Genomic DNA, 115,142 nt, shown 5'->3' with positions numbered 1-115,142 from the left:
TTTACAAATTATTTGTTAGATGTTTTTACACCTGTTATTTGAAATATGCAACTGTGTCTGTAACAGGTTGGCAAACGTCAACGATTTAGGATGTTGCTTATTGCCAAACAAAGGAGGTGTCATTCGAAGCCATATTGACTTAAGCTAACTGTTTTATTGTTCCTTTGTATCTAATTTAGCACCTTGACATATGTTTTGATTAAGAACTATTTGAAATCAGAAGTAATTAGTTTGAGCTGAGCTGACAGTCTTTATGAAGTATTTCCTGTTTTTCTATTGCTTTAATTTATGGTAGGCTTGACCGGGCTGCACAATATAAGGTAACATATTTTTTAATTAGAAAAAAAGAGAGGAGAAAAAAGGTAGTTCTTCATAGAAAACAGACTCTTGAAATTTGTCTGAGCTCGAAGGTGGTTTTACCACAGTCCAGCAAACTATAGCGTTGTCGCTGTTGTACAATATATTTGGTGTTAATTTTTGGACTACACACACTGTGTTATTACATCAAGTATTTGTTAATGAAAGAACAACATAATAAAATCGTGAAAAGAACTTGGTGTGGTGAAAAGGATTTTGTTTTGGACTTTTAAAAGCTAATTCCCCGGTGTGCCAAAAGTAACGGGTTTATAGTTAAGAAAAACTATTCCCCATTGGTGCTCCAATCTACTCGTTAATAGATACAAAAACGCACGGCACAACACGTGTTGGAGAACAGCGGCTAGTATCTCCGTACCTCAAATCAACACAGCCAAGCGAGTGACTTCCTTCAATATCTATATGGACTAAATATGCACTATTTGGACATAAATACTTTCGAAATTGTGCGTTCTCAACGACGATAATGAGCAACTGGCGACGTACGGTTCCACTATACAAGCCGACAATGGAATACCATTTCAAACAGATAACCTGTAAAAGTTGTTTAAGTTGTGGACTCAAACATGCACGCAAACAATGCACTGCCAAAAACGCAATCTGCAACCAATGCTCACAGAAAGGTCACTTCAGCCGCAAATGCAGATGTGCAAGAATGTCAACACAGCATACCAAATCAAGAGATACAACCAGAATGACGACGTTTATCAATCGAAAAACTGCAGAATGTGCTTTACCTTTTTACCATGAAGATGATGCATACTTCAAGAATAACACAACAAACACCGCAGTGAGTCGCGTACCATTCAAATATATACAGAGAATAGAATTAGAAAACGTATCATTGAAAAAGACTTGTAAAGGACTTGCTGCTGAAAACTCTTCATTGATTTTAAAAAAATCAGAAACTGAAAGCCTTTAACGAACGTCTCCAAAATGATATTTCGTCCTTAAAGACAAACATCTCTGATACAAATACTAGAGAAAATATTTATTGAGAAAACTTACTGACCTTTCAAAAACATATAATGAATTGTGTGATGAATACAATCAAATTAGAAAAATGTTTGATATTCAAGTTGATAAGATTGCTGAATTTGAGTTTAAATTAAGAAATGAACGAACAGAAAACACAGACTTAAAAACAAAAATAAACGATTTGGAAACTCAAATAATCCACCTTAAAACTAAACCTGAGCGCAAAACTGGCTCATTTCGCCAAGCAGAAACAGAAAAGCAACGTTTACGCTATCCGGCTAACTTCAATGGATCTTCAGAACATCAACGTGAAGGTGCAGACCCAAGACATACAGGTTGGCATCAAACATGGCACCAAACACTGAGACGAGGTCAGTTCCGTGGAAATTCGAGGCGTGGGGGACAGTACCAATATGATTACCGCATTTCTGATGCGCATAACATTGTGAACAGTAGAAAGTGATTAAAATGCAGAAGTGATGTGGTGCTTTCGCTTTATTGGCAACCTTGGTACTTATAATTCACAGTGTATTTACTTGTTCTGTTGACAGTGTCTATGATGTAATCCGTCCTCATTTCATCTTTAACATGAACTTTAACGGAGTAAAGTTTTTTTTAAAGCAGGGGGATGTGTTATGCTGTACGTCATGCCATACTTTGGATAAAATTGTTTTGTTAATTGAAACCATTTTCATAAATTCAGCGTTGGGTTATTTACAAATTATTTGTTAGATGTTTTTACACCTGTTATTTGAAATATGCAACTGTGTTTGTAACAGGTTGGCAAACGTCAACGATTTAGGATGTTGCTTATTGCCAAACAAAGGAGGTGTCATTCGAAGCCATATTGACTTAAGCTAACTGTTTTATTGTTCCTTTGTATCTAATTTAGCACCTTGACATATGTTTTGATTAAGAACTATTTGAAATCAGAAGTAATTAGTTTGAGCTGAGCTGACAGTCTTTATGAAGTATTTCCTGTTTTTCTATTGCTTTAATTTATGGTAGGCTTGACCGGGCTGCACAATATAAGGTAACATATTTTTTAATTAGATAAAAAGAGAGGAGAAAAAAGGTAGTTCTTCATAGAAAACAGACTCTTGAAATTTGTCTGAGCTCGAAGGTGGTTTTACCACAGTCCAGCAAACTATAGCGTTGTCGCTGTTGTACAATATATTTGGTGTTAATTTTTGGACTACACACACTGTGTTATTACATCAAGTATTTGTTAATGAAAGAACAACATAATAAAATCGTGAAAAGAACTTGGTGTCGTGAAAAGGATTTTGTTTTGGACTTTTAAAAGCTAATTCCCCGGTGTGCCAAAAGTAACGGGTTTATAGTTAAGAAAAACTATTCCCCATTGGTGCTCCAATCTACTCGTTAATAGATACAAAAACGCACGGCACAACAATATTGCCAAAAAAATAACCTTTAAGTTTACTTGCTGGCCAACTGGGGGGGGACACAGGCCCTATAGCCCCCCCCCCCCCACTGAACGACCCGCCCATGGTCCACTTGTAAATAAAATAAATGAACAATTTTTGCCTGCTTGGGTATATAAGTAAAAAAACTGACAGTGGCAGTATAAATCTGGGTCCGTGAGCCCAGCTCAGATACATGTACACCCAACTGCAATTGACTAAATACTATGGTGATTTAAAACCCATTTAGGATCGTCAAAATTAAATAAAAGATGAAGTTAATTTTAGTTTTTATTGTGAAATAAGAGAGAGTACTCGGACTTACAACCGGGAATTTACAGGAGGTAGGCGAAGATGTTATCTCCCTTGCTTGATTCGACGGAAATAAACGAAAGAAAATCTGATTCGTTAGCTCCGCCCATTCACCTTCGTTTCTTTCGGTGACATTTACCATATAAGGTATATGCGAAATCGTCTATCCTTGTAATTCTAAACTTGTCAATTGACTTTTGTAAACCTGGACTTGTTGGACTGCAAATGTTCATTTTACGAATGCGAATGTCGACTGTAGGATTGCAGTTGTACATATGCATGATTTGGCTTTCTAAATTACATCATCATATTGTTAAAGGCAAGTTATACGATCTATGTTTTAGTGAGTTTATACAGGGTCGATCTGACAAATATACATTTTGACTACTATAATGACAAATGACAAATCAATACGGAACAACTGACGAATAGAAACAACAAATAGCACGTCTACATTGACAAATGTAAGAGATATTTAGTACGATTAAGAAGCACATTGTGGGAATTACACGTCTGGACTTTTGGCAACGAATAGCCTCCATAGTCCCCATGGTTGCTGAGAAATCTCTCTCTATCGCATTCCGTGATGATACCTCGGAGCTAGAAGAAGCAATGACTGATTTAACATTCTCTATAGTATTTTTGTGCAAGTAAAAAGGGTAGTGCGTTGTAATGTATATATTTCTGTATCAAAAATGCATTACTGAAAATTAAAATGCATTCTTGTATTTTGCATTTATTTACCGGAATGCAAGTAAATCATGAAAGCCATTATACATTTATCATTTTGACTAAATCAAACTGCAACTCAAACTGCAACTTTCGCTGTTTGTTTTGACTTCGGTGCTTTCGAAGGATCTCCCTTTTCAAAATTTAATTACTATACATTTCATAGAGAACATCCTTACACAATAGGCTATTGATAAACACTGTTAGTTTGTAGGATGGAAGCGCCTTAACGTTGGAGTAACAAATACAAATTCGACCCTTACTTCTTGAATAATACTTCGAGCATCCATCGGTAGGACTCTCCAAGTGTCATCTTCAAAGGCTGGACTACTGGTGTCCGTCATGAAGTCATACAACTGCTCATTCAGACGAAGACTACTGGGGCCGTCGTAGGCAATAGACATTGCCAACAATTGTCCAGCTAAGAAGTAATGGTTATTATGGAGGCGCTCAACGTTGTGTGTGAAATACCGACAACCTTCAGGACCATCAAACAAATCAGATGAATGGAGTTCCTGAATGGCAAGTCTGAAATAATAGATCAACCATTTATTACAATTATCTGTTTATCTGTTTAAGAGTAAACGGAATTATTCAACACAAAGCATTTTTCATCTTTTAACAGGATATGTCATGTAACCGGGGGTTATATCAAATCGTCAAAACTCTCAATGTATTATTATTATTAGTATTATCATTTTTATCATTATTATTATTATTACCACTTTCAAAATTGTAACTACAGAGTTACAGAAGTGAAGGCCAAAAAGTTTGTGTCTATTATCTCTGAATTATGATTTACTGTATTTTTAATGAACTGTATTTATCTGGTGGAGCCTTGCTAATCCGGAATCCTTCATTAACCGAACGAATCATGCGGTCACGATTGTTTTGTTCATTATTTAATACATGTACATAAATAACTTCTTCTCCGAAATCCGGACGATTTTTTCAATTTTCCAGTTCATTTTAAGTTTGCCATGTCTGAAGTTTTGACAATTATTAAAACATGCACATCAAAAAGGTGGACACAAACACTGTATTTATTGGACAACGAAAACGAGGCTCGAGTGAAATGGCGGATATATTTTCTCAGTGATATTTTTTTTTTAATTTAGTGACGTTTTTTTGGATCTAAACTAGCCTAAATTTTTGCAAAAGTGACAAATAAGATTAAACTAGCATAAGTGCAAATATTCTAAAGGAATTTTATCCAAAATGCCTGAAAACAAAGACAATAAAGGTGCTAACAAAGGAAATGGCGCGAGCGCCACAGGCGGAGCAACACCCAAACCACAGAAAGCTGCGACAGGGAACCGCCCCCAACTGTATGATCAACACCAATTTCACGGACCCGGGAACTTCATCCCCCCTTACCCTGGTGCACAACCTACATATTTCTCTCAACCTGGATTCGGCGCGTTTCCGCATACACCTTCGCTTGGTCAAGAAATGTCGAGTATGTATGAACTTTTAAATGAGATGAATTCCCGTTTGAAATCTATGGAGTCAACACATGCAAGGGTTTTAGCTATGGAAAAAGATGTTTCTCACCTTAGATTAACAGTTGATAATATCCAGAATGTAAACACTGCAACAACATCCAGGTTAGCTGATTGTGAAGCATTTTGCCAGTCTTTTAGTGATGTCACTGACGATTACACGCAAAACAAACGTAAAACAAGTGAACAACTCTCCGATTTGAAAACACAAAGCAATGTTTTATCTTATAATGTTGAAATATATAAGCAAGAAAACGCTGATCTAAAATCCGAATGTCTACACCTGAGAACACGCCTCATGGAAAACGACCTCATTTTCTTTGGTGTGGATGAGGCCCGTCCGGACTCCACCAATGGTCAGGGAAATCGAACTCCCCAAGAAAAGACTGAGAGCGAACTCAGGGGAATGTTGCAATCATCTTTAGAGGAAAATTCAGTTGTATCCGACCAAATCAGCACCGATATAAAAGGTATATTATTCAGCAAGGTGTACAGGGTGGGTAGACCGAATGCATAGCCTAAAAATAATAAACCTAGGCCGATAGTCGCAACTTTCGAACGCTATGGGCAAAGGGAACAAATTCGCAAAGCTGGCCTCATCCTTAACAAATCCCAGAGAAAACATCAGATTTATGAACATTTTCCAAGAGAAGTAGAGGAAAAGAGAAGTGTTATATCCACTAACTCGACAATACGGTGAAACTGGGAACAAGGTCTCGATTGTTAGGGACCGCTGTATGTAAACAGTTGGCTGTATGACCCCGAAACAAAGAGTTTCTCACGCTCAGGCCACCAGTTGTCTGCACCGGGCATGCGCGATCAGCCAACATTGCGACCGACAAACCAAGGACCACGGTCCGCGCCCCAGTTTCCACCTCGGGCACCATTTCACGGACAAGGGATGCCGCAGACCCCCAGACCCCCGCCTACGCATAATACCTACTACACGCCACAAACCAAAACCCACCCATCGGGTTAACGAGTGCATGGGGCCCCTCCCAGCTATTACGACCCACAGACGCTGTCCCAGGTACATCGACCGTTGTCGAGTTACGAAACCCCGAATCGCTTTGCCTCAATCGAGCCGGATAATTCTAACAAACGCAAAGCGGTTTCCCTACTCGACCAAGAATGTGTTATTAAGCGCTCGGACAACTCAGCGTCTCCGATAAGCTGCACTGAGCCGCCAATAAATAGTGTCCATGACGATCACATATCATCTGCGCAACCTATGGATACCCCCGAGGAACCTCCGACCATCGAAGAGTCCCGTTTATAGGACAGTCACGGAGAGTCATGCTTGATCTCTGACCCAATAAACAGTGGTGACTTAGCTCGTCGGTCTGTTGACCACACGGCAAATAGTGATTTGTCTTCTGTTAACGACATGGTGAATATTTAGTAATGATGAATGTTTGGAACCTTTTGTTCATAAATATGTGTGCCTACTTATCATACTGTAATAACTATTATGCACATTATTTACATTATAGTTATGATTCCCGTTATTATACAAATAGCCATACTACATGTATTATTTTGAAACCACCTATTAACGGTACTTGTAAATTTGATGAAAATGATAAACTATCTAACGGTTTTCACGAAGGTGATAACGGAAATTTGCGCATTTTAACTTTAAATGTCTGTGGACTGAAATCAAAGCTTATGTGTCCTGAATTTAACGATATTTTGAACAATCATGATATTATCGGCTTGCAAGAAACAAAATTAGATGACATTGATTGTATTGATATTGATGATTTTGTGGTTTTCACAAAGAACAGACGAAGTGTCGTATTGAATACCCGAAAGTCGGGTGGCCTAGCTCTTTTAGTTAAAGAAAGTATTTCTAAGTATGTACATGTTATTGACACTGATTGTAAAATGGTTTTATGGTTTAGCATTGACAAAGAGTATGTAAATTCTGAGTCAGATATATTATGTGGTATTGTATATGTCCCCCCTGAATATTCTTAATACTCTGTTGAAGACCATTTTAATGATATTCAATTAGAGCTAAATGAATTGATCTCTAAATATAAGCTTATATATATATTTGGGGATAACAATAGTAGAACTAAAAATATATACGATATTATCCCAGTTGACAAAGATTTGTCTAAAGTAAACCATTTCGAAGAGATATATGATGAATATATACATGAGATAAATCAATTTGAGTGCGCAAAAAATGAAGAGTTAAACAGAGAAAGTTGTGACAAATATGCTAATAATTATGGAAACCGATTTATTGAGTTCCTCCAGTTAAATTATTTATATATTCTAAACGGTAGAACAAAGGGTGATATTCCAGGTAAAGCAACATGTAAAGGAGTCAGTACTGTGGACTATTTCCTGTGCAACGCTAACATGTTTAAGTATGTATTATCTTTAAATATACAAGAATTTTGTTCTCTTTATTCGGATGCACATAATCCTATATCGTTGACGTGTAATTTTAATTTGTCTAAATACAAACAGAACCAAGACACGATAGAGCCAACGTTAAAATTATGGGATAACACAAAACAAAATGAGTTCATAGAAAATGTTAAATCGCATAAATTAAATGATATATTAAAAAAACTTGATACTCATAATCAATCAAAAACATTTACGTAAGCGGATGCAAATCTAATTATAAATTATATTTCCGACATTTTTGTAAATGCTTGCAAAACGACATTTGGCTTCAAAACGTTTCGAAATAGCACTGATTGCAAAACTACACGGGGATGGTTTGGTCCAAAATGCAATAAGGCTAGAAAAATTTTCCATAGAGCAAGATATCTTTATAAAATCAGAAAAACCGAAACAAATAGAATTAACTTAAACGAAAAAAGCAAAATGTATAAAAATACAATGAGAACTTTTCATTATAAACATAAAAATAACGACATATTAAAGTTAAGAAATCATAAGGTCACAGAACCTCGCAAATATTGGAAAATATTAAATAACAAAAGTAAGAGCAAAAGTGAAGCAGGACTTGAAGACCTGTCTAATGTCTTTAAAAGCATTAACTATAAGGATATACAATCCACAAGTAACCATGCAGTCTGGTGAACTTAATGTAAACGTGATAACTAATGATGAAATTAATATTCCAATTACATTGGAAGAAATTGAAAAAGCTGCAAAATCATTAAAAAATAACAAAGCAAGTGGACTAGATAAAATAACAAATGAACATATTAAAACTACTTTTGACGCTCTTAAGAACATATATGTCAAATTATTTAACTTAATTTTTGAATATGGTGTTAAACCTCAATCTTGGACTGTTGGAGTTATTAATCCTATTTTCAAAAATAAGGGTGACCCTACACAACCTGAAAACTATCGACCTATTACTCTACTTAGTTGTATGGGGAAATTGTTTACTTGCGTAATAAATAATAGGCTAAAACACTACGTCGAATCTAATAATATCATACATGAATGTCAGGCAGGTTTTAGAGCTGGTTTTTCGACATCAGATCACATGTTTGCCATAAACCACATAATTCAATATTTGAACAGTAACAAAAAAAGCTATTCTGTGCGTTTATTGATCTCAAACAAGCTTTTGACACTGTCTGGCGAGAAGGGCTTTGGGTGAAACTTCTAAAATGCAATATAAACGGCAAATGTTTAACTCTTATTAAAAATTTGTTCAACAACATCAAATCATGTGTCACAGTTAATTCAGAATTGTCAAATTATTTCCCAAGTAATATAGGTGTCAGACAGGGGGAAAATCTGTCTCCACTTCTGTTTTCCATGTTTCTAAACGATTTACACGAGTATTTTATATGTAACAATATAGACAGCAGTGTACAATAACCAAATCCGAACCATTTTCAAAATTTGCAAAATTTCATAAAAATATTCATACTTCTATATGCTGATGATACAGTTATAATGTCTGAAACTCCAACAGGTTTACAAAATGCACTAGATGCATACGCACAATACTGCAATTCATGGAAACTAACAGTTAATATTGCAAAGTCTAAAATACTAGTATTTGGAAAGGGAAGACCGGTTACATTTAATTTCTCATTCAAGCAAGCCAACTCGATATAGTTAATGAATATAAATACCTCGGTATATACTTTAGTAGAACTGGTTCTTTTCAAAAATGCAAAGTACATATTGCAAATCAGGCTACAAGAGCAATGTTCAGTTTATTACGGAACGCAAATCGCCTTTCTTTACCTATAGACTTACAAATTGAAATTTTTGATAAAACTGTGAAACCAATACTTCTTTATGGAGCTGAAATTTGGGGCTATGGAAAAAACGATGTTTTAGAGAGAGTTCAACTTCAATTCCTTAAGTATATTTTAAAGCTAAAACGATCTACTCCAAATTATATGGTCTATGGTGAAACCGGGGTAATACCGCTTTCGGTTGATATTGAAGATAAAATGATTGCCTTCTGGACAAAATTATTAACAAATACTGATAACAATATTACGAAACTCTCGTCTTTGATATATAAGAGTATTTATAATAACTCAATCAACTATAGTGAGCAAGTATTAAAAAGAAAATTTCCATGGATCTACCATCTAAAATGTATTTTAAGTAAATGTGGTTTAATTAATATATGGGAAGGCCAAAACGTTGTGAATCAAAAGTGGTTGAAGGCAACGGTTAAGCAAAAGCTAAAAGATCTCTTTATTAATGAATGGTTTAGTGCTACTGAAACATCCAATAAAGCAACGTTTTACAGAATATTTAAAACAAAATTCGGCATTGAGCCATACATTTTAGATCAACCGACTAAAAACTTACATTTTATAGTTAAATTCAGAACAAGAAACCATAGACTCCCAATTGAAACTGGTAGCTGGAACAGAACGCCTCTAAATGAAAGAGTGTGTACACATTGCGATAAATTAGGCGATGAATTTCATTATCTTTTAGAATGTAGAATTTTTGATGAGGAACGAAAGAAATATTTGAAACCCTACTTTTATAGACACGCGAATATTTTTAAATTAGAGAAACTTATAAATACCCGGAATAAAACGCAGATGTTTAACTTAATAATGTTTGTTAAAGCAATTTTATTGAAATCATTATAGTTGTAGGACATGCCTGTTGACATATACAGAATTTGAGCCATTTTGTTTCTAATTGCTACGATATTTTATTGACTCTCCATTTATTTATTTATCCACTAATGTATGTGACAATAACCAGATTAATTACACTGGTAATTTACTATATATATCATAATCATTGTCAAACGTTTGTAATATTAGAAAACAAACCTTTAAATGTACCCATTTCACTCGTTTGCTTATGTGACATTTATCATTTGATATTACCTCATTTATCCATGTTTGTATTGGACTGAGTGAAATAAAGGAAACTTGACTTTGACTTGACTTAAACTTGACTTGTTCGGTGAAAGCATGTGAACAGCACAGGTGCGAAAACCACACTTAATTTGTTTGGTCGGTGATTTGATCAGTTTAATGCGATCAATAATGGACACATTATTGATTGAATATCAAATAATAATTTAAATGTTACGTAATATGGGTAAAGCAGACCCACGTACGTACTGGAAAATTATCAACGGAAACAAAAAGACCGAGGTAGCTGCCAGCTTAAATGATTTGTATGATTACTTATTCACCATATTGTGTTTACGTTAATTGGCCATAATGCTTTAATTGGACTGCGTCTTTTGATTAGATTAATCAAGCTTATAATTAAAGAAAACTGATAATAGATTTGGATATGCACAAATAATGGGGCGAGTAAAATTTCTTGACCGATTCTTCGTGATTAGAAAGATTGAAGTCACTTTTTTACAATGGTCTGTTACTGTGATTTGTTATATATACACTTACAATGTATATACAGCACAGAAGCTACGACAAGAGTGCAAAAATATAGAAACCCTTCTAGTACGGAAACCTTTCTTATCCGAACTTCTCTTACGCTACGGACGAGTTCGGATAAGAGAGGTTCCACTGTAATAGGATTGAAAACTATGAAATATAAATTTTCTCACCCATCGCCGTGTCCTGCAGCACTTTGAATGCTTTGCTCTACTGCAATAGCGATCTCTTCATCTTCACTATCGCACACATCTATAACTTGTACGGGGCTAAAATTAAACAAGAACATGTCATAAGACACGATTACAAGGTTGTCCATGTGCCATTGTCAGCAGGTTTGGCAACAGGAGCTGTCCATAACACCTCATACAAAAACTTCCGCCCTGAAAATCTGAGAAATTCCGCCTAATCATTAGACGGATTCCGTCTTAAATTCAATTCAGGTTAATATTACACGGATTCCTCCTATTAGCAAGAATAAAGTGAGTACACTGGATTTTCGAATAGTTTTGCTAGACGTTAATTTTACCTTTCTCAGTAAGGAACTGCTTAATAAGGGAGGTAACCTCAAAATGACAAATCACAAATTAAAAATTGTATAGAATTACTTCCTTTGAATTTTTTTTATAATTTTATCAATCATCCTTTTGTTTAAAGGTCCTCTAGGGGATGCTTCATACCGAATCTCAAAGCTCTGTGCCTTCTGGTTTCAGGGAAGATTTTTGAAAGAGTTTACGATGGACAATAAGGATGACAACTGGCCACAATGGATGATGACAGGCGAAAGTTAATGACTAAATAAAACTGAAACTCAAGAATAATACCATGAGATATGATCAGGTGTGGTCATTGCAGTAGCAGATGGTTGCTGATCTGGTGCTGGTGCTTATGCTGATCTGTTCCGACGCTGAAGAAAAATAATAAGTAAAATGACATCAGCATTGAACTGTTATCAGATTCTTGGCAGAAAATACTTGAATATATACATACTATAAAATACATGCACGGATCCAGCAATTTTTTCCGGGTGGGTGGGGGGGGGGGTCCCGGCAAAGAAATTTTTCCAGTGGGGGGTCCAAGAAAAGAACATTTTCTTTTGAATGCTAAATTCGAAGTTTTAAAATAACAAAATTCCAGAGGAGGGGGTCAGGACCCCGCCCCTCACTCTTCTGGATGTGCGCATGAAATAACCTGTAATAAAATGATATAGTGACTTTGCTATCTTCCTGATGCATTATTGCTGTTTGTTTTTTTTGAACTTCTATTAAAAGTATCTAGAACACACTGCTTCCCACACTATTTTCAAATATAATGCAAATTAGAGCTATCACTGAAAGTGATTCATACCCCCGCAGGACCACCTTATTAATAAGCAAAAATGCAAGATTTCCTATCAGTGACCTTATCAAAATAACAAAATATCATTTTTTAGTTTAGTTTAGTTTATTTGGGGTTTTACGCCGCTTTCAACAATATTTCAGTCATATCGCAACGGTCAGTTGATGCATCTTTCCTGGGCAAGCTTAGACCATCTAAGCGGTTTACCAGTACCGAATGCTAAAGTATGCAAGTAACTGACAACTTGCCTTACAGGAAAATGATTTCGGCTAATCTCATGCTTTACAACGCAAAGCATGGGATCGAATCCACCCTCCTGCTGGAATCTAGAGTTTGAAAGATTCCAATTGTTAAAGCCCGTTTAGTCGCCTTTTACGATATACACCAGAGATGTTTTGACAAATCTCTGGAAACACGCAGGGCTGCACGGTGGTTGCAATTCTGTTCCCTTTGCCATTAAAGGGAGCCCCTCAACCACAAGGGGCAAACACGTAGGGCTGCACGGTGGTTGCAATTTTGTTCCCTTTCCCATTAAAGGGAACCCCTCAACCACAAGGGGCAAACACGTAGGGCTGCACGGTGGTTGCAATTCTGTTCCCTTTGCCATTAAAGGGAGCCCCTCAACCGCAAGGGGCAAACACGCAGGGCTGCACGGTGGTTGCAATTCTGTTCCCTTTGCCATTAAAGGGAGCCCCTCAATCATTTTTTATGTAAAGGAAGTCATAGCTATATCACCTATAGCAATGACATCACATATGATGTGCACATAATTGAGAAGTAGAATCACTGCTGGATTTTTGCAAAAGGGCCATGATGGCCGTAAATCGTTCAACTTATAGCCTACATAACCCAGTTTCAACCCTGAACAAGATTTTATGGAGACAAACATTTCCACCAAGTTTCATGAAGATTGGACCAAAAAAGGGGACTCTAATGTTTAAATTGTTTTACTTAGAATTTGCCATTGTCACCTAAGTTTTTATCCCACATCACCGAGGTTCAACCCTGAACGAGATTTTATAGAGACAAACATTTCCACCTAGTTTCATGAAGATTGGACCAAAAATGAAGCATCTAGTGTTCACAAACTTTTCTAAGGTTTGTCGTAATGACCTAGGGTTTGACCCCATGTTACCCAGTTTCCAACTTGACCAAGATTTCATAGAGACCAACCTTCTGATCAAGTTTGATGCAGATTGGACCAAAAATGAGGCCTCTGAAATGTTCACAAACTTTAACTAACTCAATTTTATAGAGAAACAATCTGCCCAAGTTTAGTGAAATTTGAAGAAAAAATGTTTCTTATAAGATTTGCCCTAGTGACCTTGTTTTTGATCTCACGTGACCCAGTTTTATATTTGACCACCATTTTATAGAGACAAACATTCTGACCAAGTGCCATGAAGATTGGATAAAAAATTGGGCCTCTAGAGAATTAACAAGAATTTCTTAAGATTTGACCCAGTGATCTACTCCATATCTTCCACTTACAAGGTGAGTGCTTTCCAGGCCTCGTACACATTTTCCCACCAGGCAGTTAGCATATTTAACTTCACCCGATTAAAAGAGCATGTCTCTTTTTAGTTGAAGTGTGGTAATTAGAAGCCCTTTAATATATATTCAGCGAAAGAGAGTATCTTAGTCAAGAATTAATAATTCAAAGTCAGACAACTTACCAGTGAAAGATTTCTTTGTACTCTGAACTGAATCACTGGGGTATCTGCATTTACAAAAGTCGTTTCAAGCTGTTGCTGCGCTGGTGAATCTGGTTGTGTGTTGATACCAGCAGTTATGGGAAGGTTTTCCTCAACAATATCTGGAATGCTTGGAGGACTTCATTCATCTGAGCTTTCATTGTTTGTGGCAGTGGTTTCAACAGCTGGGTTCTGGGCGACTTCCATAGGGGGTGAAAGGACCTGGCCAAGCCGACGTTCAATAGCCACTCCAGATGTTGGTATGTGGGACTGCGAAGTTGATGACTGAGACCTGTTTGTGACCTGAAAGATTTTTGAAAATTACTTTGGTTGATAGAAGATACATTTGAAATTTTGTATTTACTCTGGATGATTTATTTTACATTTTCAAAACGGTCCGACTTCAAGGTCAGGCCTGTTTCATTGCTAAGCTAGTACATAGGCTTTCTTTAAGCAAATCACAGGACATGTCAGCCTAAACTAAAAGTTATAGATATTTGCACTGCGGATATACCTTACACACCATTTCAACTATGACTCAAATACTGTTACATTAACACTTACATTACAGTATTACTAATATCAAAGTTAATATCTTAACCTAGTATTATACACACACAATCTCTGAAGTAAGATTTGTAAGCTGGTCTGAAGGAAGATGTCACTGGACCGTGTAAAGAACTGGATGTCGCATCCCTCACTTGTCTGATCTACTTATATAAACTTAAGTGAATTAATAAGTCCCTGCGCTGGGGCTTCATGACCCAAGGGGTCATGATTTGAACAAACTTGTTAGAGGTCCACTAAGTCATGCTACATACCAAAGCACAAAACTCTGGGCCTTGTGCTTTCCGGGAAGATTTTACAAATGTTTCCGATATATAAAAGACATGTAAAACCATATACCCCGGGGCGGGACTATTATGACCCCGGAGGTCATAATATGAACAAACTAGAGATTGTTTTTGTGAAAAACATATGTCTCCCCCGCGGTCATTTGACCATGAAGAATACTGGAAATTACAAAGGGCCATAATGCAGGAACAGAAGACGCGCAAATTGTCTCATGATGGTGAAACTTTTTGCCAAGTTATATGAGGACCCCTTCATGAATGAAGATGTTATGGCCCGAACACAAGAAATATTCGACCTTTGACCTCCTAGTGTGACCTTGACATTGTGGTTAGGGACGTGGGTCTTGCTCTCTTCACATCGTCTCATTTTGGTGAAGATTTGTGCCAAGTTTTTTCGGAATCCCTTCGTGCATGAAGAAGTGATGACGCGGAGATGAAAACTGGACCTCCTATTTTTAAGTTTTGACCTCTAAGTGTGACCTTGACCTTGAAGCAAGGGACCTTGGTCTTGCACTCTGCATATCGTCTGATGTTGGTAAACATTTGCGCCAAGATATTTGGGAAACCCTTCGTGCATGAAGTTCAGCACCACGACAAAAACGTAGCCACATATTCAAGCTATGCTCAATCTGCGATAATTGAAATGTAGAAAATAAGTAATCTATTTAAAATCATCCGACCGCAACACGCCGATAATATGCATAACTACACGATTATTCCTGTGAAGTTTCGTCAAAATCCGACCTGCTGTTATGGAGATATGCCCAAATGTATTCAAATTTGAAAGAATCAAGGGCCGCAACTCCGCGAAAAATCATCAAACCGCAACACGCCGATAATATGCAAAACTACACGTGCTAACGATCATTCCTGTGAAGTTTCATCAAAATCCGACCAGCGGTTATGGAGATATGCCCAAATGTGTTCAAATTTGGATGAATCAATGACCGCAACTCCGCTGAAAATCACTGAACCCGAACATGCCGACGATATGCTCAACTAGGCTTGGTACCAATGAATCATAGCAAGTTCCATTAAAATCGAACCAGCGGTTAAGGAGAAGAAGCACAGACAGACAGACAGACGGAAAGTACAAAAACAATATGTCTCCCACATATGTTTGGTAGAAGTTTACTAGTCTAGGTGATGTTAAATACCAAAGCACAAAGCTCTAGGCCTTGCAATTTCAGAGAAGATGTTTTAAAGATTTTCCTATATAAGTCTATGTTAAACCATATGCCCCCAGGTTGGGGCAAATATGACACCGGGGTTCATGATTTGAACAAACTTGGTAGAAATGTACAAGGTAATGTTAAATACCAAAGCATAAGGCTCTAGGCCTTGTGGTTTCAGAGGAAGATTTTTGAAGTTTTTCCAGTATCATTCCTATATACTGATAAGCCCCCAGGGCAGGGCCATTTTGAACCCGGGGGTCATCATTAATTTTGAAGAAAACATTTAAAGGTCTTCTAGATGATGCTTCGTATAGAATCTCAAGGCTCTGGGCCTTGTCGTTTCAGAGAAGATTTTTAAAACGTTTACGGACGGAGACGAGGACCACGGATGACGAATAGATTGTGTTCACTTAAAACTCAACTGGCCACGAAGTGAGAGGTAGCCTATTAATTCGTAAAAGAAGCGTTTCCCTTGGGTTTAAGGATTAGGATCTGCCATTGCATGCAATGAAAATAACCGATACAGAAGACTCAATAATGAGTGATTTTGGACAAATTAACCACATCTGCTACCACCAAAATGCATTATACCACAACTTCACACGGATAGTAAGCTACACCAGACTGACCTGATGTTAACCTTATGATAATTATTCATATAATGAATATGTTATCTGCATATACATATAACTGCCAAATTTATTATTATAAGAATTATCTCATGTAACTTGTCAGCTTATGTTTTAAGGGAAGCTTGTACTTACTCTATTTCTAGTCCGAGAAAGATTGCTGAGGCTGGGCAACTCATCCTCTGATGTATCATCTATAAAAGTTGAGTTTACATTTGGTGGACAAGACAGTGGTGCAGTTCTGCCAGACTGTAAAATAAATCATATGTATTTTGACGATAAACTTGATCAAAACTATAGTTTTGGTACCTATTAAAACTTTAAAATATTTAGATTCAAAATGCTTTTGATTTATTGAAAATATCTAAAAAATTAGTAACCTTATGATGATTTGAAATGGTGACAGAATTTTTGGATCACCCTGTACAATACATTTTAATCCAGCATTACCCAGATTCAAACTTGGCCAAGAGATCATCTTGATGAAAATTCTGACCAAGAATCAGAAGATCCAAGCAAAAATGTGGTCTCCATTGTATCAACAAAGAAGTTCTGTGATTTGACCTAGTAACCTATTTTTCCCCACGAGACCCAGATTAAACCTCTACCTACATAACACCAAGATGAACATTTTGACCAAATTTCATGAAGATCCGAGCAAAAATAAGGTGTCTATTGTGTTGCCAAGGTTTTTTATGCTTCTAGTTACCCAGTTTTGACCACACATGACCCAGATTCAAACTTGACCTAGATATCATCAAGAAACAACTTCTGGCCAAATTTGATGAAGATTGGATAAAAATGTGGCCTTTATAATGTTGTCACAGTTTCTATGATTTGACCTAAAGATCTGGTTTTTGATCCCACATGACTCCGTTTCGAATTTGACCTAGATATCATCAAGGTGAATATTATGAGTAAGTTTCATGAAGACTGAACAAAAATAGGGTGTCAAGAGTGTTGTCAATGAAATTGTTTATGGACGAATGGCGAATGGACGACGGACAAAATGTTATCACAAAAGCTAACCTTGTCACTTTGTGACGCCGTTTTTAACAATATTTCAGTTATATCGCGGCGGTCAGTTTGTACATCTTTCCTGGGCAAGCTTAGACCATCTAAGTGGTTTACCAGTACACAATGCTAAGGTTTGCAAGTAACTGACAACTTGCTTTACAGGAAGGTGATTTCGGCTAATCTCACGCGTGGGATCAAAACCACCCTCGTGCTGGAATCAAGAGTTTGAAAGATTCAATTCATTAAAACCCATGTAGTCGCCTATTACGATAAACCAGAGATGTTTTGACAACTCTCTGGAAACACACACGGCTGCACGGTGGTTGAATTATGTTCCCTTTGCCATTAAAGGGAGCCTCTCAACCACAAGGGGCTGTGATTAGAGTAATGTTATGTTACTAACCTCTTTGTATGAAGTATGGAGATAAAGTCTGACAGGTGAGCACTTAGTAAATTGAAAATAGTTCCCAACTGTGAATCCACCATATTCTTCAAGTTTTGGAAGTTCATGTCCAGAAAAACCGGTAATAAAGAAATTTAAATTTTCCAAATCCAATCCCTTTGCTTCTGATCGTCCACCAGGAAAGTACACATCTAATATCCTTTTCTGTAATTTTTCAAAGTCACAATCTTTTGGCACGTCTATCATTTGTTTACCACCATCATCATTGGGTCCAACCATCTTATAAACCTTTGATGTCCAATGCTTCCACCCCACGTATATACGCCGTGTTCCTTTTTCTGTCTTTGGCTCATTTCTTTTCCTTTTTCTCCTGTTTGCTAGCTCCCTGAACTTGGACACTACTGGTGATGACTGTATACCTGTAAGTGACATTAACACAGGGATGTACTACTGACAAACAAAAATGCATGAAAAACAAGTTCCGGAGTATTGCTGTCTGCCACCAGTTGGAGACTGCTCTCCAACTCTGTGATCGACCGAGATAGTTGGCATCAACACTGCTTAATTGTATTGGGATCGGTCAGAGCCCCTGCGAAATGTTTAAGAACAGTTCAAGAATAATTGATGCATTTTTCAAGAACAAAGTTCTTGAACTGTACTTGAAGTGTTCTTAAAGTGTTCAAGAACATTTCAAGCACAGTTAAGAAATGAGACAAATTTTAAGAACAATTTGTTCCTGAAATGTTCTTGAAAAAAGTTCTAGAACAGTTCAAGAACTCATGTTCTTGACCTGTTCTTAAAATTATATACAAGAACAGTTCGTAAACTGTTCATGAACTGAAGTTCTTAAATTGTTCATGAATGGTTCCTGAAAGTGTCTCATTTAACATTTCTTAAACAGTACTTAAAATGTTCTTGAGCACATGAAGAACAATTGAGGAAGAACTGTTCTTGAACTACCAGTTCTAGAACTGACCATTTCATGTTCATGAACCAGTTCCAGAACTGTTCTTGAACCAGTTCTAGAACTGTTCTGGAACCAGTTCTAGAACTGTTCTGGAACCAGTTTTAGAAGTGGCCATTTCACCCTCTGGAAAGTTCTAAATGATTCTCACAACTTTAGTTCTATGGAAATTTCTATATGCTTGTGAAAGATTTTTTTACATTTAATTAGCAGGCATCTTAAATCTAAATACATGTGCCGGCTCTGAATGGTCATGAAAACTGGTGACAAAAGTGCTTGCATCAAACCACTGTCTACGTGAATTAAATAAAAGCAAGTGAAATATCCTGTTTTACTTCTGAATTACATTTCAGTTTACTTTCATTATAAAGACACTTACTTTAGTTTAACTTGTTCTAGAAACATAAATTAGCTGTGTTCCAGCACATATTTCCAGAGTTTGTTGTCCACAAAATTTGGTGATATTTTATTAACACATCATGAAAATCACTCTCAAGACCAGGCCATTTCATATTCATGAAACAGTTCTAGAACTGTTCTGGAACCAGTTCAAGAACTGTTCTGGAACCAGTTGCAGAACTCTGGCAAATTCTAAAGGAGTCTCCATAACTTTAGTTCTATCGGAATTTCAATGTGTTAATTATTTAAAGCTTATCATTTTAGATTTCATTGAAAAGTAATATGCTTGTTATTATTTGAGGAAAATTTTAAGAACGTTTTGAGAACACTACAGTTCTTAAACGATTCTTAAGTTGTTCTTGAAATTGATTCAAGTACATTTCAAGAACATTTCGAGAACAGTGCAGTTCTTAAACTGTTCTTAATTTGTTCTTGCAAACACTTTAAGAACAGTTTAAGAACACACAATGTTCAGGGACTGTCCTTAAAATGTCCAAGAACATTTTTAAGAACTTTATAAAATCTTAAAATGTTCATGAACTGTTCTTAAACTGAGTTCATGCACAGTTCAAGTACAACTGTTCTTGAACAGCCATCATGAACAGATCAAGAACTGTTCTTAATGTTCTAGAACAATTCTTGAACAGTTCTAAAGCATAAGAACTCATTTTCGCAGGGGAGATGATCTACCCCCCCCCCCTCCGTGCCTGCAATAAATGGCACAATTCTTGTAAAGAGTCATACAAGCAAGCAACATTTTCACTGAAATATTATAACATCGGCCCAGCAGTTTCAGTGAATTAGAATTTTAAAGTTTCTCCATAGACATATAAGGAAAACAAGCTCCGCCCCTGCTGGTGGCCACGTTTTTAAGGGACCCAAGGACAGCTGTGAGTTTCATAATTTATATAGAGGGTCAAACAAGGAATATTTCTGCCAATTTTTTTTTTCAAAACAGATCAGCAATTTCTGAGTAGACAATTTTTTAAAAGTTTTTCGTTTCTGTTGCCATGGCAACAACATTCCTGTTCCAATAAAAAATTCAGAATAACGTGCATTATCTCCTCATTGCCTTCTACTGGCATGTGAATTTTTATGAAGCTATCATGTATAGTCTAAGACTTAACCCAGGATCCATACTTTCAGTCTTAAAAAAAACAATATTTTCACAATTGTGATGCCATAGCAACCAGAGTGCTAATCCAATAGAAGTTTTCGAATAATGTTCATTATCTTCTCATTGCCCTCTGTCAATATGTGAAGTTTCATGAACATGGCATATATACTTTTCAAGTTATTGAAGAATCTGAAATAGCCCAATTTTTATCAGTTTTGTTGCCATAGCAACCAGAATTCTGGTCCGATCAAAATTTTAAAATGACGTGCATTGTCTCCCTATTGCCTTCGTTCAACATGTCAAGTTTCATGAACCTGGACCGAATACTTTTTGAGTTATCGCAGGATCCAGATTTCCGGACGGACGACCGGACGGAATGACGGACATTCGGACGGAGGGTAAACCTAAAGTCCCCTCCGTTGAAACAGGTAGGAAGATAAAGAAGGACGGACAGAAAGAGGGGACTACTGTAGTGCAATTTGTCAAACAGCATTTCTGCAAATTATACCTAAATGACATTCGCAGAGTTGCAAGCGATGTTTCTAAGGGAAAACCCAAAAGAATTAATATTTATGTGACTATTATTTGTAGATTACTGCATTACCATATATGGGAATGAAGTACTTTGACGTCATCAGTCTTATACTGGCAGCTCTGACAGCTTATTTTGAGCTTGTATAATTTACCCTTACTTTGCTGTTCCTAGACTGATTTAAATAAATCTTTCACTGCTATCTTTATTTAATTGAGATCTATCTAACTGTAATATTGTCCTGTTAGTGCCCAATCTCCTTTAAATAAGGTTGTTTAAATGTTGAGATTTATCATTTTAATAAGAGCCAATCTTTGTTTTCATGTCAGTAGGGACAGTTCTGACCAGGCAAAAGTGACTTTAACCAGCGAGTGAGTCTTGTGTTTGCCTACATTTTTTCAGTTTTTATGGTCATCTATACATTTTCAGTGTTGGTCCTTCTTAGTTTGGTGCACTTTGTTTCCACTGAATCTTCAGAGGTTGACTTAGGATTTCAAAAAAGTTGGATCGCAAGACCAGACTGTTTCAATTTCATTTAAACCAAAGTAAATTGAATAAGACCGAAAGTAAAACAATAAGGTGTCAGAGAAGTTCCTTCAGTGGACAACAAGCCGGCTCAGATGAGACTGAGCTTGAACCAAACCTTATCAACCTGATCCAGTCCACCGGTCAAATGCTAAATCAACCTTAACTTTTGGCTACTAGGTAACCCTAGTCCGGTTAGTCCGCCCCCTGAAGTCTTCTGATACTTTGATTATATTAATTCAAGCTTACATGTAAATGAAACAGTAGCCCTGTTTACATAATGGAAAAAATCATTTGCTTAACATTTAAAGCCACTTACCTTTCAGGTATGTCTGACAAGCTTGTTTTATTTTCAGTCTTATCCCTATTACATTTACGCCAAGTGATAGGAAGTCGTCATCTGTCATGTATTGTACATGCTCAATAGCAATCTGTGAAGAAAACATTGTACATCATTACAATAGTCATGTACAGTTAACGATCAATGTACAAGGGATGAGCCAGAAATAATGGTAAAATGATTATAACATTTCTATTTGGACATATACATATATTCACACCAAACCTATCTTGTATGTTCATGAGAATATGTATCGTAGTAATGAGTTCAGAAATCAAAGCATTTTTTTTCAAAAACAAAAACAAGAAGGAATTGGTGTTGCGACTTAAGATCCTCGATTTCAGAACTTATAAATTTAAGGGTTAAATACCGCTTAAACCGGTGCCAGGGGGGCGTGGGCAGTATTGCAATGTCCATTACTGTCCATGAACAGACTCAATCAAACCGAGTCTGCAACTTTCGCTGTTTGTTTTGACTTCGGTGCTTTCGAAGGATCTCCCTTTTTAGAATTTAAGGCAACGATAGGTGTCAGAGGCGGGGCAAATTTGAAAGATTTTGATATCAATGTGTATATTTTCATTTTTTATTTCGAGTAATGTAAATTTACTACGAAAAATACAATCAACTAAAACTTGAATAAATCATGCATCTGCACTTCAGAGCACCAATTCTCACATATGTTATGACATCATTTGTTTCTATGAGCACATGCTAATGTTCTTTTGTTGGAAATCTGATGGTTTTTCCGATGCTATGATTATGTTGTATTTAGTTTTGGACAAATTTAAATTAAAAGGGTCGGACAAGGCTATTTAAAAATTCACTTGAATAATAATGAAGGCTTTTTCCCATGAAAAGTGAGAAATCATATTTTGTATGCATTACTGTAGGAGTAACGGTATAGGTGTTCAAAATTACGAGGGGTGATCAATATTTCGCTACCTTGTGTTGTAACATTTTATTTCTGAAGGTACACGATCCAGGATCCACAGATAAATGTATCATTTATTTATTCAGATCATTTCGTATAAACAGTAACTGTGTCATGTAATGTGCACCTGTTTAGAAAGCGTCTATGGTTGGCCATCGCCACCAAAAATAATTAATTTAGCCGCGGTAAAAATATTTTAGCTCCGGCATAAATGTGAATTTAGCCGCGGCTAAATATTTAAGCTCCGGCATAAATATGATTTAAGCCGCGGTTAAAATATTTTAGCTCCGATAAAAATGCGATTTTTGCCGCGGCTAAAATGTTTTTACCCCGGCATTAAACTACCGCGAATAAAAGATTTAATATTGAGTGACAGCGGCCGAGTATGGTTCGCCATTGTCATCAAAAATAATTATTTTCGCTCCGGTAAAATTATCATTTTAACCGCGGTTAAAATATTTTATGTCCGGCATAAATGTTATACATTTCTACCGCGATTTAAATATTTAATACTGAGTAACAACGGCCGACCTATTAAATGATGGCCATTCAAAATTAAAATTTAAAGTTTGAACGCAATATATAAATGCAGTATCTGGCCGAAGCTATCAAAAATAAGTATTTAAAATATGCAAATTTAAACGTCGATTCGGCCAATAGATACCACCGTTATAAATACTGTCCAGAGTTTTCATTCCCGTGCGCACTCGCAGACTCTCAGACAACATGGCGGGAACTGTCTTGCAGGACCCACTCGTCAGACTTCAGGCGAGCCGGGATCGGTTCTCGAGTCTGCAAGGTCGGCGGCAACTACTGCTGACACAAACGGCGCTGGCAGCAGGCAAAGAATACAAAAGACATACAAATCCGGTCTTTACCATTCCTGGTTTTTTTCGCTGCCTCTGGACCCTCCCCTGGAACAAATTCTTTGCCTGGACCCCGGCAAAAATTGCTGGAACCGCTCTTGCCAGTAAAGCAGGTAGACAATGTGAGATTCCACAGAGCAACATGATTCAGCGTACATCCCTCAAAACCTTGCAAGCCTACTCATGCGCGAGTCCGGAGTCCTTTTTTATTCAGGCCCGTATGAAAAGGGAGGGCATGGGGGCTGGGCGTCCGCAACAATAACTGCCCCAACTGCTTCGATTCATATCAAACAGGGTTTTTAAAAATTCTGGTCATAGACTAGTCAGTGGAGTTTGTCTTCAACTATGTTGTGCCCACCCTCAATTTGAAAGTGCCCCCCCCCCCCCCCCCCCAATTAAAATATGCTTCATACGTGCCTGAGATTGCTATTATAAATAGTAACAAGCTGCTAGGGATTGATTGAATATAATCGAATAATTGATCGGAAAGCTCATAACCTGACATACGACACCTGGTGGACACATTGATTGTGAACATGGTCAGTGTTTATTTTTACCGCACTTAAAATATTTACACCGGAGGTAAAAGTTTATTTTTGACAAGGCCGGCCACATAATTTCGTTTTTTACCGCGCCTAAAATAAAGTGTAACATTTCTGCCGGAGCTAAAATCGTATTTTTACCGGAGCTTAAATATTTAAGCCGCGGTGGAAATACTGTTTTTATCGGAGCTATAATATTTTAACCGCGGCTAAAACAATTATTTTTGGTGACGTTGGCCAGCATAAAATCAGATTTTTGCCGGAGCTTAAAGATTTTAGCCGCGGCTAAAATCATATTTATGCCGCGGCTAAAATCATATTTATGCCGGAGCTAAAATATTTTTAACCGCGGCTAAATTAATTATTTTTGATGGCGATGGCCAACCATAAGCGTCAACATTTGAGTCGGATATTACTTATACGGGAAAGTTCGTGAATATATTGATCATCTCTCGTGCCTCCATCTACCAGACTGTAGCGGATCATAAGCGAGTGTGTACATGGTAAAATAGTAAGAAAAAAGTAGGTCGTACGAGGCCTTTAAGGTGCAAAAGATCCCTACCCTCCGACCCACTCTTCAAATCTTGGGTCGGGTTGTACAAACAAACAGTTTTCAATGATGGCCTTACCACGTTTTCTTGGAAGATCTGTGCATACTGCCCAAGTCCAATTTCGGTAAGTAATTCCCAAATTGTCTTCAGTCCTACAAGAGATAAAAGAGCTCTACTAACAATGGTTCCAGCCTAGCAAACTGTCTTTTCAAACATACACTGCACATCTTGGTCACCAGTCAAAAGAGAATATGCTCTTACTGCCATGAGAACTGATCAGGGGAGGGGACACTTTGAAGTACTTTGATATGGACGTGCGTCAGGATTTTTCAAAAAGCACCCCATTCATACATCTTTCATTGGAAAACATATCCCTTCACATATTTGTTACAAAGACATCGGAAACACGTCCTATTCAGATATTGTCAGGCAGAGCTTTTTTTCTTTATATTGTAGCGGCCTGTATAAGGTGTCTTCCCCTCAGAATATTTCTTTAAAATCATGCTCTTTTCCCCTAAAACTGACTTTTACCCTAGGCTTCTTGTTCCATAGCTCTATTTTGTTCCAAAATATGTCTAATTTCACACTGTTTTTTTTCCTATAATGAACAGTCGGGGCCCCTACCCCTCAAAGTGAGAAAAAACCCTGTCAGGGGTTGAAATAAAGAATGTTTACTGGCAATTTGCTAGTTGATTTTGAAAATTGCCAGTTGAAAATGCTGCAACAAGCAATATTTTGCTAGTACAAAATTCGACGAAATTGACACTGATCTTTTACGTACAGCCAGGGTCTATCCAGACGCAAGTTCGTATATGTCATCACAGATTTATACAGATTCAGTGATGTCATATAGAGCAGCCCCCCCCCCCCGCCCCTACCCCCTCGAGGACAACAGCACTGCATTTTAACTAATTACACACATCTGATGCAAACTACCTAGATAAGTATATTGCACACATGGTCACAATTTGGAGAAAAATATTGACAACAAACTGAATGGAAGTTTGAGACTTTGTACAGATCTGACATGCATGTACTCAAACTAGTCATTCTAAAATGCCGTCCAGGCTTTTTTTTAATGATGGTTAGTCCAGGCTAACCATCATTAAAAAAAGCCTGGACGGCATTTTAGAATGACTAGTACTCAAACTAGGTCATGTCACGTGTAAATAAATAAAATGCGTCCAAACAAAATATTTACTGCATAAAGCGTCTACTACATGTGTAATATACTTTGCCAGGTAGTCCGAGTGTTCAACCGCAATAATAATAGCGTCGTGCAAAAAAGAGCAATTTCTTTTGTGTTTGACACTGTCAATGACAGTTCTAGCTTCACTTTCGAAATCGGTTTTCCTAAGCACAATGAATATTTCATTTTTCTGCTCCGAATTTGGCGTTCGGGTTCATCTCAAACTATTATGATCTACCTTACTAAACACAATATAACAGCTTAATCCATTAGTTTGCCAATGGATCAAACAAAGTATACATACACACTAATGTGTCTCATCTTCAGACGCTATCTCTCTTGTTGTTGTGGTTTACGCATGTCTAACCGGAAGACAAAAGTGCGATATAAAAACATCGTGTTTTCGCGCTTTCGCCTTCGCGGTTGAGAGGGCGAAAACGCGAAAACACGATAAGAGATCGCGAAAACACGATGCCAAAAATATCGCGTTTTCGCGCCATTGATATCGCGTTTTCTCGTTTTCGCCCTACTTTCCACCGTTTTGCGAAGGCGAAAAAGCGAAAACACGATATTAATAGCGCGATAACGCGATATTTTTCGCATCGTGTTTTCGCGATCTCTTATCGTGTTTTCGCTTTATCACATCGTGTTTTCGCGTCAAGGTATCGTGTTTTCGCGATTTCGCCCTTAGGACGACAGCGCGAAACCGCGCTGGCCCTAACGGAACATATCGGCATAAAATAGCCTTCGGCCATTAAGAACATAAATATGGCAAAAGCATAAATTGACTATAGAGAATAACGGAATAATAATAGATATACATTATGTCATTAAATTTCACAACATAGATTCAACATTTACAAGGAAAATATATAAATAATCACACCTTAATATATGGAGCATTGCTATTGTACAAGGAAAGTATTTATTAATTCATGGCTTCTTTAATGTAGATTGCTTCATTAGTTGTTCTTACGCTAACATTATTCGTTTAAACATATTTAAATTTGGCCATGATATATTACCTAAGTATTTCAAGCGCGAATGTCTAGAATAACTACAGCATACTAAAAATATTATTCATTTTCAATTACATAAGCGTACAGCATTTGCATAGTCTGTTTTCTCTCGCAATACCTGTAGATCTTCTTATTTGAAAAATGCTTGAAAAAAGTGTCATTTTCAATTTTATCAAGATATTTTTCGTATTCAAATTAAATTTTTTTAGTAATTTAATTAATATAATAGTCTTTAATTGAAAAAAAAGGGTCGGAATGTTTATTGCGAGATACTCGTAGTGGAAGTCACGATCTTATATCTACATGACACCTGTACTCCACCTAGAATCTTCCTGTCGCATAAATCCTACTGAAATGTACCTGTTTATTTGCCAAATTGATGACACACATAAATGTGTTTTGTATGCTGATTCCTGTTAACATGACACATTGACAAATACACAAAACGCACGTTAGGACAGACATACAGTTTATTCCGACTTGTACAATGGACATCGTCAACAACACATATTTTTATTATCACTAATGCCAATAATGTATAGTAACAAACAATGAAGTACAAACGCGTATATTCACAAAAGTTGATAGGTTACAACAATTTTTTTATGGTATTTGAATAGTTGTATTGTATCTTCCATAAACACAAAACATTTACACAGTCACCGTTTTAGAAATTATTAAACGCATGTGAGTAGTGGTAAACACAGAAATTTATAACATAGAAATATTTACAGTAGTATAAGTCATTAAAATAAAAAAATAAAAAGGAGAAAAATAAGAATAATGCTGAAGATTACAATGAATGCGTATTTACTCTTTTGTATTAAAAACTACTATCAAATTACAGCCGCAGATTTATTTAACATTTAGTTCTTCGGTATTAACCAGGTCGGTAATTTTCCCTAATGAAGATGGTGCCTTTTTATGATCACCGTATAGGTGTGATTTATTGGACTCTAAGAGCAATATGTATTTTATGGACAGTTGTTTATTGACACACCGAAACTCTTTTCTGATCGAACGGAGCGCTACTGTAAGTGGGCGTGTCTAAGCCAAATAAGGGCAGCCAATAGCTCCACTTCCCACTTTCAGTGGTCAGCCAATAAACCTTATGTTTCAAAAGTTAATGTGTGAAAGTGATGTTTTAAATTTAATTTACGTAAGCAAATTCTTCACGATTATACTTATTTTTTAAGGAACCCACTGGAAATTTAATAAAGCCAAAGAACATTTAGCCCAACAAGCAAAAAAGGCGCTTGATTTCCTATACAGAAGAATTAATAAACTTGACTTACCAATTGATCTCCAACTAAAACTATTTGATCATACTATTGTTCCTATATTAACTTACTCTTGTGAAATCCTAGGATTTGAGAATACCGAAATTTATGAAAAAATACATCTAGATGTTTTAAGGAAAATAACAAATTCAAGGAAAAGTGCACCTGCATATATGTTATATGGCGAGCTTGGCAGAGAACCGCTTAAAATTACAATTCAAAAAAGAATGATTGCTTATTGGAGCAAACTAGTACGCACTATTTGAGGACTTATAATGCATCAATTGTTTACCGCTCGATGCGACAAACTAACATAAATTCTAAATGGCTTAATTATATCAACTATATTTTTGACTCCACTGGTAATTCAAATTTGTTTGAAAATCAAATAAACGTAAATGTTAAGTTCACAAGTTATAGTATAACGAAAATATTAAAAGACAAGTACTTACAATTTTGGCACGAAAAAATGAGATCGTATAATAAAGGAATATTTTATAATAGCTTTAAGCAAACGATTACACTAGAGCAATATTTAACTATCATTCCACTTAATCATGCTTTAAATTTATACAGACTTAGATCATGTAACTTTAAATTTCCAGTTGAAACTTTAGCATGGCAAGGAATTATTCTAAAATAATAGACGTGTTATACGGGATTCTTCAAATCCCTAACGTCTAAACTGGTTTGTGCAAAAACTGGGTGGGTATGAAAAATATTGAAATTGTATTAAGTGAAATATTTTATGTCATTTAATGCTGAATAAATTTTATGTTATGTTATGTTATGTTTGTGGTGTATTGACACATTTATCTAATTAATTGATTTAACAGGTTACAGGGTCGTGTTTTTAACTTAGCCCCGGTATGGCATTGTGTATTTCAACGATGAATTCGAGACAATTTCATTACACCCAAGATATAAATTTAAAAAACAACAACAAAAAAACAGCTTGTGAAAGCTCATGATTTACAAAGTTGATTTAGAAATATTGGAATTATACCACAGAGCCATGTACGTCATACCTGCTATCACTTTACGGTATAGCACGTTTGCAAAGATGAATTCAAGGCAAACTTATCATAACTTTTCACAATAGGAAATTAATTACGAAAACATTTTCAAAAAACTGGTTATGTCTACTTTGCAACGCTACCAAAATTTATTAAATTGATGAAGAATTAAAATAGAACGACACTAGGGCCGTGTTTTTCCACACTTGCGCTTCTGTGCGATATTGCGCGAATTTCAACTGTGACTTTTAGACATTATTTGCGTAGCTTATAAAAGTAGGAATTTAAAGCCAAAACCATTTTCTGAATGCTGGTTGTTTCTTCTTTACAACGATACACAAATTTATTAAATTGGTAAAGAATTAAAAAAGTTAGACCCTAGGGCCGTGTTTTTCTTACCTATTCCTCTTTAGAGACCTTATAGGGCCGGATTTTATACTTTGCCTTGTATGGGTTGTGCTAGTCTAAATAATTGTACGTTGACGGATTATTTTTAGATTTTTGATATGGTTAGGGATTTGAAGAATCCCGTATAACACGTCTAATATTTTAGACTAGGGTTGTGCTTACTACGCGCGGTCCCTAGACTTACCGAAATACGATTATTAACCGAAAGACGGATAAAATTACCGAAAGACGCATGAAAGTTACCGAAAGACGCCTTCTAATGCATTTATTTTATTGTTTTTATATTAATATTATACAAATACATTACCAAACCAAATTTTAGAGAAAAATATTAAAATATAATGATGTAATAGGCAGTTGAAATTTCAGTGTTCGAGATCGAATTCCGCGTGCCGACTCACAAACCGAAAGACAGATAAAAGCTTCCAAAATAATCAATTATTCCAATTAATGATGATCTCATAATATTCATATAACTAAAACACACTCATGAAGATATTTACTTATTGTTCAATTGAATAAACCCAATATGTCAGTGAAATAGTTGGCTCCCTTCGCCAACCGAAAGACGATTTAACGCAGGTAAAAATAACTTATTAGTTGCTGTATTGTGAAAATGATTATGAATTTGGATTCAAATAATAGCATTTATATTCTTATGGAAATGTTAGATCAATAGTTCTCATCTTCAGATAAATTAGCTTACTTATGGACAATAATAACCAGACCACACCAAATACACAAAATCAGGCGATGTTTAAAACAACATAATTATCACCCGGTATATGACACCCCACAAAGTAGCGGCACCTTTTTTGGGGGACAGTTTGGTATTATTGTAAGTGTGTTAATTTGGGTAAACCCTTTTCGGCCCTGTGACACGTGTTGAGTAAATACCATAATAATTATGCATTAAAGGACCGCATTACGTGTACATTTATAATTGCGGGTGATTTCAAACAAATTGACGGCTTCATTTGAAGATTCATAAATAACAATCGCGAGTAAAAAGGAAAGTTATTGCTGTAAGTATTAAAGAAGTCCAAATTAATAGAACTTTAAACTCTGAAATCATTAATGATGGATGAGTTTCCTTGTGCTATATGTGCTGTTGACTGTAGTAGTGATCAATGCATACATTGTTCTAATTGTAGGAATTGGGTTCATGCTAAATGTTCTGAATTGTCCGAGCAAGACCTTAAGTCATGGAGTGCCAAAAACCTCAAATTAAGGTCAAAAGAAACCCCACCAACTGTATAACAAACTCAAGAACAAGTATGATGAGGTCACCCGTCCGACCGGTCTGCAACAAATCTATAACATTAATAAACGCCAAAAAAAGCAATGAGAATACTCTATCAGGTCATCACACCAACGTTGCAGACAAATTTCAAGTGCTGGACAACTTAGTTTCCCAAGGTCACCCATTTGTTAGGTCCATAGTTAGAAATAGTTCCCGCCCGCCCGTCATCATCTTGTACACCGACGAACAGATGACTGACTTAAACAATCTATGTATGTCTGGACAAACATTCCTTAACATTGACAAGACCTTCATGCTTTGTAAAATGCACGTGACAGTTACTTGTTAACGCCCTGTTAATGTCCGCACAACCAGCATTAAACGCCCACGTACGTCAGAAGACTCAGACTAGTCCAAATCCATTGCAGACACTGGAAATACAGGCTATTATTTCTAATGCACCATGCTAAACCATAAAAAAATAAAGTATTTTAACTTTAACTGTTTGATTTCAACGATGAAGATATCTACATAGTTAATAATAAATATTGCACATAATAATGAAACATAATTCAATTCGGGCAACATGTGCACGTATGAACTTAGATAACAACAACTTTCTTTTCGTGTTTAAATGTTTGTAATCAAACAACGTAGAGATGACTTTATTTGTGCGCGATTGTTGATTCGTACACGCGCGATTCGTACTTATTATTATTAACGAACATTCTAATAATTTAGAATTAACATATTCTAATGACAACAATTTAGCCGCAACTAAATCACCACACATATTTTAACAGAGGCTTCTATTAGGACTGAGTCATTTGTGTCACATAAAAGAAACATTGATTGTCCTTTATCTCATAAAAAAACATGAATTATTTTTTTCAGAGAGGAAAAGCCAAAAGACAGACCTAGAAGAGGACAGCACAGATGATCAGCAGCCGGCAGTGGACAAGACGTCCCCGGTGATACAGATGTTCCGATCCTTCCAACAGCAGCTTGACAGTAAACACGATAAACATGAGAGGATCGTGAAGCTGAGCCGTGACATCACCATCGAGAGCAAGAGGACAATATTCATGTTACACAGATTTAAAGAGTAAGCTTGAGTCTGGTTAATTTTTATCATAAGTTATCCCCAATACCCACTGAGCTTTGCTTTGTTATGTTCCATGGGTATTTGCTAAGAAAATATCGTAATCATGAATAAATATATATATCACATAGTCCACCTAATGCACCAGTCAATTGTAACCACGGCCCCTCCCCCCCGCAGGTCCGGGGGTATACCGGGGATAGCCGGGGAAAAGGGCCGTGTTTTATCTTTCCAGGTGGCCCCGCAGGGCCGGGTGACAGCGGTGTTTTTGTCATAGCGCCAAATTTAGCCGAGATTGGGCCGTCTGGGGTGCGGGGGCATTTGGCCGTGGTTTAACCAACAGTTCGTTCCCGTAGGGTGGGGATTTTACCCGGGGTTGGCTGGACCAAAAGTCAAAGTCCCGGCTATTCTCCGGACCTGGGGGGCCGTGGTTACAAATGACTGGTGCATAAATGGCCGTCAACGAGTCTTTTGACAATTTCTTTAATTGGCAGAATCGAGACACTTACAGGGATACGTAAGAAATGTCAAAATAATAAAAGAGTATCCCTGATCGCTCATTATTGTATCTAATATATCACGAGGCAGTTTCATTGGTTTCGCCAGGTATCAATGTGGATGTATGCACTGACACTCATACTTATGTTTCCCCAAAGGAAAAGTATTCTAGCCAAAGTTTGAATTTAACTCCACCTTTATCACTACAATTTTTAAACAGCTGCTTTATTTAGACCACACACCTGTGGAGACAACTCACAATACAGGGTCATTAAACAGTATCTAACTGTAACATTCAATTTCATTGGAAGAAGAGTTGTTTCCCCTGCCTCATGCATATTCATTAAAACAAGATATTGTCAGTCATTTTTTTTCATGGTATGTATGAATTGTAATAGAAGAAATTACCAAGGTTGATGACGATTTGTGATGTAAAGCAGGCCAAATATAGGCCAACACTTGGTTTAATGCACTAAAAAAGGGGGGCTTTTTTAACTGGAGAATTTGTGATTTTTTGTGCTTAGAACTCTTTTATGCTGTTTATATTAAATTTATAACTGATAAAGTTCAAGTTTTTCACATCTTGCGATTCATTTCTAACCTTGGAAACTTATGATTTTTTGTAATATATATGAATTGTCAGCTTTCTTGCATTTTACCTGTTGTTGAGCAATATGCCTTCAGATCAGCTGAGGAAAATATGATAGATAATTTCAGGAATGTAAATTAGTCTGCCGATTTTTGTATTTTACAGATCTAATGGCTCTAGGGACTAAAACGTTTATTTAACTGTGTATAAAAAGTTAATTGGTTGCTTTTGATTGATACTTTATTTGTTTTTAGTATTAACACTCAAGTTTGTTTCAAATATGAAGTCATGAGAGCCCTCAAAAGGGCTTCTAAAAAGCCATTCTGCTTCTGTGGCAGGGTGCTTTACCCCTTTGACCCTCATTGTGAGCCTAAAGCACTCCAATCCATCGCCAAAATGGTTTAAGCCCATCGACAGCTCATCCTCAGCCCTGATAGACATTTGCTAATATCTATATTTGACAATATATATTTTTTTAATCTTTCTAAATAAATAAACAGGAGAATATTGGTATGACCGAACAAGAGTGTTTTTAAAACCAGTTGTATGCTCATTACTGTGTAAGGATGGATTAAATGTCTATGTTTCAGTGTTACGACAAGTGCCAGTCTTCTAGAGCAAGCAGAAACCAAACTTGTTGAACTGGAAGGGTCAAAGTTCAAGCAGGTTGCTAAGAAGCTTCAGGGAACAGATCCATTGATGTTTCTAAGAGCATACTCAGCAGGTATGTGTATTTCTTGCGGTCAAGGATATCCTAAGAAAAAGCTAGCACTTGTTTCCAACAGGGTCCTTTGTTTATGCTGAAGGGACAGCATGTTGAAGAGACAGTGGTGGGATAAAAGGAAGTCGGAGTGCATCACCCAGGTCTTTTATCGAAAATACCCTAAAGCACCAATACATGGGGTACAACTTTCCTTGGCTAAACCAGTACTGATTACACCACTTTTCCAATCACTTCTCTTAAATGCCTAGGGCTGGGCAAGGGAGCTACTTGTACCAACTTTTAACGTAATTGGTATGACACGGCCTCGAATTGAACCCACAACCTTTCGCTCGGTAGGCAGACCCTTAACCAAAAGACCATGGAAAGGGTATTTATATTTTTGGTTGGTATAATAAAACTATGGAAACTATAAAGACATACCACTTAGTCTGAAATTTTACCGGAATATCCTGGAACAGCCAATTGAAATTTTACCGGAATATCCTGGAACAGCCAATTGAAATTTTACCGGAACATCCTGGAACAGCCTGTTGGATGAAGTTGGTTAATTAATTCTTTTGTTTGGTTAAAGTCAGTCAAAAAGGTTATTCATTGGTCAACAATTTGCTGCTGTGGTTTTCTGTGATTTTGTTTCATAGCTCTATAAGTAAAGTCTGGAAGTAGACCTGTAATATTTCTCAGCTTTTTCATTACATATAAAGTGATATAAGAAATTTTTCCATGGATTTCTAAAGCATATTATTATGGGTTGACTTTGTTTCAGTAGACAATTGGAAGAAATGTCTGTAAATACAGGGGCAAGCTGTGTAGGGAAAGCACTATTCAATAGCATCAAATAAGAGTCCTCCTTACCTATACAACGACCTGAATTTCAGAAGCCCTTTGGTTAAAAACTTAAAACAGAATAACTTTACCAATGAAAATAAGGCAGGAATAGTTAAGGCCCACTGACAGAAACTCTGTATGGTTTTTAATGTAGATGTAGATTTTCTATACAATAACCTGAGTCAAGATAGTGCTAGGAAAAATCTAACCACAAAGAACTGCCAAGAGCTTTCTGCTATTATTTAATTTATCATAAAAAAGTGTGTGCTCATTAGCTAACAGCTTAATTTAGCAACTCAAATTCAGAAATGTACGGTAAAATAAAATACATGTTGATGGCCTCACTTAAAAAAGCCATGTCTGCATTTTTTTCTGTTTCAGACTTTTTACATCACAAAAATCATAAAGGCGAGAACATCTAAATTATGTAAAATGAAGAGTTAATAGTCCAATGAGTAAATAGTGTTATATCTTGTGATCAAAATGTCGACCAATGATTTGACATCTCACAGACACAGAGAAGCAAAAATGCCGAACCTTCTAATATTGTAACCACAAAAATTGTAACTTGGGCTTTTTGTAAAAAAAAATGTGTGATCAAATTACCAAGATTAAATACTAAAAATGTTGCTACTGAAAACATGGGATTTTGTAGCTTCGACACTTGGAAGTGAGGCCATCGATATTATATACTCATTACTTAGTTTCTGACTAATTGGAAGAATTTCAACTTCTCTTTTCAGGGCTACAGGAATACATAGAGGCACTTACATTCCTGTTTTTCCTGAAAAACAATCATCTGATCTCCCTGGAAGATGTTCAGAAAAGACTGACCTTCACTGACACACCTCCAGTAGATGACAGCCAATCAGAAGGCTCCTCTCAAGCTCCAGTTGAAACACACTCAACCGCTGACCAATCAAATCCTTCGGAACTGTAAACTCTTACAGTATGGGTTCCTACATCAGAGTATGTCTTGGGAATCGCTGATCTGACCGGGGAGATGACGAGAAGAGCTATAAATAGCGTAGGCGATGGCGACCTTACGAGGCCATTTGAAATATGTACCTTTCTTCAGGAGATGGAATCAGGTTATAGCGGACTGACCAACTGTAACAGAGAGGTGAATCGAAAGTTGACAGTTTTGCGTCAAAGCCTGCGAAAAGTTGAAAACGCATGTTACACATTAAGAGTTCGGGGCTCAGAAACCCCTAAGCACATGTTGGTAGACATGATTTCAAAGTCAAGTGGAGCAGCACAGTTTATTGAAGAGCTTGGGGTTGACGAAGATAAGCCCAGCTTTAACTGTTATCTTGTTTTAAAAGCTAATGACTATGTATTTTGTGAACTTTGTGGGAAAAAATAAATATGGCTTTGAAGGTTTAAATGTGGAACAATTATGCTGAACAATTGGCATTAAAAACAATAATATCTGAGATTTGCTCAGTGTTCTAGAACTATGTACTTGGTTTTACAAACATGGTACATGTAGATGGTGTTTGGGAACAGTCAAAAATATATTGTGATCTGCTGTATATAACCTGTTTTATAAACCGTCATGTAAAACCAGCATGTAACACTAACACCATCATTAAACAATAAATCTTTACATTTCCAGTCTTTAGATAATCTTCAAAATTATATGTATAAAGTCCATTTCATTTTTTTTTTATTTATGAATTTTGATAATACAAGAATTTGATATTTAAATACACTTCTTGTTAGATGCATATATATATATATATATATATATATATACATTAACTAGAAATGTTGTTTTCAAAGCACCTCTTTGAAAACTGATAAAGTCCTTTAAATGGAAGCTAATTTGAAGATGAGATTTACCTTTGAGTTGTTAAAAACTGATTGCAAAATGTCCAAAAGACTATATATATTATTAAATTTGTCCTGAAAATCTTTGAATTCATGAACTTTTCTGCATATTTATCACATTTATGACTATATTAAATGTTGTGTATGCCTCAAATGAGTGTTTACAGGCCTTTTTCAAACTTTAACAGTAGTGGCAGATAGTTTTATTTGTGTAAAACATTGCTTTTGTGTCTTGCTTGCAGATCATGATGTGCCAATAAGCTCCAGTTAGCTGCGGCCTTTTTCCCAGGCAGTAGTCCTGCAATCTGAATCCAGGAGATGCAGCTCTGAATCCAATATTTCAGAAGAATGAAGATGTTAGTCAACGCTGTAGTACTTGTTTGTGTGTAAATGATTCCAATGAGTGAGATTTATAGCAAATCAGGTGTAAATAAGCATCTTATAGACAATGGTGAAGTGCTGTACTCTGAATTTAATGCCAAATCTAGCCTTTAAAACAGATTCTTAAAGTATTTTTTTTTAAATGGGCATAATAATGCTATCTCCGCATTTTCTACATCATGTAGCCACCTCATACATGAAAACACTAGCAGTTGTCATCAATCTTTAAGTTTTGGTGTGTTTTTTGCCATTTCCTTTGTTGCACCATTTGTCCCGGAAGCCAGCAATTTGGCATATAGTGTTGTTTAGACAGTCTATTAACTCATGGTCGCTAAATTTCTTGTGTTAAACAGAACAGTTCTGTTACCTTTGTATATAAGTGGACCAGAAAAGCAAAATATCGACAAGTTGAGGCATTTCAGTTTGGCTCTATGTCATTTTTTATATAAAACACTAAGCCGATGAAGTGGAAAAACCTTATTTTGCTTAAAAAAAAATCTTAAAAGAGTAGGCAGGCCATTTTTGTGGTGCTGTTCTATAGACACCATTGAAAGCTACAAGGAAAACTTTACTTGGTCAAATTGATCCAATGCATAAATAAAGTGAACCCTTTCAAAATGGTCACTACCGACACCAACACATTCATCTTTCAGGTCACTACTGACATCGACATGTTTTTCTTCCAGGTTATTACCGACACATACAGGTTCTTCTCCCAGATCACTAAAGAAACCGACATGATATGTTCTTCTCCCGGGTCACGACCAACACTGACATGTTTTTCCCCAGGTCACTAGCGACACCGACATGTTCTCTTCAATATCTAATTATGAGGCTTCAATGATCCATGGTAACCTTAAAATCATACGATAATCCAACTTAATAAGATATTACAAAGCGCAATATATTTCATTAACTGATCAAACAGTGTCAAGACAATATGATTTCTTTATAAATGACTCCGCATTTTCAAGACAATATGATTTCTTTATAAATGACTCCGCATTTTCCTCATCGGCTGGTGACTTCTCATCCTTCAAACGTGATTGTAGAAGGTGGCGTCTAATGTTTTTGCATTAGGAAGAGTAATATTTCTGCTCTAACTTGTACCAAGTGGGCAAGCATATTCAATCAAGTGTTTTCTAACAATTTCTGTGCCAGTGATCCCTTCATGGAACAGGCTTTTATATCATATTGATCAAGTGCTTATCCATCCGCGCTGATAGGCCTGCATCCTATAAAACACGATATTGCTAAACAATTTCATATCTGGACAGCATTTCCAAATTCCAGACAGAAGAAACAAATTCTCAAAAATAGGAAATACATGAATGTCAACATGTTCATGTCGTACAATTGAAGTTGTTTAAATCTTACATTGAAAGTTACATGAGAAGACCAGCTTATCGATAACTAAACTGTGTATCATTATCATTTTGGGTAAATATAATGAGATGAACAACACATCTGATGATAAACCTTTTTTTTATAAGAAACGTATTTTTTTCTAACGTTGTTTAATGGTTAATTCATAAGTGGAACTTTATTCCCGTATGTGGTGTTGTGTTCGTGAAACACTATAAATCACTAGTGATCTTCGCGTGCAAATCTGTCAATTGACTTAAGAGTATATAGCTGTGAACAAAAGCTTAATAAACTGATTGAAGATCATATCCAAACCACAGTTTCATCAGGGAATAAAATGAAGAAACCTTTGATATACAGGAGTATCGGATCTAAACACAAACAACTGATTTTTTTTTCAAAACAGAAAACGTACGAAAAGGCTGAAGACCGTAATACACATGAAAAGCCAGAAGCACTACACAAAAACTGGAACACCAGGCTAATCGGAAACCTATAGAAAATTTGATAGAAGGGGATGATTATGAAACGGAAAAGCAAAAACGGTTATGGTCATTCATCAAGGCTCTTCGCAAAGACAGCTATGGCATTGTATCCCTAAAAGATAAAGGATAACTTATCAGTCAACCAATTTACACAGCAAACATCCTAAATCAGCCTAAACAAACCATCTTTACTCAGGAGAACACAGCAGACATTCCTACACCAGATGAAAACCTATAATCCATCATGCCTGACATTGAAGTAACAACAGAATGAGTGCTGGCTCTATTGAAGAAACTGAACCACCCAAAAGCCACTGCATCATATAAAACAAACGTATTTATTTAAAGGACCAAAACCCAGTTGACCATGATGTAAAGATCGTCAACAAGCTTTTTCAAATTCCGGCTGAAAGCTTTTTTTTTATTTCCGCAAACCGCTCCACAATACCCTCAAACACCATGAAGTATTGACAGATCTCTACAGCTACGTCTTACTACACGTTCCCCTTCTTCCCACGGACCATCACTGTATGAAAGGGGCTACCATCAGAAGTCGTTGAAGCCACAGACATGGTACCCTGCAAGCAGGGGCTGTTCACTATTTTCATGTAAGGTTAGGGTTCAGAGCTCTAAAGGAAGCTTCCAATGATTCATGGGACTGTGCCGGCCGGGGCGACCATAACCGGAGAGAATTAAGTTGAGGAGGTGAACAAATAGCTGATCTGCACTTTCTTTATTTTTTTATCTCCTTTAACTATCCCCTTATTCTAAACTTTCCTATCACTCCTACTTTTCCTTGATCTGTAACCACCCGTCGCATAAAAGTCAAGAGTGACTAAGAAGACGAATGCTGTATTGTAGGTGTAGGAAATCATTCAGAGCTCCTCGAACATTTTTATCACAATCAGAGCTCCTCGTCCGTTTTCACGAAAACAACTTCGGATGTATTTGGATGGCTTACATACTCAAAAAGTGGTACATTTAAGTCTGCTGCAAGTAGATCGCGTAGTAATTTTATATAGCAGTTAAACTTTATTACTTAACTCTTGGGAATCTTTATTATGTTTGCAATATAATACTCTTCACTGGCAATCGATTTAAACTCAGATCAATAAATACAACTCTAAAACAATACATTTAATTAATGATATAATTAAAAAAATTACGAACTACTTCATTGAAATGATGTACCGGCATACATTGTTATTGTTATTTGATGTGTTATGTATGTTTGTTATTCATGTCGAAAAATAGCTCATTGAGCTAATGTTTTTTGTTAACACATACCCGACTTTAGATAAAGATTCTTGTATCTTGTACATCCGTTGTTGTATTCGATAAAAAATGTCCGAGGAGTTCCGAATGTTTTTATCGTTGTTTTCGATAAAAATTCCGAATGGTAGGAAAATTGTTTAGTGGTCTCTCACCTCAACGGGCATAGAGATTGGCTAATATGTTCGAATTCCAAAATAAATGAACACACTATATGACATATATTGTTTCAATTCATGAAGAAATTGTAGCGTTCTGCCATATAAGAATTAAATAATATGAAGGTTTGATTAAAGTAAAATTTAAAATTCGAAAATACCAAGCCAAACAGGTCAAGGTCGAATGAACTCATCAACATATTTCATTTCCGGTAGATTTATGAATGAACATTTTCTCACGATTTTCCGAGTCGTTTCTTTGTGTCACTTTTCAAATCTGATGACTTTACCACCAGAAAGGGAAACATAATGGCATCAGGTAGCATTTGAAAGATTTTATTTGCAATTTCTTATTGTTCTTGGCGGTTTTCAAGGTGCCCATCCCTTAAATAGTTTTCGGGTTTTTCCAAATCATAATTTCTGTTTTCAAAATATATTGCACTAGATGGGATATTGGTCATGAACATTTCTGCCGGCTGGTGACTGATGTTTGTTAGGAAATTTGGCACCCTGCTATGACAACAGTCAAAAAAGAGGATTTATAGCCAGGATTAACATGCCAGAAGTTCCTTAAACTAGCCATTATTACTGGCAGGATGCTGGAAATGTTAAACAACTACAATCTCATACCATTCTTAGAGGCTTCATATATATTACATATCTACCAAAAATAATATAGAAATGTTTCCACACACATGGAGAATGTGAAGCGAAATAAATGATGAATTCTGAGGATGACATTTTGATATGTTGTAAATTCAGGGTTCTCAATTAGTTTCAGTTAAACTGTCTCAAATAGTAAAGTAACCGACTAGCTTCTACTTATTCTACTTAAAATTCATTTAGTTTTCCAAATTTGAACAGGCCCAATTGCCATTTGAACCTTCCATTTTGGCCGGCAGCCGGTTCTTAATCTTATTGAGGACACTGAAATTAAATCTTAATTGGTAAATTACTTTATTTTTTTTAATTTTAATCAACAAAATTAAATGACAGATGCATGCAGAGTCCATCCATCACGTCAATTTCAGATTTAAAAATAATGTGTACATGGTTGTAAAACCTCTATGTTTAGGAGGTATTTGCCAGGTAGAGGCAGTTAGCCCAAAACGCTGAACATTTTGTTATCTTTTAGCCTAATTTCAGTAATCTGGTCATTAAAGGAGAACTAGGAGGACACAGACTTAAACGGGTTTTACTATTGCCTATACAGGTCTTTGTGATGTATTTGCTCACATTGACTGAGTAGTCGATATAAATAGCCGCTTCAGAGTCTTTGACGATTTTTGTGTTAGCGACTAAAGGAACACAATAAATATCCAAATGTTAAAAAACGTTTTCTATACGCGCATTATTGTGGCTAATTGACTGAGGTGAGGCTGTTCTGATGAGAAACTATAGGTATAAAAAACAACACTTAAATTGTTAGATCTGCTGGTCCACATTTCATGAGCCTCAGGTGTATGACAATTTAATATCATGATAGACATTGATATATATTGATTTGACTGTTTATTTATTGAATTTTGTCAACACATGTCCATAGTAATACTAATTATTCAAATAAACTGTTGTAAACTTTCAACATTGTATATTCATACAACTTTATTCATTTAAGGTGGTGAAGCCAGTTCAAAAATGTCAAAGTCCAAACAGGAAGTGAAAGTAAAGCCTCGTCTGCTCTCTACCAGACATCGTCTACATAGGTCATCTGTTCGGCCATTCTTCTGCTGTGGCAGCCAACTTTCACTTAACAGTATTACAGGTATATGTCTTGGTTTATAAGCTCTAATAAAAGTTTGTTTCAGGTTACTGAAAATAAATATAAAAGAAAGGGTAGTCCCTAAACCAAATAATTGTTAATCGGCCTCAAATAAGAAGAATAAGTATAATCAAAGGTACTGGTTATTTTTATCTCTACCTACCAACCCATATTTGTTCATGCCCTAACCAGAAACAAACCTATCTTTTACAGGTCTAATACATAAGTTATACAAGGTTGAATAAACTTTATTTATTTTTATCTTGCCTTTAATCTTGTATGGCTGTATGCCATTTTTATTTCTCTGAAGGTTGGCTTATAGTAATTGCACTGTCCGTCCAACTGCCAATCCTAACAGTTTTTAAAATAATCCTCTATTTTTTTTGTTGTTTTCAGCTTTTTAGAATTTGCTTTAATTTTTAATATACATTTTAAAAAAATCAGAAGTTTTATATTTGTTATTTCCAAAGGGCAGATTATGGTCCTTAAATGATTATATTTGAAGTCAGACGAAGTGCTCAAGTCAGGATGTAAACCACATACAGAGGGCAGATACTATGGGCTCTATTCCAAAATCTATCTAGTCTACATCTTTCCAATATTTTGAACCATCAGCCCAATGTATTTCTGGGCTTAGTTAGATTTATATATAAGAGTTCAGTTATACCCATTTAAGAAACTGAGAAAATGTAAATAATGGTAGCATCTGACTGTGGTGTATTTTAAAAATCATTTTCATTTCTACTTTCAGAGATAAAAGATCTGCCAGTGGATAAAGGAAAATCCATTGAAGACGATTATGTTGACGTATCAGATTCGGACGACATGCTTGAAGATCTTGACAACCTACATGTCTCACATGCAGCTGTGAAAGTGGAGCTGCCCACTTGTACAAGAGGGGCAAACAGCAAGCGCAAAAAGCTGGGTAATCAGACGAATTCGCGTAAAAAGTTCTGGACTGTAAAGTTAAAGGGGAAACTAACTGTTTCAAAGAGGTCTCATTTTGGGTCTGATTCAAAGCTAAGTGCTACGCAAGTGGAAAATGAAGGTGCTTCATGTGTATGCACATCTTTAAAGTCCTTACAGTCATTGCCGAGCGCAGACAGGGAGTTTCCACCAAATACAGATTCCAGATGGTCTCTTTCTGGCTCTAGAGGAAATGTGATGCCATCAGTTTCGAACAATGTAGGTTTGGCTGTTGATTTAGACATTAGGCAAAGATCAAGTAGGGATAGACCTTTGCGGAATTTCAATCAACCACTACCATTTATACCAAATTTCAACACCCTCTACCCAATAAATGACATCGATGAACAGCGTATAGCGCAAAGAAGATATGAAATGGAGCATGGGATATATGAAAGGGAAAATGTAGAGGATGTCTGGGTGCTTGGTTCACAACAAGAGACTGAAGCCAGTGAACCGAGTGGTGACACTGAAGGAATTGGCCAGTACCCTTCGTATGGTGCTATGGGGCTTCTGTCTCCGGGGCTTGTCCAGGGCCAAGTCGCGAACGAGCTACATGTAGTAGGCCGGGGCCTACTAGAAGTGTTGAGTGTTCAACCGTCAATCTGAGTGCTCCACCCTGGGTGCGCAATATCCCACGACCAACAGGAGTACATACACAAGTGGACTACAAGCATTTCCTTGTCCCCGATATGGATCGCATAGTGAACTCAAGCTTCTACTGGGGTGTGATGGATCGCTACCAAGCAGAAAAGCTAATTGAGAACAAACCGGAGGGCACTTTCCTTCTGAGGGATAGTGCCCAGGATGAGTTTTTGTTTTCTGTCAGCTTCAGGCGGTATGGCAGATCTCTTCATGCAAGGATTGAGCAGTGGAACCACAAGTTCAGTTTTGACTCACGAGACCCTGGTGTGTTTGCGGATGACTCTGTGTGCGGTCTCATTGAACACTACAAGGACCCGAGCTGTTGTATGTTCTTTGAACCAATGTTGACACTTCCCATGCATCGGAACTTTCCGTTTTCACTTCAGCATGTAGCAAGGGCAGTTATAAGCAGCCGAGTCTCCTACGACGGGATCAACAAACTGCCTCTGCCAATCAGCTTGAAGGAGTACCTTCAGTTCTACCATTACAAACAGAAAGTCAGGGTGCGAAGATTTGACACTGTTGTTGCTTAGAACGGGCGAAGTGCAATCAAATATTTTTTTCTTGATGCAATGTCAGTTATTTTGGTTACGGTAGTGAATTCATTAACATTATATATTCATCACAAACTTGCATACATATATATCTTGTGCTAGTAAGTTTATAATGTTGAAATGCCATAATTAGAAGGATTTTCCATGTACAAATATGACAAATTTAACACTCAATTTAATTAGCTCCTTAATAATCCTTAATTGTTTTTACAAGACTTAAGGTTAATTTTACAAGACTTAAGGTTAATTTTACAAGACTTAAGTTTTTTTTACAAGACTAAAGGTTTATTTCACCAGACTAAAGGTTTTTTACCAGACTAAAGGTTTATTTCACCAGACTAAAGGTTTATTTTACAAGACTAAAGGTTTATTTTACAAGACATTTTACAAGACTAAAGGTTTATTTTAAAAGACTTAAGGTTTATTTTACAAGACTAAAGGTTAATTTTACAAGACTAAAGGTTTATTTGACAAGACTTAATGTTAATTTTACAAGACTAAAGGTTTATTTGACAAGACTAAAGGTTTATTTCACCAGACTAAAGGGTTATTTTACAAGACTAAAGGTTAATTTTACAAGACTAAAGGTTTATTTGACTAGACTAAAGGGTTATTTACAAGACTAAAGGTTTATTTTACTAGACTAAAGGGTTATTTCACAAGACTATAGGGTTATTTACAAGACTAAAGGTTTATTTCACCAGACTGACTAAAGGTTTATTTCACCAGACTAAAGGTTAATTTTACAAGACTAAAGGTTTATTTGACTAGACTAAAGGGTTATTTACAAGACTAAAGGTTTATTTGACAAGACTAAAGCTTTATTTTACTAAACTAAAGGGTTACAATGTATTTACAAGACTAAAGATTTATTTCACCAGACTTAAGGTTAATTTTACAAGACTAAAGGGTTATTTTACAAGATTAAAGGATTATTTTACAAGACTAAAGGTGTATTTCACCAGATTAAAGGTTTATTTTACAAGACTAAAGGTTTATTTTACAAGACTATTAAAAGAAGATTTTCTATTGTTCAGTAGCTTGGAAATTCATCACAGAGCTCAAGATAGATAAGGTTTTGGGTTAAAGGGCATTCCCCCCTCCCCCCCATATTTCCCCCCGTTGTTGTGATATCCTCAGTAGAAGTTTATATTCCCAAAGAATATATCACATGCTAGATCTACGCTTTACATCAAATGTTCTATACATGTATTTTTATTGTGACACCTGCAAAGCATGTTAGATGTATTGACATCTCTTAAGTCTTTCCGGGTGGCATCTCACTTGCTTACAATGATATCAATAACTAACGAATGACTTGTTGTAGTGAAATTGAATTTTGTATACACAATGGTCATGGTCAGTAGGTGACCCTTATGATTTTGGGGTCAAAATTGCAGTGACCTTTGTATGAAAAAAACATAACGTCTTGACCGTAGGTCTATTTATGCCGGACTGCTTTTAATTTTGAGATCAGTAGGTAGATGTTGTAATGACCTCTTGATTTGAGGTCAGTGCATGAAGGTCAAGGTCGTATTGACTTTTACATTAAGAGAGTACCGGTATTACATTTAACAATGATAGTGACACAAGCGAATCATTAAGGCAAACTTGTATTTCAAGTATATTAATTTTGATTCATAAACTGAACATTTTGTCTTTGTATTGGCTCTAAGACACCTTTGTTGCTATTTATTAAGTGTTTGTTATGTTTGCCTTAGTGACTATGCATGCACATAATTTATTGTATGTTTTATGATATATATATATATATATAATATATATCTGAAATATATATAACCCAGCATGCTTTTCAGTTTGTCGTAAGTATTTATGTCTCCCCCTCTCTGGGGGAGACATATTGTTTTTGCCCTGTCCGTCAGTCCGGTAGTCCGGTAGTCCGGTAGTCCGTCAGTCCGTCAGTCCGTCCGTACGTCACACTTCGTTTCCGATCGATAACTGGAAAACCGCATGACCTAGGATCACCAAACTTGGTAGGGAGGTTGGTCATGAGGTGTAGAAGATCCCTATTGTTTTTGGGGTCACTAGGTCAAAGGTCAAGGTCGCGGCGACCCCCAATGTAAAAAACATTTCCGCTCAATATCTTGACAATGGTTTGACCTAGGTTCACCAAACTTGGTAGGGAGGTTGGTCATGAGGTGTAGAAGATCCCTATTGTTTTTGGGGTCACTAGGTCAAAGGTCAAGGTCGCGGCGACCCCCAATGTAAAAAACATTTCCGCTCAATATCTTGACAATGGTTTGACCTAGGTTCACCAAACTTGGTAGGGAGGTTGGTCATGAGGTGTAGAAGATCCCTATTGTTTTTGGGGTCACTAGGTCAAAGGTCAAGGTCGCGGCGACCCCCAATGTAAAAAACATTTCCGCTCAATATCTTGAGAATGGTTTGCCTAGGTTCACCAAACTTGGTAGGGAGGTTGGTCGTGAGGTGTAGAGGATCCCTATTGTTTTTGGGGTCACTAGGTCAAAGGTCAAGGTCGCGGCGACCCCCAATGTAAAAAACATTTCCGCTCAATATCTTGAGAATGGTTTGACCTAGGTTCACCAAACTTGGTAGGGAGGTTGGTCGTGAGGTGTAGAGGATCCCTATTGTTTTTGGGGTCACTAGGTCAAAGGTCAAGGTCGCGGCGACCCCCAATGTAAAAAACATTTCCGCTCAATATCTTGAGAATGGTTTGACCTAGGTTCACCAATCTTGGTAGGGAGGTTGGTCGTGAGGTGTAGAGTATCCCTATTGTTTTTGGGGTCACTAGGTCAAAGGTCAAGGTCACGGCGACCCCCAATATAAAAAACATTTCTGCTCAAAATCTTGAGAACGGTTTGACCTAGGTTCACCAAACTTGGTAGGGAGGTTGGTCATGAGGTGTAGAAGATCCCTATTGTTTTTGGGGTCACTAGGTCAAAGGTCAAGGTCGCGGCGACCCCCAATGTAAAAAACATTTCCGCTCAATATCTTGAGAATGGTTTGACCTAGGTTCACCAAACTTGGTAGGGAGGTTGATCATGAGGTTTAGAAAACTCCTATATTTTGGGGGGTCACAAGGTCAAAGGTCAACGTCGCTGTGACCTCTAATGTAAAAAAATATTTCCGTGCAATATCAGGAGAATGCTTTGATCTAGGTTCACCAAACTTTGAAGTGAGGTTGGTCATGATGTCTAGTTGATTTTGCAATCAGTTGGTCAAAGGTCAAGGTCACTGACCTTGAGGTGAAGAACCGGTTTCTGCTCAATAACTCAAGAACGTTTACACCCAGGAACTTCATACTTGGTATGCCAGTTAGTCATGACTAGTTGATGGCCCCTATTGATTTTGGGATCCATCATTGATTATTTCTCACCTACGACCACACAATGGGGGAGACATGCGCTTTTTCAAAAAAGCAATCTCTAGTTTTTTCATATTTTCGTGTATTAGTTTTCTGGGCACAATAATTATGCACTCGTGACTTGAGTTGGTATTTGAAAATCAGACTCGAAATGCAAATCTTTAAATTCCGTAAGTTATTTTGATTATAGGTAATTTTTAACATCATATGAGTAAGTAATTGTAAAAAATGGTATTTACAACATCAGTGATTTTTCTTGGTGCAATTTACTGCCTTCTAAAGGCTGTTTTCCCTTGTGAATAAATGTTCATTTTCCCCCAAAAAAATATCCCATATTTGATAAATGCAGATTATGTTAATGAATACCTAATGAAAAAAGCAATGAATTTTTAGAAAAATAAACAAAATCTTGACAAGACTAACTCTTTTACAGCATAATGTATGCATAAAAAGTGTAAACATCACATATATTTGCCATTATATTAGCTATTTTGGCCTGATTTTGTATTTTTCTCAAAGTTGACTATTTTGCAAAACACAGGTAGTGAAAATTATTTCAAAAAAACAAAATCACTGAACATACAAGGCCAGTTTAACTGTAATTGCTCTGTTAATAAAGATTGTAAGTAAAATGCAGATTTGCAGTTTCGTGTCCAGAGTCTTAAATTCCGGCTGGATACATTTGTGAAAAGGTGCCCGGAACTCTTACACTAGATCATTGCATAAAAACATTTCAGCAAGTTCTGCCATATATAAAAAATTGAGAATATATGTATAATTGAGAATTTGACAGACCCAGAAAGCATTTTAGCAGTGCGCGGCTTGCAAACTTGTGCTAATTTTAATCACAGATGCATAAGCATGTACTTTGTTAGTTCCAATTCTTGCTGTGATTTATTTTATTAACATAATAATGTATACTTAAACTTTCTGTCCAGGTTTGTACATTTTTCTGACTTATTGCAGATGTACATTATAAATTGGTGCTAGTATGATATTGCTATTCAGGTGAGAGTTATATTTTTTGTTGCTCGGATCTGCCAACTGGATTTTTATGCTAGTTTGTAAAAAATAAAGATAATAATCTGACTTGGAACAAATTTAATATAATCTTCCCTTTGTGCTGGACAATGCTGCAATTCAGTCTGATATCAATTTTTTCATCCGCTTTTTGATATATTTCAATCAGAACTTTCTAACAAAATCAGATAACTGTCAGTGATGACTCTAAAAACTTTAAAACTTGAACAAACTTTGAAGGAAAACTTGCATAAAATCAAAACTATTGATTTTTTTAATATATTATTTCCTTATCCCGAGACAATAATTTATTTTATTCTTTTTAAAGTCTGGGTTACCTATAATTTTAGAAACTCGCTATTAAAGACTTGTTGTTATTGGTGCTGACTTTGAATTTAAATGTCTTGAAATTAATGAATTAAGTATTAGAAGTTAAACCGTTTAATTATACACATGTTAATGAAACAGTATGTGCATTTGTTATTTAAACTTAACGTTTAGAGGGTAGTGTGTATAACCATGTAGTCTAGTAGTTATTGTGTTGTGTGTGCGTATTTATATTTCTAACATGAAAGTCTTTGTTTGAAACTGATATTACTGAATAAGCAAATGACTTAAGTAAAAAGTTGTATAATGTTTTTAGTCAATTTATGTATTGACTTAAAATTTAAAGAAAGGCTATTAATGATAAATTAATTTCTTTAAATTAATGTTGTAATTTATTAACTACCAGTGTTATACTTTAGATGAAAAGTTTCTCGTGTAAATTATATATTGAATGTTGCCGTATTTTCTTGTTACAGTCTTCTGTGTTAAAGGAATAAAGTTTTAAATGGTGATTTTTTTATATCTTGTCCAACATGCATATTCTGCAGCTGGGGGCTGTATTCATAAAACATCTCAAGTCATTTCTTTACTTGACTTAATTCCCTTACATTCTCAAAGTCAAATTCAAATTAAAAAAGGATAGTTGTTGTTGTTTTTTACATTTAAATATGCATTTTGAATCAAATCAACCAAATTAAAGTATTTCAGATATTATAAAGCGATTAAATCATATGATGTGTGAGTTACTCAACTTCAGAAATGAAAGAGGAAGTCAGTCAGGAAATAGCTTTCCGTTTCTGATTATTGTTCATTTGATGAGTTTGGCTTTCTCCTGGACATTTGCAAAAGAGAAAGGTAGAATTAACTATAAGTTATATAAACGCTTTAGAAAATGTTCAGGGCTTTTTCTGCCCATTTTGGGAAAAAGACCCTAGACATTTTGGGAAATATTGCGTTGTGAAAATGCTGAAATTGGGAAATTTTACTGTTAAAAGAAAAAGCTGTCTAGTTTTCTGCGATTTAGGAAATGATTTAATATTAGTTTATTTTCCCCTTAAAAGACCCTAAAAATATCAATCCTTGGGGTGTAAATATCTATTGCAGTAAATCATGACAGATAAAAATTCATACTGATCTCTGAATGTGATGAAAATCAATTATTTCCGAGTTCAAGCATCAAAAAAACTTTACATCACATAATTTATTAGGATGCACGTTAAAATTGAACCAGTTCAGGTAAAAAGACCTTCTAAAAAATAAAAAATATATTTATTTTTTTATTGGGATTTTTTTCTGAAGATTGGGAAAAACATCTTATATTTTGCTTTGGGAATGGGTCCGATAGTCGGACCCGTGGGTACTAAAGAAAAAGCCCTGATGTTCTAAACCTTGTGATCCTGTTTTGGGCCTGAAATCCTCGTACTCCCAACTAAATTTTCAGAATAGTGACTCAGTCTTTTCTCATCTTTGGTACAGTCATCATTTTGCCTATTCATTGTCTGGGGAGAGTTTTTTATTCCTTATTTCATGTCAGCTCTGGAGAATCCCACCTTATAAAGGCTTTGAACATTGGTATCTTTTTGTATATAAATAAACTATACGGTTACCAAAGTAGCTTGAAAACTCACATGTCATGTGGGAAAACAAGGCTAGCCAAGGATGGGTTACACCAGCTCAGTGGTAAATATACAGAACATTTACTAACAGGTTTTGGCATTTTTTACCAATGATCCTTGAGTGTGACCTTGACCTTTGACCTACTGACATGGTCTTGCACATATCACACTTTCTCCTCATTGTGAACATTTCAATGAGTTGTGCCTAGTGGTTTAAAAATTTCCGACTGAATGGCCAGCTTACAGTCCTAAAGAAGTCAAAATTCAATGAATTTTACCTATGACCCTTCACTTAAGTGTGACCTTGAAATACAGACAGATTATGCACATGCTACACACGGTTTTAGCATGATGATTATTCTTGTTATTTAAGAATTCCCAAATGCATGACTGAGTTTTTTGCCAAGACAAGCCAAAATCATACAGAGAAACTTTAACCCATGCATATACACCAAACTGCCAATGTGAAAATTATGACGAGCTTACCTCAAGCAGGCTTTACAAAACAAAATCATTTGCAACTGAATCGTGAAGACTCCACAAAAGAATTTTCAGACAATCTTTGTCAATTTAAGAAAAATGCAAAATGTGACTGTAAAAGTAACATTTACACCTGGGTTTAACATACATATTAAACTTCAAAGTCTTTCACCTTTTAATCTTAAATTAATGAAAATATAATCAGACTATGCACTGCTCAAAATGTCTTTCTAGAGACAGTGGCTACTTCAGCAGAGTTTTAAAGGGACTAGACACCAGATGATACGATTGCAAGAAAAAGTAAAAAACTTTCATAAAATTACTATTGTTGTCATTGAATCTTACTACCCCGGTAGCTCATATTGACAATTCTAGGCTTGTTTTGAGGAAATATTGTATTTGCCGATTTTTGGACCATCTGGTGTAGTCCCTTTAATGACTCAGTCAAATGGGAGTTTTCCAGCCTGGACACTTAGTCTAGTCGGAAGATGTTACTCAGACATGGTCAATGTGTATCCAACCATGCGATGAAATATATAGATCGGTCAATTGAATGGATGAATGAAAACCAGCTTTGTGTTATAATGTCTCCCCTTTTACTGAAAGGGAGAGATACTGTGTCATTCTTCTTCTTAAATTTCAAAAAAAATGTTGTCCGGAGCAGAACTTCAAAACTCCTTGAAGGAAATGATTGAAACTTAAACCATTCACAGATACTTATGTGAAGTTGTGCACATTACACAAATTATAACTCTGGGTCACATTATTGCAGAGTTATCTCGCCTTTGTTTATGTATTTTTTATAATATACATTTTGTTCTGCCACTAACTCAAAAACTGCTTAGTGGAATTGATTGAACTTTTAAATATAGATAGCAAGTGATGTGAAGTTTTGCACCTTGCAACAATTTTAACTCTGGGCCACTCTATTGCGGAGTTGTCTCCCCTTGTTTATTTTTTACAAAGCAAACTTTGTCCTGGCACATACTTAAAAAGTGCTTTAAGGAATTTGAATTGATTGAAACTTGGTACATACATAGATAGCAATGTGAAGTTGTGCACCTTGCAAGAATCATAACTCTGTGTCAGTTATTTCCCCTTGTTCATTTCAGGACAAGCCCAATTGCGTTCATATCCCCAATTATGACATCAACCCCGCAATTCATTACTTATATTTACGCCAATAGTTCATTATTTCATTCATTAATTGATAAAAAAAATACTTCATTTCAGAAAACCTTTCAGTAACTCTTTCCTAACCATTCTGTAAATAGAACGACCTGACTTTAACCGGAAGCATTTTTTCAAATGACGTCACAATAACGCGGGAAAAGATCAGCCACTTGAAATCACTTTTAAACGTAAAATTCAAACACTTATGGCAACAATTTATTTAAAATTGAAAAAAAATAATACTTTCTTAAATATTGATTTATATGTTACAGGACTTGCTGACACAATACAAACAATAACAAGATCAATACATTTCATGTATATTGTCATGCAATGAATTGCGATCCCAACATATCTGAAGATGTTGCGTTCATCGATTGATAAACGCAATTTCCGAAAGGCAATTCATTTAAGGAATGGAAGTTGAGGTGTAATTTATTTTTTTTGAAGTAATTTTGTCCAGACATTTACTCAAAAACTACTTGAAGGAATTTGAATTCTTTGAAACTTGGAACATAGATAGATAGTGATGTGAAGTTGTGCACCTTGTAAGAAACACGCACATAATTGCAAATGTTATTTCCACTTGTTTGTTTTTTATAATGCATTTGCCAAGACATTTACTAAATACTTGGAGATATTTAATGTAAAAACTATTTTACCTCTCCTTCAATATTGTCTCTCTTCAAATTAGCTTCCATTTAAAGGACTTTATCAGTTTTCAAAGACAGTGCTTTGAAAACAACATTTCTAGTTAATGTATACTGGTATGCATCTAACAAGAAGTATATTTTAATATCAAATTCCTTGTATTATGAAAATTCATACATAATAAAAAAAAAATGAAATGGACTTGAAACATATGATTTTGAAGATTATCTAAAGACTGGAAATGTAAAGATTTATTGTTTAATGATGGTGTTACATGATGGTTTATTAAACAGGCTATATACAGCAGATCACAATGTATTTTGACTGTTCCCAAACACCATCTACATGTACCATGTTTGTAAAACCAAGTACATAGTTCTAGAACACTGAGCAATCCTCACAGATATTATTGTTTTTCATGCCAAAACAGCATAATTGTTTCACATTTAAATCTTCAAAGCCGTATTTACTTTTTCCCCACATAGTTCACATAATACACAGTTTTCGCTTTTTGAAACAAGATAACAGTCAAAACTGGACTAATCTTCGTCAACCCCAAGCTCTTCAATAAACTGTGCTGCTCCGCTTGACTTTGAAATCATGTCTACCAACATGTGCTTAGGGATTTCTGAGCCCCGAACTCTTAATGTGTAACAGGCGTTTTCAACTTTTCGCAGGCTTTGACGCAAAACTGTCAACTTTCGATTCACCTCTCTGTTACAGTTGGTCAGTCCGCTATAACCTGATTCCATCTCCTGAAGAAAGGTACAGATTTCAAATGGCCTCGTTAGGTCGCCATCGCCTACGCTATTTATAGCTCTTCTCATCATCTCCCCGGTCAGATCAGCGATTCCCAAGACATACTCTGATGTAGGAACCCATACTGTAAGAGCTTTCAGTTCAGAAGGATTTGATTGGTCAGCAGTTGAGTCTGTTTCTACTGGAGCTTGAGAAGCGCCTTCTGATTGGCTGTCATCTACTGGAGGTGTGTCAGTGAAGGTCAGTCTTTTCTGAACATCTTCCAGGGAGATCAGATGATTGTTTTTCAGGAAAAACAGGAATGTAAGTGCCTCTATGTATTCCTGTAGCCCTGAAACGATAAAATGAAATTCTTACAATAAGTCAGAAACTTAGAAATGAGTTCATATATTCTATTTAACATCTCCTAATTTCAGTTGCTTAATTGAGCTGTTAGCCATTGAGCGCTGTTACAATTTTCCTAAACATTAAATTAGCAGAGAGCTATTGGCGGTTCTTTGTGGTTAGAATTTTCCTAGTACTATTTTGATTCAGGTCATTGCACAGAAAATCTACATCTACCTTAAAAAAAACACACAGTTTCTGTCGAAGGGCCTTAACTATTCCTGCCTTTTTTCATTGGTAAACTAATTCTATTTTAACCAAATCGGCTTTTGAAATTTGGATTGTTGAATAGGTAAGGAGGACTCTTATTTGATCTATTGAATAGTGCTTTCCCAACACAGCTTGCCCCTGTATTTACAGACATTTCTTCAAGTGTCTAAACATGCAAAGCTAATCTATAATGATTTGCTTAAGAAATGCATTGACAAAAATGTAATATCACTTTATATGTAATGAAAAAGCTAGGGAAATATTATACTTGCATACTTAACTTATAGAGCTATGAAACAAAATCACTGAAAACTGCAAATTGTTGACCAATGAATACACTTTTTGCTGACTTTAACCAAACCAAAGAATTAACAGGCATTTATGTATTTGGCTGCTACAGGATGTTCAGGTTAAAACTTTAGGCTACTACCAGGTGTATCCCTATAGTTTTCATTGTTTTATTTTACAAACCAAAAAGATAACTATTGTCTCTATGGCCTAGTGGCTTAGGCGTTCGCCTACATAGCAGAAAGTCCTTGGTTTGATTTCTGGCTGCATCATACCGAAAGACGTTAAAAGTTGGTACAAGTAACTCACTTGCCTGGCGCTCGGCATTCAGGGGTAGTGCTTGGAAAAGTGGTGTACTCAGTACTGGTTTAGCCCAGGAAAGTTGTAACCCGTGTATTGGTGTTTTACACGAAGCATGTAAAGGAACCAAGGGGTAATTTAGAAAAAAGAGCTAGGGTATCACCCCAGACCTCCTTTTATCCCACCAATGTCTATCAAACATGCTGTCCCATCAGCATAAAGAAAGGACCCATTGGCAACAAGTGCTAGCACTTTCTCAGGTTATCCTTGACCGCAAGAAATGAACAGACCTGCTGAGTATGCTCTTAGAAACATGAATGGATCTGTTCCCTGAATTTCCTTAGCAACCTGCTTGAATTTGGACCCTTCCAGTTCAACAAGTTTGGATTCTGCTTGCTCGAGAAGACTGGCACTTGTTGTAACACTGAAACATAGACATTTAATCCATCCTTACACAGTAATGAGTTTACAACTGGTTTTAACAACACTCCTGTTCAGTCATGTCAATATTCTCCTACTTGTCAGAATTCATGCTGTTTATTTTTTAGAAAGATTACATATAAAAATAATATTGTCAAATAAAGATATCAGCAAATGCCTATCAGGGCTGAGAATGAACTGGCAGCTGAAGGGCTTAAACCATTTTGGTGATGGATTGGAATGCTTTAGGCCCACAATGAGGATCAAAGGGGGTAAAGCCCCCTGCCACAGTAGCAGAATGGCTTTTTAGAAGCCCTTTTGAGGGCTCTCCTGACTTCATATTTGAAACTAACTGGAGTGTTAATACTAAAAACAAATAAAGTATAAATCAAAAGCATCCAGTTAACTTTTTTTACACAGTTAAAAAAACTGTTTAGTCCCTAGAGCCATTAGATCTGTGAAATACAAAAATCAGCAGACTTATGACATGCCTGAAATTATCAATCATATTTTCCTCAGTTGATCTGAATCCATATCGCTCAACAACAGTTAAAATGCAAGAAAGCTGACAATTCATATATATTACAAAAAGTCATAAGTTTTCAAGGTTAGAAATGAATCGCAAGATGTGAAAAACTTGAACACTATCAGTTATAAATTTATTATTACCAGCATTTAAGAGAAGCACACAAAATCACAAATTCTGCGTTATAAAAAGCGCATTTTTTTATGGTATTGCATTTAAATCAACCAAGGGTTGACCTATATTTGGCCCATTTTACATCACACATCGTCATCAACCTTGGTAATTTCTTCTATTACAATTCATACATACCATGAAAAAAAAATGACTGACAATATCTTGTTTTAATGATTATGCATGCGGCAGGGGAACCAACTCTTCTTCCAATGAAATTGCATGTTACAGTCAGATACTCTTTAATGACCCGGTATTGTGAGTTGTCTCCACAGGTGAGTGGTCTAAATATAAGCAGCTGTTTAAAAATTGTAGTGATAGAGATGGAGTTAAATTCAAACTTTGGCTAGAATACTTTTCCTTTGGGGAAACATAAGTATGAGTGTCAGTGCATACATCCACATTGATACCTGGCGAAACCAATGAAACTGCCTCGTGATATATTAGATACAATAATGAGCGATCAGGGATACTCTTTTATTATTTTGACATTTCTTATGTATCCCTGTAAGTGTTTCGAGTCTGCCATAGTACAAAAATTGTCAAAAGACTCGTTGACGGCCATTTATGCACCAGTCATTTGTAACAACGGCCCCCCTAGGTCCGTGGAATAGCCGGGACTTTGACTTTCGGTCAAGCCAACCCCGTGTAAAATCCCCGCCCTGTGGGGACGAACTGTTGGTTAAACCCCGGCCAAATGCCTCCGCACCCTAGAGACTCTATATAAGGCCCAATCTCGGCTAAATTTGGCGATATGACAAAACCACCGCTGTCATCCGGCCCTGCGGGGCCACCTGGAAAGTAAAAACACGGCCCTTTTCCCCGGTATACCCCCGGACCTGGGGGGGGGGGGGCCATGGTTACAATTGACTGGTGCATTAGGTGGACTATGTGATATATATATTTATTCATGATTACGAGATTTTCTTAGCAAATTGCCCATGGAACATAACAAAGCAAAGCTCAGTGGGTATTGGGGATAACTTATGATAAAAATTATCCAGATTCAAGCTTACTCTTTAAATCTGTGTAACATGAATATTGTCCTCTTGCTCTCGATGGTGATGTCACGGCTCAGCTTCACAATCCTCTCATGTTTGTCGTGTTTGCTGTCAAGCTGCTGTTGGAAGGATCGGAACATCTGTATCACCGGGGAGGTCTCATCCACTGCCGGCTGCTGATCAGCTGTGCTGTCCTCTTCAAGGTCTGTCTTTTGGCTTTTCTTCTCTGAAAAAAATAATTCATGTTTTTTTTATGAGATAAAGGACAATCAATGTTTCTTTTATGTGACACAAATGACTCAGTCCTAATAGAAGCCTCTGTTAAAATCTGTGTGGTGATTTAGTTGCGGCTAAATTGTTGTCATTAGAATATGTTAATTCTAAATTATTATAATGTTCGTAAATAATAATAAGTACGAATCGCGCGTGTACGAATCAACAATCGCACACAAATAAAGTCATCTCTACGTTGTTTGATTACAAATATTTAAACACGACCTGGTAAAATTATGAGTATAAAACATTTAGCGTAGGTCATGCATCAAAATAGTCAAAGGGCTTACCATGTCCTCTGTTTCTCTTCTTTCTGTCGCTCATGATGGATTGTGTTACTCTTGTGAGTACGAATATTGCGTAGTAAGCACAATACAATATGGCTGCGCCCATGGCAGTGGGTGACCTCCAAGAATTTATGAAAAAAACATAAAAACAAGCGCTCTAGATATGTGAAGGATTTGAATTAAGAATTTTACATTTTAATGCCACGTTTGACTTCACATTGTTTGATGTGATGTCATATTAAATGCTTATGTAACGACTTGGTTACGAAACGTGTTTTTTTCGGCTGTCACTTATGTCAGTGTCGTACTGTACCCATTTTGTCTGCTGCATGCTATCCGGGTGACCTGAAATTAATTAAATCATATGAGACTACAGGTCTGCTGCAAACCCAATAGCTTAAAGCCATTCAGCGTATGGGAAAGATACGTTCACACCAATTCAATTCACCGAGCTAATTATGTAATATTAAATTTAACAAGAAAATGTTTATGGTGCAAGTTTGCTATATAGTATATTATGTAAGTTCATCATATGATTTATCAAATTTGTTTTTACCTATCTATGAAGAACATGGCACAATAATTACACTTTTCCAACTCAACATCGCATGTATTCATGAATCATATAAATTTATGTTTTCTATACATCATTGTTCAACGGTGATTAGGCCAGACATCTAGTTGTAAGACAGATCCTGTAAATTCGGGATGACAATGGGTGGAAGTTTCTGAGTTTTCCTCCAATAAGAGGGTTTTATCTCAGTTTTTCCAGTCAGTCGACCGCATTTGTAAGCTCAATTGTCAAGCATATTACCCATATATACTTAACTCACAATTGCAAGTTCATGCTGTTAATGTTTATCGCTTTCCCAAGTGAGTCTCGATGAGATTTCCAAATAATAACATTGAAATGGTATTGATTTTGTTGTTTTCTATAAGAGGTTATAGAATGGTATTCTTAGGGCACAGGAAAGTTTAAGCCTTGCCAACATAAAGTTCACATGGTTTTTAACACACAGATTTTATATGCAACAATGTGAACAAAAAAGCGCTATCCTTGTTGTGAACAATGACTCTGTCAGATAAAATCTCTAATATCCAATAGATGTTATAATTGGCAAACACTTTGTAGCACAAAATACTGAAAGGGACATCTCAATCGCACATATGTTACAATTGTTCTTGGTCTATATTTTTGTGCTGTCAAATATTTACCATTATGGTAATTGAAATTTCCTTGGGAAATATACTAAGATTCAGTTTTACTTTAGTTGGTCTCATTCAATAAAGTGCACTATTGCTGTAAAATGTAACATTCATCATGATACATTCACATACTCTAAGTCTTCTAATTTAGACCTTTGAATGAACACGCTCAAATTTTTATACTATTGGCATTGCTTGGCATAATTTTTTTTAACAAGCCCTGATGAATAAAATTAAGAATTTTAGCAAGCCGGGAAGCAGTCATCGAAATTAGACTTTTGGATAAACAAGCCCTAATTATAATACTATTGCTTGGCATCAAATTTTTGAACAAGCCCTGCTATATAAATTTAGAATTTGAGCAAGCCCGAAAGACATTTAACCAGTGCAGGGCTTGCGGGCTTGTGCTAATTTCGACCACTGTGGAAGACATTTTACCAGTGCAGTGCTTTTGGCTTAATTTCAATCACTGAATGTACATATTGTGTAAAAAAAGAATTTTAGCCAGGTTTTTAAACAGTTCATATTTTGTGCTTAGGGAAAAAGGCACATTGTATAGGACTGTGGAAACTTGAACTTCAAAATAATTAATTTGACAGAAAATACAAGAAAATAATATTGGACAGAATTAAGCATTTGATTATATGAAGGCAGGAGGGTACACATGATGGATGGAGGGCAGAGGGGTGCTACCGAAAAAGGACAGGGTGCAGCACCATTCCATTTCTCTTAAGCTAAAACCCTAGGGTAATGTATAATAAATTATGATGTGACATGATAATGCGTGGATCCAATTATATAAGTATTCATGATTCGCTTCTCTTTACAGGTGAAAATACTTATAAGCAGACAAAATGCTGCGCTGTCCTTTGAAACATGTGAGGTCTGTGAGTTGGACTCTGATACAGAAGCCATCGAGTCTTCCAGTTACAAGAGGTGTGAGAGTTGTAGGCCCCCCTTCAACCTGCCACACAGTGTTTGCCCCTGTGAGTAGCTGGATTCCTCAGAGGCAACAACATGTAAGTAACAAGGTCTGCAACAAAATGGACCGACCGCATTACTAACTTAGTCTGACAGAGTCAAAATTAATTACTGTTGTCAGGACTGTCTGACCCACATTTTTCGCGATGTCTGCATTTGCAAGAAAAAAAGAAAATAGTCACGTGCACCTTTCAAGGTTTTGGGTCATTTTTCCAATTCAAAATTTAACCCTAACCAAACAATTTTTTTTTTTAGGCCTAAGTTTAAAAATAGTGTCAGTATATTTATCTTTACTCATTATGACATAAAGCATGATTTCAACTCCGAAAGCCTTAGGTGCTACTTTTTTTTAAGGGCGGGGAAACACAGATAAGACAGTAACATGATTGTTGCCTTTATTATTTTAATTATGTAAATTAATGTATACTTGATTGCATTGACATTTAAAAGAGAAATTAAGAGTTTCCTGGGGAAATAACTGATGTATAGCTTCACTTACGACACATGCATCTTTCACAGTTGATGCACATTTTTCCAATTTGAAATTTTACTAGGGTTGTCTGCCACGCAAATCCTAGGAAGTTTAAAAATACTGTTGATATAATTATTTGTAATCATAAACAGATATGATTTAAGAGGTGTAGCCATTATGCATTATTTCAAATGGGGAAACAAAGATGAGACAGCACCATGATTGTTGAGTTTATTTTTTTAACCATGTAATGAAATGTATTATCGGCCTCCTACTAGCTTGCATTGACAATTCTAGGCTTGTTTTGAGGAAATTCTGTAATTGCCTATTTTTGGATCATCTTGTGTCTAGCCGCTTGAAAGTTTAAACACCCTTGGATTAAAGAAATTGTTGACTTTTCAGGCTGCAAAACACGTTGAGTCTGTTGAAGAATCTGAGATAGGACAACAAAAATTGGAAGAAAATGTAAAGACCATCTCAGATGCAAAAAGAAAAAACAATAATAAAAAACGTGAAATGATGCAAGCAGCGTCAGAAGAGATAACTGCATTGAAAGAACTTCCACAAACAGTCAATGAGCTGAGTGCTGCTTTAAGGATCAGCCAACGTAAGGCAGACTTGTTCCATTTTTAGCATATCTAAAGTTAAGGATTACATCTGAAATAAAGATTTAGAGCATTGAATGAACTTTAATTGAGAATTTAAAGCTTTTAATTTGAGAATTAAGAGCTTTTAGTGAGAATTTAGAGCTTTGAATTAGAATTTAGAGCTTTTAACTGTTTTTTCAATTGTAAAGGTTGTTTTTTCCGTTGACATTTGCATAGATAACAATATGAAGTACTTTGAAAAGTATACAAATTATTTAGAAACAATTTCAATAGGGTCTTAGTCTCTTTACTTTGCTATTAGCATAAACCCCTAATACTGAATCAGACCCCAGCTTTTTTCAAGATTGACAATAAGCCGCTATTAACCCCTAATTTTTGAATCATTAAAATGGTACCTTTGGCGGGCTTGACCTTCTTAGCAGCTACATGTTATTTCTTGGCAACTTTCTTGGTGGGGGGGGGGGGCTTCTTAACAGCAAGAGTTCAGGGTACATAGGCATAACAAAATCAATGTTATGGTAACCCGACCTTCTCTATTTTTATTTTTTTAATGTCCTGACCCTTATGTTTTTGGAAAAAATAGTAAAATCTGTATGAAAATTAAAATGTAATAAAAATATAATTAACCCTTTTGAAAAATAAATGTTTTCCCTTTCTAGACTGTTTTTGTCCCCATGTCAACAGAACCCTACCATTATTTCTGTATGGTTTTATTATCTGGTTTGTGGTCATCAAGCCAGGCAAGTTGGTTTCCTCAAAGTACTTCGATTTCACCCAAAACACAAGACCACCCTCTCGCTTTAAGCTTAACAGGGTTTTTTTGTTAATTTTGGGTAACCCCACCGTACCTTATAAAGGCGCCAACCCTAGTATTTAAAAAAAAAAAAAAACATGAAGAAAAAAAAACAACAAAAAAACTGTCCTCCCGCCATGAACACAATTGCCATGAAGCTCCATAACAAGAAAAATATATGTCAGAGTGAATATTGCAAGAAATAATGCTTTTGCAAGAAAATGATCTTGACAAAGTATATTTGAAAAAAATAAATATCTCCACCTCCCTACCTAATAATTTTGGAGATGTTACCCTAAACAAACAAATTTTTTAGGCCTTAATAAAGCACAAACAGGAGGGATTCATATAACTATGTAGTAACCTGTTTTACAAATATTAAGAAGTTCATATATTAAACTTATTGCAATTAATAGTTTAGCTTTAATTTGTAATTTTCATATTTTTGCAGGTAAAGTCGAAGACACCATTACAGCAATTACTGGGGACAAAGAAATCTTACAAAATGGTTGGTTTAATTTTTTTTATTAAAATTTAATGTATATCTTATTTCATTCATAAAAATATTGCTTTCGATGAACCATTTCGATCTTACACCTAAACTCAACAATTTTTCTGTGTTTTTTTTATGGTTTAAGATATGAAAAGTGTCCATTTAAATAGGTGTTAAAATAAAAACATGAGGTATATTATATAACTTTGGGACACGATTTTGGTGACATTTAAAACATGTTCAATAGAAAAAGATTGAATGCTTTATTACTTTTGTAAAAAAAAAAAACGAAACCAAAATCTATACAAGCAGACAAAATGTCATAATTTATATTTTCACTGTACTATTTTGCCAATAGTCGTAAAAGAATAAAGTTTATTGTATGTCACGTCATCTCTTCTTGAAAAGATAGCTAAACTTTTTTTTAAGACTCATGCTCAAGTTCATTTCCATGGGTATAATCTAGTGGTGGTTTTGTTTGTTATTGGGCCATTCTGGTGGGTATTCACCTCTTAAATGAGTGGGATTTTTTATGTGGATTTAAAGGGTTGGGCCTTCCTGGTGGGTATTGACCTCTTTAAGGAGCTGCAATTTTTGTTGTGGATTTAAAGGGGCGAGTCTTCCTGGTGGGTATTGACCTCTTAAAGGAGCTGGAATTTTTGGTAAGGATTTAAAGGAGCGGGCCTTCCTGGTGGGTATTGACCTCTTAAAGGAGCTGGAATTTTTGGTAAGGATTTAAAGGAGCGGGCCTTCCTGGTGGGTATTGACCTCTTAAAGGAGCTGGAATTTTTGGTAAGGATTTAAAGGAGCGGGCCTTCCTGGTGTGTATTGACCTCTTAAAGGAGCTGGAATTTTTGGTGTGAATTTAAAGGGGCGAGTCTTCCTGGTGGGTATTGACCTCTTAAAGGAGCTGGAATTTTTGGTAAGGATTTAAAGGAGCGGGCCTTCCTGGTGGGTATTGACCTCTTAAAGGAGCTGGAATTTTTGGTAAGGATTTAAAGGAGCGGGCCTTCCTGGTGTGTATTGACCTCTTAAAGGAGCTGGCCTTCTTGGTGTGGATTCACATGAGCGGGCCTTCCTGGTGGGAATTGACCTCTGAGAGGACCGGGCCTTATTCCTGGTCTGATTAGATTTTTAATGGAGCAATGGATGCCAGTCAATGTTCCAATTCAGTCATGAAAATAAGGCTTGGATGAACAAGCCTTAATTCTTATTCTTATGCTAGTCCTAAGCATCATTAATTTATTGGAATTAAATTTCATACAGCTGAAGCTTTGTTTCTTTTTATTTCAGAAAAAATTGAATTAGCCCTTGTAATGCGGGTTGTCAAGAAGTTGGATAGCACTGGGTCTCTTCTGTCCAAAATCGACAAGTTACAGCCAGTGAAGTCAAGTTTATTGTCAAAAAAGTCCTCAAATATAGAGACAAAGCCTAAAGGTGGTGTTCTGGCAAAAAAATCTCAAGCAGGCGGTGAGATTTCTGAGAAGAAAGAGTTGATCTCAGGAACACGAAAACCTATGGGTGGACTTCTGGCCAAAAAATCACAAACCGCATCTGAGCAGTCTGAAAAGAGTGAGATTGTTTCTGGGACAGGAACCACAGAAAATGAAAGTTTACGAAGGTTGACAAAAATAAGTGAGCAAGTTAAAAAGATGTTTTATCCGTTGGCTCAAAATAAAGCACTACCTACATTTCCAAAGGATGACAAACCAAGTGGAAAAATTAAAGACAAAAGTCCATCGAGTGAAGATCATGTTATGTATAAAACTGATTTAGATAATAGCAGGAATAATGCGTTAGAGCGTCAAGTTAATGTTCGGAAAGAAGCAAGGAAAGGTTTATTGGACAGAAGAAAGTCAGAAACTGACTTAGTGGAAAGTGCAGAGGTGAAACCAAGGACAGGGTTATTGGCAAAAAAAAAGCCAGAAACACATTCAGTGGAAAGTTCAAAGCCAGAAACACATTCAGTACAAAGTACAAAGCTTGAAAAACTTTTAGTGGAAAGTTCAAAGTTGGAAACACATTCAGTGGAAAGTTCAAAGCCGGAAATGATTTCAGCGGAAAGTTCAAAGCCGGAAATGATTTCAGCGGAAAGTTCAAAGCTGGAAACTCATTCAGTAGAAAGTACAGGTAGGAAACAAGAAGAACCAAGGAGAGGGTTATTAACAAGAAAAAAGTCGGAAAGAGTAGAAAGTACCAAAATAGAACAATTTGAGCAAAGTAATGGGTTATTAACAAGAAAAAAGCCAGAAAGAGTGGAAAGTACCATAGAGGAACAAATTGAGTCAAGTAAAGAGTCATTAGCCAAGAGAAAGCTGGAAACAGTGGAAAGTACCGGTGTAAAACAACTTGAACCAAATGAAGCCTTATTGACAAGAGAGCCAAAAACACACCCTATTGAAAGTGCAGAACAGAAACGATTAGAACAGATTAAAGATGTTGAAAAGTTGTTACAAGACATAGTAAAAAGGAGTCAGATAAGTGAAAAGCGTGAAGAAGGAAGGGTTGAAATAGAAATGAGAGACTTCAAAAACATCTTGGATACTTTGCAAGCAGTTTCACATGATTCAGTGAAGCATGTTTCTGCTGGAACCACCTTACTCAAAGATGATGAAGACATATCTAAACAAAGTGAAACTGAAAGTATTGTGGGAGATATTAAAGGTGATATTAGAACAGAAATGTTGACAACTGAATCTGCTGTAAATGCAACAGGTGGTAAAGAGGATGTTTTGCATAGTGTTGAAGCAATTCAACAAGAAACAATTGAAGAAAAACAACCTGTTGAAGAACTAAATAAGACCTCAACAGAATTAAGTGGTTTGAAAGGTGTATTGAAATCCTTTAAACCACCCCCAGTTGTGGAAAAAGTGAGACCATTTTCTGTGCAAAATTTATTTAAAGACGAGTCTCCAGATAAAGAAAGTATTTCGGATTTAGAAACTTTCATAGGTAATGATAAAGCCTCTGTTCAAGAATTAAGTGAGATGGTAAGAGGCAAACATAATATGGAAAACAAACCTTCTCTATTCAAAAGGACTTTAAAAGACAATTCAACTCCAGTAAAAGATGAAATACCAAATGAAGTTATTGATGAGTTTAAAAATGTTCAACAAGATGAAAATAATAAAACTATGAAAGTAGACTTTTCTGAATTTAAGAATTCTTTAAGTAAGCTTAAAGAACTACAAATGAAAATTAGCAAATCACAAATGGAAGAAAAACCACAACTGACAAATGATATAAACTCTGTTAAGCATAACATTGAAGACGAAACAAGCATTGTAAATAATGGTAAAGAAAATGTAACAGGCAAACAAAGCAAGGATAGAACAAAAACTATGCAATCACCAAGATTGGTCCCACGTCCTCCAGTGGTGACCATCATGGGGCATGTGGACCATGGAAAAACGACCCTGTTAGATGCCCTCAGAAATGCTAATGTTGTGGATTCGGAGTTTGGAGGAATTACACAACATATAGGAGCATTCACAGGTAAGGACTGTCCGGAGCAGTATTCGGTATTGATCTTATCCTTAGACATGCCTCAGTGATTCCATTCAGCCTATTGGTCAGCTAAATATACAGGCCAATCAAAACTAGTGTTTCTAATCTTAAACTTAAGTTCAATCTTAGTTGGTTATTGAATACAGCCCCTGATTACTAATTTTCATTCAGATTTAGCCTAAAAAACAACTTCTGGAGTGGGTTTCCCCGGCCCTACCTTCAAAATAGGCGCCTATCATTTTTATAGACAAGATACAAGAAATCTTTATTTAATGTTGGGCATGTGTTAACAAGAAACATTAGCTCAATGAGCTATTTTCTGACATGAATAACAGACAAACATATCAAATAACAATGAGCTTGTGACCTGGACTGTTGGTTAAAGACAAAAATGTGTGTGTGTTTTAATATGTACTATTTAAAAGGGTTTATAAATACTGATAAATACCTGTTCTGATATACTGATTTCTTTAACTCCATTACCCAATGAGGACAGTAATGTTCTTATATAAAGCCTCAATATTTATATATTTTTTATTTATAGTCTAGCTACCTACATGTTCCTGTATTTGAATAATATGCAACTCTGTAAGTGGACTAAAATTAGAATGGAAAAACAATATGGGTGATCAGTTTATCTGTATAAATATGTACAGATTATTTTATTTTATCTTTATTGTTGTGATTATTTTCTAAATTAGAATATATTTATTTAACTTAAGGTAAAGCATTTAAGTTTGTCACTAAAATGATTTCAAACATGATTTTATTATCATTATTATACTTGGTTAAAGCTGCACTCTCACAGATTGACTGTTTTTACAACATTTTAATTTTGTCTTGAGCCAATTTTTGCGTAAAGATCTGCATGTTTACATCAACTGCTGATAAAAGATCAGATCACAGATTTTCATATTTCCGTTTGAAAATTTATGCTTTAAATTGCTAAAAGCGTTACTTACGGTTTAAGAAAAATGCATAAAACATCAATTTTTGAACTTGAATATGAAATATGAAAACTAATTTTTTGTCAGCAGTCTTATATGACTGGTTTACATGCATTTTCGCATAAATTTGATCATTCCAAGACAAAAAATATAAAATTATCAAAATGTTCAATCTGTGAGAGTGCAGCTTTAAAAGCCATTCAACTTTATTGTTGAAACACATAACCTTCTTGAAAAATCTGTCAACCTTGGATGTAGCTTGAATCTTTCTTTCAGTAAAATTGTCCTCAGACCAGTCCATAACATTCCTGGACACGCCGGGCCATGCAGCATTTTCGGCCATGAGAGCACGCGGGGCGTCTGTGACAGACATCATTGTGCTAGTTGTGGCGGCGGAGGACGGAATCATGCCCCAGACCATAGAATCTATACAACATGCTCAGGCTGCCAACGGTATTTTTATCTTGGGATTTGAGTCTTTTTGATAGGCCTTAAAAAAATTTATACATTTGGTTCAGGTTATCTGACCCTACCTACAAAATTGGCGCCAACCCTACTTTTTTATAGTCAGTTGGTGAAAAAAGTGTGTGTTTTAATGAGTAGTTTTTTGCAGATTTTGATTTCACTCAGACTGCACTAGATAGAGCCTTGTCAAATCTGAATCTCAAAAAAATCCATTCGAGTCAAATACAACCACCCTGATCAAACTCAGTATTATTAAACCTATTATATATTGAAGACAATGCGGCATAATGTTCTAGTGAACAGCTCTTGATATGTATGTGTATTTAGTTAGAATCATTATGAATATATATATATATATATATATTTTTTAATGTATATTTGTAAAAAAATTTTGACTACCATACTAATAACCCAAACATAATTTTTCAGTTCCCCTTATTGTTGCCATCAACAAAATCGACAAGCCTAAAGCTGATGTGGTAAGTTGTTTCGAGTCATAAAGTCATAAAGTATGTCTTATAATAAAACTGAATTAATTTTAATAAAACTGAATTAATATTATTTTTTTAGAAATAAGCCATTTTATGCCAAAAGAAACTTGTGGTATTGCTTAAATCAAAAATATATTTTACTCACAAAATGATATATCTGATAAGCATTTTTAACACTTGTAAAATTGAATATCGTGTTTTAGTTTTAAGCATGGCTATAAACTTAAGTTCTGTTCAAATACTGAAGTACAGTATCTGCCAATTGCTGTTCAGTGTTTGTTCATAAAAGGCATTTAAGTATCTAAATTTCAACAAATTACAAGTTTGAAAAAAATATTGTCAACAATAATGCTGTGTGTGAGTCCTTTTAACTAACGTTCAGATTACAGGCCTGATAAAAATGTATATAATATGGATTTTTATTTGCTTTTAAATTTTGAAATCTCAATCAGACTGGGCCTGAAAAAGAAAAGTAAATGTATAGAAATGGCTAAAAAAATCTGTCACACATTTTCCCGATGTGGCAAATTGTAATTGGTGCTCTAGTACAATCATAGCCGATTTACATAGTAATTTTTTTACTGGGTAAGCAGTTTTGGACCAAAAATTAAAATGGTCTGATTTTATTTGCTGTTTGCTGCAGATACTATTCTGCATGGACACAATCAGTAGTCATGCATAATGTTGGTTTTTAGAAGCCCTGCATATAATAGTTTTACATCAATGAACTCCATGCAGTATGTTTTCTGATCGATTACTTTGGAATCCTTTGTCCAATCATCCCCGAATTTGGTCATAATGTGTTTGGGCATAATATCTTGGACAAATTCAAAAACAACAGCCATTACGCTTGAGACTTACCACCCTATAAATATAGAAATTACCTTAAATTGGTCTTGGCCGATAAATTTAGAAGCCTTTGTCCAATCATCACAAAATTTAGTCAGAATGTGTATGTGCATAATGAGTTGCTTTTTATCCTTCAGGGTTCCATAGTGAACACTCTGACCAGTTATGGTGTAGTTGTTGAAGATTTAGGCGGGGACGTCCAGATGGTCCCTATATCAGCTCTCAAGGTAACATCACATCATGCTGAGCCCATGTTTACAGCCTTAAAGGGACTAGACACCAGATGGTACCAAAATGGGCAAATACAGTATTTCCTCAAAACAAGCCTAGAATTGTCAATACGAGCTAGTATTAGATCGATAATACATCAATGTACATGATTAAAGGACTATTATTTTGTTGCTGTCTCAGCTGAGTCTATCTGTTTGAAAATAGCACATAATGGCTTTCATGTTTATAGTGTGTATATTTCGCATGTGAAAGTCATGATACATAAACCAACGCATTTTATGGAAGTTTTTGGCAATTTTTATTTTTTTCTTGCACTTGTATCATCTGGTGTCTAGTCCCTTTAAGTTTGTTTTTAGAGACAAGATAACTTTTGGATATCACTCACTGTTTTGAAACAGCCGTGGTCCACTCTGTTGTCAAAATCCACCATCAAGCTTTAATGACATTATTTTCGTACATGCTTGACATCATTAAGAATTAAGCTTGCTATTGCTGTTAAATAACAAACACCATTGTGAAAGTCAGATTTTATACCATAAACTAAAAGAAATTCTTTTTTTCAGTGAGATAGCAATTTAATTTCATTTGGTGCACATTAAAAGTTAACATTTTCACTCATGGCTTTGCCACTTATGATAATAATATAGTTTTTGGTGCTCACTGGATTAAATAAATTTGATATTCCACTGAAATAAACAATTATCCTCTATATCTACATCAGTTTAACATATTTCAGGGTATGAACTTGGACAAGCTTCAAGACTGTATAGCTGGCCTGGCTGAGTTCCTGGAACTGAAAGGGGACGTTTCCTCACTCGTTGAGGCTTGTGTTATAGAGACCCATACAGACATCGGGCTGGGTAGGACCTCAACCATAGTGATAGAGAAAGGAACACTGAGGAAGGGCGACTACTTGCTGTGTGGGTCGACATTCACGAAGGTTAGTGTTTGGAGTTGGTAGGCATTTGTAAGAAATCGGTGTCTGTTCCTCTTCCCCAGAAAAGATTTTGAAGGGATTACTGTGACAGATGCATTTACTCAAGTATTAAACATTTTTGTACAGTCAATCATTGGCTTTTTATAGATATACCCTAGTATACTGTGTATAGGACACTAGCAAAGATAGGACACAGGCAAAAAATTGAAAGAAAAATCTGGTAAAAACTATACAGTAGATAATATTAGACGTAGTGGAAAAATGTTAAAGATACACTTTTACTCCCAAATAAGATTTACCACAATTAATAATATTGTTTTAATATTCCAAAAAAGGATGAATACATGTCTAAAACAATGGTTGTTGTGAAGGATACCGAGTTTAATTTGAAAGATCATACAACAAGGTATTTCTACCTTATGAGACTATAGTAGATCGCAGTAAATCTTTTAGCATTTACCAATCATTTAATATTTTTGCGCTTTCTGCTATTAAATACACGGTTACAATCTTGTTCTCAGTAATTTATTATTTTTTTTATCCTGCAAAGGTTAATATATATATAAAAACCATGCGATATTAAAAAGCAAAAAAATATGTCTTTCTTGATTATTTTAAGTTTTTTCGCTATTTGCGAATGTTGACATCATTTACTGCATACTGCAAACCAGCTGCATGATGGCTGTGCTCTTCAGCGTAGAATGTTTTCTTACATTGTAGCACCATGGTCAAGGACTTCATGATTACTTGTTCACAGACCATAGTTTTTCATACACACATGTATTGCAATATCATTTGCAAAATTTCCCTAAGATTCACAATTTTTTCTCCAGGTGCGCACAATATATGGTAGTAATCAGGAGGTTTTAAAGGAGGCAACGCCAGGAATGCCTGTGAAAATCGGGGGTTGGAAAGAACTGCCGGAGGTCGGGGAGCTCGTGCAACAGTATGCCACTGAGGTACATATGGGGATTTCATGTCAGGGGCTGGGCTTTTTCACCAAAAATTGTGAAGAGGCCTAGTTTTTTCATTTTGGGAAATTTAAACGCGTGAAATTCTGCAAATTGGGAAATCTAATGCGTAAAAGTCTCAAAATGGGATTTTTTTAAAGTAAGATCTTCCTTTTTGGGAAAAATATCTGGGAATTGTGGAAAAAAAAATCTGGAAATTGGGAAAATATGCCATTTTTCCCAATTGTGAAGTAGCCTTATTTCGGCCCCTAGCAAAGAAGGTGAAAAAGCCCTGAGGGGTCTAATTGGGGAAAGAGATATTAGGTCCATATTTATCAACACACATATCGCATGATCCCATTTTCAAATAAATTTCAGGGTAAATATATATTATATATATATCTTTTTTTTTAAACTATATTTTATTGGTCAGGTTTTGGAATATAATTTGATTTTTCTAATAAAAGTTCAATTAAATTGAAAACACTGACATAATGTTGAACTGAAAATCTTGATATTTGTCATAATGCTTTGTGAAAAGATGACCCCATTGGAGTCAGTTTTGATCTTATGGGCAACAATATTCTGAGCGCTTGTCACAAGCCTGATGTAACTTCCACTTAAAATAGAGTTACAACCATTTTTCGCTGAACCCTTAAGGTATTAAGACCGTAATGGTTTTCATCAGCTTGATAATTGATCTCCCCCAATGAATGGGGGGGACATATTGTTTTAGCCCAGTCAGTCAGTCAGTCAGTCGTTCGGTCGGTCTGTCACTTCATTGAGACCACTAAGACCCAGGAACTTCATGCTTGGTATGTTGAAAAAATGGCTTGATCAATAACTGAAGATCCTTTGGGGCCAGGAACTTCATACTTGGTATGCAAGTTCTTCATGACCATTACATGACCCCTATTGATTTGATATCAGTAGGTCAAAGGTCAAGGTTGCGGTGACCTACAGGTGAAAAAAATATTGTTGGCGGTGGCTTAAAGCTAAAAATGGTTATCCCTCAATAACTAAAGAACGCTTTCACCCAGGAGCTTCAAACTTGGTATGCCTGTTGGTCATTACTAGTAAATTACACCTACTGATCAAAATGTCAAAGGTCAAGGTCGCAGTGAAGAGAGAACAATTTAAACCAAGTAAAACCAATTATGGTTAATTCTCAATTCTGTGATTTACTCACTGTTTATGCATTTCATCTCTCCTTATTTTGTATGTATGATATGCATTTCTGTAGCTTAAATGCTTATTTACTTTGTTCAATATTTCCTGCAATAAATACTTGCAAAGAACCAAAGTTGCAGTGGTCTTGAGGTGAGAAAACGGATTCCGCTCAACTTAAGATGACTCGCACCCAAGATCTTCATCCTTTGTATGCCAGATTGTCATGACTAGTTGATGACCACTATTGATTTTGGGTTCAGTAGATGAAAAGGTCAAGGTCAAGGTGGCATTGGGCTTAAAAAATGTTTTCCTGTTGATTAACTCAAGACGCTTGCACAAAGGAAATTCATACTAATTATGCCAGTTGGTCATGACTAATTCATGACCCCATTGTTTTCTGGATCAGTTGGTCAAAGGTCAAGGTCGTGGTTTCCGTTCAATAACTTAAGAAGACTGTCACCCAGCTGATCATGACTATTTCATGACCCTATTGTTTTTGGGATTAGTAGGTCAAAGGTCAAGGTTAAAGTGACATTGAGGTAAAAAACAGTTTCCTTAAGAACATTTGCACCCATCGACTTCATACTCAGTATTCCCAATGGTCATGACTTAAACATGACCCCTATTGATTTAGGGATCAATGGGTCAAAGGTTGAGGTCACAGTGATAATGAGTTCTGATCAATTTTTGTTTGCAGAAAGAACTGAAGATGGCATTGGCAAGGAATGAACAGAAAGAAAAGGAGGTCTTAGAAGAAACTGCAATGGAGGAGGCAGGGAAAAAGAGGGAGTCAGAGAGAGAAGAATACATTGAAATACGTGAACGCAGGCGTATCCAGAAAGCAAAATCAAGGAGATGGAACCATAAGTAATTTGACTAATTAAAAAAATTGGGGTGGGAAGGAGGTTTTGAGCAGGGCTTCTAAAATATAACAATTTGGCGGTTTTGACCATGCTGGACTGATTTCAGTAACAGAAAACTGCTAAAAAAATGGTTTCCATAGTTCCAAAATTGCTTAGTCAGTAGAAAATGTAACACACAAACCTTGTTTTAGATTCATATATTCATAAATACCCCGTTAAACCTGACATGATTACAAATAGACCGACGCATCAAGTGCTTATCCATTACAATAATTAATCACATTTATTTATTTGTGGGTGGGGGGGGGGGGGGGGTCCTGGCCAACGGTGAGCCCCTGGGTTTTAAGGTATTTGTCCAATCTTAGAATTACAAGGTACAGTTAGTTGCCTTGATTTTGAATATATCTCTGTTGGACTTTGGACTTTTTCAACTTTAATGATGTTCGTTTGGGTTATATTTTCAAAAACTTTATAAAGAGTAGTTTTCTTATTTTTTAGGCAAGATCAAAATATGATCGAAATGGCTTGACAGATTTTTTTTTTATGATGGGTTTTGATTTTGGACCAATTTTCAATCTCCTATTGATGGAAATATTTTTCTGTTCCTAATTAATAGAACATCTTTTTCTTTTTCAGAACAAGGACAGCTTTTGAAGCAATGATTGAAACGGAGAAGAGAAAAAAAGAAAGAGAGGCTGATCCTGGAAATATGGTTTTCCCAATAATTATTAAAGGTTTGTATCTTTGTAAGGGTATTCAATTTAAGCATTCATTCCATGTTTGCATTTATGCCTATTTAGTTTGAGTATACACTCCATGTTTGTAGTAAGGTCTTTTCCATTTAAACATACATTGCACATTTGTAGTTATGGCTATTCCATTTAAGCATACACTGTTTGTATTTATGGCTATTTTATTTCAGTAAACACTCCATGTTTGTAGTTATGGTTATTCCATTTAAGCATACACTCCATGTTTGTAGTTATGGCTATTCCATTTAAGCATACACTCCATGTTTGTAGTTATGGCTATTCCATTTAAGCATACACTCCATGTTTGTAGTTATGGCTATTCCATTTAAGCATACACTGTTTGTATTTATGGCTATTTTATTTCAGTAAACACTCCATGTTTGTAGTTATGGTTATTCCATTTAAGCATACACTCCATGTTTGTAGTTATGGCTATTCCATTTAAGCATACACTCCATATTTGTAGTTATGGCTATTCCATTTAAGCATACACTCCATGTTTGTAGTAATGGCTATTCCATAACATGAACAGCTTCAAGTTTGGTAACATTAATTTATGTAAAATCTATATGCATGTATCAACAGGTGATGTGTCTGGATCAGTGGAGGCGATAGTGGACTCATTACAGACATTCAACTCAGACCTTTGCGAGTTGGACATTGTCCACTATGGTGTGGGAAATGTCACACAGGGTGACCTAGACCTGGCTGCAGTTGCAAATGGTAAGAGTTGAAGAAAAACAATTATTGACAGAAATTAGTTAATTGGCTGGCATTTTCTGATATTTTTATATATAAATTAATTCAATTAATTAGTCTGCCTATCTGTCCAAAAAAATACGTTAAAACATGCATTATAGCAAGGTCATTTTCTTCATTTTGTAAAAATTATTTCGATAATATACCTTAGCTTCTTGTACTCGTAAACATATCACCTTGATTGTATTTTTTATGAATAAAAGGAGGGGGGTTGTTCTAGCATTTTTGGCAGTGTCTGCGACGTAATTGTGCAAAAAATTTGGCCATAACTCAAAAAATATTCAGTTGTACAACTGAAACTTGGGACACATGTTGCAAAAGATTACATGTATAAGAACAGCAAGACCTGTAACTTTGGCTTTTTTAACCAGGTTTTCACATAGGCGGGCGGCGTCAAACTCACCTATGAAACTAAATAACTTTAGTTAGGGTTGACATATCTTGACCAAACTTGGTCAATAAGAAGAGTTTATAGATACCTTTCATGGGGTTGCGTTTGGGGTCCCTAGGGTCAAGGTCAAGGTCACTGTTACTAAAAATAGAAAAACGGTTGAAACTGGATAACTTTAGTTAGGGATGACATATCTTGACTTAACCTTGTCTATAGGAAGAGTTTATGGAGACCTTTTATGGAATTGCATTTGGGGTCCCTAGGTTGAAGGTCAAGGTGACTGTTACTAAAAATAGAAAAACAGTTGAAACTGAATAACTTTAGTAAGGGTAGACATATCTTGACCAAACTTGGTCTATAGAAAGAGTTTATGGGTACCTTTCATGGGATTGCGATTGGGGTCCCTAGGGTCAAGGACACTGTTACTAAAAATAGAAAAATGGTTGAAACTAAATAACTTTAGTTAGGGATGACATATCTTGACTTAACTTGGTGTACAAGAAAAGTTTATAGATACCTTTCATGGGGTTGCGTTTGGGGTCCCTAGGGTCAAGGTCAAGGTCACTGTTACTAAAAATAGAAAAACAGTTGAAACTGAATAACTTTAGTTAGGGTTGACATATCTTGACCAAACTTGGTCTAAAGGAAGAGTTTATGGATACCTTTCATGGAATTGCATTTGGGGTCCCTAGGGTCAAGGTCACTGTAACTAAAAATAGAAAAACAGTTCAAACTGAATATCTTTAGTTAGGGTTGACATATCTTGACCAAACTTGGTCTATAGTAAGAGTTTATGGATACTTTTATGGGATTGCGTTTTTGGGTCCCTAGATTCAAGGTCAAGGTCACTGTTACTAAAAATAGAAAAACAGTTGAAACTGAATAATTTTAGAAAGGGTCTACATATCTTGACCAAACCAGGTATAAAGGAAGAGTTTATGGATACCTTTCATGGGCTTGCGTTTGGGGTCCCTAGATTCAAGGTCAAGGTCACTGTTACTAAAAATAGAAAAATGGTTGAAACTGAATAACTTAAGTTAGGGTTGACATATCCTGACACAACTTGGTATTAAGGAAGAGTTTATGGATACCTTTCAATTGATTGCATTTGGGGTCCCTAGGGTCAAGGTCACTGTTACTAAAAATAGAAAAACAGACACAGGCTGAAGTTCTTCTGTCAATCATTTAAAACCTGGTTTCGTCGCATTGCGGCGTTTCTTGTTTAATATTTTTTTATTGAGAAAAAACACAACAGACCATGTTCAGTAAGCGCAGTTTTAAGTACACTTGCTTCTCACCTAGGGAACCCCAGATTCATAGGGTGCATGTGAGTTTTGGAAGTGGTCAACAACATGGACAAGTGGGTTTCCTACTGGTTTCTCCAAAGAAAAAGACCAAACTTTTACGCAACAGTGTGTCATTGACAGTGACTTATTATATACTATCATAGCCCTGTTCACAATGGTTGTAAAATATATAATGTTTACACTAACAGTCTAAAGTTGGCGTTCCCGTTGCATCGCTCTTGTTTTATAGTTACTGAGGTGAGGTGTGTTGTCCAGATATGTTTTCTGATATAATGTGTGATACATGAATTTTCATTGATAATTTCAGCGGACATATATGCCTTTAACCTTGATCCAGCAGCTTCCAAAATGGGTGAAGAAAGCGCAATCCGTATTCGTCACCATAATGTGATCTACCATTTATTTGCCGAGCTCATTGAATCAATTAACAAGAAGCTGCCACATCAAGACAAGGAGGAGATCATAGGTTGGCCATTAAATTCTCTTCCATGTAATAACATATCAAAAATCAGACAAGCAAAAAAACTTTAATAACTGAATGTTACCTAGGTTACGCCTTCATTAGTAGATAAAGAAACAATCATAAAAAGGAAGTGACATGAACGTCATACACTGTTTAATGATGGCACATTGTTATGAGATAAAACTAATGACTTTGTTTAAGCCAGAAATATGATAAAGACACATACATGTACTAACAAACATAAAAGTATAATGGATCACAAGTGCTACAATAGCCTTTTAGAAAGTGTGTAATAAAAAAACAGTTAAAGGCAAACATAGTATATTATGACAAATATGTGACGGTATTAAATAATACACTTCTATGTAACACACATGTAAGGGATGTTTTATCTACGAGCCTATTGTATGAGATTTAAAAAAACTGAGGTAAAACTGGTCATTGTGCAATTTATATAAAAACAAAAAGGTTGGATAGAAAGGTTATATGGCTTATTTGAATGTCGAAATAAAAATTTAATTTGAAACCTGACACTCAGTTAGTATCATATATAGTTAGCAAGATCTTACAATAGTTTGTCCTACGCTCATTGATTAAATGGCTCTGTTCTCAGCTCGCATAAAAGGGATATGTAAGAAAACAAAAATTGATTTTGGTATGACAGTATTCAAACAAGAAAGATATTTTTTTATTATACCCCCAGAAAACGAAGTTTGAGGGGGTATATAGGAGTGAGCTTGTCGGTCGGTCGGTCTGTTGGTTTTCATGGTTTCCAGAGGATAACTCATGAAAGGCCAGACAGATTTGAAAAAATTTTGGTACACAGGTGTAACATCAGAAGATACAGGTCATGTTCGATATTGGGGCTGGTGGGGCAATAGTCAAGGTCACTGTTACTAAAAATAGAAAAACGGTTTCCGGACGATAACTCATGAAGGGCTAGACAGATTTGAACAATTTTTGGTACACAGGTGTAACATCAGAAGATACAGGTCAAGTTCGATATTGGGGCTGGTGGGGCCAAGGTCAAGGTCACTGTTACTAAAAATAGAAAAACGGTTTCCGGACGATAACTCATGAAAGGCTAGACAGATTTGAACAATTTTTGGTACACAGGTGTAACATCAGAAGATACAGGTAAAGTTTGATATTGGGGCTGGAGGGGCCAAGGTCAAGGTCATTGTTACTAAAAATAGAAAAACGGTTTCCGGACAATAACTCATGAAAGGCTAGACAGATATGAACCATTTTTGGTACACAGGTGTAACATCAAAAGATACAGATTGGTACACAGGTGTAACATCAGAAGATATAGGTCAAATTCGATATTGGGGCTTGTGGGGCCAAGGTCAAGGTCACTGTTACTAAAAATAGTAAAACGGTTTCTGGACGATAACTCATGAAAGGCTTGACAGTTTTGAACAATTTTTGGTACACAGGTGTAACATCAGAAGATACAGGTCATGTTCGATATTGGGGCTGGTGGGGCAAAAGTCAAGGTCACTGTTACTAAAAATAGAAAAACGGTTTCCAGACGATAAATCATGAAAGGCTTGACAGATTTGAACAATTTTTGGTACACAGGTGTAACATCAGAAGATACAGGTCAAGTTTGATATTGGAGCTGGTGGGGCCAAGGTCAAGGTCACTGTTACTAAAAATAGAAAAAAAACGGTTTCCGGACGATAACTCATGAAAGGCTAGTTTTTCTTGTCAGCAGTGTAACTTCTAAATTACTCAACAGATTTAAATAAAACAATACATGCATGATAAAAGAAATTGCAGTGTGCAGTAACCTTGGAGTTATGGCCTCTTTTCAAAGTAATGGTTTGCCATTCCTGTGTCCAGGCGGCATTTGGGGGTATTCGTCACTCCTGTGACAGCTCTAGTTGTTCATTTAAAATACCTCTTCGAAAAACATCCAAAAAATAGTGTGTGTGACTTGTGTTTGTATAGATGTCTATAATAACATGATAAACATTTACATGTGTAGTTTTACATATATATCAAATATTAATATTTTAAAATGAAAAATTATTTTAATTATGCTGATGAATTTAAGGGATTTTTTTTTGATTATGTAACAAATTTCTGAAAAGATATCTTTCTCTAAAACTAGTACATTGGAATCTGTTCACTCCAGGAGAGGCAACGGTTATGACGCCATTTGAGGTGGTAATAAACAAGCAGCCTGTTCAGGTGGCCGGTTGCCGATGTACATCTGGGCAACTGATGAGGAGCAAGCGCTTCAGGCTTTTCAGGGGTGAAGAGGTCGTCTTTGATGGTAGGTAAAACATAAAGGAGAAGAAATTTATACAATGAATAAGATAACAATTAATATTCAATAAAAAAAAATTGACTGGTTGAACAAGCCCGAATTTCAACTCTTGAGCTTGGCATCAACATTTTTACCATTCTTAACAAGCCTGCTATATAAAATCCAGAATTTAAGCATGCCCAGAAAGTATTTAACCAGTGCAAGGCTTGTGGGCTTGTGCTAATTCAGACCACTACATATTTGAAATTGTATTGCTGCAAAAGTTAATGCAAGCAAAAATGTCAACAAAAAAACTGTGCATGTTAATTAATTAAGAAATCTAAAGTTAATATTAAAATAACATTTATAAAATACTGACTTGAAACAGTGAGGGTTTTCTGCATTTTCAAATACCTTCTTTGTGCATGTTACATGCATTTGCTGTTATATGCCCTTCTTCACTTATCAATTCTCTGCTACTATGTCTATAATCAGGGCTTTTTTACCTTCTTTGCTAGGGGCCGAAAGTAGGCTACTTCACAATTGGGAAAAATGGCATATTTTCCCAATTTCCAGATACTTTTTTCCCAATTCCCAGATATTTTTCCCAAAAAGGAAGATCTTTCTTCAAAAATTTACAATTAAAAATGTATTCTATTTGCGCAAATTATTATGTTTATCTTTTAAGTTAACATAAGAACAATGCTGTATAATTAAAACATTATTCGAGGACCATTTAGTCCATATATTGTTATCAATTCTTCCCCTCAAGTTAAGAATCAAATCTATGAAGATTAAAACTTATCTCTCTCCTTCTCTTTTCATTGCGTCATGTTACAAAAGGGATGTCACAGACATGATTTCTCCCCCAATAAGATCTACATGTGTATTAATTGGAAGTCCGTACGTTTTAAAAGTGTTTTAAAGGTGTCGTCAATCCTCATATGTGGATTTCCCAATTTGAGAACTTTACCCATTTGAATTTCCCAATTTGCAGAGTTTCACGCATTTAAAGTTCCCAAAATGAAAAGGCTAGGCCGCTTCACAATTTTTGGTGAAAAAGCCCTGATAATGTATACAGTACCTTCTGCCTTTTATATCAAGAGTCAGTAATTGAGTGTTAATAAAAAATATAACAAGCACCACAGCATTATCTGATATATAGCATTTTTAATTGTAGCTTAAATACATATTTTAAAACAAATACAACCATTATTATTCTCAATGCAATTTAAAGTTTGTTATCATCTGAATAACATTTCCTACCATGAGCTGCAATAACTTTAATTATAGGCAATGTCATTTACTTCTTACATTATTTATCAGCAAACATGTGATACAAATATTATATGCGATCATCAGGCATTAAAAGTTATAAATTGAGTCAAAATTCGCTATGTCAAACTCTGTTATCTCAATGTTCTGGTTATATCATAACTTTCTTCCAATGTGTTGGATTTAGTTAAACACTTGTATTTTGGTTTTATCAAATGTTTGTTATATGGAAGTATATACCAAAGTCCCAACGACTTCAACATAGCGAATTTTGACTGTATTGTTAATTGCTGGATATCATGACAAGGAACTTTACTTGCCTCTCTTTTACCATGTCTGTTAGACTCTTTGCAGCATCACAAACATAGACTGGCCTCTCTTTTACCAAATCTGCTTCACCTTTTGAAACATAGACTGGCCTCTTTTACCAAATCTGCTTTACTCTTTGAAAACATATTGACTGGCCTCTCTTTTACTAGACTGCTCCACTCTTTAAAGCTCCATAAACATAGGCTAGCCTCTTTTTTACCAGGTCTGCTCCACTCTTCAAAGCACCATAAAAATATACTTGCCTCTCTTTTACCAGGTCAGCTTCACTCTTTGAAGCACCATAAACATAGACTTGCCTCTCTTTTACCAGGTCAGCTTCACTCTTTGAAGCACCATAAAAATATACTTGCCTCTCTTTTACCAGGTCAGCTTCACTCTTCGAAGCACCATAAACATAGACTTGCCTCTCTATTAGCAAGTCTTCTCCACTCTTCAAAGCACCATAAAAATATACTTGCCTCTCTTTTACCAGTTCAGCTCCACTCTGTGAAGCACCATAAACATAGACTTGCCTCTCTATTAACAGGTCCGCTCCACTCTGTGAAGCACCATAAACATAGGCTTGCCTCTCTTTTACCAGGTCTGTCCACTCTTCGAAGCACCATAAACATAGACTTGCCTCTCTTTTACCAGGTCTGTCCACTCTTCGAAGCACCATAAACATAGACTTGCCTCTCTTTTAACAGTTCCTCTCCACTCTGTGAAGCACCATAAACATAGACTTGCCTCTCTTTTAACAGTTCCTCTCCACTCTGTGAAGCACCATAAACATAGGCTTGCCTCTCTTTTAACAGTTCCTCTCCACTCTGTGAAGCACCATAAACATAGACTTGCCTCTCTTTTAACAGGTCCGCTGCACTCTTTGAATTACCATAAACATAGACTTGCCTCTCTTTTACCAGGTCCGCTGCACTCTTTGAAGCACCATAAACATAGACTTGCCTCTCTTACCTGGTCCACTGCACTCTTTGAAGCACCATAAACATAGACTTGCCTTTTTTTTACCAGGTCCGCTGCACTCTTTGAAGCACCATAAACATAGACTTGCCTCTCTTTTACCAGGTCCGCTGCACTCTTTGAAGCACCATAAACAGGAAGTAAACATCATCAAGACGGACCAGGAGTGCGGTATGTGCCTCGAAAAAAATCTGAAGGCCGAGCCTGGGGATCGTGTCGAGTGTTATGACATTATACACATCGAGCAGAAACTTGATTGGAAACCGCAGTTTGATGTGGACAGTCGACATTGATTTAATTTTTTAACAACTTTGATTCCGATGTGTTAATGAATGAAATTCTGTTAACGGCTTTGAAGAAAATTTCGTCTATGACAAACCACAGTTTGAATTGGAAAGGTGAAGTTGAATTTAAATAAGGTCATAAATGCGGATGAATGAAATTGTGTTTTAATGAATATGAGACATATTTATAAGTATACATGTATAAAGCAAGAATTGAACTGTGATTAAGAGACCTGTACTGGTTTGCATCAATACATATGTACTTGAATAAATATGTACATTTTCCAAGAATACAAGTGTAAGGGCAAGAGGGGTCTAATGATTTACATTTTAAGTGTCCACCTTTTGCTTTAGAGTCTGTGGGTTTAATCCCCACCAGGGGTACTTTCTCAAATGGCCTCTGAAGGCTTCAGTACTAGTTTCTGCCAAGGAAACATACTTCAGAGTGATTTTATAAGCTGTCAACTGATTTTAACAATTGAGCTTAAAGCTGCACTCTCAAAGATTTATCATTTTGACAACTTTTTTAGTTTTAGTCTTGGAATGTGCCAATTTCTTTGTAAATATCTGCAAACCAGTGACTTAAGACTGCTGACAAAAGATCAGAGTGCAGATTTTCATATTTAAAATTAACGTTTTATGGCTAAAAGCGTTACTAACAGTTTAAGAAAAACGCATAAAACATCAATTTTTGAACTAAAATAAGAAAATCTGATTTTTTTGTCAGCTGTCTTATATCACTGGTTTTCATGCATACTCGCATAAATTGGCTCGTGCCAACAAAAAATAAAAAAGTTGTTAAAACGTTCAATCTGTGAGAGTGCAGCTTTAAATAGATAAAAAAAATAATCTTATTATAACAATAAGAATACCAGTTTATTTCTGGTGTGAACTGTGATGTTTGCACATATTAATTTAAAACCTTCACAAGGTTTCACACTTAACCCTTAGGCTGCTGATGGCAATTTTAAAGGCTTTGCAAACAGCTTGGAACCAGACCAGACACCGAGTAACTCGACGCCTGGTCAGGTTCCAAGCTGTTTGCCACTCAGTCAATATATCCCCAAAGTTTTAAATAAATTGAAAGAAATTTAGAATAAACCAGACGACATTTTTGAGCAGACGACAATTTACCCAGCATGCAAAGGGTTAAATTATTTGCAACAGTTGTAAGATTGTTCTTATACCCATGTGTCAATACAAAAATGGGTTATTGTTTTTATTAAATGGCTTTATTATGTTTCAAAATGAAATAAAAAATATTAAAGTATGTTTTCTTTAGTTTCTTGTTTGCCAGGTATAATTTTGAGCTCACTAGAGAATATGAACTTTCATATAAGGATGGCATCAGAAAGTACTCAGATATGACCTCTTTAGTATTTAGGTTAAAAAGTAAATGATTCTTATTTTATGTTGCATTGAATGGACATCCATTCTAGTAAATTGGATACATATTTAACTACCGTAGCTGGCAGTTGGGACAAGATTGTCTGTAGTATATTTCTTTGCCCTTTGACACTCGTGTTTACAGGCATTTATTGCTACACATTGTGAACATTTATTTGAAGTATGAAATTATTTTACTCATGAATAATTGTATTAAAAGAGAAGGAATCAATTTTGAACAACATGCATCTTGACCTTGAGAGACTCAAAGAATCTTTAAATGATGCCAATGTAGGTCTATTTAACAAACAATCTATATGTACATGGTTTGTTGGCATTTTACAAAAGTAAAACTTCAACCCTTCTGATTATAAAATTGCTAATTGGAGCATTGCTTGACCTTGCCACTTGTCTGTGATGTTCAAAGTGATCAATTTGTTTTTGCTTACTTGAGTTTATGGCTGCATTATGGCTTGACCCCACTGTAACGCCATCATGATCTAAATTGTGTTTAAAAATGCTGTAAGTGACATGAGATAGAAGTGACAGTCAAATCCAGACATTGGAAGACGTGAAGAAACAGCGAGATAAAAGAGATCCGGGCGTGATACCCTAGCTCTTTGCGAAGAGACCACTTGGTTCTTTAACGTGCTTGGTGTAAAGCAATGACACGTGGGATACAACTTTCCTGGGTTGAACCAGTACATCATTTTCCCAGTGCTAACTTTTAAATGCTGAGCGCTAGGCAAGGGACCTATTGGTACCATATTAAAATGTCTTTCTGTTTGATGCGGCTGGGATTTGAGTCCCCAACCTTTAGCATTCAAAGCGAGCACTCAACCACTTGGCTATCAGGGTGCTCAATCAATTTCAATTATGCAACCAGTAGCTTTTATTTGTTGAGTTAATTTGACAAATTATAATGTTTTCATTAGTCAATCAAATAGTGGACTGACAACAGTGTCTTGACACTTGCATCGATTGTCAACTGTATTTCACTTACCTTGAATAAAAGCACTTATATTAAGGAGAGAGAAAAAAAACACCTTTTTTTGCATCGGCAGACAGAAATCCCCGCATGTAACTCCATTTTCATTGCCTTTTTTTTTAAATACCATATATATTTTATTAGTTGAATAATATTTCATTTTCTCTTAAAATATTTATTCTCACTATACTAACAGAATAAAAGATTACCGGGTATTTAGAATCAGGCCTTTCAGGGGATTTTTTCACCTTGGCAAACATTGGTGGATGAATTTTGGCCGGGACTGTCCTCACTTAAAATGCAATACCAAATTTCAAGTTTCACAAACATTAGGTGTGAAAAATTTGTGTACAAAATATGGTATAACTGCCACCTAAATCAAATGAAAACAATACATGGTTATAAGTTTAAAAAAACACTGCATGGCAAACACCAACACCTGTCTGTCTATTTTTCAGTTGAACAAGGGCCTTTAATCAACAATTATTAAAGCCAGAAATATTGGCCTTGCTTTTCACAAGCTCATGTCTCTGGCAACATCTGTACCAAGTTTCTTTTATAATATAAAAAAAAAATTAACAGTTTTTGTGTTAAGGCCATTGTTGAAGTTTTGCACATAACAACATAAACATAAAAGTTTTTTTTTTCATATTTATTATCATATGCTGGTAACATTACGTTCAAAATTAATATTTGAATATAAGATAATAATATTCAACTTTATTGCTGAATAGGTAACAAGCAAAAATCCTTAAGATGAGATGTACGAGCCATTAGATTGATAAATATGATCTAGGAATATACAGTGTGATATTTCATTTAATTCAAGCAAAACAAAGCTAAAAACACCGTAATATTTTTACGGCACAATAATAATTCAAAAAAAGGTTGTCAACAATTCCCAAGTTACAATAAATAATAAAATTGAATTCAAGGATTTTTAAAATGTGCTGTAATATGCTGATTATTAGAGCATTCGTTAGACGCTGCTTGTATGACACTGCAACATGCAACACTCTTTAGATCATAAAGAGTAAAAATGTCAGGGCAATATCTTTTACTATGACCCCACCCTCTGTCGCACTGTTGCCCTCTGACGTCATGAAATTGACATTATGCTACAAATATGCTGCCATGTTGGATTTTATGTGAAAACTATGATTAAAACTAGAACTGTAAGCCATAGGCTAACGAATACCCCCCACCCCTCCATGTCTAGGTTGTTTGCCCTGGAGTTAGGCCGGACAAAGCTAATTTTGCCTACAAGGGGAGATAACTCCAGTCAGGGTCATGTGACCTGTACCAAATTCACAGAGGCGAAAGTTTACAACATGGCCATTAATTTCTGAAAGTTTGATAAAGATTTGTTGAATAATAACAAAGATGAATCCCGGACAGGGCTTATTTTGCCTACTTTAACACATCAAGGGGAGATAACTCCAGTCAGGGTCATGTGACCTGTACCAAATTCACAGAGGCGAAAGTTTACAACATGGCCATTAATTTCTGAAAGTTTGATAAAGATTTGTTGAATAATAACAAAGATGAATCCCGGACAGGGCTTATTTTGCCTACTTTAACACATCAAGGGGAGATAACTCTGGTCAGGGTCATGTGACCCGTACCAATTTCACAGAGGCGCAAGTTTACATCATGGCCATTAATATCTGAAAGTTTGAAAAAGATTTGTTCAATAACGACAAAGATGAATCCCGGACAAAAAAAAAAACGGACGGACAGACGGACAGACAGACAGACAGACGGACAACCCGATTCCAGTATACCCCCCCCAAACTTTGTTTTGGGGGGTATAAAAATGGTATTGCAACCTTAAAAGACACACTTTCTTATACATCACTTATATACAACAGACGAAATTGGCAATACGCTACGAATTTTACTTTAATCTGTCTCATCTTATTGCTTTGTTTACCACCTGACAATTGTTGCAATGTAAAGATTTTTTTCTCTTGATTTACATGTGAATTTTCATCAAATTTTATAATTTTTGTTCAGTATAATAACAAAGATATTGGCTACCTTGAGGGTGACAGTGCAAATTGTCAACCTTTGGAAAATACTGTCAACCAAGGTTCACATCTTTTGACAGTATTTACGGCAGTTCGACAGTATACACTGGTATTCCGGTACTCCCACCTCCCAGCTCTCCGCTACCTATATCACAGATAAGCACTTCATGTGCATTCAGTGTTTTTCTCAACCTATAATGTGGCCAAAGTAAGGTTGTGTTCACATTTAAAAATTAACAATGTTATTTTACATAAGTAGAAGCTAAATTCACAATTATGAGATTTATATTTAACATCAGTTTCCTCCGCCATTTTGTTGATGGAATGTAGTAAATCCCTTTATTTGCAAGCATAAACGTGACAGTAAGAAATGTTTCCGGTACATGTCCCTTTTTTCACAGTTGAAGGCCCTTGCTCCATACACAAAAAGGTGAGAAAAAACACATGCATTGAATTAAAAGTAACTCTAAATAATAAGTTAAATCCAGTATTGAACATCAGTCCATGGTGAATATTCGCGATGCTATATCGTCTATAATCCAGTCAATTCCTTCAAGAAGGTTCTCCCCAGTAACGGCGCTACATCCTTGAATAAGCCAATGATGAGTAGTGATTTCATCCAAGTCCAACCCCTGAAAACACAATAATTATGTAATAGCAGATAAGGTACTGTATTAGCAATCTTTTTTAAGATTTTTTTAGTTTTTTTTTATATACTATCGAGTACCTACATATCAATCTGATTACATTTATTTTAGTAATAGAAGTTAGTTTTCAAAGTGGCATTCTGAATTCAATGACTTTATCATTGTTTATTGTTTACTTGCATATTTTAGATACTAGTATACCAATAAAATTCTTGTGCTTAAAGGATGATACATTGTATCATTAACATGATTGATTTTGCAGTATAAGAAGCATTAAAGAGACTAGACACCTGATGATACAGTTGAAGTATCATTGAAATCGGTCCATAAATAACCCAGATATGGAATAGGGTCAACCTTACAGGGTCCCCAGGCTATAACATGAAACCAAGCAAAGCATGGATGGCAGCCCTTTCCAGCACTCTGATGAACCAGGGGCATGTCACAAAAATAAGTGATTGAACTGAAGATTATGTGCACCAAGTTCCATGCAAGTATCTTAAAACAATTTGGATAATAAGTCATCATCCATGTTTCTCTCCTACATCACAAACCACAATTTACTACCAACAACAGGACAATGTCACTCTCCCCATCTTAAATAGCTTCTTAACTTTTTCTTCATGGCACTCAATATAGATTGTTGTAAAAAAAAGTTTTGTTTTTTTAATATTAATGCATTATTATGTTAAACTAATTAAAACCAAAAAAGCATATAATTTGTGTACAGATTAAAATAATGAAAATATTCAAGGTCTAATAGATGTGTTTTTTTTGGTTAGTAAAATATGACCACAAATTCTCCAGTACAAAAGGGTCTAAATAGTGTTCCTATCCTTTTATCGGTAGACAGATCATATGCTTTTTTATCACCACAGTCAAAGGAGTTAAACACAATAAAGCACTAAAATGTTGTTGTTTTTTGGCACCAACCTATATGGTGGGCCTTTAAATTCAAATGGCTTATTTGTAATGGGTTTACCTGTCTTATCTCCTGTGGTGGAACAGCCCCCGGTAAGTCTTGCTTGTTGGCAAACACCAGTAATGTGGCACCAGCAAGCCTCTGTGATACAAAATAATTGGAAAAATAATAAGCCAGTGAAATTTTGATAACAAAAGACAAAAAATGAATGCGCATATTCTATCTTAAACCTGTTACTTGGTTGCCATATTAATGTTCAAACAAAATTGCCAAAACAAAAACAAGCCTCTATTTTTTAAAGTCCATCAAGGGACATAACTCTGATAATGAGCAAGAGCATTAGGACATAATTTGCAAAAGTGCAGCTGACTATGAGAAAATATGTGAGTTAATTTTCATGCAAGTGTTTGTCATGGATTCTTACAGTTGATAATTGTAAATCATGAAAAAAGAGGGGTCTATTTGGGTAGGAAGGATTCATGCTCTGAGCTTCGCTTAATCCTGTCATAAGGGACATAAGCTCGAGAAATTAGAGCCTGCTTTGTCAAGGGTGTTTGGTTCACTCACATTTTCTTTATAGGACAAACAACATTACTTTTTTTGTTGTCATGGAATGAGCCAATTTTAGATCAAATGTCTGGAAACGACAAATATACGACTACTAACAAAAGAGCAAATCACAGTTTTTATATTTAAATTCGGAAATGGATGTTTCATGATAAAAAGGTGTTATTAACGGAATAAGAAAATTGAAATTTTTGGAAGTTTTCCAAACAACTGAAATCTGTTTTATAGCAGATAAATTATTGAGTTATCTGATATGACTGAATTGAAGGAATTGATGCAAAAATCAGCTGATTCTCAGACAAAAAAATTAAAAGAAGTCAAAACTGTCAATCTGTGAGAGTGCAGCTTTAACAAAAAGTTATACCCCAGTATTTTTCTCTTTGTATAAAATATTAAACTGCAAGTATCACTGACCTCTTCTTGTAGGAGGTTATGTAGTTCCTGTTTACAGTCTGAAAGGCGCATACGGTCTGCACTGTCCACCACCCATATAAGGCCATCTGTACTCTCAAAATAGTTACGCCAGTAGGAACGTAGGGACTTCTGGCCACCAACGTCCCAGATATTTAACTTGTACCTGAAAACAAATTTCATATTTTAAAATGTTAAATATTCGGCCACATGGATCTATGTCTAGATAATAAATATCTGTCATTCATTTAGCAGGTGTCTCTTTATCACTATATGATATGACTGACATTGTATTATCAAAGCCCTAAATGTCTTATAATAGCTTGCTGAAATTGTTGTGCAAAACTTAAAGATGGTCATATGTAAGAAAAGGCTGAAGAAAGTGATTTGAGTCTCATTATGTTTCACAATGCATTTTTGAACATGCAAATTGTAATAATATTCTTCAAAAATTTTGAACTCTTAAGACTACTTTTTATGCCCTTTTTAGTATTTCAACAAGAACAGAAATAAACAAACCCTCTGTGTTCCAAAGTTTTGATGTTGAATCCAAGAGTCGGAGAAATTGTATCTATATCCTCGCCGTTGAACTTCTTCAAAATAGTTGTCTTTCCGGCATTGTCCAGTCCTCTGACAACAGTTAAGGAATTTTAAATCCCTTTGGTAAGGCTATCTTTTAATAAATCAAGACCTCAGCTGTGCCAGCCTTTAATAAATCTGCTTGCAACTCCCAGAATCTCTGACCTGTATGAGTCAGTACAACTACTGAGCCCCATGTGGAGTTGAAGTCAGGTGATGTACCCACTGATCACAGATATCTAACATACTCTCTGACCTATTTATGTCATGACATTTAAATAAGAAGGTATATATTGAAATTCTTCAGGTGCACAGTTGGCTGGTATAGTGAATTGTTGGTAACATGACAAGATTGACGAACAGACAGCTATTACAGGGTAGCATGTGGTGTCTCGAATAGTCAAAGCTGTAGAATGTAAAACTGATGCTCATTGAAACCCACATATCTGTAAACTTTATGCAGCTTACAGCATTTTATTGAACTGTAGTTTGAATTGGGAAAGAAACAGTTGCCCAGTTAGCTAAGTTGGCAGAGCAACATGCTAGTGTTCAGGCAGTCATGGGTTCAAGTCCTAGTTGGCAAGAGTCCTACATCAGGCACACTTTTCCTCCAATGTATTGGCTTAAAATGCTAATTTGGGAGTTAAGTGTGTGGTTGGAAGAACAAGCAGCCTAAGGTTACCTGGTTAATTAAGAAGGTAGAGCCCCACCTTGATGTTCAGATAGGGTTTTATCTCCCTACCGGGCCCATTCTTTCTCTCAGAGTCTACTTTTATGGTGTTAGGAGAGAAATGCAGGAGCGCCAATATCAGCCTTAAAGTTGGTTAAAAGTAGCTGCCCAGTGAGCCCAGTAAGTTGAGACCAAAGCCACTGTTCAGGTAGTTGCAGGTTTGAGCCCGTCACCAAGCACCACTTTAATATCTCTCAGTTGTGTTACGTAAATTACTGTAACTGCTCGGATGATTTCCCATATTCGATAATTTCAAAACATTTAAGGTTATATCAAGCAATATTGAAACATCATAAATAATCAACAGGGAGTATGGTGAACAGTTTATCCGAATTTGTACTTATCCGATATAATATTACACATCACAGTTACATAGCTAAAACAGGCACCATTCTGGAGGAATCAAGACAAAGGATACAGCATCAACAATCGTACTTCCTTTTCCTTCTGTTTCATTTTCTTTAAAATTGTTAAAAGACCCATGTTTGATAAATAATCATAAATAATTATTACTCATGCACTGTTTGCGTTACGGCTGCTGTCTATATATGATTGCCGGTCACCTGTCTCCGGTTATTGCAGGTCTCGTGGTGTGATGTCCTTGTCAAATGTAAATCCAACGTACTTACGTATTTTACTGGGTGACATTTAATAAATATGTTCTTGACGTCTGAGATCTATATTTCTAAATAATTATGTATAAACCGATACCAATTCACCGAATTGTACGAATAAGGGGTCCTTTCTACGCCACAAAGATCGACTGTACGTACACACAAAATGTGGTATTCAATTTCCATTAATGAACGTTTGTCCCAACCGGGTGGTTACATAACGTTCAGTCATTGGTTATTACCTTCACATACAGCAAATGACCTAGAATAGGCCCGATCCTTGTACCTTAAAAGGGTCTCGCTTGTTGTGACACCAAATATGTTTTTTCGGTCATGCATCGAAACAGTTGAAAATGCAGAAAAATACACTTTAAGTATGAAAACACTTATTGTAGTCAGAAGCGACCGTATGCCGGTACAGTAAAAAAAAAAGAAAACTGTAAACCATACCCTATCGGCCACAATGACTCATAATTAGCTGACGTATATTTTGATCTTTATTAGATACGTGATAATGATTTCCACGCTATATTTCGTAATAAAAATCCCATTGTATAACAAATCATATGATTGAACGTTAACCTAAAACTAAGAAAGCCGCAGCGGGGGGGGGGGGGGGTGGGGGTACGGAGGCATTTGGAGGCTAAGGTAGGGGCGACTAAAGTAAGAAGACATGCCAACGAAATTTAAAACTTTAAAGTAGGATGGCCTCTTTTTCTCATGCATTATATTGAATTGCTCACTTAAATTTAAATATCTCTCTCTCTCTCTCTCTCTCTCTCTCTCTCTCTCTCTCATTGCAACACTTTTTCAAGTAATGCCTTTTAAGCTTGCTACTATATTCTTTTTTGATAAATTGGGATGGTATATTTACATCCCAACGAATCTTCATCAATGATAGCGACACACACGAGATCGATTCACTCGGCAAACGAAATACAAATCGAACAGCCAGGTGAACATGTATAAAGCATTTAAAAAAATCTTACCTAGTTGAAATTATTGAATTATAAGAATGGACTTCATGGATTTACCATGTTATCTGGAACAATAGCCGCAACCATACTCAATGGATATCCAATTCGACTACCTAACATCACCGAAAGCGGTAAAAAATATTTCTTCTACGAAGTTATGGATTAAACGCGCATCAATTCGGTTTTCCTTTTCCTTTATTAGATATGAATTATATAAAAGATAAATTTAAATGATAAACAATCTACACAATGGTGATAAAACGTTCCTTTGCTTTTCTTCTTACGCTTTCACATGAAAGGATGAGGTATCATAATATCCATCGATTACAACCATAAAGTATTATTAAAATAACAGTCACCATAACAAAGTAACCACAAACGAAACCAAATTATTTCGCGCCCGGAGTAGTCAAGAAAGAAAACCTTTGTCGGTAAAAACGTTAAAAATAAAGAACTTTAAAAATTCTTCTAATTAAAACCATAAATACTCGGTGTATACAACCATAGTACTATTAGAAGTCCATGATGATACGTGCAACACGCTATGCAAAGTGATGGTGTTGGTTTTATATAATGCCTCTGGTCCAGGTTCAGAGTGAGGAAACAACAAACAGTTTTTGTTCATCGCCTTTATTTCATTCACTTAGAGATACTGACGTATTTTTTTTAATGTATATAGCTACGACCCCCTGATAAAAAGAGCAAACACTGGACTAGGGGTTACTCCAATCGCAACAACTCGGCCATCTCCGGCAAGCTTCGAGATAGACAATTCTTTTCGATGATGTACGAGGTGTCCCGATTGTGGCTACTCCTTTATTAACTCAACAACAACAACTAAGGGATACATGCCTGTGTCTGGAAAGTCTGCTAGTTATTATTATCCTGCATGTATGCATATTAGAATGTGGAAATATCGGGCGCGAGCCGAAAGAAAAATCACAGTACAGATAAGCATAGTAACTCTCTCCATTTATGTACACGAGCAGACATGTAGGGGAAAATAACAATTGTCAACGCACTCTCTAGTATTGAATAAGTTACAATATCTTAAAAGTGAGGCAACCCGGGCATCGACAGCAGAGTGGTTATTTCATATATTGGATGAAATGTCCTGTTCTCGCAACACTTTCTTGGCATGAACTGACCGTGAATCTTGCCCATCCTTAAAAAAAATCTGACAAGTTATAATGATATTAAAGATGCATGTTATATCAAATTTCTAAATTATATTATAAATTAGATTATACTAGGAACATGCCATTTCCAATAGTCAGAGCTGTGGAATACCCTAGATGTCATTTATCGCAGGTCTCGCGGCATTTTTATACAAAAATACTCCTTTGGCGAATATCCCATCAAAAGGTGCGTGTAAAATTCTTCCTATGGCTTCATTTTCATGTCACACATGGGGATGTGACAGGTTCAAGCCATAATGCAGCCATTATAGCGCGTGGGCAGACCTTTATAAACAAGACAACAACAACATAGATTCGTATATTATAGAAATCACGGACCTATAAACTACTAGTATAGGTTAGTATTACTGAAATGTTCATAACTAGAATTTTATCAAAACAATAGATCTTATAGGTCTTAAGAGACAAAATGGACTCAGAAAAAAAAGAGAAATACGATGTTTCAAACAATTATTTCATTACTAATATACTCTTAAATCAACCACATCGCATAAAAGGATAAACTACATAAATACATAAAAGATATGGGTGATATCAAGTTCACCACGATACACAATGTTACTATGCTCAGCTCGAGAATAGGCATATTAGGCTCTCTCTGAATTCATTTTTACTCCAGGCAAGGTCAACAGACAAACGCCAGACCTCCACTTGTCTTTGATGCGTTGTTTAATGCATGTACTATTATTTTAAGTACATATACTGAACTCTAATATTGACTTCAATATTAATAAGGTGTAACATGCAATTTTTGCGTCCCTGGCCCTTGTATTTTGAGATGTTGCGGCACTAATATTGAAGTGACATTCTGTCCATGACACGTGGCTATACATAAGCGTTTATGACCATACAATTAAAGTAGCACTGTACTTGAAGTATCTTAGCAACAATCATGTTCATGAACAGATCAGAACAGAGAGTTTATTAGACTTATACATTTGTACATCGTCACAAGTTCTGTGATGCCATCGCTGGCACCAGTCACAGTCAACAATCTGCTGATGTTGCCGTACTTCATTCAAACACATACTACAAGGATACATGATAATAACTTAGCATATAACAAACAATGATATTACGGAATACTTTAAATTGAATGAGTTTTTAATGAATATTAATATTGTTTTACCACATTTATATATTGCCCTCCCTTTTTACTAATTTTCTTTTGTGATTTTGTATCTTTTTAATATTAAAAAGTGTGTTTTCACTTTTACAGTCATTAGCAATATAATTCAGTAGTTGTAATCATTTTTTAAACATCATTAACATCCTTTGAAAAGCCAATTATCAAAGGTGTCTTCGGCGTATACTTTAACACTCTTTAAATTAGTAACACATTAACTGCTCCAAATTATCCGTAAATTAGGTGTGAACAACAGCATACCAATCAGCATTCCATAGGCATGCTTCCTTTAAAAGTAGGCCGAAAAAGACTAGGCCGATTTGGACCAGGCCGAAAAAGTAATTGGGCCGAGTTGACCCGATACCGTGGACACACTTGTGATTTGCAGCGTTATATAACAATATTTGAGACAACCGTTGCAGCTTTAATTGTTCTATTTAAATATATGGCAGATAATTATATAATTCATCAAAGTTCTAAACAATCGGGCCAATATGTTTATTTTCGTTGTCCAAATGGAGATTTTTAAAAACAAAGAGAGAATACCGGATACCGGAGTCCGTCGATTAATTAATCATGGAATTTCATTGGATACTATACGATGTATTTTGATTGGATACCTCTACAAGATGGAGCAAATATGATTGGTCCGTTGAAAAATAAGGTCAATGTTGCTTACTTAAAATCTAGAAGCGAATTAACCAAAACACGAAAAAGCGAGGCAAGTAAAACCGACCATAACAACAAAATATACAAAAGATGTCCCTTAATTCATTTTTTCCATGAAGTGTTTCTTACTATACAGCTCTTGAATGTGAAATGCCTTCTGTAAATGTGTTTTGAAAGTTCAGAATCATAGAAAATTGTGTCGTACTCACCATCGCTCGTAGTCGGTAGTTTTTTCATGCATGGCCATAATATTTCAATAGAAAATTCCTTATAATGAATTAAATGCATTTTCACATCCATCATTTTTTATTAAGTTTTAGAGATCTATGTATTTTATGTGTGTATGTTCCCATGACATGTGTGTTGAATTGTACAAAAATGTATATAATTTTTGAACATGATGAGCTCTAAATTGTCGCCACTATGGTGTGTCTAGTGTATGTTAGTGTTTCTGTGGGCCTGATTTTTTTAAATGACTTGGCTCAAATACATGTACCATGTGAAGCCAGCGGTGCTGTACGTGTACAAGACCCATGTTTGTAGGTCAAAGGTCACTCAAAAGGGTCATTTGTCAGAATTCTTTGTATTAACAAGTGTAAGAGCAGTTTGTTGGCCATGCGTTGGGGAATTTGAAAATGATTTAGCACAAAATTTTGTTCATTTTGAGAAGACAGTGTGTTATGTGCATGACTGTAGGTCAAAGGTTGCACTGAGTGTGAACCTATGAATCTTGTGTAAAATTCATTGCAATTTGGCTTATGCCCAAACAAAGTTTTTTTTAAAGTAATGCACCAGTCAATTGTAACCACGGCCCCCACAGGTCCGGGAATAGCCGGGACTTTGACTTTCGGTCCAGCCAACCCCGGGTAAAATCTGATGGTTAAACCCCGGCCAAATGCACCCGCACCCCAGAGACTCTATATAAGGCCCAATCTCCGCTTAATTTGGTGCTATGACAAAACCGCCGCGGTCACCCGGCTCTGTGGGGCCACCTGGAAAGTAAAAACATGGCCCTTTTCCCCGGTATATCCCCGGACCTGGGAGGGCTTTGGTTACAATTGACTGGTGCATAAAAACGCACAAATGGTAAACCATTAAAACCATTTAATAGAAGATAGTGTCATGTGTAAGACACATCATGTCTGTTGGTCAAAGTTTGAATAAAGGTCACAATCTTTTTCTTTCTGGCTTGTCCAAGCTGTTACTTGGCCATGTATTAAGGGATATTAAATCAACTGAAGCACAATGCCCATTACTCTTGCTTTAGATAAATGCCTCTTGTAGATCTGTAAAATCACCCCACTTATAATATTCATGTTTTCTATGGCACTCTTGTGTATGCATGGATCATCATCAATATATGTTGTTGTCAAAAGTCACTTATCATTAACCCTTTGTTGTATTTCAGAATCTAACTACTGCAACAAAATGCTTGGGCAGTATTTGCTGGATCAGTTGAACATTTTGCAAGAAAGGGGAATATTCTGCGATTTGGACCTAATGGCCAGAGACAGAACAAAAGTGTCATCAGTTCATTATCTTGTTTTCATTGCTTTTAATAAGCAACACTTCAAGTTGGCGCTACTTTCCGCCACAAGTGACTTATTTTCAAAGAAGGTTATGATGTTTTCCTGTCTTGATGTCGCTGAAGTGCAGGCTCTGGTGGATTTCTTGTACGGCAGAAAATTTGAGACAGAAGCTAGGTAAGAAAATATATAAATTGCTCAAAATTTATGTTCAACTAACATCACTTAACCTGATCACGTTGTTTTTGTGTAAACTTTCTTGGAGAGGTTTGTTATCTAAAAGAAGCTGGAAATTACCAGTTATCCCCAGAATTCTAAATTGACAGAAAGATAAAAATTTGACAGTGTCTGCCCTTCTATTGGCAAATGTAAACTAGTTATCTACAAATATGGTTATCATGTTAGTTATAGTAAAAATTGTAGGCAAATTGTCTTGGACAAATAATACAATAGACTGGAGGTGAAGTCCCAACCATGGAGTTATGGCTTGAATTGACAATGACTTAAACAGTTGAAAGTGACTGCTCCACTGTTCACCAACCATCACCAAACTTGGTAGCAATTATTTTTTGGTCAACTTACCTCGGCCAAGTTCATTAACTTTCCATAAGAGTACCAAGTCAGTAACATAATTATGAATGTGGTTTTAAACACTTAAAATTGAAATCTGTCCAAAAAGCAGGATGGGGTATTTTGCGATAGTTGGCACTCTTGTTTATAATTGCTTAATATATTTGTTTTAATATATTTGTTTAAAACCACATCATCCGGGGGATGGGTCAAAATTCCGAGGGAATTTTTCCTCCGCCAGGGGATATGGCATGTATGCACAATGTGTGCATGCTTATGAGGCCTTGGTTGAAATAATCAAATGCTCTTTATAAAAATGGCTATTAGGATATAATTAAACATAATTAGTATTAAGTACCAAGTACTAAGTACTGATAAAAGACTACATAGTTAGTATATATAGCAGTTTACAAGAAGATTTATCTATAATCAAAAGATATTATTGTTTCTTAATTTTCTTTCAGGTACAACTTAATTTGTTCAGTCCTTAAGAAGCTGAGCTTATTAGAACTCATAGACAAGGCAAATTTCAAAAACCCCTGTGATCCTGTCAGTCACATAGCAGTTAAGATAGAGCCTAATGATGATTCCAATAACTTAACTGATGTGCAACAGACTGAGGACCCTCATTTATCTCAGGATGATAATATACCACCAGTTATTTCTAAGGATGAAATAACCGTGGAAGAAGACAAACCAAACTTGGATTTATTTCAGGAAAATTGTCACCTTGAAGGGTGTGATGAAGTTGATCTGACTTCGAACATTGACTTACAAAGAAAAACAATTAATTCTGGTCTTGAACAGAATGATGTAACAGATAAAGACATTGGGAACCTTGCAACAGAAGAAGTTGTGCATGCAGCAATAGAAATGAGTCAAAGTTGTAACACTGACTTTGGAGACAATCTGTGTGCTCATGTGAATACTTTGAAAGAAGTGACAGACAATGAAACAAGTAATACAAACACAACTGATGAAGTTGCAAACAGCAAATGTGAAAATACAGGTACTGCAGGGATAATAAAAACTGAACTTCAAATTAAAGAGGAGCTCTCAGAGTTGGAAATGCTAGACAATGAAACAAGTAATGCAGACACAACTGATAAAGCTGTAGACATTAACAGTGAAAACAATTTTTCTGCAGTGTTATTAAATACTGAAGTGCATATTAAAGATGAGCTTTCAGATGTTGAATCAGAAAATGTATGCAAAGAAACTGATCTGAATAGAGATGGTAAAACTCCAAACAGCATTAATGAGATATCAGACACTGGTGGTAATCTGCCTCTTATTGAACGTGTTAAACAGGAGGGGCTTGATAAAGAAAAACAAGTGTTTGCAGAATCATATGCAAATGAAACGAATCATGATGATAGTACCATTGACTTTAACCAACCAATGGACAATATGCCTCAAGGAAATGCCAGTGATGATCAACACCTGACAATAACCCAAGATATGGATGGGTTTTTGGTACAGAAAAATGAACAGTGTTCAAGTCTCCCTGAGGTTTTTCTTGAGCATGTAAAAAATGAGAACAGTGAAATCACAGAAAATGAAACCCAAGATATGAACTGTGAAACAGTTTCATGTGAGAAGAACGATGAAACAAATGAAAACAATTATGAAGAACACCATGCAAAACTCAATGAGACAGGAGTGAAGAAGAAAGACAATGGATGTGGTGAATTAGAAGTAGATCTACTAACATCATTAAAAGATTTGCAAGAATCAGTTGAGGTGATTCTACAAGGAGCGGCAGTGGGTACTGAACAAAATACAAAGCAGAGCGGAAAAAACAGTTCTGATGAAAAACTTGGTGAAACATCTGATCAGAACCAGATTTTTCAAAATCTTTCAGAATTGAAAGAGGAACTTAGTGTGGAAGACAATGAAACTGAAAACATATCTGATGTGAAAGATATTGCGAAAACAGATATGAACGAATGTGGAAAACAGCCTGAACAACATCTTGCCAAAACACTCTTAAGTCCATGTATTACAAAAACTAAAAAGAATGCTCAAAGTCCTTTAGGTAGTTCAAGTCTTGCACATGGTGATGATGAAACTGCTGAAGTGCCAGGTCCTGTTGTTGAAATTATAGGTTTGGAATGTGAAGACAGAGAAACTGATGATCTCAAGGAAAATGTGAATGATAGTACATCAGAGTTAGAGAAACGTAGACAACATCTTGAACAAGTGGAAGATATGAATGATAATACAACAAAAGTATTAGACGAATGTACACAACATCTTGAACAAGTGGAATATGTGAATGATAATACAACACAAGTATTGGACGAATGTAGACAGCATCTTGGACAAACAGAAGATGTGAATGATATTACAACACCAGTATTAGAGAAATGTAGAAACCTTCTTGAACAAAATGTGTCTGAGGCAGCATTAAAACCCTCTACTAGAAGAACTAAAAAGAATGCATTGACAGACTATCCCAGAAAAAGATCATCACCTAGAATTCTTAAACCAGGGCTTAAAAATTACAAAACAGAAAGTTCTTCTCTCAGTGATAAAGAAGTTGAAGTTCAGAATGTTCAAGATAGGTTTAAAGTAGTGATCACTGACGCATACAGTAAAAAGACTAGAAGCAAAACACCCAATCTTGCATCCAGGCTTCCAGTTGGCAGTAAAAGAAGCCCAGTTTCATACTTTAATCGTCTTTCATGTTACCCAACAGACACGAAGGAAGATGAATGTGTGAAAAACGCAACCTTTTGTACAAACACAGTCATAAATGAGGATATTCCTAGATCAGAAAGCTTAATAAAAATTAAGTCAATGCCAAAAACTCCTCAACTGAATGTAACTTTTTTGGAGGATATTCCATGTACTGAAACGCAAGAAGAGAAACGTGTACAAAGAACCACTGAACTGTCAAAATCTGAAAGAGTTGGTGAAGCAATGTCAAGGATATCAGTTTTTGCTTTAGAAAAAACTGAAGCTGTTCTTGTTGGTGGCCTTGAGTCAATTACTAACGAGCCAATTCATTCTAGATGCTTTTCGCAGGATAAAAAATCAAAACCAGGACCAGTAAGAATATTAAGAAATAAGGCTGAAAAGATTCTGCATGAAAGGCATAACTCTGTGAGAGACAGTTGCACTGCAGCATATGGAACAAGTGTGGCACAAAAAGTAGCATCTGGAATGTCATCTGCAAATAAAAATGAAGACAATCCTTCTGATGATGAAGATGATGATGTACCGCTCAGTGATATGATACCACTCAGTGGTATGATTAAACGTCTGAGAAAATCTTATTCTGAGCCAAACATGAAATATTCCAAAGAAAAAGACGTGAACTGTTTGAATCCAAATTCGGAAGTTAGGAAATGTGTAGATGTAGAAAAACACAAGAGCAAACACTTAGGTGATATATCTATACAGGAGAGCAGTGAAGAACATCATTTTAACCGATTTGAAGGTGGTGCTAATAATGAACCCTCAGATATTGTGATGGAAGAACTTAGAACTTTATCACATATTGTGGAAGAGAGAAGAAAAGGTCGTTTAAAGCGGAAATCATCAAATATGGTGGAAGAAGGAAGAAAAGTTGGATTAAAACAAAAATCAAGCCACAGAGTTGAAGCCAGTAAAAGCAAAATTGTATTAGCACAAACAAAAGACAAAACTGTTAGACAATCTCGTATTTTGACAACCGGAAAACCAAAGGCTTCGTTGACAAGTACACAGACTTTAAAACCAGCTTGGCTGACTGGCATACAAACTTCATTATCAGCTTTGTTGACCAGTACACCAACTTCATTACCAGCTTCGTTGACCAGTACATCAACTTCATTATCGGCTTCGTTGACTGGTAAACCATTTTTATTACCGGCTTTGATGACTAGTACACCAACTCCATTAGTGTCTTCATTGTCTAAAACATGGACGTTGAAACCGGCTTGGTTGACTAATAAACCAACTTCATTACCGGCTTTTTCAACTAGAACACCAACATTATTACCACCTTCGTTGACTAGTACACCAACTTCATTACAAGCTTTGTTGCCTGGTACAGCAACTTCACTTCCAGCTCGGATGACTTGTACAACAACTTCACTTCCAGCTTTGATGACTAGTACACTAACTTCACTTCCAGCTTCGTTGACTGGTACACCAACTTCATTACAAGCTTTGTTGCCTTGTACACCATCTTCACTACCATCTTCATTGGCTGGTACACCAACTTCATTGACTGGTACTCCAACTTCATTGCCATCTTCATTGACTGAAACACCAACTTCATTTCCACCTTTATTGACTGGTGCACGTCAATCTTTGTCACAGGCTTTGTTGTTGAGTACACCAACTTCATTACCGGCTTCATTGGCAAGTACATTAACTACATTACCGACTTCATTGACAGGCACACCAACTACTTCATCGGCTTCATTGACCAGTACACCAGCTTCATTACCAGCCTCGCTGACAAGCACACCGACTATTTTACTGGCTTCATTGACCAGTACACCAACTTCATTATCAGCTTCATTGACTACTCTACCAACTTCAATACCAACCTCCTTGACTAGTACCCCAACTCCATTACCAACCTCCTTGACCTGTACACCAACTTCAATATCGGCTTCGTTGACTAGCACACCAACTTTATTACCAGCTTCACTGACTGGTACACTAACATCATTATCAGCTTCGTTGACTAATACTCCAGCTTCATTACCGACCTCCTTGACTAGTACACCAACTTCATTATTGGCTGCATTGACGAGTACACCAACTTCATTGACTAGTACACGAGTTTCACCTCATGTGATTCCACTCTCACTCTCACTCAGAGGTTATTCCACTCCTGATCATGCCAGGTTTAATGAAAGTCAGGGCTGTGTAAAAGAACTAACATCACCTCATGTGATTCCACTGTCACTCTCACTAAGAGGATTTTCAACTCCAGATCACGCCAGTTATGATGAAAGCCAGGGCCATGTAAAAGAAATATCAAGAAAACGAGCTAGACACATGACCTTGATGGGTTTCTTGAAGAAAAGCAGAGAAATTGACTCTCGGAAAGAGAGACTCAAAACAGACACTAGTACAGCATTGAAGTATCCAGCCATTTTAGATATGCTAAAGATTGGGGAAAATCAGGAGAGCCAAACAGCACAATTGACAAGAGTTGATACTGCTCTAGGAGTACCATCTAAACCATCGAGCCCAGTAAAAGTTTCTCAGTTAAGGTTTACACCAGTTCACTCAAGAACTAGAAGCTTAACAAGAACAATAACAGCATCAAGCCAAGCAGTGGAATTAACATCTGCACTGTCTTCAACAACGACAGCATCAAACCAAACACAACTGAAACTGGCAAAATCAATAAGTGTTTCTTCAAAAACATTAGCAATAAACCAAACGGGTATATCCAAACTTGTATTAACACCGTTACCTGGCAGAAATGTAATAACAACAACCTCTTCTAACCAAGCTGGAGTATCCAAACTGGTATTATCACCATTACAGGCAACAACAAGAAGCAAGGCAGTAGTATCCAAACTGGTATTAACACCTGCACAACGGAACAGCAAAATTGCATCCTCAACAGCACCATCATCAAGCCAAGAAGAAGTGTCCGAACTGGTTCTTACACCTTCACAGGTAACACAGATGCTTGGAACATCAGCTTCGAGTGAAGGGATCATCTCACCAGCTGTTCCGAGTACTGTTGAGTTTGGGAAGGGATCAAGTGCATCAAATTCACAAAGTGCAGGTATAATTTCACCGGTTGTTCTGAGTACTGTTCAGTGTGCGAGCGAATCGACTACATCCAATTCTTCAAGTGCCAGTGTCACCCCAACATCTTTTTCTACTGATGTTGAGATTACAAAGAAGCCCCCTGTTCTGGTTATTTGTCACCAACCAATGATGAAAGATGGGAAACTCAAACTCCCACATCCAGCGGACAAAAAAGAAACAAAAAAGTCCAAGAAAAGAAAACTGACCGAGTCAACAGCGTCTGAAGTTGCGAACAACAAAAGCGAGTTGCTTAATGATGGACATGGTTTGGGTTTTCGGAAAATTTTGCCAAAACCTAAATTTTGTTTGGTTGATTTTAATGCAAAGAACTAATTAAAATTTGAAAATGTTACTTCTTGCAAGAACCTGACACAAACACTTTGTAATACATGTACATGTGATGTAAATTTAAGTTTGTATAAATGCTTTTTGGAGTGGCCCCAGTTCAGTCACAGTTATGTTACATAATGCTTGAATCTGCTTCAAGTGAGAGAATCACCAGTTTAGTTGGACTAAGTCAGTGATGCTTCAGAAATGTTGTTAAATTTATTATGATTATGTTCTTGTGTTAACAATTTGTAACGCATTTATACTGGATAAAGTTGAACATGAACATACATGTGTTTTAAATATTTGGGAATTACTTACAGCTTTTTCATTGTGTAAGCACATATTCAGTACTCAACCTTTTTTTATAGAGAATTAAGCTATTTTTAGATCACCACAGCACGAAGTGCTCAAGGTGAGCTATTGTTATCGGTCTTTGACCGTCGTCCGTCCGTCGTCCCTCCATCAAAAATTGCTTAAAAAACATCTCCTCTGAAACTACCTTCCCAAATTCAATGAATCTTCACAGGAAGTTTCGTTGGGTGTCCCTCTACAAAAATAAAACAAGGGGTCATGATTGATTAACAATAACAAAATTGCCAACTTCCTGTTTTGCTTTAAAAAACATCTCCTCTGAAACTACCTGTCCAAATTCACTGAAACTTTACTGGAAGCTTCCTTGGGTGACCCTCTACAAAAATACAACAAGGGGTCACGATCGATCAACAACAACAGCAACAACAACAACAACAAATTGGCTGACTTCCTTTTTTTGCTTTAAAAACATCTCCTCTGAAACTACCAGTCCAAATACACTGTAACTTTACAGGAAGCTTCATTGGATGACCCTCTACAAAAAGACAACAATGGGTCACGATTGATCAACAACAACAACAATATGGCCAACTTCCTGTTTTGCTTTAAAAACATATTCTCTGAAACTACCAGGCCAAATTTACCGAAACTTTACATGAAGCTTTATTCCATGACCCTTTTCAAAAATACAAGGCATTGAGATTTAACAACAACAACAAATAAATGGCCGACTTACTGTTTTGCTTTAAAAAAATACAAATATAAAACAAGACATCGTCATCAGTCAGTAAAGATATGTTTAAATTGCAACATTTTTTTAATGCTTTATCACAGAGTTGTGACCCTTTGCTTAGGTGAGCATTTTAGGGCCATCATGGCCCTCTTGTTTTTACCATACCCCTTAAAATTAAACCAAATTTGCTGGTTGGTTAGACCGGTTTTGTTAATTTAAAATCAGATAAGACTTTTTCACAATTTATATCAATTCATTATGGCTCCTGATTGACTTGGTAACGAAGGTTAAAAGTTAAGGGCAGGTTTGGATATTTATTAATTACTTCTATATCCTTCATTCAATTGACTTAATACTTCAAACAGTTGTTCAGAACTATCACAGAATGAGGTAAGAACTCCATTATATCCCTTATGCAAGTTATGGACCCTGATTGACTTAGGAACTTTGGTTAAAGTTTTAGGGCAAGTTGGGATTTATAACTTCAATACCCTTCATTCAATTCATTTAATACTTCACACAGTTGTTCAGGGCCAGCACATAATGAGGTGAGATAACTCCATACTATATCCTTTCTACAAATTATTGTCCCTGATTGACTATGGAACTTAAGTTAAAGTTTTAGGGAAGGTTGGGATCGTTATTAACAACTTCTATACCCTTCATTCAATATTCTTAATACTTCACACAGTTGTTCAGGAGCATCACACAGTGAGGTTACATAACTGCATATTATCCTTAATACAAGTAATAACCCCTGATTGACATAGGTACTTCGGTTTAAGTTTAAGGGCAGCTTATAGTTTTAGGGCAAGTTGGGTTTTTTAATAAAAATACTTCTATATCCTTCATTTAATCGACTAAATACTTTGCACAATTAAAGAAGACCATCTTACAATAAGGTCACATACCTCCATTTTAACCCTAGATACCATTTATGGCCTTTGATTGATTTTTTTAATTTCTTCTTTTGACAGGCATAGTTTTAGCTCGACTATTCGAAGAATATGTGGGCTATACTTCTCGCCCCAGTTTCGGCGTCCGGTTAAACTTTTAGGGCAAGTTGGGTTTTTCACTAATAAGTCCAAAACCCTTCATTCAATTGATTTAATACTTCACACAGTTTTTTAGGGCCATCGCATGATGCCGTTAGATAACTCCATATTATTCTTTACACAGATTATTGCCCCTGATTGACTATGTAATGAATTCGTGCAAGACCTAGCTGTGTCCCTACCTCCTAGTTCAAGGTCACGTTCAGTGTTTATTCACAATGGAATTGCTGCATATAAGGACACATAGTATAGGTTGTCGTGTATTGGATGTAACTTTCTCTTGTAGGGACAGATTTTAAAATGACTTGCCACATGTGTTTGACATACTGAGACGACGTGTCGCTTGCAAGACCCGTTTCCCTATCTCTAAAGTCAAGGTCACACTTAGTGTTTATTCACAATGGAATGCTGCATATAAGGACATTGAGTATAGGTTGTCGTGTCCGGGCTGTAATTTTCTCTTGTATTGACAGATTTTTAAATAACTTGCCACATGTGTTTGACATACCAAGACGACGTGTCGCGTGCAAGACCCGTGTCCCTACCTCTAAGGTCAAAGTCACATTTAGTGTTTATTCACAATGGAATGCTGCATATATAAACATAGATGTCATAACCGGGCTATAATTTTGTCATATATATATATGACAGATTTACAACAAAAACTTGGCACATCTGTTTGGCATATAAAGATTGTGTGTCGTATGCAAGATCCACATGCATACATCAAAGGTCAGCGTTTGATCTTTAACTTTTCATGTACTGACCTTGTTCATAGATCAATGTCACATTCGGGGGCATTATTTCACATAATGTGATAGCTCTTATTTTTTTCCTTATTATTATGCATAAAAATGATATTAAACGATAGGTTATTGTTGTTGAGAAAAGCGCGTCAAATCGTATGCGAATGTTACGTCATTTCCGAAATCCAACATGGTACAAATGAAAATAAGAGGCCCAAAAGGGCCTATGCTCTACTGGCATGGCTTTTGTGGTCATATCAATCCAGAGCATGTATGTATGGGTAAAAGGCAACAGACATATAGTTTGTGTTTGGGTTACCTGAAAACGTAGCACGTTCAACATCTGAGCCCAGAAAGTATTGTAAGCAGATTAGTTGCATGAACTATTTTAATATGTGCCAAGTAAAAGTCATCTGACAAAAAAAAATGCTTTCAAAACTGTACTCATAGTAAAAGTTTCTGTAGTATTAAAAGTTAAAAAAAGTTGGTCAAAAGGTCAAAGTCAAGGGCATCCTAGGACAACATTGATCAATTTGAACAAACATTCACAATCAATTGTGCTGAGATGGATGCATGAACACACAAAAAGATTTTCAAACCTTTCCAGATTCATGTTTACCAAACCTGTGAACCCTGGGTGTGGCCAGTAATGCCACCAGGTGCATATATAAACATTCACAACCAATTTTGTTAAGATGAATGCGCAAACTACAGAACTTAAAGCTAAAAAATGGCCTTTGGGCTTTCAACAAGAACAAGGCAGAGTAATTCACAAAATCAACTGCAGAAGCAAAAAGCAAATTGTCCCTCAAAATCCTAGACTTGCAAATTGTCTCCCTTAACTCTAGACTTGAATTTACATGTACATGTAAACTTGGCTAAAATAGAATTCGCTCATGCAGACCTGGCTAAAAATAGAAAGCATTTCTTTAACACTTTCATGGCCCATAATCTAGGCATTCATGGGAGAATCTGGCTGGTTTTCGAAAGGAACCGAGCTCTAATGGATATCTAGATACTGTACAAGTTTCATCGAGATACAATCAAAACTGAAGACTGTATCGTGCTCACAACAGATTGTTTACACAATAGCATTTTTTTATACTATCAAGGGCCATAATCTAGGCATGCATGGGCGGATCTGGCTGGTTTTCGAAAGGAACCCAGCTTTAATGGATATCTAGATACTGTACAAGTTTCATCGAGATACAATTAAAACTGAAGACTATATCGTGTTCACAAGCAATTGTTTACAGACGCACGAACGCACGGATGCACATACTACGTACACATTACCATCGCATAAGCTCTTCTGGCCTTTGGCCAGTAGAGCTAACAAGTGTCCTTGCTTGATTCCTGTGTTTGGGTTAATCCATTTAATTCACATTCAAAGAAAGGGCTGTCCACAAGATTATGTTTTCTTGTTTCAACTGTTAATCTGTAATAATTTTAAAATAAGTAAGTTTTAATTATTTTCTATATATATAAAACAATGGTAGTGTGTCAACATTTTGTCATAGTAAAAGATAACAATATTTGATTTTTTTTTACTTATTAATCTTGTTTCTTGCACAAAATAAAACACACAAAAGTTTCACATGTACATAAGTAGTTTAATAAATGTCAAAAGAAAATGAGACAATATGTTAGAAAGTGGAATCTTTGTTTTAATATGAAAACTGACCTAGTATCCTGGCTGCATGATAAATGGAAGCATTGTCTCGGACACATATGTCCAATGATTTTCTGTAGCACATGCAGGCCAGGTCAAGCCTGTTCAGAAGTTCATAGCAGTGACCCAGCATATTGAAGGCTGTGTCAAAATGGCCAGTGTCTGTCACCATTGTGTACTCATGAAGGTTATGTAGTGATGTTAGTGCTCTCACGGGCTGGTGAAGTTCCATGTAGGTGAGATGTTGTAGGTAGTACAGAAATGGGATACAGTCAGTGACTACATTGTTTTTCCACCTGTCACGATGAAGTGTGTCTTCATCTTCAGTATTTCTGAGCATTTCGTAAGTAAGATGCTGTGGGATGCAGTTTATTTCTTCTTTTGTGAAGGTTATACACACCATTGTGTGTTTCTGTATTACTTCAGTGGTTGAAAAGGTGATCAACTTGTTCTTAAACTCAGTGCTTGGATCCGGACATTTCCTTCCATAATGTTCACAACACTGCCACACTCCTGGTCCAATCAGTCCTTCACAGTAAGTCAGCACTTCAGCAGCTTCCTCATACTGTCCCCTGCAGTACAACATAGATGCAAACTTCAACCGACTAAATCCAAGGTTATAGTCTAATGATAGCTGATACAAGTGGAAGATATCCTGTGTGATTGGTTGTTCTAGGTAGATGCACCTTGAAGCCATGATGGAGGCAAGGGTGTTACATAGGAATGGGATCAGCAGAGAAACTACTTCCTGTTCAAGGTCACTGTTGGAATCAGACATTCTCGCTAGAATAAATAAGTGATTTGTAATGTCATCTTCCGAAAAATTTGTTTCAACACGATCTCTAAGGCTAACCATTTCTTCGAACAGTAAATTCTGTAGAACATCACCACATGTCTGGGTTCTTGTGCTCACATTCAGACACGGTATGTTTTCAAGACTTGAGCATTGTAGCAACCTCAGGTCAATATTGTCCATATCAATAGAATATAGTTGTTGCAGTTTTTTGTTGATGAGATTGGAAATGATGCTGCATAGTTTTGGAAGCTCCCAACTGTGTAACTTTCCCACAAACAGATTGACCCCAGATAATGTAAAGTGGGGACAGTACTTCTGTTTTAACCATCTTTTAAGTGTTGTCAAAAGTAGACACACACATTTCACAATGTTGTCTTCCCTCCATATTTCTAAAGGATAGTTTTCTATTGTAAACATCATTGCAGTTTTGATATGAAATGTGCTGAATCTGTCTTGAAACACAGGTTTGATATATGTTTTTCGCAATATTTTGGTTAGGGTGTATACTTTAATTTGAACAATGTTAAAATCAAACATTAAAAACCGTTCCATCAATGAAGTTGAAAATCTCCACTGCCATTTTGAATATGGGTAATCAGTTAGCGTCAAAGGAACCATAAATGCTGTAGATCTACACTTTGATGGTCTAGCTGGGCTCTCAGCGTATCCCTGTGGCACTAGGAAGACTCCAGTCTGTCTGGTCCTGGCCAGTGTGTCTGGATTAGGCCAGTGTCCAGGGCGTGGTCTGTTGAACATGAACTTGCATTCCGCTGGTAGCTGGCCACAATGGAATGCGCGGACATGGTTAAAACTTTCAGAAATTGTAATTGATGGACCATGTCTAAATATTTCACCCGATTCACTTAGTCTCCGAAAAAGGTCCATATCTTGAGACCTTGTATTAGTAAATATAACTCTCCCTTCTCTATCCAGCACATCATCAGGACCCAGCGTTCGTTCTTCTGGTAGTGGTAAATCACCTCGCAGTCTCTGCAAGTAGCAATGTTGAGGCGGAGTGAGCTTGTTCTTTAACACCAGAAGGTTTGGCTCTCCATATTGCCACCCTCTCCAGCCAAGAGTCACATGTCCATTGTTTTCAGAATATAACTGGTCAGTATCAGATTCCATGCCTAGTGTCGTTGTGGCCTCACTCTGACTGCCAAGTATGTAATAAGTAGCATGCATATCACCCAACAAGATATTAACATTTAACATAGCCTCCTTCCGCCGTTGTGATCTCCTCCTCCTGGCAATAATCCAGCTGTTGACCCCGATATCCTCCATCACCCGGGACACCCTCAGGGAAAACTTTCTCTCACTCTCCCTATCACTGTCCATAGCTTGCTTTAAAATAATGGTTTACAAATATATTTTTCTTTTATATCAACGATTATCACTTGTCGTCAAAGTATTAAAAACACACAAGATAAAATCAAGCACTGATTTAACTTCCTTTCTGATTCATGAGTTGAGTGTTATTGTAAAAAAACGTATTTGTTAAACGAGATCATACCGCTATTCAAATGATTTTGCTTTAGAGGTATATTGTTTGGGGTTCTTTTCAATGGGAAATCTCCAATAAAGTTTTCTTTATATATTTGAACAGTGTGTAGTCAATAGTATCTCCGGCAAGCTCAGATCTTAAGATCTATTTCTTTCCATTGTGAATGTAGTATGTCAGAAAGCTGAATTAATTCCAAGTTTTTGTAGTGGTTTCAGAACTTTTATAGCAAAATAGTTATTTGTGCTTTGATTTTTCAAAGTTTAAACATAGGGACATTTAATATGAAATGTTATTCTGGGAGGGATCCATGATTTAACGTAACTTAGGGCACGCAGCCTACATGTATTACATGGTTAAAAAATTTAAATGGTGCATTTGCATTGTTTTTCTCTGATATTGACATAAAAACTTGATTTGGGCAATTGTAAATCCGCTCGCGTTATCTACCTTATTTTTTTTTCCAGAAAATGTATTTGAATTGATACGTTTACGATAATCGATAAACCAAAAGAAGAATGCTCACAGAATGACAAATGTTAGGATATCACGTGCAAGTTATTTCATACATGGAATTCAATCACTGAGACTTCAATTTTGTCATTTTAGTGAAGCTAATGTAGCGCCATATTTTTTCGAAAGTGTATGGGTATTACCAGTCTAAACTTTCCAAGCTATTAAATGAAATAGTTCTTATGGGAATGTTAGAAAGGCACGGGTTCGTTTTATTATCTTTATTGCACCGTTTCAGTTATCATAAACATGTAGATTCCGATGAACGTAATCCATATAATATAAGAGAGAGAACACGTTCTGAAAATAGAAAAGAGTAACAATTTTTATTACAATACGTATATAACTGTTCTTGTAATATAAACACAAGAAAGACCATTGATGCAAAGCATCAAAGGGCGCCGTTTAATAGTTTATGCACCTGTTATATGTTGAAAAACAAGGAATGTCAAGGCCAACAAGCATATTATGGTGTATTGAGCCGCATCTATGAAATTCTCAAAATGTTTGTAGTTTTCTGCATGACAACATAGGCAAAAGCATTGAAATTGAAGATTTTCAAGTTGAACATTTCATTATGGGTGTGGTACATTAATGAACACGACAGAATTAGGGTGCTTTAATACCATGAGTATTTTGAAAGTAATGCTCTGGTCAAGAAAAAGAGGCAAAGGGCAATAATTCTGTAATTAGCTGAGATACAGCTATAGTCATTGTGCACTGCACTTCCTCTTGTTGTGCTTTACCATTGAATGATGTTTAATGAAATTCCAAAAAGTAGTTTTCTTGTTATGCTACGGACAGGAAAAGGAACAAAGGGAATAACTCTTGCAATTCGCTGAAATAGAGTTATTGTTCTTGTACACTGCAGTTCTAATCATTTAGGGGGAGGGGGCAGTCACCATGCTGGAATGACAACTTGAAGGGAAGAATAAGTTTCTTGATTATATGGGTAATTCATCATGAACAAGAGCTTTCACAGTATGTGACGAATGCCCCCGAATGTGACATTGACCTACGAACAAGGTCAGTACATGAAAAGTTGATCTTGCCTTTATGTGTCAAATACATATGGCAAGTTATTTTAAATTTCCTCTGAACATAAAAAAATACCATCCATACTTGACAGCCTACACTGTTATGTCCTTATATTCAGAATTCCCTTGTGAATAAACACTATGTATCTTTCACCTTAGAGGTAGGGACATGGGTCTTGCACAGGACACGTCGTCTTCGTATGTGGAATAACTTGTAAAAAAAGTAAAATCAATCTGCATAAATTGTCTCCCTTAAACTCTCAGAATTTCAACTGGGCTACATGGGTAACTGCGTTTAAACGATATGCAGAACCCACACTCAAGATGCTCCGGCTAAAGGTCAAGACATATTTTAAGGCTCAAGGTTAGAGTCATCAATTTCCTGCCGGTTTTATACCTCCTGAACCCCATTAAGGATTATCATGAAAATTGGGTAAAATGTTCACCTCATGCAGACCCCACATACCAAGCATTCTGGCTCAAGGTTCTGTGTATACTTTTGTGTCTGCTATGTTTCACTGTTACCAAACTTTCAGAATGTCTCGCAATAGGAACGTTGCCTGTGTATTTTTACTTCCGGCATATTGTTGGTGCATATTGGATTTTGACAAGGATGCATTGGCTTATAGAACAAATAGTACGTGAGAAATTTCGGTAAGGAAAACATACGGCGTAAAGCATAATCTGCAAAGAACGCGTGGTAGTGTAACAGAAAGTTTGAAAATAACTAGACAGTTCTTTGGTGTATGCAAATATTTAGACAGTGAATTGTAAGTGAAGTTCAAATGACTTCATGATTATCCGTGCACTGGCAAAATGGTATACACAGATGAGCGGCAATTCTAAAATATTCAATGTTTTTATTGACACTCATTTTCCGCAATATTTATATGGGATGATTCAACAACAATGCTGTAAAATAACGCTTCCAAGACAATGAAACGTAGTACAAATTCGGCTGTCTGAACAGCGGCAACGTCAATTATTACATCGACGTACATACATTTTATCGCCATAAAGCATCATTTGACCGATCAAAAACATCCTTTTAGAAAAATCAGGGGGTATTCAAAATATGTTGCGATCGTCGCAATATGAATGCCATTAAAACTGCACTCTCAACGTTTTGACAACTTTTTTATAGTTTGTCTTGGATCGAGCCAATTTTTGCGAAAATCCAAAGAAACCAGTTAAATAAGACTACTGAGAAAAATTAGATCGCAGATTTTTATTTATGTTCAAAAAATGATGTATTATATATGCATTTTACTTAAACGGTGTTGGCCATAAAACTTTAATTTTCGAACGGAAATATGAAAATCTACCACCTGATTTGTTGTCAGCAATCTTATATCATTGGTTTGCAGATATTTACGCAAAAATTGGCTCTTTCTAAGACGAAAAGGTAAAAACAAGGTAAGTCTGTGAGAGTGCAGCTTTAAAAATATGCGTTTATCTAAGGAAGCATAGTAGGCGTGTAAAAATAATTGCATGAATGCCCTCGAACATTTTGGCCACATTTAGGCTCTCGTCAACTGTATTTGTTGTGTATATTTCATACATATGTCCCTCCCCCAGAAATGCTTGTAGGAAGACAATTGTGGCTACATGAAGGCTCCTTCCCACTGTATTTGTTGTTTATACATGTATATCATACATGTGTCTCTCCCCTAAGCAATACCAGGAAGAAGAAAATTGTGGCTACATGAAGATTCCCTCCCACTGTATTTGTGTATATCTCATAAATAAATAGAATGCGCTTCGTCCGTCTGTCCGTCCGTCCGTCCGTGTGTCCGGCTCAATCAATAACTCGTGTCCGGGCTTACTTTCCCTTGAATTGACAGATATTAACAGATAAAATAACTTGCCATATGTGTTCGACATACCAAGACGACGTGTCGCGTGCAAGACCCGTGTCCCTCCCTCTAAGGTCAAAGTCACACTTAGTGTTTATTCACAATCGAATGCCTAATATAAGTACACAGAGTATAGGTTGTCGTGTCCAGGCTGTAACTTTCCCTTTTATGGACAGATTTTAAACTAACTTGCCCCATGTGTTCAAACTATCAAGCCGACGTGTCGCGTGCAAGACCCGTGTCCCTCCCTCTAAGGTCAAAGTCACACTTAGTGTTTATTCACAATCGAATGCCTAATATAAGTACACAGAGTATAGGTTGTCGTGTCCAGGCTGTAACTTTCCCTTTTATGGACAGATTTTAAATTAACTTGCCCCATGTGTTCAAACTATCAAGCCGACGTGTCGCGTGCAAGACCCGTGTCCCTCCTTCTAAGTTCAAAGTCACACTTAGGTGTTTGTTATCCCCCGCCGAATCGAAGGTTTCGGGAGGGGGATATTGTTTTGGCGTTGTCCGTCATTCCGTCCGTCCGGAACCATATTTTGATAGGCATTGATCAGAAAATGTTCAAACTTGGTCAGAATGTTCCCCTTGCTCAAATCTCGACCACTTGTAAATGTGGGTTACATGGGCTCAAAAATTAGGTCAAATCTTAGAAAAATCTTTGGAACAAACAAGAGGCATTATACATGGTCAAATATTCATGAAACTCAATCAAAATGTTTTCCTTGATAAACCATTGGACGTATATATAACTGGGTCACATATGATCGAAAATTAGGTCACTATGTCAAATGTTAGAAAAATATTGTCAGGAACCATATCATGGTAATGATTGGTCAGATTATGTTTAAACTTGGTCAGGATGTACCCCTTGATGAGATATTGACCGCTTGTAAAAGTGGGTCACATGGGGTCAAAAACTAGGTTACTAGCTCAAATGTTAGAAAAAGTATTTGGAACTCATTAGAGGTATATATGTATGGTCTAATATTCATGAAACTTGATCAGAATGTTTTCTTTGATGAACTCTGACATGTTTAAAACTGGGTCACATATGATAAAAAAGGAAGAAAACTTGGTCACAGGTGATTAAAGAAAAATGTCACAAGGTCAAATCTTACAAAAATCTTGTCCGAAACAATTTCATGGTAGTGATTGGTCGGATTATGATCATACATATATGACTGAACACATGATAATAAATATATGTATTTTATTTTATGATGATTTTCTTCCATCAACTTCCATTATAATCGATTATGATAGGTTATAACCAATTATCACCAACATGAAGCTCATATTCATAATTTTTAGTCCCGTGTCAAATCGAAGCTTTCAGGAGGGTGGTATTGTTTTGGCGTTGTCTGTCCGTCAGTCATTCTGTCCGTTCTTCCATCGGTCTGTCACATTGTTTTCTGTCTGGTACAATATCGTGGTGCAAATTAGTCAGATGATGTTTAAACTTAGTCAGAATGTCCCCCTGATTAAATCTCGACCGCTTTTAAATGTGGGTCACATGGGGTAAAAACTAGGTCACTAGGTCAAATCAATTCAAACGTTTACAGATACAAGTTAGAAATCTAAAGAATCTAGTCTTTAAGCAAACTGGAAACACTGAAGTGTCCAACTTCTTCCTACAAGATAATGGTTTCAAGCAGTACATTACAGGTCCTACCCACAGCCTTGGAGATACACTAGACCTCCTTATTAGCCTGATTCAAAATCTCCACACAGTCAACAAACCCCTACCATACACTGATCACCACTTGTTAGCAGTGAAACTCGATGAGCTTAAAAATAACACACAGTGAACATACCTTAAAATGTCATTTTCCACTATATACCGTTATCACTTCAGACATATCTGAACTTTCACTTTGAAATCATTCAAATTCATAGAAACTATTACAAATGTTACTCTATATACAAAACTTTTATTTCAAATAATTTCAAACAAACTCAAACTTATATCCAACGTTCATAACGGTCCTATTCTCTGCAGCCATATTACATGTTAATATAGGAATATTCCACCTATTTTTCATTTCCAATCCATGAACTCTGCCTAATCAGGCGGGGGATATCAATTTAACGAATTTGCTTGTTCACAAAGGAGTGCTGCATATAAGGACATAAAGTATAGGTTGTCGTGTCCGGACTGTAACTTTCTCTTGTATGGACACATTTTAAAATAACTTGCCACATGTGTTCGCCATATCAAGACGACATGTCGCGTGCAAGACCCGTGTCCCTACCTCAAAGGTCATGGTCACACTTAGTGTTTATTCACAATGGAGTGCTGCATATAGGACATAGAGTATAGGTTGTCGTGTCCGGGCTGTAACTTTCCCTTGTATGGACAGATTTAAAAAAAAACTTGCCACATGTGTTTAACATACGAAGACGACTTGTGTCATATGCAAAATCCACATGCATACATCAAAGGTCAGTGTTTGATATTTAACTTTTCATGTACTGACATTGTTCATAGGTCAATGTCACAATCGTGGGTATTCATCACATACTGTGACAGCTCTTGTTTGAAAAA

At 36.1% G+C, this 115,142-nt stretch overlaps 6 protein-coding genes and 1 pseudogene across 10 annotated transcripts; 4 read left to right on the top strand and 3 right to left on the bottom strand.

The window, feature by feature from the left end:
• Positions 1–14,339: 14,339 nt before the first annotated feature.
• LOC128208605 (uncharacterized) lies at positions 14,340–25,946 on the bottom strand. The gene is made up of 6 exons (XM_052912155.1): positions 25,922–25,946; positions 25,122–25,195; positions 22,133–22,244; positions 18,277–18,695; positions 16,992–17,105; positions 14,340–14,501 (listed from the first exon to the last, which is right to left on the bottom strand). Exons 1-6 carry the CDS (start codon positions 25,944–25,946, stop codon positions 14,340–14,342), a joined length of 906 nt encoding a protein of 301 aa, XP_052768115.1.
• A 5,214-nt stretch (positions 25,947–31,160) lies between these two features.
• Positions 31,161–36,302, top strand: LOC128208604 (translin-associated protein X-like; annotated as a pseudogene).
• Positions 36,303–40,618: 4,316 nt separating this feature from the next.
• Positions 40,619–49,560, top strand: LOC128208955 (suppressor of cytokine signaling 4-like). The gene is given in 4 exon segments (XM_052912704.1): positions 40,619–40,749; positions 42,049–42,195; positions 42,944–43,678; positions 43,681–49,560. Coding segments are annotated over 4 exon segments (1,548 nt in total). The 5' UTR covers positions 40,619–40,739; the 3' UTR covers positions 44,337–49,560.
• A 2,961-nt stretch (positions 49,561–52,521) lies between these two features.
• LOC128208046 (translin-associated protein X-like) lies at positions 52,522–57,735 on the bottom strand. The gene is made up of 4 exons (XM_052911356.1): positions 57,593–57,735; positions 57,045–57,255; positions 55,202–55,335; positions 52,522–54,060 (listed from the first exon to the last, which is right to left on the bottom strand). The coding sequence occupies exons 1-4, from the start codon at positions 57,693–57,695 to the stop codon at positions 53,510–53,512; spliced, it is 999 nt and encodes a 332-aa protein (XP_052767316.1). The 5' UTR covers positions 57,696–57,735; the 3' UTR covers positions 52,522–53,509.
• On the top strand, positions 57,689–82,597 carry LOC128208045 (translation initiation factor IF-2-like). 5 transcript variants are annotated; one of them, XM_052911353.1, is made up of 16 exons: positions 57,689–57,750; positions 59,625–59,814; positions 60,651–60,855; positions 62,101–62,157; positions 63,436–65,637; positions 66,873–67,049; positions 67,491–67,540; positions 68,539–68,628; positions 69,369–69,572; positions 70,403–70,528; positions 72,387–72,556; positions 73,189–73,286; positions 73,890–74,027; positions 76,069–76,227; positions 78,368–78,508; positions 81,149–82,597. In XM_052911353.1, the coding sequence occupies exons 2-16, from the start codon at positions 59,650–59,652 to the stop codon at positions 81,334–81,336; spliced, it is 4,170 nt and encodes a 1,389-aa protein (XP_052767313.1). In that variant the 5' UTR covers positions 57,689–57,750; positions 59,625–59,649; the 3' UTR covers positions 81,337–82,597. The 5 variants fall into 5 exon arrangements, with proteins under 5 accessions (XP_052767313.1, XP_052767312.1, XP_052767311.1 ...); XM_052911352.1 differs by having other exon boundaries at positions 57,694–57,754; XM_052911351.1 differs by lacking the exon at positions 57,689–57,750 and adding an exon at positions 57,969–58,108.
• A 1,751-nt stretch (positions 82,598–84,348) lies between these two features.
• Positions 84,349–90,145, bottom strand: LOC128208047 (ADP-ribosylation factor-like protein 2). The gene is made up of 5 exons (XM_052911357.1): positions 90,006–90,145; positions 88,798–88,908; positions 88,282–88,444; positions 87,361–87,441; positions 84,349–86,363 (listed from the first exon to the last, which is right to left on the bottom strand). The coding sequence occupies exons 1-5, from the start codon at positions 90,068–90,070 to the stop codon at positions 86,229–86,231; spliced, it is 555 nt and encodes a 184-aa protein (XP_052767317.1). The 5' UTR covers positions 90,071–90,145; the 3' UTR covers positions 84,349–86,228.
• A 4,030-nt stretch (positions 90,146–94,175) lies between these two features.
• On the top strand, positions 94,176–102,647 carry LOC128210011 (serine-rich adhesin for platelets-like). Its single transcript, XM_052914308.1, has 3 exons — positions 94,176–94,224; positions 95,581–95,875; positions 96,733–102,647. The coding sequence occupies exons 2-3, from the start codon at positions 95,601–95,603 to the stop codon at positions 102,371–102,373; spliced, it is 5,916 nt and encodes a 1,971-aa protein (XP_052770268.1). The 5' UTR covers positions 94,176–94,224; positions 95,581–95,600; the 3' UTR covers positions 102,374–102,647.
• The last annotated feature ends 12,495 nt before the right edge of the window (positions 102,648–115,142 follow it).

The sequence above is a fragment of the Mya arenaria genome, chromosome 11 (assembly GCF_026914265.1).
Source record: "Mya arenaria isolate MELC-2E11 chromosome 11, ASM2691426v1".
Taxonomy (NCBI): domain Eukaryota; kingdom Metazoa; phylum Mollusca; class Bivalvia; order Myida; family Myidae; genus Mya; species Mya arenaria.
Note: the sequence above shows the minus strand (reverse complement) of the source record. Positions and strands in the feature narration are given on the sequence as shown.

Excerpts from the sequence above, each read along its gene's own strand:
- LOC128208605 (XM_052912155.1), bottom strand. The coding sequence starts at position 25,946 with ATGCAGTGCTGTTGTCCTCGAGGGG. Across the intron at positions 22,245-25,121 it reads AGATCTTCCAAGAAAACGTG|ATTGCTATTGAGCATGTACA; the intron begins GTAAGGCCATCA and ends TTTTCTTCACAG. Across the intron at positions 17,106-18,276 it reads TCCATACTTCATACAAAGAG|TCTGGCAGAACTGCACCACT; the intron begins GTTAGTAACATA and ends TTTATTTTACAG.
- LOC128208046 (XM_052911356.1), bottom strand. The coding sequence starts at position 57,695 with ATGGGCGCAGCCATATTGTATTGTGCTTACTACGCAATATTCGTACTC. Across the intron at positions 55,336-57,044 it reads ATGTTACACAGATTTAAAGA|TGTTACAACAAGTGCCAGTC; the intron begins GTAAGCTTGAAT and ends TCTATGTTTCAG. Across the intron at positions 54,061-55,201 it reads TCTAAGAGCATACTCAGCAG|GGCTACAGGAATACATAGAG; the intron begins GTCTGTTCATTT and ends TTATCGTTTCAG.
- LOC128208045 (XM_052911353.1), top strand. The coding sequence starts at position 59,650 with ATGCTGCGCTGTCCTTTGAAACATGTGAGGTCTGTGAGTTGGACTCTG. Across the intron at positions 60,856-62,100 it reads TGCTTTAAGGATCAGCCAAC|GTAAAGTCGAAGACACCATT; the intron begins GTAAGGCAGACT and ends ATATTTTTGCAG. Across the intron at positions 65,638-66,872 it reads ACATATAGGAGCATTCACAG|TAAAATTGTCCTCAGACCAG; the intron begins GTAAGGACTGTC and ends TCTTTCTTTCAG.
- LOC128208047 (XM_052911357.1), bottom strand. The coding sequence starts at position 90,070 with ATGGGTCTTTTAACAATTTTAAAGAAAATGAAACAGAAGGAAAAGGAA. Across the intron at positions 88,445-88,797 it reads AAAACTTTGGAACACAGAGG|GTACAAGTTAAATATCTGGG; the intron begins GTTTGTTTATTT and ends ATTTGTTTTCAG. Across the intron at positions 86,364-87,360 it reads CACCACAGGAGATAAGACAG|GGGTTGGACTTGGATGAAAT; the intron begins GTAAACCCATTA and ends TTGTGTTTTCAG.
- LOC128210011 (XM_052914308.1), top strand. The coding sequence starts at position 95,601 with ATGCTTGGGCAGTATTTGCTGGATCAGTTGAACATTTTGCAAGAAAGG. Across the intron at positions 95,876-96,732 it reads AAATTTGAGACAGAAGCTAG|GTACAACTTAATTTGTTCAG; the intron begins GTAAGAAAATAT and ends ATTTTCTTTCAG.